Genomic DNA, 144,179 nt, shown 5'->3' on the forward strand with positions numbered 1-144,179 from the left:
CTAAAAAGACATCAGACTGTGTGGGAGGGTGAGGTACAGCAAGAAGGGGAAACATTGCCTAAAGTCATACAAGGAGGACAGCAACAAAGGTAGAAACATTACTAACCTGGGTCCAAATCTGGGGGTTCCTAAATTGCTACCCAGAAAAGTTAATGGCAGCCACTGCAAACTGTAGGAAGTAAAAGCATCACAATACAGCAACAGAACTAATTAGCATCTTCAGCTATACCATACCATCCTTAGGGAGAGGTGGTGGGTTTGTTGTTTGTTTTTACTATTTTTCCTGTGAGAGGAAAAGAGGGAGGGTTATCAAGCAGGGAAAGAAGGTTGTGAGTTGCATCAGAAAACTTTTCTGATGGCCATTTTCTATCATAGGTGATGCAAGGCATCCACAGGTGATCTCAGTCTCCACTGCGTTTTAAAACCTCTTGTTTGAATATGATCTATGGTCACACTGGATGCCAATATGGTATTTCAGCGTTTCCTTTTTTTGTATGGTACCAGTGCAGTCCTGACCAGTACAACTAAGGCATCAACAGTGAATCAAATCCAACCACTTTATAAGTAGAAGTCTGATTATTTTCCTGTACCATTTTCTCTCAAAACCCCCTGAAGTCGGGAGCTTTAGGATTTTGAGGATGCAGAGGATTTCAAGGATGCTATCTACAAACAAATGGAGACTTTTTTACCCATTGCTACTTCATTTCTGGATATGCTCTGAGAACAACTGAGAAAACCCCCTTTTTTGGAGAGGACTTTGCCATTTACCTATGGTTATGTCATTCCTAAATCAGACTACTTTGGCAATATGTAAAGCAGAGCCAGTCAATGTGAAATGGGTTGCCAAGCCTTATTATTAGAAATTACTGAAGTTCTGTTTGTCAAAGGTATCTCAACAGTCAATGGAAAGGAACAGGCAATTTGTCACACTCCACAACAGGTAGGATAGATCACCCTCTGAAGATAATAATCTTTTCCATTTATGAAAGGTAGAGTCTAGACAACCACCTTAGTTTATTTTGAAATAACTTAAATGGAAGGAGATGCATGTACTCTCTAAATAGGTAACTTACCCTGAAGAGAATCACACCTTTGCTCTTAAAAATTCAGTGGCTTCCATTTCAGCATGTTGCCCAACTTGTGTTCTATTCATAGAATCAGCATTATGAATTTTAATTGACTAACATTTGAACACAGCCAAAGCACTGAAACCCACCACTTTATGGTATTTATACAGAAGGGTCGAAGGCATGGAGATAGGAGCGTTCCATTAGCCTTCTCCAAGGGCAGAAGCCAGCATTCCCCAGCAGATTCACCAGTGGATGAAAATCTTTAAGACACACACTGTTGTTAGCATTAGGTCAAGTTTATGCTCTCAAGTACATCTTTTTACTTCCCTGCTTCAGCTGGATGTACTGCTTGTGCAGTACATATCCAGGAATTACCTAAAATTTCAGAGAATATAGTTAAAAGGGAAGCACAGGCTATTTTAAAATTGGCTGTATGGTAGAGAGAGCACACAGTAGCCAAGGAGCAAATGAACATCTGTACATACAAATTTTACGGGACTAAGGCAGGACACATTTAAGTACTTACCCAAGATTCAGAAGAAAAACCCTATCAGACTACTGCAGTTTTCAAGACCCATTTCTAACAGGCAAATTCTATGAAAATGCAAAGATAGCAAGAACAGCAATGTACTGCTACCTCCTTGCTGCCAGTTTACAGTATGGCCACACACAAACTTAATCTTCCTACATTTTGCTTGATGTCTGTGTACAGTGCATCTTGCTGCATTTCTTAAAGAAATAAATTAGTAAATGCCGCAGTAAGCAAGGTGTAAGCTGGCATGAATATTAATGACCCATTTCAAGTGCCCACCAACATTGTCTACATAATCCTAGTGGATCTAGAAAAGGTGTTTTAATTCCATCTTTTGTCAAAGGCATGGATGACTACCTGTGCTCCACATATCTGTGCTGTAGCCTTACTCTTCACTTAAAACCCAGCATCTCCCATCAGCAGTGAGACAGATGCAGTAGAAAAGAGCTCAGCACACGGCAAACACTTGAATTAACCATGTGATACATTAGGAAACCAAGTTGTAAGGTACATGCTTTGTACCAAGTTAAGTTTTCACATACTACATTTTAAAACTAGTACATGAAATGGAAGATTTACCAGACGTATTTAAGTGACTCCCTACTCTTTATCAACCACTGCAAGAGTGAAGCAGACCAGTTAACAAAACTGAATAAAAGTAGCCGCTCTGCACATGAATTCAAGGAAAAGCCTTTGCTCTTTTTTCCTAGATCAAATGGAAAATCTTTCCATTTACTTGCACCTGCCTTGCTATTTTCCCCTCCCACAGCTCTATGTCAGAAATCTCTGTAATTCATTATCCCAGTCCATGATCCTAGTGGTGGTATTAGACCTTTAATGAAGTGATCTTCCTCTTGGAGTTTATATAGAGATACAGCTATGCCTGTCTCCAGCCAACAACATTCAGCCTTCCAGTAGCCTTGGGAAGAGAATAAAATTTGACATGCTGTTGACAAAAATTTAACACATTCACCCATTTTAATAAAAATCTACCCAACAGTAGCACTTGCTCATACCTCTGTCAAGCTTCCTAGACAAATGGAAATTACTTGCAATAAAACAGAGGTAAAATTTGCATTAAAACTGCTCATCTTCAGTCATATATAAAAATATTCAGGGATCCTTTTATGAAATAGTAAGTTCCAGTATCACAAAATTACACTGATGTCATAGTTTCTACCACTGCCATACTCTTAATTTGCATCAACAAGACAGGGAAAGTACTGGGGGAGAAAAAACACCCATTAAGTTCATAAATATTGTTAGCTCTTTCAAAGAATCACTAAGAAACATAGTTTTTTACACTAGAAGATGCAGAGTGGATTACACGACAGCTGAGTATTTCTTTCTGCCACAGAGTCAGACACAGAAGTGCAAGGAATTTTCCAAGGGTACGCATGAAATCACTGGCTGATCAGGAGTGTCAAGGCTTTTCTGGCTCCCAGCTTGGTCTGCTCCCAAGGAAAGGCTGTAGCTCCTCCGGGCTAACCTGTACTCTTGCAAGTGGCGCATGACACACACAGTACAGGAGAAGCTGTGAGTTGTTCATAAACAATTTTTATTTCAAATATGTGCCCTTTTTGATTCTGGAGAATCATGTCCTCCACCAACCAAAGACAGAACTGATTTGGAAATCTTCCACCTGACTTTTTTGTTGTTGATACCTTGACACCATGTCCCTCCTCCTCCTTGGCAGCTGAAAGTATGGCTCAGGGTGAGCATAAACTTGCACCTTATTCCAAAACGGCTAGAAATACAGTGAACAAAGAATTAGTAAATCAACCACTCAGGGAGGCAGAGGGCTATGAATATACAGACAAATATAAAACATCTCATTGGGATTTCATCAATTTTTTTTTTCTGCAAGTATGATTAAAAACTACTTTGACTTTAGGGTCCTGATGTTCCCTCCTCCTCATTCCCCAACAGAAATGAAGAATTCCAAAAATGCTTCATGTTTCTCATGTTTTTTAATAAATATTTAAAAGTCTGTTCCTCTCCTTCCAAAAAAGCAAGTAATGTGGTATGGAGTGAACAAGACTGGACAGAGCATGAGTTTCACATGGATGAACTGCTGATTATCTCTTCTTACTATTTGGTACAGTTGTGTGCTTTGCATTTCCAGTGGCTTAGATTATAAGACATGAAGCAAGTTATTTTGGATGCTGATGCCAATCTGAGCATTATGGAAAAACTAACAGTTGCCTAGGTCCTGTTACAGGTGGTCATGGACTCATGGAAGTTTCTTGGTTTAATATTTACACGGATGTTTTAAAATTATGGTCTGTGAAATATATTTTCCGAAGATGCTCCTCTATTTGACAAAAAAATAGTAAAAGAACCCTTGATCCAAATCCCATCTCTTTTTAACAGTCTTGTTAAAAATTTCGGTTCATCAATTTATCTTAGCACACTTAAGAGCAGAATAGAGAATAATGACATTTTTAAAAAAGAGAAAGATGCTGATCTCTAAGGAGACCGTCGCTCTTTTTTCAGAAGTAAATGACACTGAATGGTGCGGATTCGATTCTTTGCTGGGGCAAACTCCGGCTGAAGCTTTAGTGTTGACTCATACCATTTCATGGCCTTTTCAAACTCCTCCTGTGAAGAAAGAAACCAGAGTGCAAAGTGTCAGATTCTAAAACAGTGAACACATTTTCTATGCTTTCCCCCTCCCAATCAGTTGTGCAGCATGATAAGCACAAAAGTAACGGAACCAATCCTTGTGATTTAGGATTTTTTTCCTTCTCCCACAAATAACTCGTATTTTCTTTTCTTTTTCTCAATTCTGCATAGTCCATGGAAAGGAATCAAGTTATTCCTGAGAATTATCGACCAATATTCTCGCCTTTTCTTTTTAACACACCTCTGTATTCTTGCTGTGAAAGTAAGTACATCTTAAAAACAAATTTCAGTCAGAATTTGAGTAGATCAAAGCTTCAAAATCATGGAGAATACAAAACCATCAACTTTTCTGAAAAGCTAACATTTTTAGAAACAACTTGAAATTATTTTTAAAAGATTACTCAATAAAAAGAGTAAAAACTGAACAAAAAACCCCCCAAAACTTAAAGAGCATATAATAGCTAGACAATTTCAATTGATAAGTGGACTCCAGGCTGGTAGTTAGAAGCATTCATGTGGAAATAGCATCTATTTTTGTATAGCTGAAATCTCATTACCTATGCCACCCTGCTTTTCTATTAACTAGGAAAGCATGCCAACATCCAATAGTGTATTCAAGGAAAAATGAGAGGAGAAAAGACACAAAACATTCTGAGGTTTTCAGTCAGTTTCATCACTTATTTTTTCTCTTAAGTTCCTTTTCTCAGTAACTTTAGTTATGCAGTAGAGATAATATGAATTTCTGGCCACATCATAAAGACTAACTAGATCAAGGTGAGTTGTAAATCTCGTTTTTTTTTACAAGATGTATTTTAATAGTATATATAGACATTATGAAGAAATTTAAGTCCATTGTGCAAATCATGTTGGGCATTGATAATACAGATATTGAAAATGAACTTCCCTTGTGTTTGTTCACCCCAACTCCAAGCTGGATTTTACTTATTATTCCAAGCTTAACTCTTCAAGATAGAGACCAAATTCATCACTAACTTTCCAACGTTATAAAAATATCCTGTATTTAGATGGGTGGACAACACAAATCACCAACTGTCTTTACAAAGCTTTGCACACAGCATTCTTAAGCCAGCTTATAAAAATGTTGGCCATAAAGTACTAAATGAGAAATAGAAGTAAAATCAGTAATAAAAGTTTGGTCTTTTTAAAGATACTTCTTGATGATCATACCCCAATCTCTTGAACATTGCTCCTTCAAAATTATTTGTGAGAATAAGACTTTTATATACATGTAAACAGTGTCCCAAAGACAGCCATACCTGGGCAACAGCACACTCACCATTGCTACATAGACATTTGCCAGTGTGAAATGATTAACCACGAAGTGCGGCGCTATTTCCACTGCCATGGTAGCCACAATGATGGCATCATTCCAGAGTCTGGCATTGTGGAAGATGTTTGCTAGGCTTATTAGTGGTACATCCTGGAGGAGAAGAGCAAGCAACAAACAATTTATTTCCATTGCACTTGTCTCAGGATCAGCAAGACAAACAGAATAATCCACCAAACTGCACTCATCTGGTCCCTCTCTTTTGATACTAAGAGTAATGATCCAGACCTATTTTAATATAAAACTGCATCTGGACTTAAATTACAAACAAAAAAACTCACATGCACATCTACTCATAACAGTGACAAACATGACTCTTGGACAGAAAATCCAACTCAAAAATTAACTCATTTAAGTGTATGTACATTTAGTTTTCAGAAGCTCTTACACTATTTTTCTCCCAAAGATGAGGTGCACTTTTTAGAGGCAAGACAAGCTATTTTGAGTACCCTCCTTCAGCTCTTGCAAAAAAGGAAAGGGAATACGAACAAAGGGGACAGCAGGGAAGTGAAAACATGGTCTAACTATAAGTGCAACAGATGCATCATTTTTTGTCCTGCCTCTGCCACAGGATTGTTATTCTGATGCTGAGTAATAGCTATAAATAAAATTTTCTCAGCTAGACACTCATGGTATGTTCTTTATTTCCTGGATTTCCAGACCGTGACCTTGTCTGACTGACAAAACTGTAGAGCCTGGCAGGCATAACAGACTCTCTGGGAGCTGGGCCTCACCCCTTCAAAGCACAAAATACCGCTTAGTACCAAGGCTGAGGTGCCTTCAACAGGACAATAAAAAAGTTCTGGATGTTGCCATCCCCAGATGTTTGACCTTCTCATGTCAAGGAATATCTGTGCTAGACAAGTTGTTCATGTTTGCAAAGCAGATATTATGGAAGTCAGATTCACAAGAGAAGTTCACAGAAAAATTAATTACCTTCTATTTGCACGAGAAAAGTCAAGAGAAAGTAGCCAAAGTGCATAAAAGCAAAGCGGAGGATAAACCAAAATACACAAAATAGGTTTTAATTCAGTGCTAACTCAAAGTAAAAGTTGCAGTTCTATCTTTACAACCAAATCCAGAGTTTTCTCTGGAAGCAACTTCAATATGGAGGACAAAAACAAGGAACAAATTCAGGGAGTCACACTGTCTTAAGCAACATTATATCATACTTCTAGAAAACAGCACTACTCCACCATAATCTTGCCAAAGTGTAGTTTCCAATCCATAGTCTGACCCTTACAAATCACACAGCTAAGGACTCCTTTCCTGAGTAACCAATTACATAGAAAGACAGGAAAAGAAGTAAAAGCTGGATGCGTTAGGTCTTGGTTCCAACCATGTTTCAAATGGATAATGCAAAGAGATAAACTCATAGGAAACATACAAAGGATGTGCAGAGGGAATGTGCATTCCTTAGTTGATGCATTTCTGCTGTTAATGGCTAAATCCCTCTAATAATATCCTGAAAGTGTGAATTACTTTGTCTCCTAATTTTCAGAGAAATTAGAAGACCAAGATTCTAGTGAAGATTACATACTGCACAATTTGTTGCTCAGGTTCCCAAAAAATCTGCTATGTTGAGTAAGGAGCCTATATTGCATTTATCCGTTTGCAAGGGGGAACTTGGTGTTTAAGAGCAGACATTACAATGCTCAGCACAGCACCTGGCAAGGTGAAGGGTACAGAGCACTTCAGCCAACTGAAACACTGAAGAGAAGACTGTGTCCAGAATGCTACCTTTTTCTTTGAGCAAGGAACTGCTGCACAAAGTGAAGGACTAGTGTACTACTGAGATTCACAGCCCAAATGCTTAAGATTCAAGCATTTAAGTGATTCCTTTAGATAATCACCTCCCACCCTCTCTAAAAGCATAACCAGAAAACATACTTCCACATCTTAGGTTAGAAGACTTGTCCAGACAAAGTCCTAACAGGAGAAAGTTCAAGTCTGGGATGCCCAGAGAGCTGTCACACCCACCGAACTGCAGGAAATTCCAATGAACCTTGTATCAGTTATCTTTTATTTTAGAGACAGTCCATACTAAACAAATGGTGAAAATCTTGGTTTCATCTCAACTAGATAGTATCTAATACATTATAGACACCAGATATACAGTGTTGGCCTTAATAAGAGTCTGTGAAAGCTCTATTGTGACAAGAAAACATTCTTTCATCTGCATAGTGGACACACTATGTGATGTACACACTATGTACTACACTATGTGTACACACCTTCATGTGATGGGGTGCATAGTGCAATGCTTGCCGTAAACAGTCAATTGCCTTCTTTCCTTGGCCTTTCACCCTCCAGTAAAGAGCTGCCATGCTAGAGAGGACCCACGAAGTCTGATTCTGCCAAGAGAAGAACACAAAAAAACTGCCATGTTAGCACCGGTATTGAATACTCTTCTGACTTTTCACTCTTTCAATTTATTTGCTATACTGAGGTGGAGGATGTTACACTTAAAAAGAACATTAAACTACTTCAAAGCAGCAAAAAGTTTCTGACAACATATATGCAATAGCCAGGTAAATGAGACTTCCAAATGAAACGAATTCCAAGTGCAACATCATTTCCTTAGGAAAGGAATAGCAGTTAAATAGCTTTCAACAGCAACAACAGTTACAGCAGCCACAACAGCTTCCAACCAGCTCTCTGACACGGAGCATCTATATGTGCAGACACATTACTCAACATGAAGGAAAAAGTTTAGCTAACTTAGTTGATCGGACTTGTAGGCTCCCTGCAGTCACTGGAAAGAGAAAGGATGCCCTGGGATGCAGCTCAGCCCAGAAGCCGGCCAAAGCCCAGCCTCTAGCTGGCTGACTCCCATGCCCTATGTTACAAAGGAAAACACTGAGAATTCAGTTTCTAATCTCTGCACTAAATATTCAGCTTATTTGGATAAATCTTGGTGTCTGCAGGGGAAGCTAGGATATAAGAGAAAAAGCTAGTATACAAGTGAAATGAAAAGAAACTAAGACTTGTAGCATGAGGATAACTCATGGGGATGGACAAAGCTATATTAGTTTTAATTTCAAAGCACATTAAGTATGCCAGATAGCTTTTGGTCCAACAGGTTAGGGACACCAAACTGTTTTCACTAAGCCCTCTTTTCTATAGTAGTTTAGGGTATTGCCCCTACTAGTTGTAAATACGGAACAGCAAACCCTGGCATCTCTGTCTGTTTTGTGGATCCTGTGAAAATTATGTTCCTAATCCTCTCATTCTAGGGCTCACAGTTGAGGTCCTTAGCAGCTAGCTAGCTAGCTTTAGCTAGGAAGCTTGGATTTCTCTGGGGAAAACAGAAGTGCAGGCTTGCACATGGTACCACACCTCTGCCTGAACACATCTGACATTTCAGGCCAGTATTGTACCAGGTAGATGCAGCAGGCTGAAAAAACAAGAAGCCCTTTTGAGCTGTCTGACTACTGCATGCCAGGAGTGCTGCTGGAGAGGGGAGACATGGCTTAATTCTACTTTCCATAAGCTCCAAGTCAATGTAGCATAAAGAGAAAGAAGAGGGCTGAGAACTGAGAACAGTTTAATAAATCAATAATCAGCAATGCTGCTCACTACAGGGAAACACTGGGACATTTGACAAGATTAAGTTTCAGCAGAGAGATACAAAAGACATTTGATGGTATAAGCACAGGATATACCGCAACAAAATACCTGTGAGGGCATTACAGATGCTAAATAGACACAAATCCCTAGTCCAAGTACTAATACGTTCCTTGAGCAGGATTTCAGACAAATGATTCGAGACCAGATTGACCATTACGCCAGTCATGAGCAGTAAGCCCAGACTTCTCATTTTCTCCTTTACACATACCTTTTCCAAAGCTTTGGCTATTCGAGTACCAACTTGTTCTAATGACTGTGGTGAATAGTGGTCTTTGCCAAGATTCTGTAGGACCTGTGGAAGAGGAAGTAAAGAGGAAGAGGAACCTGGTAAGAGATGTCCCCTTGCTTGTTGGTTGCTTCTTTGCTCAGCGTTTTACAAATGCTGTAACCTGCTTCAACCTAAACATCACTGTCTATCTTGAGTTGATTCTATCTGTATAACACAGTGCTATAACTCCATGGCACTGAATACTAAGAACACTAAAAATTCTGAGTATGCTGAGTTGGACTTTACTTTCACTAATTCATCCATGAAGAGCTATAAATACAGAGACACTAATGGTGTTTTAGGATTTCCCTGAGGCCAGACTGTAGATGGCTGGGAAAACATTCTGGTAAAATTTCATGTTGCACTGTTCATAGTTTTATCCAGGCATTCACCCACTGAAAGTCACCTCTGGAGATAAGGCACTGAGCTAAATGCACCCTGAATCTGCCATGGTATGGCATTTTTTGTGTGACAGCCTTCAGCTCACTCTGGCATACCTCTTTCAGTTGACTTTCTCCAGTGTAATGCAAGCTGGCCCGACTAGAGACACCTTGCAGGTGGTCCAAAGTATGCATACTGGCTGGGAGGTTTGGGTTACAAAGGGGCTCCATGGCTGGTTCCTGCAGCTGTGTGGCAAAATCAATGTGTTCTGTAATGCTACAAATGTCATAAAACAAGTCAAATTAGTTAAAAGAACAGAATAGTCATTAGAAAGCTCTCTAGTGAAAGTAAACTACCAAGAACCTGTCAGAATCTCATTTGAGTAGCTCAAGAGGCGAGAGAAACTGGATCTTTCATCTGCACTTGCACTTCTCAAGTCTAACCGCTGAAATTCCACATGATGTTTTCAAACTTCTTAGAAATCCTGGAAATTCTTTCTTACTAACATAAAATCTTCAGTTTACCCACACTGAAGACTAGGTAACTGTCTTGCTTTGTGTAGAGTAACTCACTTAGGGCTCATATCCAAGATACTCACTCAATGTTTTTAGCAGAAACAGCAAGCCACGTGCTGGCTACAGTTGTAAGTTCTACCCTGCGGAGTTTCAGGCACTCATCAGGACTTGGCCAGCCAAGGCTACGGTAGTCACGCCTTTTTCCTTGAGAAAGTAAAAAAAAAAAATAAAAAATAGAAGAAACTTCCTGGAAGGAGAAAGACATTCTCCTTCAGTACAATGATTCTTAAAATACTTTATGCCAGTGGATACATCCCCTACATTATAAAAGTCACTGTCTTGCAGACACATTTCTGTAAGAACATTCCGGAATCTAAATGGACTGGATGGGACTGGTAGCACGCACAGGCAGAACCAGATTGTGTGCAAGACAGATTAGGAGATGAAGTTTCAAATCTGTTTCATTACACTTTTTCCAAAGCTACAGATGAAGAACAATTGCCAATCTTGTTTACAGGTAATGTCTCTACTTAAATGTCCTCAAACCAAATTTGTGAGTCATCAATAATGTTCTACAGCTACAATTAAAAACTAATAAAAGTTGATTGGTCTATCTGTTGGCAATTCCAGGCAAAAAATGCTGCCAATACGGTTCAACGAGTATTGTCCAAGACAGACAGTGGCTCTTACTGTGTTCTTACACTCAAGATAGAAACCTTCCTGAAACTATTTAACTACACTTTAGCTCTCCCATTTTGCAGAGAAGCAAAGCAAGGCAGGGAAAGGTTAAATAACTTGCTTTATATTAACACAGAGATCACTGAGAGAAACACGAATCTGATCTTCACATCTGAACTAATGCCTACTGAAATCTTTCCCTCAAATTTGATGGATATCATATCAAGTCCTAGGACACCGGCCTGTGTTAAATGTTAGGAAACATTTTCCTCTTGTATCAGAAACATCCAAACTATCTGGAACATAAGAAAATTTCATATTTTCATTCATATAGCAATAGATTTGCACAGTGGGAAGCCAAGTTTAACAACATTCCAGTCTATCAAACCAGCTATGCAGACAATACTTCAGTATTTATTTCTAGTTACATGAAATTTTGCCCATTTGGATGCAATGCCTATTTCTCATCCAAGTTACAGTAAACCATATCATCATATTTTGCAAATAACAAAGAAGTCTGCAATACCATGTATTTTGTAAAGTATTGTGATAAAAGGGAAATTAATTTTGAGACACAAAGGGAAATTTCAAAGGGAAATGATCAGTTCTCATCACCACCACTGTGAACTATCTGATTGCAAGTTCTCATTGGCATGAACAGTAAAGGACATAAAGAGGTATGGAAATCCTACAAAGTTCAGTACTCTGGGAAGGAGCAAAACACAAGACAGATACCATCACTTCTCCATTCTACCAAGAACTCTCCAGGTGATCTTCAATTTGTTACTTAAAATTTTGATGGTTTAGTTCTTGCAAAGAGGATGCCAGCAGACCCTGCCTCACAAGAATGTTGGGAAGATTACTTTACAATTGAGGGATGCTATGTAATAAAGCCACAAAAGTAACTCAAGAGGGAAAGAAGATCAACACTGAAGAAAGGACAGGTGTGTGCTCACAAATGATAGACTGTTTTCATGTATTCCTTCTCCCCCCATTTAAATATTTAATTCAATAACCTACATTTGTCAGTTGCTAAAAAAGGAGGTTGTTAAAGATTTAATGTGAAAGCCTTCAAAATGTGAAATCACTTTCCAGGTCATCAAATTGTCAAGGACTAAGATGCACTGTAGAACTTTGCTTACACATCAGTCCCATAGCATTAAGATTTTAGATCCATTGAAAGGTAAGAAAAGAAGTATGGGGGTCAATTACTAGAGTTTTATTATTTGGCACCCCATTAACAGATTATTCTCCAATTCCTCTTATTCAACTAGCAAAAACTCTATCTGCTTCTCAAAATCTCATCTGTGTTGGTGGAAAACTACTCTCCTGTAGCTGTACAGTGTTCTGGAAGACAGTCTCTAAGTTTTCTCTTATAGTATTATTGAACAATTATAGCAGAATACTTGGTTTTAATTTATTTACTTCATTTTTATTAGACTAAGCTTTCAGCTTTCTGTTTGAGTTGTATGTCATATGTTTAGCCACAAGCCAGTACAAACTCTTATTCTGCATCCTGATAAACTAACTCCTCTGCCCATTCAGTTTATCAAAAGAGATCATCTAAGTCCCCTCTCTCTCTTACAACTTCTACTCACAATATCTACCTCTTTCATTCTCCACTCTCACCACCTTATACCCAGAAGTTTTAGAATTTAACGAGAAAGTTTTAATTCAACAAATCAAGTTAGGCTGCAATTCATCAAGAAGGTGCAGATAGAAGAGAGTTCTTATTTTTCCATGTACTCATCTAGAAGTGACATTTCACTATGTAGTTTTTGTGATGCTTATTTTCAGCAATAAACCAGTGTAACATAAAGGCTCCAAAGGAAATAAACCATAGTAATACAAAAGCTGCAAATGATTGGCTTTCTCTAGAAGCAGCAGGTTACCTATTGGTCCAGGAGAAGGTATCTTTGGTCCACTGATCTCTAGAGCAGTTTGGTAAAAGTTTTCATTTTCTGCATTAGTCCCTTCTTCTACATTTCTCCCAACTGGTTCCTGGAGATCCAAGCTTTCAGCTTTTGGTTTCTTTAAACGTTTGACCTGAAAAGTGATCTACCAAAAGAACAGTATTAGTAACGTTAACAGTAAGAAACATCATGACTGTTATCAGTTCCAATGTGCTACTTGTTTTAGCCCAAAGATGTTATAGATGAGATTTTTGTCTCCCTCCTTTCCTCCCCATCTCAACTCAATCTTAAAGCCTGCTCCCTTCCCTTTCAACTGTATCACACCATGCAAACCAAGTATACAACTTCTGTCCTCAAATATTGGAGAAAATCAGTTTAACTGCTGGAGAACTGAAAGGCATTTTTCATTATCTATTTTACTGGTAACACAACAACAAGAGGGATTTCAGTGTTTTCATGCTAACCAGAACTTCTGGTTAAAATCTTTTTAAATTTTTAACTGTGAGCAAGAAGTTGGTGATGAATCGAAACCACTTGTTCATTTCACACCAGCCATCAATGACTACATCTTTTAGGCTCATAGGGGAAGTTCATAGATCTCCCAGTGTTAAACCCTATCAACCATTCTCATCTCTCTCTTCTCTACAACATTTAGTAAAGACTTAAGTAAACTCATTCAAACTTACCCATTCAGCTTCGTCATCATCATCACCACAGTCCCCAAAACAGGAGCTAGCAAGTCCATCCTGAGATCCCTTCTTCAGGACCCGGATTCCCTGCAAGTCCATCCGATGACCTTTTACCTCCAGAGCCCCTTCAAAAGCTTCCTGAGGCCAAGAATTTTCAAACTCATCCACCAAAGCCAGCATCTCTTCAGACATCTGATTGTCTTCTAAACCCTCCACTCCTTCTGAACCATTGCTTTCTGCAGTGACTGTGTCTAAGAGGGAATAACATAAAAAACTTCAGAAATTATTTTCCCTGTGCTTTCACAAACTGTACAAAAAGAACCTTTTTTCTGTGACCTGACTTTTCCACCTGCACAACCAAAGTATCACTGACTACTCACTGCACACTGTGAAAAGAGAGAACTCGTCAGTGCAGACCGCCTCACTGCAAATAAGTATCACTGTTGTGCTTGGACAAGAACAGTGAAGAGAATTAAACTAGTTTATGGGTTACTGTTTATTTTATATGGACAGAGAGGGGAAAACACAGCTTCTCAGTGGAAAATAGACAGTTTTTCTGAAAAATCTAGAAACCATTTCATTTGCCAGAACTGTTTTCGTAAGGCTGACTTACTTTCCAGTCTCAAGAAGGAGGGATCCCTTGCTGAACTCTGAGTAAGGACTTCTGGATCTTCTGCACCTCCCTCAGAGTGTCCCTCTGTCACTGCTGTAGCTGACTTATAGCGGTCATCAAAGTATTTCTCCTTGCCATAACTGTCATCTGGATTTTTCTCATGACAGTGGCCTGAAAGAGAGAAATTTTCTGAGAGACCATGAGAGAAAGCTCCTGCTGGATACAAGTGCAGAAGCTGCATTGTGGAAGTTACCATCTTCTAGTTTTCTGTGGATTTTCTGTGTTTTTAATCTATGGATTAAAAGGATAAGTCTACGAAGTATGAAACCCCATTCAGTGATTGAAAAACTGATCTGCCCACTGACAAGGGAGATAATGTAAAACAGTTACAGGAAACTATGTTATTAGGTATATGCTGTGAACTACTAATGCAAGAAAAATCAGCTACTTTTCAAGGGAAGGTTGCACAGGAGAAATTACTGTCTGTTGGCAGCCACTCCAATGAACACTCCCAAGACATGTTTTAGTGACAATGTACCATATGAGATTTGCCTGCCACATGAACTTTCACTTAAGACACCCCATGCCTACGTGCAAGAGAAAAAAGGCCAAGGCAGACTGATCTGGGAATGCCAGACTGACCTTCTACGCCAGCAACAGACAGCATGTTGGGACGACTAGCTCATGAAACAGAAAGACAAGTGATAAGAGCATTAATCTGTACCAAAAAATCAGAAGTTTATACTGCTGAAAATTTAACATCTATTATTTTGTGCTCAGGTTGCAAGTTCACATTCCACCAAATGCAAAGATCTAAGAATAACATGGTAGAGTCAGTAATAAGCAGAAACAAAAGAGCGCACACTTGCACCAGCTGCCTTTGAGCATCCTTCAGTGCCACATAAGCATTCAGACAGTTTAAAGGGGGACCACCTCCGTCTTTGGAACAATACTTTTGATAATAAGTACATTTTAACTACAGATCTCAGATTTTCTAATATTAATGACTTTCCATGGGCAGAGGTGCTTAGGGGACACAGCTAATGACACCATTCTCCACACGTGTGAGAGGCTGGGAACTGCCCTGAACCCCAAGGAGAAGTTATGGGGCAGAAACATGGACTGGGGGCACTTGTCTCATCACACAGGAAACTGTCCCCACTGAGAAAAATATATTCCACGTACACAGCTTCTGCTCTCAAACCCTTTATTCATTTCAATCACTTGTGAGTGAAAATAGTATACACAGACAAATGAATTAAGAAGTACACAGTTGAATAAAAGAAAAATTAAATGCATTAGATTTTCAAGTACATTCCCATTCTACCTTCTCTGAGTTCAAACTGTATTTCTCCATGCATATGGGAAGCATTATTTTTTTCAACCAGTAGCATAAAGTTACAAGAATGTTAATAAAGTAGATCAGCGACCCCTTTCTACTTGACACAATGATCCTATGTCACAAAATAATAATTCTAGGTTTTACACCTTTATCAGGCCAGTGGGATGAGAGGATGGTTCTGACTCTCATGTAAGGGTAACCTGTTCCACTGTTTCTCTGTCAAGTGAAATTCCAGCTTTTAGCTCTCTGCTTCTCCATCTGGGAACACTCAGGTGTCATCTTTGGAGGAGAAACAGACCATTATTTTCCATGTGTGTGTGAGTGATCAAAATCAAACAAATTAAACTAGATTTATAAATCCTTTGGGAAAACTATTTCTTGCCCTACCTTTTCTGCTGTATGCAAGAAGACAAACAATGGTATGAGGAAATATATGAAACAGAAGTGAACTTCATAAACTCTTCTAATAGCTACCATATATTTATAGTCAGTTTTTCCTACTCTATCAGTCATCGATTCTTTCTTCAATCTTCTGCCCATCTGCCAATAAAAACTTAACAGGTTTCATATAAAAAAACCCCAACAACCAATATATGGAGAGCCTCATGTTTAGTTATGAGAAATGGTGCACATAGAACATTTAAGCTACCCCCACCTGATATCGACCCAGCCTGATTACTATATAAGTCAGGCACTTCTCAGTAATGTGATGATCTCAATTTCCTTTCTTGAAGATCCACTCATTAGTATAAAGAAGCAAAGGGGTTCAAACCCAGACAACTATTTTTCATAGTTGCCAACTATGAATGCCAACAATAATTTTAAAAGCTGGAAAGTACAAGCAAAAGAAAAAAAATCATGGAACTTAAAATTCTACTTAACATCAACTCTGTTAATATTAATTTACAAACACTGACAGCTAAAAACAGACTAAATGACTGTGCTGGCTTTCTTGGGCTCTGAGAGTTGCTATATATAGAAACCCGAGTGACCTAATTTTTTCAAATTGCTGCTTTCAGTTGTCTGATGTTGCTGTATACAAAAATGCTAATTGAAAAACCAATGGAAGCTGAAGATCTCTAGTGAGTGAACCATGAAGCTAGTGGTACTGAAACACTGCAGAATTTCACAGCTTCTGTCAGGCAAATGCTGAAATCCAGCAGGAAGTTCAGTGGGGAAGAGAGTGAGACCAGCAAGGGAACAACACAGCCCCAAACTCCAGGCACATCCTCTGTCTGCAGAATTTTGGCTGTATCACTGCAATACTTACAGCACCTTTGTTATGTGAAGGACAAAAGTGACCTCTGATCTACAAATGCTCAGCTACTTATTATTAATATTTCATATATATTCTGGCTGTCTAAATCTCCACATCTGAGTTTTAGGTGTAAAGTCCTGACACAGCGATATCACAAAACTTGGAAGTCTACAATTTCTACATTGGACTTGGTAAGTTCAGTTTACTCCACCCTAAACTTTTACTAGAGAAGGATCACTTTCTTGCTCATTTATTTTCTGAGAGCAGCTGTTATCGCTCTTCCCACTGATAGTGTAGAGGTAAGATAGCTCAGAGGGAAGCGGATCAGAGTCTGCCTTACCATATATATTATGAGACCTGGTTACCAAATTCCAGCCAATGAAACAAAAACCACAGTGATGATACAAACAAGTGTCTGGGCCTTTATGTAAGTGATGCAAATAACACAAATAGTCTGTACCAGGTTAATGCAGACGCAGAAAAAACCCACAGAGCAGCTCTTAATTTACAAAGGAAATCCTCTGGAGAAAAAAGCAAATACAAACTCTAAACTGAAGCATTGAAAACTAAGAGATTAAAAGCAGAGCACAGTATCGCATATTAAAGGACTCTATTCCCATATTGTTATAATTGTAACTTTTTTGGCCAATGTGAACACAGTTGGACAACATTAGCACAAACCAATCTTTAAATATAGGAAAGATTTACTAGATTATCCATCCCATTTAATATTATCCACCTTCATGATTTTCAGGACCCCTCTCAAATGCCCACTGAAGCTGTGGTAACTACTGCAGCTGGTAGGGCAAAAAAACACGGGACAAAAAGTCAGGCTCAAGTTCTTTAGGAATGGGGTGATTCTGAACTCTTAAGCAGAAATCCACTTGCCATAAGGAGGGAAGCACCCAGAGTGTTGACATCTGTCACAAGGAAGGAGAAATATTAGGAGGGAGAAGCAATACAGTAACTGAAGTTTACGACTTGCTCCATCTATGAATGGGTAACAAATACTTATTCTGAACCATATTTAATGTTGCCACATTTCTCAGAAAAAATACATCTGGAAACCATTATAAGCTTTCCTCATTACATATGAGCTTTTCTGGTGCTACGTGTTTTGGGTTTTTTTTGTCTAAGAGCAAATTTCTGCTAATTTGGGTGATCCCAAATGCTTAGATTGGAAGCAACTCACCTAAGGCAAGGCAAGAAACATGGGAAGTACAGAAAAGAGGAAAGATGAACAAACAACACCCCCAGAGTATCACATGGAAGTGTTGCACCTCGATAAGGTCTTCAAAGTTATCAAACCTCACCATTAAATTAGGCATTGATTGTTCTAAAAATGTAAAATAACTGCCACTGTAGCTGTTTGTTTCTTGTGGTTCCCTCTGGCAGAGAGAATGAGATCTCATTAGATATTTTCACTGTTTGATTCCTACATACCAACTAAAGATACATAATTTGGTGTAATCAATAACATTTGAAATAAAAAGTAAAGTTATCTCCAAGTGTCTTTGGTCAGCACTAAGTTTTTACTGACATTTAGTTCGTTGTCAGTGCAGAACCTGCAAAATATGACATTTCTAATTATAGGGTCCTAACTCCTAATGTTTTACAGACTAGTTCCTTTAAAATGCTTTCGGTACATATTTAGAAATTACAGTGGCACAATAATGCCTCAGAACTAAAAATCAAGTCATTTTAAATTTAGGTACTGATTTTTTTCCCCCCACCATCTGGAATAAACAGAGTTGCATTATCTCCTGAATTATTACAAGAGTCAAGGACTGTTGCTGCAGCCAGTGACTTGCATTAGGTTAGGCAAAATGCATGTTACCTGGAGATATGTGCTACTTAAATGATTTGCCTCTTTATGGGTAAACACAGCCAAGAGAGAACAGTACTTAATACAGATGTAAGTCATTCTAATACCTGAGTTGTCAGAGTAAAGAACAAACTGAAACCAAGCTGCTAACAGGAGTTATTAGCTCCATACTTATTTTTATGAATGCTTAAAACTAGTATTCCCCACAGTGAAATTCAGTTAAGATAGGTCTTTTTTTTTTTTTTTTTTTTTTTTTTTTTCTTTTTACAGCAGGAATGACATATCACTGAGCTCAATGGAAATAAGTTTCAATCCCTGCATGGAGATGAAGTCTCATCTACAGACATCTTAGCAGCAGAGCATCAATGAAGAGTTTTCTCTTTTGTTAGTCACTGCTTACACAGATGCAGAGACACATAAGTAAAAGGGGGTGGTGTATTACCACTTCACATATGAGAATGAGCAATGATACTGCTCAGAAGTCACATGAAAAATTTGTGTGTGCTCACTACTTGAGTAACATTGTATATTTACAATTAGGCTAAAATATATTCATCAGAGAAATTAAAATGAAACTTAACACATCGTCACCCACCACTTTGGTAGAACCAGTTTTGTTCAGTGCTTCGTGTCACAGGCAATATGATTTCCCAGAGTTTACAATAATAATCTAGAACGAGAGAATTCACCTACCAGAACCTTTTGTGCATCTAGAACTACTGGGATCTCAGTCATCAATACCTGGGGTAAATGAGCACCTTAAGAACTGTCTTACTTTCTGCACCACTGTGACTTTGTTGTAATCTGACATTAATAAGCCAGGCAGTATCACAGGAAGTGCTGTTTGGGAGACCAGCCTCTAGACAACATAAAAACATGAACTTTGACTTTCATGGCAACGTTAACACTGGTGATTAACACACTGCATACTCTAATTACCTTGATCTTTCAAGGTGAACATGGTAATTTCCTAAAGATCTTCTGACACATTAACAGCAACCACGTTATTCCAATCACATATGAACATCCATTTGATTGCAAAGCATTTGCTAAGGGAAAAAAATCCAACCCACTTATTTTGAGGTGAGTTTTAAAAGTGATAGGATAAGCAATAACTACAGAAGAGACCTAGCTTTAGCAGCTATTGCTGTTCTGCTTACCTGAATCATAAATTAACATGGTTCTATTTAGATTTTGCTCTAAAATTAGTCTTTTTCTTACTGTTTTCATGAAATAAATACATATTTATACTTCAAAATGAATCCCATGATTGAGCTCTGAAAGCAGAAACTGCAGAACACTTAGGACTGAACAGGACTGCCATCAAAAATATTATAGAAAGGTCATAGGCCGTATCTGCCAAACTGTACAAGAGTGCTGCAATAAAACTCCAAAAGCAATGCCAAAGGAAATTGTTACTTTCCACACACACAAGCATATAAAAATACAACTGAAGAATTTCTAGTTAATTTTTAGTGAAAAATGATCACCAAAGTGATAGAGCAGGTAAGTAAAAGGAGAAGAAAACGACAAGTTTCAATTAGAATTAGCTGGCTGTGCAGTACCTGTGAATGTTTGCTAGGTCTGTACTTAGCTCAAGAGAAATACACCAGACCTACCACATATCCACCGTGCACTACAGGACACAGGAAGGATACAAAGCAGACGGGCAACTACATCTGCAGAAGCATAAAACACTTCACAGCCTTGCTGCTGACTTGAAAAGCATCCAGTCCAAGCAGTGGCCAGTCTTGCTGCCTCTGAACCTAACAGTATCCCTGCTGATTTCAGCCACACGACTCAGCTCCAGAACACTAACACCAGTAAACTTCCAGTGCCTTTTACAGTTGTTTATTAGATAAACCACTAAAAAGATGTATCTACTACCCACATATAATCATATAATCAATTCTGGATAATAAAAGACAAATTGCGATAAGTTCCCACTCTGATGAATACGAGTAGCTGTATGGCTACCAGAAAAGAATGAGTAGTGTCCAAATTCTGAACTAGGCTTTTAATGTGTTTTCTCCTTACACACAAACACTACTTCTTAATTTTTAGCTTTTTCCTTTAATATAAAGCCTCCTTTGAAAAGCCAGAATTTACAGAACAAAAATAAACATTTTCAAAGGACAGAACAAACTGTTGATTGAAAAAATGAAGTATCGAAAACAAATAATGAAAAGCAAAATGAAGTATTTTAAAAGCTGATTTTCATAAATTCCTCCCTTTAATGCCAGTTGCCCTTCTTCAAAGATGAGAGGTGTGCTCAAAAAGGAATAGTCAAAGAAGACACTACATAAAAAGCCTTCATTTGATGCATAGCAAAAAACAGGATGATAATTTATGCCATCAAAATTTAGACCAGAGCACACAAAATGAAGCATACAGAAGTTCTTCCTGTTTTATTATTTACTGCAACAATGGTTTCCCAGTTAAGAGGTTTATATGGTAAAACTGCTCACTTGTAGGAAGTTTTAAAATCTGATTTGTAGCAAAAAAGCTGCCTCTAAATTCGCTTAGCTATAGATTTAAAGGTTATCTATTTGTCTCATCACAGCAGCTCTGATTAAACCTTTCAAAACATACAAATGCCAACAATATATTTCTTGATCATATTGAGAAAAATTTCACACCACTGCATAACAGACCAGTCCCTGATGAACAGATACAAAAATTCTCCTTATGAAATATAAAGCAGTGATAAATAAAACATGGGAAAAAATTAAAGAGAAAGACAAACCTATTTAAAATAGAACACAATGAAGTTTAATAAGGGACATGCATGTAAAATATCCTGAAGAATTCAGCAGGCTACTCTGTAACAGAAGAAAATGTCAACCTTCCTCCCAGCAACAGGGAGGTGAAAATCAAAGAGATTGACTACCTAAAGCCTTCAGTCTCCTCCTTCCTCTCTACCCACTAAAATAGCTGCTTATTTTTTTTCAGGATGCACATCTAGAAGCAGAAAAACTTACTCTATAATGGCAGGAATAGGGTCTAAAACATAGAAATATCTAAACATCTAAATGTAATCCCCCCCAATCCTGTCAGTGAATAAAAGACGACTCGAAAATATCACTTTCAGAGGACCCTGTTTCTATGTATAGAGCAGGAAGGTAAGTAGCTCTTCACTCTGATTTCAGTCTGTGCCTCAAGGGTAATGATTTTTTCTTCTTGTTTGCTTTAGGGAGAGAAAAAAAAACAAGAGAAATAAGCACATAAAAGTTCTGAAGACAAAGGCTTGTCCTCAGTGACTTTTCCTTGGGCCAGATTTTTTTACAGTAGGTAAGAAAATAGTTACTTATGAATTTCTTAACAATAAACATTCACCTACAGTAGATCCCAATAGAAGGCTTGCTATGAGTACTAAGTGACTAATATTTACATCTCTGTACACAACACAATTCTGAAATCTGTTTATGATTAAGCCAAAGACAATTCTCAATTTCAGTATCACTACCATAAGCAAAGTCTACAGTGGCTTGCATTTTTTTTCTCTAATCTTCCCTATTTTCCACATATCTGTTACTCTAAACATCACATATTTTTTAGATCCTAAGAACTCAAGTTAAAAAAGGACTTTAAGTACAACAGCAACCTCTATTGAGAAATGACACCATATAGGTGAACTCTATGAGAGTTAGTAGCTCCACTATAGATTACTGCTAGCTTCCCACTTCTCTGAATGCTTGGGGTTGAAACTCCAAAGCCAAGGAAAGGCCTTATGCGTGTGTCTTGATTTGCAAGGTTTACACCATATACTGGAATTTAAACAATATACCACAGAGACTGGATGACATGTTTTTCATTCTGAGAAACTACTTTGATAGGCTGTATTTATGTTTATCTGTGCATCTCTTCACTAGGTTATACTGCTCAGCAAGCGCAGATTCACAGATTAATCTATGAGAATTTCTAGATTTGTTTGGAAGAGATATCCATGCAACTGTTCCTCCTAACTGGACATCAAAGCAGAGGTACTGACACAAACAGCAAACCAGTGCTAACTGGCCAGGTAGGCCTGTCCTTTACTAATCTGAGAGAGCTTTTGAGTGCTTGGCAGTTTGCCTGACAAGGCACATTCTACACAAATCCATTAAAAAGCAGAACTGTTGCTATAAACAGAATTTAAAAAAATAAATCCTGGTGTTGATGGTTGTGATGATCAAGATTAGCCTTTTCTTAAGTAAGGAATACCTGCAGAAGGTTATGTTTGACAAGAATACTGCCAACCACTCTAGATTAGAATTCAACAAGAAAACACTCTCCTCACACTGCCAGAAGAGAACAAGAGAATAGTTACTGCAGAAAGACTAAAAAGTTTTGAAAGAATGTCCATTTTCTCCAAAACGGTTGCATTCAAGAAGCTTCAACCTCTCCCTCTAGGGAAATGCTGAACTGTCCTAGTTTCAGTCTCTAGTAGCCAGAGCAGATGATAGATTTAAAGCTCTGAGGACAGTCAGAGCACAACACAAACTCACATGAACCAGGCAACCAACCTTAAAAGGAAAAAACAAATCAATAAAGCATACAGATCAGGGATAGTTAAGTGCCTGGCACTTCATGGCTCAGCATGCAGTTCTCATTTTAATCTGAGCACATGGCATTGCATGCTGCTTCGAGACAACCTCCACATGACTCATTACAGGCTGAGGTCACACATCACCACTTTACAGGTTCTCAGATTTAGGCCAAGTTGAATACATCCTTCTAGGTCTCAGCCACTTGCTAGTGACACTAAACTAGACATTGTCACTTTTCCCAAAGAGGGGACCACATGTTCTTTTCCAAACATGCTTTAAACCAACTCACTCATTCAGTGTGTACAGCTCAACTATGAATACGTTTGTAAAACTACATTTCCCTGCAGATGTAGCTGGGGAATTACTATTCTTCCTAAAAAGGCTGTTGAACTTATGCAGTTGTTGGAACTCTTTTAATACGTGCAGCTCTTGGTGGTTCATCCAATTGAGGCTCAGTAAGAAATTGTAGTAGCTGCATGTAAGTAACTGCCACTGGCAAAGACAGCCTCTCCAACAGAGAGGAAGACACAGTCACAAATTGATAATTTTCTCTACATTCTTGTCACAGAAAAGCACCATACACATTGCAGAGAAATGTTAATACATCTGATAACTGAAAGGATGAACTTTTGAAAATTTAGTTGGAGAGAGAATCTTTTCCCTTTGAGCAGAGCCTGACAAGTCTCCTCCTCCTACATGACATGCAGCTATTGCTCAAGTAAAGGAAAGATCCAGGAACATATGAAGAAGAATCTTTTGCACTGTAAAGACAGATAAAAATGGGAAATGTCACATTATATTTAGTTTAATATTGTACTGCTTTTTCTTCATACTGAATGGTTTTCAGTAAACTCACACTGAATTCTCCTAAGTTCTAAATTCCCTTCCACAGCGCAATTCTCATTTTCTCAGTTACTCCAGCAGCTGAGGCCAGGATTTTCTCCTCTCTCCTCTGCTAGCCAATGGTCTTTTGATCTTGGGAAAGACAGAATGGATAGAGAGCACTAAATATCGCAAGAGCATGATGCAAAGTGAGACTGATGACTGTTGGGAGAAGCTGTCAGGTACACTGCCATGCAGGAAATAAGCAGGCCATGTACGTAGGATAGCAAGACATACTTTGCATGATGAAAGAAGCTGCAAAACAAACTCATCCATTAGCATATTTAACACATGCAAAAGAGAATGACATTTGAGCAACAGAGATATACTTAAGGAATCATGCATTGTTTACAGAAACCTTTAAGATTCTTAATGGCTTTCCAGCAAGCAACAGCTTGAAAGCAATGTGCATAATCAGCGAGTACACAGCCTTTGGATACTGGTGTAGCTAAAAACGCCATGTTTAACATAATGGCATTCATTTTTCAATTTAATAATCTCAATCTATACATCTTCTGTATAGTTTTGACAAGCAAAATTCATGTAAAGGAAAGACAGGTTTCAAAGTGAGCTTGTCGCGGCAGTATTAGGGCAAGGTCATTCACCTTCAACTTCCTTCAGCCGCTCAAGAGATGTGGCATGAAGACTTTTCAAGGAAAAGTATATGATTTATAAATCACGCTCCAAGGAGTGAGAAGTACCAAGAAGCCTGGCATCTGGTGAACATATTCAAGACCACATCACTAATATTCTACGATTACTGCAGCAAAAGTGGACATTGGGAACTGTTTCTTCCCTTAACGGGCTAGTGGTACAGAAACAGCAGCACAAACCCAAAATAACTGGGTAATATTATTCTCACAGAGCACATTCTCACATTGATTTCTCCAAGATCTTCCACTCAGAAGCACATCTGACATTCCCTGATACCCTCACTTCTCCAGGGATGTTGGCTTTCACCAGGACAAAAAACAGACCTCATTCTCTCTATTTCCCCACTGCCTGCATTCTGCAAGATGTTTTCACTCTACACAAGTACAATTTAACCTCCTCTTACTCCTTTAGCACTACAGAGTGCAAATATGGTAACCTAGACTACCTCCTGTGTGTCACCCAGCAGATCCTTCAGATGGACAGTCACTGAACAATCCTCCCTGCCACAGGGAGAAAGAATCCAGCTTGATTTTCAGATTCCAGGAGGAACCTGAAGGGTGAACAGGCACATGGGTGTACTCCTGTGCATGTACAGGGCAGCAATAAGCAATTGAGTATTTAACTTCAAAGGATAACAATGATCTTAGAACTGCCACTGTTTCACACAGAATCCACTTTCTCTATCCTACTGCTAAATGACCAAGGCAAATTATTGCCATGATGGGTTTCTGAGAGCTCTGACAAGCTGTTCATGTGCTTCACAGAATTCTGCTTGTTGTTAAAAAACTGTACTGCTGTTGACTTTTCTGTTCATACAGATGAACTTTACCATGAGGCAAAAGGGAGAGTAAAAGCAACAGAGAAACGAATGGTCACAGATCCCACCAAACTCAAAGATTAAAGAGTATTCATATAGGCAGTATTCTCAGTAAGGCTCAGGAGCACTCATGAATTCTGCCAATAAGCAAATAAAGGTGAGATAAAGCTGAATTTTAAACATGCAGAAGTGCTCAGTTCAGAATCCCATATAACTGATATAGATTCTGGCCTTTTGCTTCAATTAAACACCATTAAATTCTGAGCTAAGTTCAATACCCTTTGTTCCAAGAGTAAACATCTTAGGGGATGTTTATTCCATTAACATTAATGCAACATCATTAGCACTGTAAATGATAAGCATTCCTTGGATGAACAAGATACAGCAGTTTGAGGAGGAGGTAACTACTTTTATGATAAAAATGTCTAAAAGGACATAATGCTATAGAAAATGGAACAAAAATTTAGCAGTCTGTTGCTGGGACTATCAAGTGAGTCACAACTGGTAGGAAATAACTGAGTTAAGTGAAAGGTGCATTTAAAAATTATTTCACATCCCTGCAACTTATCACACTATTGTAAAGAAAATGATATGATGCTTTTGCTTGATGTTTGTGTGTCTCAAATCACTAAAGGGACTGAAGGTGATTGCAGCTGTCAAACTAGTGTCAGAGGCTTAAACTGGGATGTTGATTCAAGGAAGTTATTCAATGTGTCATAAGCTTGCTATTAGAGTTTCAAGCAGAGATTTTCCTTTCAGGTCAATCTCTCCCCCTTAGGTCAATTTGCTTAAAGGTATAAGCTTATTAACTTTAACTTACTTTAACTTGTAAGAACCCAAGTGCTGGGGCCCAAAGTGAAATCCATACACATATAAGCTGAAGCACCTTTCTCATGTTTTATTTTAAGGGGAAATAGAATAAACCAGTTTTGATTTCATGTGGCACAGAGTGTTGGTACCACAAGAGGGCACTAAATCCATGCCTAAAGTGGATCCACATTACAGAACTCACTCTGAGGAAGAAGGATGAACTGCTTTCCACAAACACTCCCTCTACATACAAGGATTCAGGTTTCTTGGTGGCATGCACATAACACTCATAATAAACTCATACTCCCACAGGGCAGCACAAAGCCTTTTGTAAAAGCACTATCCTGCCAAGAATGTGAGACAGTGAGACTTGAAGCTTGAAACAAGTTACATGTTTTGAACAGCACCAGTCTATTAATAAGATTTTGAATTTTGGCCTTGTCTAAAAGAATGTGAAGTGCATCAGCTCATAACCAAACAGAACTGAGAATCAGAGGTAGATGCTCAGTCAGATAAAAATATGAGTACAAATGACTGCTGTTTGCTCAGGCAACAATTCTGTTTACACATAGAGAGAAAAGTCTTATCCAACAGCAACTAACAGATCAGCATGTTTCAATGGTCAGCTGACCACCACTCTAAAAATATTGTTCTGGTATTCTGTAACCTTTTTAATAAGGCTTGGCAACATCCTGAATGTTTACATTAGCCAGTGAAGTGCCACAGAAACAATCCCATACTGGATAGTCCTCTATAGACCTTAATACCTGATAAAAGCTACTTGCAATATTTTAAGCCACGAAGCGTGCAAGATAAATCTCAGCAATGAACCACTCAGCCAGCATCATTTTGATATTTTCTCCACAAGCTTAATAAGCAGCCCAAATATTTCATTTCTGCATCTTTGAGAGCTGACCCTGTTTTCCTCATTAACTTTTTTCCACTTGTTAACACACATCTCTTGGTCCTGTTAACTGTATGTCAGACACAGCTGCTGAAGTTATCTATCAAGCAACACAAGTTTCCTAACCTGCTTCAGGAACTGACTCACCAGTAACCTAACAGCTGATGTAGCAACACCCTTAACACTGCCAAGTCACCTCTAGAAGGATCACCACAGGATAATGCTGGAAGAATGAAATCTTCCAACCATTTTCTCAGGTATTTAGGAATAAGGCACTGTGCGAGCTCTTGCTGTATACTATCTGTATTAGATGCAACTGCCTGAACTCCTGCAGCTGTCTAAAATACATGTTACAGATGACAGGGTTGGAATAACTTTGGACACTTCACACACATCCTCCTTAAGAAAAAAACCTCACCAAAACCTCTGCAGATTTTGAAATCCTTTTACAACAAAAACAAACATTTCTATAAACTTGAATACAGGAGGCAAAAATTAAATAGAAAAGTGTTGGTCTGAGATGTTTTTATTCTTATGTGCATGAAGTGACTTGGGTTTGAAATATAAACTATCTATACTAGAAGTAAGTTACTAAAAAGAAGTAGGTAGCAGTACAGACAGGAAAATATAAGCAAGCATCCAAAAAGTCAGCGTTAGTGTGTCACACTTCTGAAGTCCTGTGCTAACAGCAAACGTCTCAACATGCTTGAGAAAATGCCTATTTCACTTATTTGAAATAAACACCAAGCACATACTGTAATCAAAAATCAGGCCATGAATTCAGATTTTTGATCCCATATTTCATCTCATGCTAGCATATAATTCCCACTGACCATTTGCTGGATTCTGCCGATGGCTCACGGCAGCAGAACAAGGAATTCCGTGGTTCGCTACTTAGTTCAGTTTTCATGAACAGAGGCTTTTGACAGGCGAAGCAAAAACACAGTTATCACATGGGCCTACAACTCAAAGCACAGGAAGCCTACTGCTGTTACTTTCAGAAATACTGAAGGAATGCTCATCAAAACAAGATATTAAACCAGAGAAACATCTGACATTCCAAATTCTTGGTAAACTTCTCAGCATATCGATCTCAAAGGATACAAATACTTTATGACATGCCATCAAGTGAATAATAATCTGTTTTCAACTGTTTTCCTTGGACTAAAGGATCAAGAGAGGACTCCCAAAATTTCAGGATACTTTTAAGTGGAAAATATGACTTCTGAGTATGCATGATTGAAATTCTGAAATTCTGGCTTTGGAGACTTAACCTCATTTTCATGTAGCCTGTCAAGGTTCCTCAAGTCAGTTGAAGTATATAGAAAAAAATATTTTCTGAAACTTTATGCAATTAAGATAGGTAAATCTACCTTTCAATTTTAAAATCTGAGTCTGGACTTAAACCACAAAACATCATCAGGGCTCAATTAGCCAGTATGTTTATTTTACACTCTGCACAAGAATGTACAAGGAATATTTATGCTATTTTTCAGGTTTATGTTTTCAGGTTTCTTGCACTAAAACAAAACATGACCTAAAAGATATTGCAAATAAAAATAAAAAACAAATATTAAGACAAGAAGGATAACATAAATACAGAGTAAAATACTTAAATAATAGAATACTGAAATTTAATGAGCATATTAACATGCTAAGGCATATTCAGCTCCCTCTTGATTTAGCAGCTGTACAAATTCCTTATTGACCAAAACCCAACTCCAATGTTGAATACATTCATGGTCACTTTGCTAATCAGTGGCGAAGCTGGCAAAAAAAAAAAGGCCAAGATAACACTTTTTTCCAAAGCACTTTTGAGATGATTTTCCTTTATATTCAAGAAACACAAACTTCCTATATAGTATATGCTGTAAGAGCTGACCTCAAAATGAACATCTGGGATCAGGAACCAATGTAAGCAGAAGCCAAGAATAAACCAAACTCCATTACAACAAGTTTAAGGAAGAACAGCACATAAAACAAAGGATTGAAAACATAACTTTGGAGTTCAGATACAGCCACTACTTGTTACTGTTTATGTTCTGTGAATGTACTTTTAAATTGCTTTCTGCTTAACTTCAACATAGAGCAGCTATGATTAAGGTTTGACTAGAATAACTTTAACCATGTGAGTTATAGACTTTTAAAAGACCTTAAGTAAACAAATATTGGGTTTTTTTAGAATGGTGTGTCTCTTGTGATGAAATGTGCAAGTTCCATTACTGCTTACAGTATCTCCTAGGATTTTTCTAAGCAGTGCAATCTGAAGTTAAGAGATTCATTGTGAGGTACCAGCATAGGAGTTGACATTATGGATATCAGCAAGAGATCCATCAGTTGGGCCGCTACACCACTCACTACAGCCCACTCAGCCAAACAGCATTCATTTCTCTGCACAGCTGACGGGCTCTCAATCACCACAGCAAAATGCACAGGGCCATAAAAAGTAGTATTATTTTAATGGCATAGTCATGGAATTTCAGCTGTGATGGCATCATCCATATTGTACCAAGAGATAGGCCTCTAGTCTGTGTTCAGACAGCACAATTCTAGATGCTAAATCAGAGGAGGTTTCTCCATGTCTTTTCAGTGCAAAGCAAATTTTAAAAAATCCTCAGAGGAAGTCCTAGCAATGCTAAAAATCAGAAGCATTTCTCTGGTGAGTTTTACACTTGAAAATAAAGAAAATATTAGATAGAAAGATACCTTAATGACAATTTGAGACAGAAGGGACTAGAAAATACATTAATAAATCATCTTCAAGACCGCGCATGAGTATCATATTGGTCATATTCAAGTACAGACAAAGTACTGAAAATATTCAGTGGGATTGAATAAAATGAAAGAATCCATCTTCAAAAGCTATTATTTTTTTTAAATATAAGTAGCCATTAATGACAATAAATAATTCCATTGAAAATATTTAAATTTTTGGGGGGAGACAGTCTAAACCATTCTTACAGATTTTTGGAGTGTTAAGAGCAGTGATTGCAGGTCCCATTCAAATAATATGATGCTGACACAAGACAGTCTATTCCTTGAAGACTGAACTCTAGAAAATGACAACCTGAACAGTCCAGAACACACTGAAAGGATATTAATTAAAACTAAAGTGTTCTTCATCAAATTCTTCAGCTTTAAGGAAACAAATCCAGCTGACTATAAAACATGAAGGGATGTACAAAGGGGCTGTTGAACAACCTAGCAGTAGATGTGCACTTCCATAAATACTGAATCCAGCATTCCTCTCTACCAGTAAGAGAGATTGGTGGTGCTGTTAAGGCATTACTGACAGTCAGGAAGTAATTTGCACCCAGTGAAAGACCTCTAGATATTCAAGAAGTCATCCTCAACCAATTATTTAATGGACTGTAACTTTTCCATTAACAGCAATGTCTCAACCTTGATCCTTTAAAGGTAGAAAGCACTGTAAAGCAAAAGGGTGGGAACCTGGGGGAAAAAAGTCTCCAGCACCCAAGGCAGATAGACATTATTTGACTTGTGGTCCATCTTTCACCAGTTGCTTACCACTGCACACGGAAGAGGTGATGTTGTACAGGAAAGGATAAAACTGCAAACAACGGATCATTTTCAGGCTTCTTTCACACTCCAAGCACTTGGTTGTCAAATCCAGTGCATGCCTGAAGGCCTGCAGTGCTCCACTAATGTTGTTCTGAGCCAGGTACGTGTTTCCTAGGCTCAGAAAAGTCAGGGGCTGTGAAGAGAAAAGCAACACACTGCAGCATAAGTACGTTCATTGTTTAAGATTGAAGCCAACTAGGAAAAACCCTTGTCAAGTCACACCCTCCCAAAATTTGGTGGGAAAGAATTTAGAAAACATCTTAAACAGGCACTGTCTATTCTTACAATGGAGAACTAACAGCTTGATGTATTGGTGGTAACCAAAAGCTGTTTTGCCATAGGGCTGTGTTAGGAGTTCCATCTTTCTACAATAAAAAAACAGCTGTTAAATACACACAAACTGAAATGAAACATTAAGTACTTACTTATAACCATCAGAAATATAATGCTTACTGCAGAGAATACCAAAGGACTAAATGGAAATGTGTAAAGACAATTTAGAATCCTTAGAAGTCCATAAAAAAGTACAAATATCACTAGTGTTCTAGCAGGACAAAGGCATTGCATTTGCCAAGAATGTTCAGATTTACCTCAGCAAAGCTAGGTTACCGGAAACACCAATGCCACACTAGCCTAGGGGTACATATTTATGGCTTTCCATTTTTTGTAAAACAGTATTTTTGTCTACTGCTTTTGCCTACTATCCCTAAAGTATGTATTTTTTTGAAAAGTAAAGTCTATAAACACCTTTTTCACTGGGTTGAACTCAACACTTTAATACAGGCACATAGTAAAGCATTACATTTATTGGTTGACTGAAAAGTCTTTCACTTGGACAAAGTAATTTGCTGCAATTAACAGTATGCTGCTAGAATAATAACTGTAGCAATGTGATTTAGCAGTCGTTTTTCCCACTGAAACAATTTTTCACATTGATTATCTACAAATGTGAAGACTGAGCTGTAGCTGAAGACTTTTCCAACTCAGCTTGTATTACTAAACTGCATTTAGAAAACGGTGCAAGCTGAGCAACAGGATTTTTTTCTTTTTTTTAACTGCGTTTGCTGATAGAGCACATCTTTTACTCCCAGTAGCTGTAATTAATTTTAATTTGTATTTACTTTACATTATATTCCAGGAAATACCATTCAAGTACAATGCCTCCTGCTAGTTTTTCTGGTACAATAGGTATTAAGGACTGAGTACACCTGAAAAAAACAGGAGTACGCATTACTGTAATGAGGCAGGATTTGCAAGTATTTTTTTAAGAGGAGCCCTACTCATACAGCATGGTCCTAAGGATTCCTAGGCTCCTCCCTCCAAGGCTGTGTTTTCAAGTGATATTCTTAAGGCACATCATTCAAGCATACTTTTTTTCTCAAGTTTCTTTTTGTATTCTTACCTGCCACCCAAATGGATGACATTCCTTTCCAACGCTTGAAAACTTGTTTCTGAATGCTACATTAAATAAGCTTATCCTGGTTTTAGCTTTTTAATATGCCAGGTGACTGATGGGCTGGCAGGTTTAAATTCTGTTAATCTAACTACAGAGGCAGAAGCACAGGAAAGAAGTCACTTGAACTTCACTGAAGCATCTCAAACATAAGATCAAAATTATCTGCTAGAGTAAAGGTGTTCCCTGCTATGCCACTCCCTTCCCCTTTCTTTTCACAACTGTTCTAGCCAGTCCAGTAGTTCAAACAGCTTATACAGAAACTGTCTATATGACACAGGTGACAACCTACAGAACGTTTATCATGCTCCTGTTCAGAAATACAAAAACCTAGTTTGAATCTATGGTTGGAAGTAAAGCCACCAAATAACTAGAACATGTTTTCCTCTATGTATAGAGACATAACCTAGGGACAAATAAAAGTGTACAGATAAAAAGTCAAGGGTCACAGAAAGATGTCTGTAAAGTCAAAGATCTTTGTGGCATACACACTAAGGGTTTTAAGAATCAAGATACAATGCTGACAGATGTCTGTTTTAGGTTAAAACGTTTCCAAACACTTGGATTAAATTCCTTGGAGGCACTGTTGATAATACAGGTTTTGGGAGGCTGAAAGTGTGTCGCTGATTTAAAAGAACTTCTCTAGATGTTTATACTCTCAACAATCAGCATCACCTCTGGCGCAGTCAAGAACTTATATGAAAATTAACATCCATTGCAAATCACAAGCTGGAAGATGAACTGCATGCACACATAAACACAAGTAACATGTATTTAGAAAATAATGAGGGAAAACACATTCACTGCTGAGCCACAACACAAACCCCATCATCTTACCTCAGAGGCATTGATGGCCAAAGCCCTGAGCAGGAGCCTGCTGGCATCCGAATGAAGACCATAATGAAACAAGAGGTTAGCAAGATTGACCAGAGGGATGTCCTGATACTCATGTGGAGCCAAATTATATGCTTTTTGCAAACAGGTGATAGCAAAGGTGCTATTTCCAACTGCACGCCAGTACAATCCAGCTTCATTAAGCACAAGCCACAGAGGATCTTCTGGCTATAGGAGAGTCAGGGAAAAGGATAAAAACACCCACAAAGAGGTGTTTCAGGAAGACAAAAATGCCTGCTCTTTAATAAGAAGCAAACAGAATTCACTCTTGCATACTACATTGTTAACTAGATACAAATTAGACTTTTAGACTGTGACTATTAGCAGATTATTCAATCTGCTCCATTCTACTCAAAAGGACACGATTTACAGGCTGAACTGTAATTTAGTAGCAGCTGTTGCTCACACTCTACTCATAGAAACACTATGTATCATGACCACAAAATCCCTTAAAACATACAAGTGATAACGGTTAGTTCACTACAGGAAGCAACACTTGCGGGCCACTTCAGAGTCTTAAAACTAGACAAACACTGATCACAGATCTATGTAAAATGCTAGAATTTGAAAGTCAGGCAGCTATTAAATTACAGTTAAATATGCTTCCAGGTCCTGTGTCTATCATTGCCTTTCCCTGTCAATGTAAGGTTTCAGAGTTGTTTTTTTTCTTAGATTTAGGTAGCTATTTGTCTTATGAAGGTTGACAACTGGCATGGATTAGAAACTGTTTAAAGATCATAAAATAGTAAGCAATAAGTGAGGGCAGGTAAAAGAATGGAGGAAGTGTCAAATACACCCTGAATGTTCCTTCCTCCTCTTTAACCTGTAACAGCAAAAACAAACACACCCTAGAGGACAAATAGCAAGACTGAAAAACACCGACAGGTTGACAGAGGTAGGTAAAACATCCACTTTCAGATGCACTTCAAAATTATTCAGAAACACATTCTAGATTTACTATTTTCATTATTCTGTATTATCCAATTCTACAAAATATTTACAGTATAAAAGCAACACCTGTAATGGATCTTCAGTCCTACCTACATGTCTGAAGCCCAAATGCATGCCTGAGTAAGAAAGAAACATGCAGCTAGGATTAAGGAAGCAAAACAATGATACTCTGAGTTAGTGAGAACATTTTTGTTCTAGGTTTAAAAAAAACCTCCCACAGCAGGGTTCTAACTATGGTTAGGGTTCTAGATGAACTGGAAGATATCACCATTATATAATATTCTTTGTTTAAAGTACCTTACATAATTCTGTGATTTCAAGATTATTAATGACCCCTGTTTTGCAATGCACATACATAAGATTACTTGCATGTTCTTCATTCCAAACTCCTCACTGAATTACTCTTCATTCACAGGTCTCAATGACCTCCCTAACTAAATCCTCAGCAAGTTATTAGCATTTTGTCTTTCCCAATACAAAGATACGAACTGTGGCATTCTGCTCTAAGTAGTTTATCATCAGTAGAACAGGTAAGACACAAGAGTGTTCTTACATCAGCAGACAGAAAAGTTCAGGCTTTTAGCATGACAGCAGATTAATACAGTTAAAACCAAAATACTCATGCACTGCACAGTAAGACATCAGACATGTATAGGACTGCTCTGAACAACATAATAATAGGAATCAACTCCTACTGCTCATTTTTCTCCTCGTTAAGACAGATGCACATAGTAAATGGAACTGATTTGAGACTAAAAAAGTTATCTACACATAATACCTTGACACAACTTCTACAAGAAAGGTAAATTGAGAAATATCAGCTTGACATGTCAAAAAGAGTCAACGTCTCTCTCAATGCTTCCTGTCATTTGACTCTCAAAGGCCCCACGCAAGATGGAGGTGGCATTCCACAGGGTTCTATACACAGGTACATTCTTTGCCCCAGAGTGCTAATTATCCTGACAGAAGATTGACAGAGGGTTGGTTTCCTTGGAGGGAGAGTAGGGGGAAAAGCAGGGTAGTGGGAAGGAGGAGGAAGAGCACAAGGCAGGCATGCAGGAAAGGGTGGCAGATGGAGGAGTAGCTCCAAGCTACTTCTCCCAATTAAGCAAATGGCTGCCAGAATTAGCTGATATATTGCTGCTCCATATCCTTGCAACAAGAACAGGGCTGTTTGGTCCACATTAAGCTAAATTAGATACTTCTGTATATATTTCTGCTTTACTTGTAAACATGGATTTTTAAGTTAGCTTCATCTCAGTTACCAGCAGCAAATAAACTCCTTTCTAGTGCATCACTGACTACTTTAGAAGTATAAAAACAAATCTTAAATAAGAATTAGGAATTCACCTCATGACAGACTGACATACCTTTTTCATGGCATGATCTAGAAACATTCCTATCTTCGTCAGTGTAATAGTTTCATTGTTGATACGAGAATGCAAAACCTGGAACAGAGAGATTTGTTTTTTCCCAAACTACTGAATAAATTTTACAGTCAGGATCTACAACAGCCATTCAACATTTGCTTCTTTAAATCTTCTCTTTAGCAAAGGGAAAATAAAGACATTTTACTAAAAAGAGGATGTGAACATGTAACACTTATAGCAACCAATTCTCCAGAATGCAATATGAAGGTCTTAAGTCACCAACTTGGTAGAATGCAGTAGTTCTTGGAAATGAATCATATCAAATGACTGTTAGATTAAAAAGAAAGATGTGAGAATGAGTAAATTAAAAATGAATAAATGAAATTTTCCATTTTGTGTGCTTTTGGTCAGTATCTGAAAGAAGTCAGAAAGTTAACTCTTTCTCCATTCTCCATTACTACTAGAAAGAATTTGTCCATGTTTTTCAGAAGTACTGATTAACTGGAAATATCAAAATCTTTCATGATCTAAATAACATGCTTAAGGCAATAAAGAGGAGGATTTTAAACCAGAAGAGAACCAACAAGAAAATGTCTCTTACTTGTCTTGCTTGATCGTCTGGCATCCTGAATTTCAAATCTAGTTTAGTGTCTAGTTCCTTGACCAGTATGTTTAAAGATTCGTTATTACGAGCATCAGTAATGGAAGAACAATCTGGTGCCTGTGCTTCTCCATGCTCAACAATATCTCTTGGGATATTCGGTATTGGCTGGATTCTGGCAATAAGGAGAATCAAAAAAAATTAACAGCACGTGCTGCTTATCATCATGTAGAAATACAGGAATCTGCTCAGTTTCATACTGCAGACTGCTATGAGACAGGAGTTGCAAATATGAAGAACTCAAGGACCACCCTTCCCTTGAAAAGTAATTTATAAGGTCTTTACTTTCCATTTTTAAGCATAGAATAACAAGAACAATGAACAGTGCAATAGAAATAACAGAAGGTTTTCATATTATGCTAATAAGGATTCTGTGAAGTTTAGGACTAAACAAATACGTGATAAAAAAAGTTGATTTTTTTAATGCTAAAACTTGATTTTAAAAACATCAAGAGGTAGCCAAATGATGTATAAAGAAGATTATAAGATGAATGCTGCTTTGTTCCAAAGGATGTTTGTAGATGGGAGCCTTTAACACAAGCTCAACACCAGTATTATAATGACTAGGTAGAATAAAAAAGCTTTTTTACTACCACTGTTATAATTAAAGTGACTAGGGTATTATAACATTGCATCGATCTATGTAAGCTCGCTATTGCAGTACAGACACATTTACTTTATCCTATATAATAAAAAATATTACTGACTTTTCCGTGACTAAGCTGATTTTCTAACTCTATCTCAAAGGAATGAGCCCGGAGTTTTCCACTCCTAATCCTTTTTTAGTGTTTTCTGGTCTTTATCATTTTCTGTCATCATAACTAAAGCTAAGAGGATGTATGTAATGTACAAGAGTTAATTGTAGTTATTAAACAGATGCTCACCTCATTCTCTCCCTCAAAAGTTTTTTTTTTGTTGACATAGTCCACAAGACATTCAGACTTGTGCTTAAATCTGCATTCTGTCTGTATTTAATGTGTTCACCCTGGACTAACAGGCAGGGAAGAATCACCATGAAATTGAATCTGGCTGTTTTACTTGCAGCAAAGACAACAATCAAGGAAAATGCCCTCCTTCTGTGGAAAGGCCAGAGAGAGGTTTGAACACCTCTCTGCTGTTGATTACTAATTGCATCCATCCTCTTCAGAAAGAAAATACAGCAATTTCACGATTACAAGCCGCACTGAGTATAAGCTGCACTTCCGGGGCGTCCGCAACGTTGAGGTCTTTGTCCATATATAAGACGCACCGGATTGTAGGTCGCACTTTCGTTCGCAGTGAGGATCCGTGTGCAACTTTCACAAAGTTGCCAAATAGTAACAGAATCACGGGAATGCAGGGTTTACTGGCTCAGCCCTGCTCAGGGTGGCCGCCAGGGAGTGGCCCCAGCCTCGCCTGTCGCTGCCGCTGGGAGGCAGGGGAGCGGCGTGCCCGGCCAGTACTGCCGGGAGGAGGGAGAGGGGTGTCCCTGACTGCTGCCATTGGGAGGAGGGAGAGGGGCTTGCCTGGCCAGTGCCACCGGGAGGAGGGAGAGGGGCATCCCTGGCCAGTGCTGCCAGGCGGAGGGAGAATGGCGTGCCCGGCTGGCGCCGCTGCCACGCCCTCTGGGGCCGGGCAGTGCTGCCGCTGCGCCGCCACTGCCCTGCTGCCCGGGGCCGCTGCTGGCTCCGACTTTCAGGTTGGGAAATTTCCAAAATTTGTTCATATATAAGCCGCTCCTGAATGTACACCGCACTTCCAGTTTGGGAGTAAAATTTTAGTCAAAAGGGTGCGGCTTGTAATCGTGAAATTACTGTACTCTTCACTCATACAGTAAAGATCTACAAATATAGCTTTTAAAAATCAACACTTGCCTGAATCCCCTGTTTTCTGGAGGCAAGAAATAAGTTGGCAGTTCTTCTGGGTCAGGAATTTTGGGGAAAGATTTCATGCATTCTGACCGCTGAGGCCAAAGAATATGCTGTTTGTCCTAAGAGGGAAAGGAATTATTTTTTATTATTTTCTCAACATTTTTAATATTCTAATGAACAAGATAATAAAAGGGATAGCAAAGGATAGTCTGAATTTAAAAAAAAGAGATCTTTAAAACTTTTATTTTTCCATCTTTTTTTAACATCAGCAGTTGAAATTTCTATCTTTACTTAGCAGTACCACTTTACTTGCAGCAGATGTTTACAGAGCAACTCCCTCTGTGCAGCAGTAGTTTCAAAGGATGGGAAACCAGTACAGAGAAATCAGACAGGTGCTTGTATGTTGCAGAAAGTCAAAATACTACATTTTCCAGTGGTGTCATACATCAAAACTGTGGCCCAAACGCTAAGAAGTTTCACAAAAACAAGGAAAGGATTCACTTTAACCCCTCCTCTGTGAAAGGGCAAAGCTCATCCTCTTCACTCACTCTGCTGGGTTCCACACTCCACACTGAAACCACAGAACGAGCCACAGGGGAAGACTGCAAGGACTGGCTGTGAACACTTTGGTTTGCATGAGGATCCAAAGTCATGGATGTCATACTAGAAGTTGAAGAGTCTTCACCAAACTAGAAACAACAGAAAGACAAATTTTAATAAAGGAGATGGTACACTCCTTGTTGAATTTTTCCATGTTACTTCCCCTCCCCACTTATGTAGTTAAGCTTCGCTGATGAGCTGAAATGTGGATAGTAGAATTTAAAAAAAAGGAATTTAAGCCACTGAGACCATACAAGAGTAATATTCATAATGTAAATAAGTCAACAATGAAAACACAAGTGCAAATCAAGGGAAAAAAGGTTAAAAGATACCAAGCAGACACCTGTAATAGAACACAAATAGATTCTGCTTATCTAGATTGCACAGCTCGAGATCAAGTCAGAATTGATAAGACTTTAAGAATTATCTCAACAATCCAAACTTAAAATTATTATATTAGGAAAAACAATTGAAGACAACAGCAAAATTAAAAATAATTATTCCTATTTCTTAAACTAGTTAAGGGGAAACTTTACAATGTATTCCACATTGCAAAATAACTGAAATCATAATCCTTCTCAGTAGTTTTAACACAGCAGAGGTGTTGCTTAGGTGGCTGTCACTCTGGATTTTCAGTATTAGTACACCCCTTCCTTCCAAAACTTCTTAGCACTCTTGTACCAAATTTTCTTAATGTAATAATAGGAAACTAAGGCTTTGGACTAAAATGAAGTTTTTGAATGCAAGTAATTCTCTTTTCTAAGTAAAACATGTCTTTCATATGAAAGCCTCTCTATTTCTATAGTTCACAGTTTCTCAGCTTGTATTAACATCAAAAGGAATCCACATTAAAACACTGTGCACTCTGGAAAAGAAAGAGATTAGGAGATTTCTCACTATAATTACCACACCCAAAATGCAGCCCTTTTATCAACCCCGAAAAAAATGAAACTAATAAAGCAAATGGAGTTTAACTTGAAGCAGTGGTGTCAATTCACAGACAAACCTGAACATATTCCACATTTTCAAAAATGTCTCCACGGTGATAACGAACAGGCTGATCCCACTGACAGTGTAAGCTATGCTGCTGGTTGCCCAATCTGCAAATCTGATGGTTCCCTGCAGAGCACAAAGTAATTTTTAAACTAGAGAAGTGAGGTTTTTGAGAAGACAAAGACAGCACACAGTCAATCTCTCTGTCCCCAGTTTGGTCAATCTTTTTTATTTACTCCATCAGCCCAGAGGAAACTCCAGCTCCAAAAGACTCAAAAAGAATTCCCTGCTCAAGAATATACTATAACCTCTTGCTTTAATAAGCAAAACACAAGAGCCACTCAGGACCATCTTAATATATGTCCTGAGTATGTGCCACATTTCATTGCTTTAATGAGCATGAACACTAAAAGTTGTACCTAATTGAGCTTCTTTTGCCATCTGTGTCTCATGAATGATGTTCCTCAAGATTTGTTCCTCCTGGATGAGCTTGTACTTGTCTAAAACATCTTGTTGCCTAAGGTAATGGTCGTGCTGCTTTTGATATTCCTTTAATTCATTTAATGTTCGTTGAAGTGATCTTGGAAATTAAACAGAGAAGATTTACTTTGAATGCTTTCTAGAACATCGCCTTTTCCTACACTCTTGCACATTTTTAACTCTCAATTTCTCAAAGTATTATTATGCTTAATTCTATTGCATAATCAAAGAAATACAGAAATTTAAAAACAATTCTTCTTGAAATGTAAATAACTGCTACAACAGAACTACAGAAGTTTGATTGTATGCATTGTCACTGGGATACTTTAGTTACCTATGCTGGGCTTCCAATTTTTGCTCAAGTTTTTGCTGACATAGGACAGCATGCTTCCTTTTTACAGCTTGTTCAAATCCTGGTTTGGCTTGTAGAGCATGATCATAACACAGGACTGAGTGGTTGTACTCTCCAAGCATCTGAAGAATGACCGAGAGAGAGAATTAGTCATTGTGCAGTAATATTTGATAAACAATACTCAGTTTTTAAAGAAGCCATTAATTTAATTTTTAATTTATGGCAACAAGCAGCCTGTCATTTCTGAAACCCAAGCCATGATATCTATTAAAGAAAGGCTGCAGAAGAATTTTACTGGAATTTAATTCCAGGTGCAGATAAAAGCCTCTGCTAAAAGACAGACTAAATGACAGAATAAAAGTATCTTGACAGAATCTTAAGCATTAAGCAAGAGATTCACGTGGAGCACAAGACACATTGTAAAAGAGTAAAGCATTTCAAGTCAACCCCAAAAGATTAAGTAATTAATTTTCTTCAAGTCTTGGAAAATAAAGATTGTATTTACTGCGTATATATTTCCTAAAGTGTAATAGCTGGTAAAGAAGTCACTGTAATCCAGAGCTGCATGAACCACAATAGCTGCATCTGCAGAGAAGTGAGCCCGGTGTAAAATATTTGCCAAATTTACCAGTGCAATGTCTTTATTTTGCCTAAAAGAATAAAAGAAAACAAAAAGGAAAACAATTAAAAATTAACATTAAAGGAAGCTAAGACTGTGTCAGAATCATACACAAGGATACATTAACTTGCCAGTCATATATTAAAATACATCACTTGCTAGAAAAATGTCTCAACTATTTATATGCCTAGTATAGCACACAGAGACCAAGAACAAGTAACATGGATTACTCCTTAAGATATTTAGAAACCAAAATCTGCTTACTAAACAGGATAACTAGAAAAGTAATCTGAGAAGAAATCCTTATCAGCAATTCTTACCTTGAAGAAAAATGAAGGGCACGCATGGCACATTCTACTACTTGGTATGGCTCATTCTTTATTCGCCAGTAAAAAGAAGCCATGTTATAGAGTACCCAGGAAGAAGAGTTCTGCAGTAAGGAGAAACACATGAACTAAAAGATTCATCAGGGCTTTAATTACTATAGGATGAAAAGCTGAGCATCAAAGTTGGTGCTCAGCTGCTCTAAGCTATCCTCTTCCACTGGAAAGCTGCCATTTGGCAACAGTTGTCAATGTTTAGAACACTGATAATGTATTAAAGAAACAGAATTCCTGCATTTCAGGCAGGTAGAAATACAAAATAAGGCGAAATGAGAGGTGACAGCAGTTTAAGCATCAGCATCTTAGCTGGAGTTCAATGAGGGTTCCTAGATTTTGCAGGAAGACATTTAACGAAAACACACACACTTCAGTACTGTTGTTCCTTCTTTGCTCTTCAAGTATCTCTATCTTTTCTTTAAAAACTCTTATTACCTTGACAAAGCAATGAATGTGGCTTGCCAGACAACATAACTACTTAAGTCCTTAAAGATGACAGTAAGTATCTATTTACCGGCTTTGCTGATGCCTTCTCGTGCCTCTACTTGCCTATCAGAAAATGGTCTCAGTCTGCCTTTTGAAACTGAACTGTAAACCAAAAATACATGTGCAAAACTGTATCTGACTGCTTGTATGAGGTGTATCTAAACTCGTGAGTTTTTCCAACACTGTTTTTTGTGTATCCAGCAAGATTACAGTTTCATACCTTCATGAGCCCATCATAAATACGGTGACCTATTTCCTCTATGCTTCTTCCCAGCCTCCTTGATAAGTATGTGAAGATTGGATCTTCTTTAGGTAACAGGGGTGCAGAAAGATTAACCCTTTCTTGGACACCCTAAAATAAAAATTGAATACAGGTATTTGCTGACACTTAAGAGGAGAAAAATATAAACAAAAGTATGACTCCCAGGAAAATGTATGGCTTGGTTATTTCACAATCTTCTCTTCCCTTCAATATCTCTAGGAACTGATGGAACAATTTCAACTCTAACAGATAATAATATATATTATTGCAGACAGGAAAACAGTAGAAGCAGCCAAAAGCAGCCTCTGCTTGTGAGTTCTACAGGAGAAATACTCAGTTCTGGTAGCACTGTGCATCTGGCAGCTACTAATTTCACTAATGACCACTGAAGCACTTAAGTCAGGGCTGTCAGGTTACATGCACACAATGAATGTATCCCTATACTTCTTCTCTTTCTTCCTACCCCAAGTACAAAAATACTTCCTTCAAAAATACATCCAGACCCAGGAACAGAGCTAAAAAAAACTCCACTTAGTGTTTATCTGCAAGAAAATCCTTATTTGTTGATGAAAAGATTTGCAAGAAAATAAGTATCAAGATAGAAGCACTAAAGCTGCATCTGCATTAGAAAATCTACTCATGTAATGCTGTTGAAAAAACTAATTTTCCTACCACTCTTCCACTGTAACTTTTCTAAAGCAGCTAAACTTTGTACTAGTACGGAATAATTATCTCATCCTCTGGGTTAGGGCTTGGCATACAAGTTGGTTAGAAACTACCAACAAAACTGCAAACAATTTTTAGATCCTGAATCTTCATGCATTTTAATGCACTCTCCAAATTTCAACTAAGACAATTCACAAGCTAGTAGTAGTCCCAATGAAAGCTACCAATTTGCTAACTAAATATGCTGTGAAAACAAAATACTCCATTTCCTAAAAAAGTCCTCTAAAATAAGGCAAAAAAAATAACAGAAGAGAAACTGTATACCTACCTGATGGAACAGGTATAACGTTCAATACACAGGTATTTTAATCAAGATCCAACTGTAGTTTTAGAAAAGTGTGAAACAGTCTTGGAAGATTACAATACCTCTCAAACTTGAGTGAGAACTGCCAGTAGGAGTTTTCTACTCCTCTTCCTAATAGGGAAAAATAATTGCTTGCATTTGCTCACTTACCCGTAAGTGCTGAAAAGCGTGAATACTGTATGGAAGATCTAGAACTTTTGTACAGTCTGGCTGCTGCAGGTCTGGAGGCACTGGGGACTTTGTGTCTATATAGTCTTCAGGGCTGAGGACATAATAACATAACACAGCAGACTGCAGATTAAAATAGTGCTGAAGTTCCTAAGAGACAGTGTGGTAACTGATATACAGAGTACTCTGATTTAATCATTACAGAAATCCCCAGTTCGGGCACATCAGTCCATTTCTGTTGTATTCCCAGATTTCAGTTGTATCAAGATGTCATGACTATAGGATAAAGTAAATAAATTTGTCTGCTTTACAGAAACTATCAACATTTGGATAGCCTCCAAAACATATCAGTGTCAGCCTAGTGGACACCACTGCTATTATTATTGATGTATCTGCCAGGCAAATGGCAATGCATGCAGACTCTTCAACAGAGACAAACAAACCAATCCCAAATAAGGGTGATGAGAAGTCCAAATGAAGGTGTATGACGATAAAATTGATCTTTTCCCACTTCAAGTACTCATGTGATTATGATTTTTAAAAAAAACCACTAAAATAAAACAGTCATTCCTGAAGATGAATTACCAATGAAGCTGAATGTCAAGTACTCTGTCTGCTCATCCTTCACTTTCTAAACATAGGGGACAAAATACAACCAGAAAGGTCAACAGCTTGGTAATCAATGAAATTTCATTCAAATTTAAGTCAAGACACTTTCCACTAAAATAAATATCTAGCTCAAAACACTGAAACCACACTAAAGCAAATTCGACTCCCTTCTACATGTCATATTTCACTTTAATTCACATGTCTGGTTGTATCAGTACAGAGTAACAGTGGTAGAACTGGGAACAGAAAGGAAGTTTCAGGGCAGGGCTAGCACAGACAGTTTGGGGGAAACAGCATTTATATGTTGTACCTGTTCATAAATAGCGGCAGATGTTGTTTCAATTTTATTCTACAGCAACACAAAACAGAAACTGCCATCTAAAGGAAGTCAGTGCTAGTAATTTTTCACTTGCATTTAGAGGTACTGTTGACTTTTTTTTCATTCAGTAAAAACCTTAGAATATAAAGCACCTTATTAAAGCATCTTATTACCGGATATCTTTGCTCTCTAAGGTGATGTATGTGCCATCGTACAGATCTAGGTCCCCCAGAGGCACCTTTGCTTTAATGCAGTCTGGATCTTCTTTATTATGCCTTTGTTCCAGCCCTGTGTCTCTGTCTTCATTTTCCTCTATATGAATCTTTTGAGCAACTAACTGTTTCTGTAGGAAAAAAAAAGGAAACAGAAGCATATAATACCAATTAAAGCAAAAGCTATAGTTACTATGATTCAACAGTCCAATTTTTTCCTTAAACAAAGTTCATTTGAAAAAAATCTATAAAATTCTCATTAAATTTTGGGAATACTTCCTCATCTTTTATAACATTTGTAGGACTTATCTGGATTTGGATGGTATATAAATACTTTCATTAGAGATAATACAACTTGAATGAGTCCTTATTTCTCCTGTTGTGCCTAAAAAGTGGGCTAGTGACATTCCAAATCCATGGTAAGCCATTTAGCAAAAGAAGAAATGGTTACTACAAATACATCAAATCTTTCACATTTGGCCCCCTTTTCTCCACTGTAAGACCTTGTGGAAATAATACAAAACATTGCAACAAGTCATCATCATCATCTTAACCGTTCAGTGTGGTAAGTACAACTGAACATGAGTACATGTGAACGGTACTGTACATGAATACCTGCAAAATGAGAAAACCTCATTTTTAATTAAAGTCATACACATTTGATTACATGTTACTGTGAAATAATAGAGATATATACCATAGTAGCAATTTGTACATGAAATTACAATAGGTAACTTTGGCTGAAAGTCATTCGTATACCACAAGTTGGACATTAGTAATTTCCACAGCCCATACTCTAAAAAACTTGTAAGTATTATTCTATGGACAGGTAAATTGTCCATCACCACAAAAGAGAGTATACCCCAAGCAGAAAGACTGGTTGAATACAGTCACACCAGTGGCAGTCCTGCTTATTTTCCTTTCTCTTATTTCTCCCATTCACCTCTGGTGCTCATCTAGCTTTCCACTTAGTTATCCCAATCTGATAAAACCAAAGCTGGCACAAGAAAGGGGTGCATGGCCAGAAGGGCTGTAAGCTGTTTGCTTACCTAACCCCTATTATATTTAAACTTCAGTCTATCAGTTCAAAGTTCATTAAAGCCCTTTTCAAAAGGGTGGTCTCAGACCCCTTCTCAGTAATAAATGGGCTTGAAGAAAAACAGAGATGATTTGCTCCATGTTCTTCTGAAATACAGTACAACAGAATCTGACTTTATGCGAAAATGTTAGGATTTATGGCTAACAATAGGGAATGATAAAACTGGAGACCAGTTAGGCAAAAAATTCTTGAGATCTGAAAATTTTTTCTTTCTTTCATTGAAGAACTTTGCCAATAATAAATTATTTTCCCCATCTAAAACTGTCACTATAAAGTCTATGGAAAAAAAAAATTTGAATTTTCAGAAATTACTTAGTACTTAAATATTATGCTTTACCTCCAGTTCTTTGAGGTAGTTAACTGTTGTTTCTTGTCTCATTAGTATTACCAAATCATGTGGGTTTCTCAAGTTCATTGGTGAATCCACCTGCAAGACATTTTAACAGACATTTAACAGAATGTCTTCACATCTAAGACATTCACCTAATTACAGTGATTTTAAAAGAAGGCAGTTATGTTCATTCCATCGCAGTTTGTCTGTTCAGAGGTTTTCTGTCCAGACAACTTTCATAATATGTCTATTATGAAAATCCATACTTCAAACAACATTGTCATTTGAGAATCCAACCCGTGCTTTAACTTTAAACCTATTTTAATCAGGCACACAAGTTCTAAGCATAAAAGGTAAATAAATTTCCACAACAAACATTATTAGGAGTATCTACTGCTAATAATACTAGATACCTTCAACTAAAATCACAGAAACTTATTTTGCTTTGTGACTTTAAAATTCCTCCACCATGTCCCTCAAAAGGCATAAAGTAGTTCAGCTTCAGCTCTTCTCTGCCACTCATTTAACACTCTAGCCCACCACTAGGATCTACTGCTTTCAGGATTAATAAGTAAAGCAACAAAATCAAGAGGGAAGCAAGGTGAAGACTGAAACTCTGTTACAGAAGACCATGCTACAGTTTCCATAGCTATGCACAGGAGTTCAAAGCTCCATGAAGAGGGACACCGGAGGAGTGTCACAAATGGAGCAGCTACACATCAGCCCCCAGCTGGGCTGAGGAAGCTTCAGCCCATGGCTGAAACATCCCAGCCTTGTCCTCATGCCAAACTCTGCTGTCTCACTGGGTGGGGGAAAGCCCCTGCAATTGAAGTGGTGGCGTAGCAGCAGCTGAGCTGATGTAAAGGCTCACTTTCAGGCTTGCAGCCCTGTTTCCTCCCATGTATCAGTGTAAGAGCAGTACACTGGCTGCACATCAGCTGTGGCGACCACCAGTATCTCTTGGAAGCTAACCCAAACTCAGGCTGAACAGAACCTAACTCCCTCCTGGTTGTTTTGTCTTAACTAGTAAATTGAGTTAGTTCATGAAGGATTCAATGAGCATGAGAACAGAAACAAGGAAATAGAAGTATGTGGTGACAGGATGAAAACACAAGGTGACAAGGACAGGCAACATCTCACACTTTTACATGGTCTACATCAACATGTTTTTCCTGGATCTGCTCAGTTTCCATTCAAGCTTTCAGGATACAGAACCAGCTGTTGCATGAAGATGTGAGCACTCATCTGTTTATTAGCACTGATACCTCTAAATGGGTTGTCCATCCCCATGACATCTGTGCAAACTTGACAACATTACAATTTAATGGAAATATTTGCCATATATACAGGTGCAGGTAAACCTCCTGAGCTCCAGTTCTTCCTTTCCTTGTCACCTTTCTGAATAGCTTGGATAAACTCCTGTTAGACCGTCTCACTGCAGAGAACTGCATCTCCAGCATGTTTTCTGGTCATCCTAATGCGTGCTGTCAACAGATTACACTTTATGCTGTATTTATTCTCTTGGTTGTGAGTCAGGTAAGAAGCTCCAATCTACTTTCTAAGTACTATTGACTATGAAGTCTACATTCGTTGCAAGATTCTTGACTGAATAAGGACCTTGTCCTCTGCGATATAAACACCTGTTCCTTTTACTAAACCGTAAGCACGCTTTTGGCTAAATTTGACTGAGCATTCCTTTCCAAAGCAAAAGCTGAAGTGCTTCTTTTAGTAGGGAGCCATTTTGATGGGTTATCTATACAGTCCAAACAGCTATATATAATTCATTTTATTCCTTAGCAAATTAATTCTCTTCTATCACCAGATGAACAAAAAATAATGGGCGCTACTGACACTAGCCCATTTTTACCCCATGAATTTGGAGATTATGGATTCAACTATTGCAAATAAAGGATGATCAAGTATCCACCACAATGCAGAGAAGCACAGAAAATACAATTTTTAAAAAAAGCAATGGTTTTGTTAGTCAAATATTAAAGTGTACAGCATTTTATTCATGGTCATATGTCCTATTTCCTCCTATGGGCCCCACCTCACTTTGAACTGGTTGCACACAAAGCCAGAGGTATGCACTGAATGTAGCACTGGTTTATGCCTCATTTGATAAAGAAACTACTGTGGTATGTGCAAATGAATGAGAGATGAATTTGCAAAGAAAATAAGTTTCACTGTGTTTAAAGCACTTCATCACTCATTCCAAAACAACACTGCTCATTTGACACCTAAAGGCTGCTTGCATGATACTACACAGTCACTGAGGGCAAAGTCAACAATCAGCTCCACTTTCAGTGACAAACAGCATCTGGGCATACATTTTTGGAGAAAGTTATGCAGGCGTCACCAATTAGAAAATCTTATTCTGAAAGATGAAGGGCCTTGGCTTATCACTCATTCAGAAACAGAATGATATTCAGGGTTGGTTTGTTTTTAACTGTTGGTAAGACAATTTCATAAGAGGTCTGAATTTAGTATTGGAGAATTTGGAGTGGTATGCTACCAACCCAGTGTGTGTGTGTTAACAGGAAAGAAATGCACTAAGTACCACACTGCCATCTGCCAACTATTATCTGGCAGCAGAAACCAAAGTTTCTGTAGTCAACAATCGAACAGCAATATCACTGAATTAATTCATAAAGTTACAGCGATCCACCAGGAAATCGTTTTTCTTTAGTCTTCAGATTTTTCCCTTCCACATCTGACTCAGTTTGTCACCAGCAAATAAGTACTTTTTAAAAACAGCAGAATCCTTCAGCCTAGTAGAAAGTTAACCTTACCAGTGTGTAAACACAAAGCTCCTAACACAGAATTTTAGTAGTTGTACTGGGTTTGCATGGCAAGGAGTGCCTTCTGTGAGAGGCTGCCAGAAGCTTCCCCTAAGTCCACCAGAGAAGACTCCAGCTGGCTCCAAGACGGACTCGCTGCTGGCTGAGCCCATCAGAGACTGTGGCAGCGCTGCTGTGATAACACATTTAAGAAGGGAAATTAAGTTATCGTGGTCAGAAAAGAGAGAAGTGAGAATATGCAAGAGAAACAAGAATGCTCTGTAGATACCAAGGTCAGTGGAGAAAGAGTGGAGAAAGTGCTCCAGGTGCCAGAGCACAGATTTCCCTTGCAGCCTGTTGTGAAGAAGACAAATGAGGCAGGCTGTCCCCTGCAGCCCACCAGAGAGAAGAGATCATGTGCAGCCTAGGGAGGACCTCACACCAGAGCGGGTGGATACCAAAGGAGGTTGTGAACCTGTGGGAAGCCCACAATGGAGCAGGATTTTTGGCAGGACCTGTGGCCCTCCAGTGGACCCAGACTGGAGCAGCATGTTCCTGAAGGAAGGCATCTTGTGGGAAGGACCCTGAGCTCGAGTAGTTTGTGACAGCCCATGAGAAGGAAGTTCATGGAAGACTTTCTCCTGTGGAAGGGACATGACAGTGGAGCACAGGAAAGAGTTCTTCCTTGGAGGAAGCTGTGGTAAAACCACTGTGTGATGAACTGACCACAATGCCCACTCCTTGTCCTCCTGTCCTGGGGAGAGGAGCTAGGGAATCAGGAATAAAGATAATTCCAGGAAGAAAAGGATGGGTTGGGGGAAGGTATTTTTAAGATTTGCTTGTATTTCTCATTACCCTACTCTGATCTGATTTATAATACATTATTTCCTCACGTTGAGTCCATTCTACCTGTGGTGGTAGCTGGTAAGTGATCTCTCCCTGCTCTTATCCAAACTCTTGAGCATTCGCTTGTATTTTCTCTCTTTCCTCTGTACAGCTGAGGAGAAGAGTGATAAAGCAGCTTTGGTGGGCACCTGGTAAGCTCTTCATTATCCCCTTCTCTGTAGTGACAGACAGATGGCTTTTGAACTGAAACGTATTCATCTCAGATCCAGTCAGCAACACTGTGAAGACTTACAGTACATTATCCAGCTTTTTACAACACACTTCCCTACATCTAACACATTTTCTTCACAGTGCCAGCCATTTCTACAGCAGGAAAAAGACAAAGCTGATGTACTCAGCTGGGAAGAGCACCAATATTGTGCTTGCCATTGAGAGCAGTAATGATACCTCATGAAGAACACAGTAAGTTGCAAACAAAGGTTTGCATCTGCATAACTTGCACAGCACAGACATGAGCAGCAGCAATGGTAAAGATAAGTGGGAAGCAGGATGTGCTGAAATCAGAAAGACACACTTTAAGCCCTGCAGGGCTTGTCACACATGGATGCTCACACTTCCCTCATGTTGCCCATGCTCAAGTTCCACCTAGCATCTTCCTGCCTTCCTGTGCAGCCACATTTCCAAGCCAGGAAAATTATACTCCAAATAAAAACAAAAAATATCTCAGAACTTTCCTGTGAGTTGCTGCTTATTAAAATTCAAAGAGATGGCAACATGCCCCAAAGATTTGGAAAAGCCCTCAGAGTTTCACTCACCTGTCAAATAATTCTTTAGTCAGAAATACAGTAGTCCAAACAAAAAGTATTTGATGGATACCTAGGGACTGCTCTGGATTATGCCCCTTCTCCCCCACAACAAGACTCTAGGTAGATTTCAGAGGATACTGGTTTCACTCAGTCTCATGTCATGCTTGTGCTCTTACAAACACTTGCCACCTTCACCCCTTCATGCAAAGTCTCATGCCTTGTCACCTGATTGAGGAGTCAGAGGACTGAAAAATACACAGATACTGTAACTTAGATCATATTTTTCAAAATGTAAGCAACTCTCCACAAGGCTCCTCTGGGATGAAAAAGAACAGGCATCAGCCTACAGAGCAAACACAGCCTCATGGTGTGCAGAGTGGAGGCTCCTGCACCAGAACAGATGCTTTGTCCAACTTACTCATTTTTAACTCAGTGTTTGGCCTGATGGCAAGCACCACATTCATTTAATCTTTCTCCAAAGTGCTGAAACTGTGACATGCAAGATGAAGCACTTGAAATGCAAGAATTTGACTTCAATTCCAACACAGTAAACAGAGGGAAAAAAGTTGTGCTGAAAAGCTTTCTTTGAACCTTTGACAGCTACTGTAGTTACACTGCAGAAAGCCTGCCAGTAAAACACTTTTAGAATAAGTGTTCTCTGTTCAACTTTGCCCAAAGGTGAAAGTTTCTTTATAAAGCACAGTTCAAATTTATTCACTGTCACAAAGTACACCAAGAACCTGATTCAGCAAGAAACACACAGAATTTGTGTAATGAAAAAAGACAACAAGTTGAATCATACCCTGAAGTTTTAGAGTTGCCTATGTTACCTCCATATATCAAAGTCTTTCAGCAATTTGACTTGCAAGTTTTGCCAAACCTTCCAGCATATTTTTCCCAACAATCCAGCTACATTGCACCAGGAAGTAAATTTTTAAATGGTGGTCCATGAATGCCTCAGTCAACTATTTCTAAGTAAGGTTTTTTTTTTTTTTAAAAAGTACTGTGGAAACACCACTGTTAACTGAGGCACAGGAACATTAAAATCAGAACACCTGTTACTGCCTCTGCACATCCTAAAAGCATTAGACTACATACAGAAGGTAGATTATTAGAGAAAGAAGCTGGAAAACACACTGTATCACATGATGGTGTACAGAAAAATGAGCTCCCCATATTTGTTTACAGGCAGTGGATGTTTTGTCACTGTACAAAATACAGGCAATTCACCCCTCCAACAGGCTGGAACTTCTTGCTGTCTTGAGTGGGAGCCAAGGATCTGAAAACTGGTGCTTGCCTTTTGGTATATTCTTGCTGTCTTGAGATACTTTACACTCCAACATGATGCTACATGGCATTTCTGAGGAAACTGCAAAAAAACCTGTATGGGTTTCAGTGCAAGACAAACTACAACACTGGAAAATAAATTCTTTGACTCATCTAAATGAGATGAGCAGGCAATGTCAGAAGATACTTACTTGTTCCAAGGGATGTCACTGAAAAATCCACACAGAAAAATTATGTTAAAATGAGTTTTTATAAGTATTGAGCTATTTAAAAGCTTACTGCTGCAGAACCTGTTAGCACTAGACATTTTGATATTATTAATACTAGCTGGCCTACAGGGAAAACACAAATTTTAAACACTTGTAGCACTTCAGAAATAAAACCTAACAAAGCTGCAGTATTACCTCTGCTCAACTGAGATCACACAAGCTATGAATATCCTATGTAAAGGATCTAAATGCATTAAAGGGAAACAAGACTTTACTTGGAACACCATGTGCCCAATGTGTTGTTGATCATACTTAAGGGTAGAAATTTCCAACTTGTATATTCTAGATAAGGTTTAAACTCTTCAGTAGTCATACACTCAGCTAAATCAAAACAAGAAATGGAGAGATCATTCAGATATACATCCATAGTGAGCAAGTACTTTTTTTCATAAAAGCAGACTGGTTCTTGATGTCTGCACACTGCCAAATCCTAAATTCAAGTGTTCTAATATTGAAAACATAGACTGGAAGACTAGTTATTAGACTTAGCTAAAAAAAGATACCTAAAAAAGATTAACCCTAAGCAGTAATTTTTTCAGCAAATGAACAACAGAAAACCCATTTTTTTTCTACTAAACTTTGAGGGAAATTACTTTATTCAGCAGTGTATTTTTAAAGCAGGCAGACACATGAGATAACAGTAGATTTCAGAGTCTTGCTGACTGCTCTTTTGGGCTTTGGTGGGGTCTTCATGCAAACGTGAGCTTGGGCTAATTCCAAGGCTACCTTTTAGCTGTGAAGCTCACAATACAGGGAAGGCATTCCAGGTACAAAGCATAACTTCCACCACAGAATAACCAGTTTTGAACAGTTCATTCACATCATCTTTTCAGATTGTCCAACCCTTATTTCAAAGGTGACAGAAACAGAATGAGAGACCAGGAAATTGAAGTGTGAGGATCCTAAGAGAATGGGACCTGGGAACTATGTCCAGAGGACAAGGGCTTTATGAAAACACCAGGAGCTGAGGAATGAGCAGGACATGCCTACACATGGTCAGAGCCACCGCTACAGCATTCTGGACTTAGAGCCCAAACCACCTTGCCATGCTCAGCTAAATCTTTGCACTAAAGTTTCTCTGCTACCAGTCAATCCTGGCATAAGATGACCTGCTGGGCCGTGGCAGGTGTGAGGGGCATGGCCACCAACAGCTGCAGCTCAGCAGCCCTTGGGATCTACCTCAGCTCCTCCATCTCAGATGCAAATCTCTGACTGCTGAGTTGAGAGCAGTGGAAGCTCCTTCCCCATCCCGCTCCACTGAATGAAACATTTGCATTTCTGATGCCACATACAGGCTACCACAAAGCCTATTTTTATAAATTCAGATCTAGTCATGATGTTCACTATGACAGGCTGTGCTCCCCTGGGAGCAGGCAATGCTGCTGAAGTGCATTTCTAAATCTTGGGACAAGGACATTAAACAACTCAGCCATTCACTACACAAAATGTTCAGGTTCAAAAACTTTTTATAAACTTATGTAAAAGTAGAAAATTGAAAAAGTTTTTTTCCTTTTAAACTACAGTTTTTCATACCACATGAAGCCTGTGGTCCTCTGGCAATCAAGAGAGAAGTTCTAAACCAGAACAAGTTTTACTCTTCTTGAGGAAAACCTTACCTATACCTCAGAATCATCCTGCTTCAGCTCATCACCCTGAAGTTGAATAACATCTAATGAACTACAGAACACACAAACCAACCAGTCCAGGTATCTTTGCACACCCTCATAAGGCAGAACTGACAACTGTTTTGGGGAAGGCATGGTTCCACCTTACATACTTCAGTGAAAATGAATATTTTTTTTTGTGTATGTGTGTGGTTTTTGTTGTTGTTGTTTAACACACAATAGACTTGAAAGGATAAGAAATTAAGTCAAGTAAGAGTTTATACAACCAAGCAAACAAACCTTCAGAGTAAGGGCAAAGCAAACATTCACCTGTCATTTTCAAGACATGACTGAGCAATTACTTAGGGTATTACAGAAGATGCTTTTGTAAGCAGCAAATAGCTTTTTATTTGGCTGCACTGGAATTTCAGCTTTCCCTGGGTTTGGATGGCTGCTTTTCCTGTATTCTTGGGCATATGGACCACTGCTCTCATCTCAACCTGTTAGCACACATGTGCACCCAGATGCCAGACAGAGTAATGCATTAACTAGCTCTAAAGCCATCTACGAATCAACTTGCCTTGCAGCTGCTTGTGGTGCATTTGCACTCAAATCTGCAACCAAATGAACAACTGGTAGGTTGTGTCACCCCTCTCTACTGCACCAAGCCAGAGTGAAGCACACTACAGCACTGCAGGAAATTCACACATCACATTCATTCAGCAGTGGTTGTCTTAGTCTCAAATAAGCTAGCCAGTACTGCTCTTTGACTCTGCTCTCTAGATAATCTCTTATGAACTTCGAAACATATGACAACACATTAAAACTAGCAACTTTTTGCCAACTCAGATTCCTTGCCAGTGGCTCTTTGCTCCTGACAACACTTTGCCAATCCTGCTTTGGATCATCTGCCTGGAAGGTTTCTGTGCTTCTTTTAGTTTAATTACTCTGACCTAACTTTTTCAGAGTTTACAGTAGTCCACAGAAAGACAGTCCTTTGAGACCCCACTAGCTTACTCAGTTTTAATCACCTCCATCCAAGGAATCTCTAGAAAGACCCAATCTCAGTTTTTGTATGTCAGGTCTCTGAGCCATGGGAGCAGTTGGTCCCCACCATTAAAACCATGAATAACTGTATTTTGCATTGCATTTATTTTGACAACTGTCTGTCCTCTCTTTATGCTAAGTTTCTCTCTTTACTTGAAGTACACTAATATTTCTGTAGAGTGCCTAGCTTCCCTACTGGCAGACAAGCACTGTCTAAAATCAGTTATGTATTAGCCTGAACTTTATACTGAGTTGTGAAATGGCTTATAAACATGTGCACTGAGCAGATATAATCTCATTAAAGAAAGACGATTACTCAGTCGCTGGCTTTGCAAGAGTACACACTTGAAGGTACACTCAGACTAAAAGAAGAACATGAACTGATCCAGAGAATGATGTCTTTGATCTGAAAACCAGCTACTAGAGCAACAGACACAGTTTGATGGCTTTTTTCTTGATGGCTGAGACTTTGAAATACTATATGCACTGCTAGTAATTTGTTTTGTCATTTAGAAGTGCTCACTAGAACCTTGAACAACAGTGCCTACTTAGCAAGTACTCCTATTTACTAGAGATCTTGCTGATATATGGAAAATTGTTCTGTGTTAATTTTGCCAATTCTGCCAGATTGTTATACCACTAGGAAATCAAGTCTGAGTCAAGGTATAGCCGTGGTCTTGTGCCACAGAAAAGTCAACCTCACTTGAATGTAGTCTCATATTAAATGCTTGCACCCTTGCTGTGCTCTAAGGAGAAACAGTTAAGAGAGAATTTAGGTCAAATATGTATAATAATCTCACCTTTCTTCCCTCTAACACACTTCAGCAACTATATTTTATATTTAGGTCAGGATCTGTGACTCCTGCTGTCAGCTCCTCATCCACAGTGTGCTTTGGTAACAAGGAGAACAAAGCTCACAGTAGCAAACTCAAAGCTACAAGGAAGTCAGTTGTCACTGGGGCTCATCTGCATTTCCACAGATAGTGGCTCATTTAGCAGTAGGAATGTCTGCGTCTTACTATCAATTAAGTTTTGCCTAAATCCTAATTATATAGGCTTCATTCAGATAAACTGAAGTAGCTCAAGTGAAGACCAAGCCTGTACCTCTCTAAAAAGCTGGTAATCTTTGAAGATATGTTTCAGATTTTAAGAATGCTAATATTTCCAAGCCAATTAACATCACCACTCTTTGCCACCAGCAGCCACTTCCAATCAGAGACAGCTGTGCTGGAAGCATTGCAATGAGCAGTGCAAGGTCCAACAACGGCTGACCACCAGCAACATCCCTCAGGGATCAATACCAATCGTTACTAACACAGCTCTTTACTACTGACAGCAATGGAAAAGAGCCACAGGCTTGGTGCCCTCTGCACATATGGGGTAGTGTGGCCATTGCATAGCTGCAGCAAGACAAGGTGGTGGAGAATGGGCTGACAGGGAATCAACATGTCATGAAGTCAACAATGGCAACCACAAGCCCATGGGATACAATAGTCCCATACAGCAGGAAAGGCTGGGGCTGAATGAAAAACAACATCCCAGAAATGGCATTTGGGCTCTGGTGGGGAGAAAGCTGGTGGTGAGGCAGCCAACTGCACCCTGGCTGCAGCAGCAAGGCTGGAGCCAGCTGGGCAAGGGTTGTGATCCTGCCCCTCCACCAGGCACTCATGTAAAGGCACCTGCTTCAGCTTTCTGTCCTCTCTTTCAGGGCCAGCAAAGCCCATGCGAGGTGGTGAGGGACCTAGAGCACATAACCTGCCAGAGGTTCCCACTGCCAATGAATCCCAGAGTATCTCAAGTTGGAATGCACCCAAGAGTTCTCACGATACATAACAACTTAATGAAGAATATTCTGAAAAATTAGAGCAAAGGAACTGCTCTGCAGTGAAGCTTCAGGCTGTTAGTAAGTTCTTGGTATTAGGAGGAAAGCTTAAATATTTTGGAATATTGATAAATCACTTATGAATCCTCCAAGTGCTGCTGAGATGCTCCTTGAACTCTAACACATTTGGTGCTGTGACCATGTTGCTGAGGAGTCTGTTCCAGTGACAGACCACCCTGTCTGTGAAGAACCTTTTCCCAGTGTTCAGTCTGAACTTGCCCTGGCACAGCTTCATTCCACCTCCTCTGGTGTCTTCTCACCAGTCACCAGAGAGAGGAGATCAGCACCTGCCCCTCCACCGCCTTGCTTGAGGAAGTTTTAAACTTGGACCAAGTTGAATCAGCTGAGTGAGCTCAGCTGCTTCTCATAGGTCTTACCCTTGAGAGCATCCATCCTCCTGGTTGCACTCCTCTGGGAGGGCACAGAGTCTAGGAGTTAGTTCAATATCCTTATCTTGAGGCACCCAAAACTGCACACAGCACTCAAGGTGCGACTGCACCAGTGCAGTGTAGAGTGGGACAACAATTCCTGCCTGTTGCTGGACTGGTGAAGACTTACTTTTGCTATTAACTATTGAACCACTATTACATTTTGGCACTTAAAACAATATTGAAGTTCACTAAAAAATTTGTCTAGTGATGCCCCAAAACACAAGTGGAAAAAAAGTGAAATTCAGAGGTGCCATGCAGAGTTGGCAACGGTAATAACCACAAATTTAAATACCATTTTCATGAGAGCCAGGGACATGACAGTGACAGATGCCAAAATGCATTTAATTATAAAAAACTCACTGGACAATTCACATCAGTACATTCCAGGTACTGAAGAATCTGGCTCCTCATATTCCAAGTAATAACATATTTATAATTAGAATTTCCTTGCTGGAAATAGGTGAATTAATTTTGACCCTGTAAGTAAGAGAAATTACTCCACATATGCTGTTTTCTCACCTCACCTACAGGCTTTGAGAACTTGACAGAGGGAACATGGGAATGCCCATGGGAATGCCCCTGCTCACAAAGCATTTGGAACTGTAATAGAAAAGACTAATGTATAGCAATAGTACAGTGGAAGCTTCTACCTGTACCATCAGTTAGCTGACATCATGAAATACCATTCCTTAAAATCAGTAATGAATTTAGCTAATAAGATTTTCAAGCCATTTTACCTAATTGGATTTTTCCAACTCACAACTGCTTTTCATGCAATAATCAAAATCAACACCTGACCCAAATTTTATAAGATACACTCAGTACACACACACGGATGCTTCCAGACCATTATCATGTACTTGCAGCACTTCCCCACCACATTAAGTGGGGAAAGGAGATAAGATAGCACTGGAAGTGTTGTCATTAATTAATTTATTATTAATGTGGGTGTTAGAGTGCCTGGATCCACCCAGACAGCCGAAGTGCCCAAGAACTATAAAGACAGCAGGAGTTTCCTGCAGAGAAAAGTCTGCTCCACCTATCTGAAGACCTCAATGCATTTTGACAGGAAAACCTGACAAAAAAATCCTCACAAATGGAAAGTGATAACGAACATTCATGTCTCCACTCTTCTGCACAACGGGAAGGCCACACTGCTTGCTACAGAGATCAGCTCTTACACTCCAGAAGGAAACGGACAGATCTGACACAAAAGTAAATTTCCAGTGCTGCTCCCTTTACAACAAAGGGGAAGGCAAGCAACAAGGCTCTTAGGCTAAGAAAAAGCCTAAACATGAGATACAGATCGACTCTTTGAAGCCGCCTAGCGAAGATGAAGCACAGCCCACTATCAAAATAAGACATTTTGACTAAACCCACAGGGAGTGCGTGTGCTCCTGCACCGAGCACACACGCCACTGTTTCAATTTCCTACTCCAGCAGGAAGGAAAAGCGGCCGGGTCGGGTGCGGCTAGATGTGAAAAATCGCAAACTCACTGACATCTCCTCCCCCGGGGGTGCCCGGGCCGGCCCCGCTCGGCTCCCGGCTGCGGGCCGGGCCGCGGTACCGCTGCTTTCGCCACCAAAGCGGGACCCGGCCTCGTGCCGGAGGTTCCCGGGAGCGGCCCCTAAGCAGGAACCGCTGCGCCCAACAGAGTTCCAGCCGAAATCCATCCTCGGCTCGCCCCGACCCACCGAGCCCCCCTCCTCCCCGTTGCCTCGCCCCGGGGCTCCGGCGGATGCAAGCCACGTTTCACAAGCGACGCCAGCTCGCCGCGGGAGACCCCCGTGCCGGGGCCGCGGGAGCGACCGGCACCGCCGCCCGGCTGCTGCAGCGGCTGCGGGAACAGGCGGGGCATTCCGGCGGGCCGAGGTGCCCCGTGCCGCACAGCTCGGGGCAGACCGCGGCTGTGGGTGAGCGGCGGCACGGACAGGGGCTCTCCGCGCCTCCGCAGCCCGGTGGGCAGCGCCCCGCGTCCCTCGGGCCGCTCACCTGCTGCTGGATCTTCCCGTCCTCGGTGACCACCCAGTGGGTGGTGGCAGCGGCGGGCCGCGTCCCCGAAGCCAGCAGCGAGCACAGGCCCAGGGCCCAGCCGGAGAAGACCCATACCCGCCCCAGCCCGCCCCGCCCGGACGCTCCAGCCGCCGCCATCTTCCCCAATCCCGGCCTGCTCGCACCCCCCGGAAGCGGAACGGCCGCCGCCGCCATTTTGGGAGCGGGCGGTGCCGCGCGCTCGGGCCGGTGAGGCCGCGCCGGGGGGTGGGGCGGGGGCGGGCCGGAGCCGGGGCCCCAGGCGGCGCCGGGCGCTGGCGGCCAGAGCAGCCCCGAGGCAGTCCCGGCCCGAGGGTTGGCACAGCAGCGGGGCACGGCCCTGGAGCACCGTTATGGCACCGGGCACCGACCGCCCCGCGCAGGGAGCGGCTCCGGCTAAGGGCGCCTTCCTGCACCCTGGCAGCCGCCGTAACGGCGGAGCCGCTGTCCCGAGCACAAGGCCGGCGTTAAGTGCCAACAAGCGCCGTGGAGCGACAGGCCGAACACTTCAATTTAAAGGACGTAATTTTTGTCCGGGGCACACTGGAATATTTACCACGACGGCTCGAGGGGACGAGTTTGTGCCCAGCGTAAACCAAGGCGTACCTGCAGCCATGCATACTCACTTCAAATTTTTTCTGTTCGATCTTTCTGCAGTCCTGCTTCTTGGGAACATCAAACTTCCCAGCTCCTATTAAAACTGCATGATTTGCTCGCAACTCAAACTCATTAAGTAGAATGAAACGAGAACAAGTTTACAAATGGTATGTCAGTGGTTCAAGCAATTTGGTTTCTACCAGCCTAGAGAAAATACCGCACAAGTACGATAGTCCATTACTGCTGCCAGTTTTCAAATCAGGCGTATTACAGATTGCACAAAACCCCCTAGGCTGCCCTTCCAAATGGCTCTTGCTCTATCGTGTTAGGAAAACCCAGAGGTTTATGTCCAAAAAGGAGACAGAGGAGTCCTGCAACTTTATTCAAATAAAGGGAGAGAGTCCACTGGGGCAGACTCCCGCAGGGTTTTCTCTCTCGGGGTTTTGGAGGGCACAGCCTCCTTTTATCTGAGCTCCCGGCCGCATGTTGCCCTCTTCCTTTCCCCACTGGCTGAGGTACAGGGAAGGCACAGCCTTCCTGAACTCCCTACCACATATTCCCCCCTTGAACCTACCATTTCACCCCAAAGCTCAGAAACCCAGGCTGTGCAGACCCTTGTCTGGCTCTGAGATGAACCTGCTGCCCAAAGTTAGGAGAGACATTAGGACCTATGTCAAAGACTTCAACACCCCCACCCTCACCCATCAAATTGTTTGTATCTCATAAGGTACTAACAAACTGTATCGCACTGTCAACATCGAGGAGTTTGAGTAAGACAATGACTGACTCCGTTTCACCGAATTTCCAAAGAAGATGTGTAACACGCAGCTTTTGCTGAATATTTAAATTCCTCATCAAAATTCTGCATTTGAAAGCTGAATTACTTAAAATTGGAAACAGTTAATGCAGTCTTATTATTCCTTTGTGGTAAACAGCTTTCTGCATCTACAGCAATCTAAGGAGTAACTCAACTACAACAAAAAGGCACCACAGAACCTCTTTTACTGAAGTGACATGCTGCAGAGTAACTGTGAAGCAATGAGCCAAACAAAATTACAAAATGAATTTATTCCAAAGCTGTAAGGGAACATTTACAATTCAACAAGATGGTAAACAGGTGTTTCCACAAGAACTCACTGTGTTAAAATTAGATAGGAAATTGGGAAAAAATAATCTAACTACTTTTGAGGCCACAAGAACTTTGCACATCACCTCTGAAATACAGGAGTCACACAAAAACTCACTCAAAATTCAGTGAGAAAAGAAGCTGCTAGTACCTAGTTACTAGTCTAAATACAAGCTATGTTTAGGCTTTGGGATTACATTATTAAATCCCCTCAAAATACCAATTACAGCAGCAAGTGCAAAATGTCTTTCATTTTTCCTTTTTTTTTCCGTCCCAAAAGAAGCCGATTACATATCTAGTGCCTATTTTCAGAGTCACATTTTGACCTCTCAAATTTCTCCTTCAAAGCTTTTAGCCAAGTTTCATGGTTTTAATGCCAAATCAGAGTTTAGCGGCTGGCATGTAATGAGAAATACAAAGTCAGCTCATATGTTCTGGAATGTCCAAAGTTTCCTACCTACTGTTCCAGAGTTAAGCAAAAACAGAATTAAATTTGAATTTAGCATCATTAACAATATCTCTAACTTTGACATAATTTTATTATTCTGGCCTTCTGATTGTAGTGATAAATATCAAAGAGTGTTAATGAAAACACCTGAGTCAGATTCACAAGCAAATACAAATGGAACTAGGGTGGGGAAACATCACCTTCTGTGGATATTGCTGAACAAAAAAAAAAGGGGGATAAGTATTATTCAGTCTCCTAAAGCCTAAGGTATTTTACATTAACATGCTCTGGAACACTTAATTAAAATTATTTTTCTGTTGTGACTTCTTTTTACTATATACTAATTCCTTTACAATGTTGAATGACCTGAGAAGTTAAAATTTTGAGTGGTGAGAATAAAAAAAAACAAAACATTGTGCTCTTACATTGTATTTTCTGGGTGCACACCAATAAATAAAAATGTCAAGTTGCCATGGAAAAAAATAGCATGGAATTGTTAACTTTTCCACCTGAATTGAACTATGTAGCTGGAATTTTTCAATGTTACCCAAAATACAATTTTATTTATATATTTTTAAATGCAACTATTGGTTAAAAAAAAGAACAAAAACACACACACACAAAAATCACAAAACAAGAAAAACCAACCAACCAACCCACCCTCAAGTGCCATCTAATCCAGAAATCTCCATAAAACAGAAAAGAGCCAGAAACTCCTATGGTCCAGCTCCAGCCTATGAAGCTTAATCACTGCATCAGTCTTTACCCATTCCTGAAATAATTTGTCATTTATTGTTTTGGTTTTTTATGCTATTCATTTACTGAGATTTCACAGCATAACTAATGCACATATTCATATTAAACATTAAAAATAATCTTCAAAACATCACTTTTGTATTACAATGCACGGAGAAGAGTAAGATGTGCAAACCAAAAAATGCCACGTTCTCCACATCTCTAAGTAAAAAGATTGCTTCATGCTACAAGCAGAACAGATTTCCAGCCATGTTGCAAACTTTAAAAAAACAGCATGTATTTCATTCAATTCAACTAAAGAAACTAAATCAAAGCAAATTTAACAATGGTACTCTTCTCCACATATTGCAAAATATGGTTACAGATGAGGAAAGGATTACTTCAGCTGCTAAGCTTATCTAACACATATCTCTGTTGTCATGCCTTTCCTGTCCGTTGCTTAATACATAAACTCAATTATATAGTTTCAGTTATGCAGTAGCTGACTTTTAGGTTAATATACAAATTGTCAAGATGCAGCTTTTGATGAAACATCTATGCTCTTTTCCAATTTTGAATCCTGAAGACACTTCAAAAGTAAGAACCCAGAACTGCTGACTGTAAGCATCCAAAAATACAGCTGTAGTTTCACTATGGACAAGTTGTAGTCCGTTAGAAAAGTAGATCATACATATAAAGGTATAAAGAACATTTAAGTCAGTCTCAATGGAAGGCAGTCCTTGAAGAAAACAATGCTCCAAGCAAACGTGCTGAGTAGCACTTTCACTTTAGCCCTTCAGGGGCATGGAAGATTTAGCAGTCTCCTCAGTAGATTCTTCCTCGGCTGCGATTGCCACGTCCTCCCCAGCCTCTTCCTCGTCCACCCCGGAAACCGCCTCTTTGCTCTGAAATAAGAGTCAAAACTTTTCAGGCACGTTTTATGCTGTATACAGAGCCAAACTGAATAGCAGGATCTGGAAGTACTGAAGGGTAACTTCAGTCTCTCAGGCTATGCCTGCTTATGGACCATGAGATTGCTGAGGTATTTTCTGATGAAAATGGACCCCACTAATTTTAAAAGGAGGTCAGGATAACAAGCCCATCTAAATTAAGCAAAGTCTTTCTGCATACTAATACTGTGATACATAACTGTCCCTGTCATTTAGAACTATACTTGGGCCAATCCATCACCACAGAATTGAAAACTGGCTGCCTAGCTCTTTGTCCTGTCCAATAACACAATCTTGAGGCGTCAGTCTAACTTGCTACTTGTGATTTTATAAAACGATGGAAAACCAGAACTTTGTCTTTCTATCTGTCCTTTCCTATCCTTAACATTAAGTTATCACCAGCATATTATTCTTTTTTCTGGGGCTGGTATCATCATTCAATTATAAATCCCAGCTAGAGATGGATACCACACAAACTATTTGTATACTGCAGAAAGTGTTTCTCTTCAAGAACAAATCCAGCAAAAAAATCCCCAACACCACAAACCTTAATAGTTTATACAGTTTCTTTGGATTTGTTTGAAAATGTACCAAACTCTCATTTGCCTTTCATGACTTCTCTTCATGTACAGTCTTAAAATACAGCTTATATTAATCTACAGATAGAACTGCATGTTGGTTTTAAAGGCTACAGAAATCAGAAGCTGACTGACGAGGCTGAAGCATCTCACTAACAAGAAACAGTAGCAAGCAATAAAACATTCCTGGTTGAAAGCCTCCCAGTCTTTAGACCTGCAGGATTACAATCTTATCTTAAAAGACACAGGTGTGTCACCTGAAGTCTAGAATAAGAAATTTGCAGATGGTGTTATCTCTTCTCTTTGCTTTATATATCTGGCAATGCTTTGTGTAAGTTTTTCAACCCATGGGTGTAGGTGACAATTTTTCATAGCAGACTCTTTACCTGCCAGAGGTAAGTGCCTACAGGCACACAGGAATGGGCTGCTGCCATTGCCAGGCCTACTCATCAGCCTTGTGCTTCACACAAAAATATGACTCACAGAAGGAGAGATTCAATGTGAGGAGGATATGAGGATATAACTGTGTGCATGCACAGTGAACCTGGCAATTCCCAGAACTTCTGGGTCAGGTCTGCAACATTAGCAGTGGCTGTAATAGGAACGCAGCACAGGTCCAGTCGTATGACAGGAGGTGACCCAGCTCTGCCACTTGCTGCAACCGGCCTGTTCAATGGGAAATTGGTGCACTGTGTGTTGTAACAGACAACACAACAATTCAACTACTAACTCTTGGTATTAAACCACTACTAAAACTAACTTGCAAATGACGTAAATCACAGGCTGGTAACATTCAAACACTGCAACATATCAACAGTGAGGAAGAGGCCACCACAAACAAAAATTCATGACAGCACAATTTGATCTTCCACAAATGTGGTATCTATTCGCCCCAGCCCAAGACACAACTGTCACTTGACAAAGTTTTTCCACACTGCCTAACTTACCATAAGAAAAACTACCCAGGTTACTGCTGTATTTTCCACTGGGAGGATTATATATTTGCCTGGCATCCCTTTTTGGTCCTGCTGAAGCTTTCTTTGGGGGTGAACTTGAGGTTGTATCTTCACTTGCTCTTTTTTGACTGACAGAAGAAAACAAAAACATATCATTACACCCCTGTGGTGACAAGTACAGTAATAGTAGTTCAGCCACAAAAATTAATCACTGCAAGCCAGCAGCAGCTAATGAAAATGCTACTATCTCAAAAGACCGTCCAGTTGATTCAGTCTTTAGTATCCCTAAAACAAGATTAAGAGCATCTCTCCACAGCCACAGGATGGTGTTATTTTCGATGTGAAACTTTTAGCTCACATGCTGTCTGTATTGTACAGACACAGCTAGGAAGGTTAATTTTTACTGTTTACAAAACAAACCTTACTGATTGCTTTTATTGTATGAAGAACTCTTACCTTGCATCTGCCTTCTGCACTGGCTTCCAGGACAATGTAACTGTACTTTTGTAAGAAGGAGGAATGTGGAAGAGATCCTGTGGAGGCAGAATTGGACAGTTTATTCTACAGTTAAAATCATGTTGATTGCACTTCAAAATTGTAGCTACTTACTGAGACTCAGAATAACCACTACTTCCCAATAATTTAAAATCCTTTAGTCCTATAGCAGAGAGACAAGGCAGTAACTTATGGCCTTATCTGGCTGCCTTTACTAGGAAATTCAAGTAGGATTTATCTTAGCAGAATAGTGTCTGACACTGACCAAATACAGAATCATAGACTAGTTTGGGCTGGAAGGGATGTTCAAATACTGTCTACTTCAATGACCCTGCAATGAGCAGGGACATCTTCCACTAGATCAGGTTGCTCAGGCCCCAGTCTAATCCAGCCTTGAATGAGGAAGGGGGCATCTACAAGGAATGGGGTATCTACAGAGAAAGTAGAGGCTTTCTCTCCTTGTCTGTGCACATCAAGCATCTTACAATGAACTACAGTGGGTCCTGCTGGAAGACATCTGATATTCCTATGATGGTACAAGATAGGATTCTCAATATGGTGGGCCAAGTTTTTTGTGGTTTGAAAGTGAGAGTGAAGAAAGAGTAAAAGGGGGTTAGAAGAAATCAAAATTGTTTCACGGGCTCCAGATGGAAGTCTCTTTTTTGCAGCCCATCTCTTTTAGGTTCTGTACAGAAGAAACAGGTTCTGTACAGAGCTTGCTTTGCCTCCTCTCTCCTTTACATCTCCTTGCTTCTCTTTGAACTATTTTGTACTCCTCACTGACACTGCAGGAAAGGGAAATGACAAGAAAACCCAAAGACCCCTAAAGAAGCAAGGTGGTCTCTTCCTGAGACTTCCTGGAGACTAGTGCTCTAGGAAAGTGTGTCCACACCCTATCCCAAGAACAGTAGCAGCAAAAGCTAAGCTGCTTGCAGGATCAGCAAGATCCACCTCTCTTCAGAAAAAGTAAAGCCGCACCAACTGAGCTAGCTACCATCAACTAATACAACAACAACACAACACAACTCGGTTTAAATCTACTCCTTTCTTCTGCAGAGGTTACTTCTCTGTGAGAATTTAATCCTTCATAATGTGAGGACTTACCTTGATTAAAACATTAATGTTATTGGTTATTTTCAAGGCAACCACTTTAATCTTGTTCTGTAAAAGAAATAGACACCACTGAGCATCTAGTAGCTTTATGCCAACCTCGTTTCATGAAGTCCTAACATTAAACTGACTGCTCTTCCTAGTGAATTGCTACAGTAACAATGACAGTAAAAGGTGTGTACACTTCCAAGCTTTTATCACAGCTGCTTTTAAGGTTCTTGTGGTTTCATACTAACTAGCTGCTTTTAATGTTCCAGTGTAGTTCCCACTGGAATTTTTTTTGCTCAACACATGAAAACTTCCCCTTCAAAACAAAGCACAGAGCACAATTAAACCAAATACATGTGGCTGCAGAGAGCAGCTAACAGTCGAAACTATATCATCTCCACTTGCAAAATGTAGCATAAGGTAACGGGCACTTGCAATAAAGTTAGCATTATTCCCTTAATCTATTTGCATACTGAAAACTTACTGCAGCCTATTAATATGTGCCAATGATTCTTTCAGTAGGCTCAGTTAGAAAAATCAGAATTCCTGAACAATTCTTACCTCCTCTGTTTTCAAAGCTTCTCCTGTTTTTCCTTGAAGTGCCAGACGAAGCTGTCGAATATACACCTGCAACCCTCGAGCAAAGTACTGTAGCCTAAAACAGTTAAAAGCAAACTCTTAGTAAAATTTACATAGCCCTGTAGAAATAAAAGCATAAGCAAAGGGAAGCTGTCATCTTGTTTCTTCCCCTTCAGGAAAAATGCTCAAAATAAGCCTTCCATCACTCTGATTTGTGCTTCTGTAGTGTCCAGATAATAATTCACTTTTTTGTTGAGTCAGAGAATTACAAAGGTTATATTATTATAATATAATATATATACATATCATTATATATAATATATATACTATGTATTATATGTTAATATATATTCTATTACTATAAAGAAGAAACCTACAGGAATCAGCTAGTCCAACTGTCACACTTAAACCACACCCCTAAGTGCCACATCCAGATGCCTCTGGAACACTTCCTGAGACAGTGTTTCCACTACCTCCCTGGGCAACTTATTCCAGTGCCCAAGAACTCTTTCAGTAAAACTTTTTTCTCTAGTATCTAATCTGACCCTCTCGTGGTGCAACATAAGGCCATTTCCTTGTCCTTTCAGTTGAAACATGGCAGAAGAGACTGACCCCCACCTCACTACAAACTCTGGCAGGCAATTGTAGAGGGCAATGAAGTCCTGCCAACTTCCTTTTCTCCAGACTAAACAGCCCCTACTCCCTCAGCCACTCCTCATCAGACTTGTGCTCCAGACCCTTCCTCAGCTCCACTGGACACACTCCAGCCCCTCAGTGTCCTTTTTGAAGGGATGGTCCCAAAACTGGACATAATATTCGAGGTGAGGCCTCACCAATGCCGAATACAGGGGGACCACACTGTCCTGGTCCTGCAGGCCATGTTATTCTTGAGACAGGTCTGGATACCATTGGCCTTTCTTGGCCACCTGGGTACACTGCCGGCTCATACCTAGCTGGCTGTCAACCAGCACCCCAATCCCTTTCTGCTGACCAGCTCTCAAGCCACTCTGGCCCAAGGCTGCAGTGCTACATGGAGGTGTTGTGACCCAATTGCAGGACCCAGCACTTCACTTCATTAAATCTCATGCAGTTGTCCTCAGCTCATTGATTCACCCTGTCTAAAACCCTCTACAGAGCCTTCCTACCTTTCAAGCTGATCAACACTCCCACACAACTTGGTGTTGCCCACAAACTTACTGAGAATGCAGCCAATCTCCTCATGCAAATCATTGATAAAGATGGTGAACAGGACAGGCCCCAGTACTGAGCCCTGGGGAACTCCACTAACACCTTTTAACAAAGACCTTGTAACAGAACATTAACACATTAACACTTGCCTCTAAATCATTACCTGATCTTGAAGTCTTTCAATTTCTCTGCATTCAGCTTGGCTGTGAGGAAGTCTGGAAGTTTTCGACCCAGCTGATGGAAGCTATACAATAAACACTCCACATAACTGAATTGCAACTTGGGCTCTTCATTGCCAGCATTTTCCCCATTTTCTGCTTCCTCTGGAGGAAGGGGCATATACTCCTGGAGAACAGAAAGGAAAACAAATGTATGAGAAACATTTATGCTGACTGCTCTTTCAGTGTTTGAATCAGATGGTTTATGGTTTGCCTACACTTCTGTGACGACTCAGAGGAAATACTATGGCGGCACTACTAGCACAGGAAGTAACAATGTACTGCACCAATGTTGCTGAAATAGTGCTGAATTTGCTTAGAACTGTACAGCATTTAATGAGATCAACATGAGACTCTGATGACTATGAAATTTAAAAAGAAGAAACACACTTGAGTTACTGGATTAAAAACATTATTCAGGTAACAGCTCTCTATCTGCAAAGGCTTTAAATTGCAAAATTATGTTCAACTTTCTATCTAGTGGACAAGACTGTCTCTGAAATAGCCACTTCAGAAAAAGGATAAAGACATTAATACATAAAAATAATTTGTTTTGATGAAAACTTAATTTCTTAGTGTTTTACATGAATAAAAATTGAATTAGTCTTACCAGTAATTTATCAAACAACTTCTTCAAATTTGATTCAAGCTTTTCCATATCACCACAAAATGAACTCATTTCAGCAAGAAGCTTCAAAACCTACACATAAGGATAGCCAGGTTTTTGTGTGTTAACTGAAAATACACAAGCTTAATATTCAACCTAAAATCAATTATCACATCATTACAGCTGGCACAGTAGAGGCCAGCTATTACAGCTACACGCCTCCTAAAGAGCAGGAAGGAATACAAGGAAGAACATGCCTAATTTGTTTTTCCTGTCTGTAAAGAGAAACACATGTTTGTATGTCTAATCCCAACAAGTATTAGTCAACAAGTAAACAAAACTTCATCTCCCACATCTGCAGCGCAGCTCACCTTCAAGTGAGAGCCACAGAGATCTAACTGAAGCTGTAGCACTGATTAAGGTAAACAAAATGACAGCCACTCCCTTAGGAGGCTAAATTAGTACCAACTATGCAACCATAATTGCAGTAAATGCTATGTGCTTAAAAAATTGAGAGTAATATAAAAATGATTATACTGATCAACTTATTCTATCTTGCTTCAAAAGCTTGGGACAGATGACATATGCTTTAAAAGGCAATGCTCAGTCATGCCTCAATAGAGCAAATGTTTTTTCTAGTGCAGCTACCTTTCCTATAAGCCAAGAAATGAAAACTACTTGAGCAAAGAGCTTGTGATTTTTAAAATAGCTGTCTTTATCTAGGATGGTTATCTTTCACTATTTGGAAGATGTTTTAGTTTTTGCTTACCTCTAACTGGATATCAAGACCCTCCACTAGAGTAGTCAAAGAACTGAGGTTTGGTAGAACATGCTCACAGAAATAAGTAACAAATTTTGTGGAATGAACATTTTTCTGAAAAAAACAAAAAAAACCACCAACAAACCATCACACATTATTCATGTTACTCTTGAGTCTGAAGGAGCTAAATGTTTTTCTCCCATCATAAATGCCTGCCTCACAGCTGTACCTGAAAGCTTTATTAAACTTCCCTCTTAGTCCTACGACATAAACCTCCTTGCAGGCAGCCTAAATTTAGAAGATGTCCACAACAGCAGCTGAAAAGAATGCTCGCAACCCAAGAATAGGCCTTTAAGTGCTGCAATTGCCTGGCACTAAACTTGAAATAATCAAATTAATACAAAACAATGTGAGAATCTTTTAATAATTCACTGTAACATCTCAAATTTGAGAAGACAAAAACACAAGGTATCTTTGCATTTGGAGGCTTTATGGATGTTTTCCAACACTTGGATACATTAGAGGTTAAAGGTGGAGAAATACTGATTTGTGGTGTTTCAAACATAATCATTGAGAACACCAAAGCCAAGCTCCAGCCATTAACTTTCCTCAATACTCCTCATACAAAGCAAACAAATACTTACAGAGAACAATGGCACTGCCTGCCGAGTGCACTGCAGAAGTCTGTCCACACAGTCCGTATCTGATGGATTGAACGTTTGCTCCAGGTCAGCCTGTTCGGCTACCAGCTCCACCAGTTGTTGCCTCCCACTGACTGTCTGCAAGCTTTTTAATCCAGACAATATTTTCATGAACAGAACAAATTCCTCGCCTGTCACATCTTCCAGAACCTTAACAGAAAAAGAGAAAAACATATTTCTGTGGTGGTAATTTGCAAACCTCCACATCAAACCGACTGGATTTGAAAAGGTAAACTATTCAAATGTTTAGCATCTAGTTATTAAAAGACACAAGTTTGAAGGAACACATGAAAACATTCAGTATAATTGAATGCACCTACGAATTAATGCAACAGTCATCAAGATGTGCACATGAAACAGGTTTTTGCAACTCTAAACTTAAGAACAAACTTTTATCTAACAAAAATTAAATGTTTCAGGCAGAATAAATGGTAAACAAGTATCTACTCATTACTGGTTGTTTTAAAACTTTTTGCATCTTTCTCAGCTAAGGGAATGCACGGAAATCTTGTAAGATTCCACAAAGACAAATGCCAAGTCCTGCACCTGGGATGAACCAACTTCCCTGCATCAGTACATGCTGGGGACTGACTGACTGCTGGGGAACTGCTCTGCTGAGAACATTGAGGGTTCTGGGGGGCAGCAGGCTAAACACAAGTGACAGCACCATTCCTTGGGTGACAAGCAATGCTCTGAGCTAAGGACAAGAGCACAGACTAAGGGAAACAAAGGGACAGAGGATTGACAGGTCCTTGGCCGGGCCCTCATCTGACCAAATCTGGAATACTGCACCTGTTGTTGGGCTCTCCAGCATGAGGAAGTGCTTGATAAGCTTTAGGAAGGCAAATCAACAAGGTGATCTGTGTCTAGAGCACATGAACTGTGAGAAGAACCTAAAGCAATCAGGTTTTTCCAGCCTAAAGGAAGAGAGCTGTATGTGGGTGTGGCAAACTAACTAATCTTCCAACACTTCAGAGCAAGACACCACCCACAGCAGCCAGATTCTTTGATGAGGTGGACATGGTCAGAATGAAACAAGGATACAAAACTAAAACGGGAGGTTTCAACTGGATAGAGTGAAAAGAAAATTCTGTTGAGGTCAATTGAACATTGAAGCTGGTTGCCCAGACAGTACAGGAACTCTCCTTCATTAGAGGTTTTCTAAACCCAACTGGAAAAAACACCAAGAAGTCTGATCAGAATTCAGCTGAGCATGATTCACTGAGCAGATCAATCTCTCAAAGATCCTTTCCAATATGAATGATTGGGTCCAATTCTAACCAAAGTCACTCTTATAAAATGAGGAGAGCCATGACTTTAATGTTACCACAAAAAAATGTTGCAAACTTTGGAGTATATCACAACAGGTAAGTACAAGATCATGTTTGTACAATGCTCAAACAGACCTCCAAAGCAACACCAATGATAAGGGATGGTTGAACAATACCTGAGTTTGAACTGAAATCAAACACTCACCTTCTTTGATTCAGTCAATATGAACTCTTCCACCTCCTTTGTCATAACTTCCTCTGGTAAGGTTTTCAGTTTTGTAGAAAGGAACTTAATGGCTCTCTCTCTCACAATATCCTCTCCCTGAAGAATTTGACTGAATAAACCTCCCAAAGTTCCTGAACGGAGAATAAATCAGGTTACACAAATTATTTTAGAAGTTATGGTAGTCTGGATCATAAAAACCTGCCTGGACTTTTTATGCAGAAAGAAGTTCCCTCTTAAGATTCCATTACACATTTTAATATAAGTGCTTTAAACTGCTTAAAAATGACAATCTTCACGTATCTTGACATAAAAATCCTCACTCTTTTATTAGTCAGCATAATTCAGATTCACAACTGTTAAGTTCAGTACTGTTTGCAAAACTTAACAATTAGTGTGTGTCTCACTTTTGCACTATACTAAGAAGACACAAAATTGAGTCCTGTTCTCATCCTACTACAAACTGGGAAGTATTAATAAAAGCCATGTATAGAAAAACATGTCATTTACCTTTAGCATCCATCTTAAATATACTGAGCAAGGCATTGTTCACCAAATTGAATTCTGCAGAATCATCTGGAAAGTAAAAAAAATTAATACACATACACTTGAAATGGAAAGGTAAGAGCAGAAAAACAAGATTGCTAATACTGCACAAGAAGAATTCTATCCTCAGCATTTAGCTATAAACAACATAATGTGTATTTTTAAAAACGATTAGACTGAGGAAGTTCAAAGCCATGATTATGGAAATTGGAAGCAAAAAAAAAAAGCTATTTCTCACTTTAGTCCCCCTGCCAAAACTAAACCTTAAAACTTGATAGGACTGAAAACTTGAAGGGAAGTTATTAATCTATATATTTATTTATTTTAATAAACAAGCTAACTTTCACTTAATTGATGTAAAATACATAGTTAGTTATTTTTAAACTCTTAATTCTATGTGGCAGGAACTATTTCTCTCCTAAACTAAATGGAGACACGTGCAAATCTCAAAAAACCCAAACCTATCTACTGAGAAGCCTAGAGTCTTAATCATGTAGTTTTAATGGAAGCCTGAACAAGTAATATTTAGCACTTTATAACTTACTGAGGTTAAATGCATATTAAATTTGGACTTTACCCCAAAGTATTTATTTTGCACCAAAAACGCAACTGTATGGAGCAAAATGCCCTTAGGCTTTTTCAGGTTCTAGAAACTGGATCAAAAAATCAGTAACTCTTTTTCCAGAAAGCAATTTGCTGCAGTTCATGCTTTCAGAGAACTCAAATTAAAAAAAAAAAAACTGTTTTACTTAAAAGAAATATTTTCAGTTTAGATTAGAATAACTAGTGACCTTTCAGCAGAACCAGCAGTCTAACTATACAGCATATAAATATAAAGCAGGAGAAAATTATGAATCAATGGAAAATGTTTTACAGAACCAAAACTATATACATATTTAGGTGTGCCATGAGGAGATCAGGCAGCATGTGTCTCCCACCTGACTGCAGAAGCTGGGTCAGTATGTCTGCTACCCGAGGAAGATTATCTCCAGTGGCAAACTGAGGCAGTTCCTTGATTGCTTGTCGCCGGATCTGTTAAAATTGCCAATAACATAGAAATTAAAAACTTTTTAAAATTCCAGGAATTACATAACACCCCAAATCCCCCTATTTTGACATATGTATGAAGAAAATAATGCATTTTTTTTTTTAGATCTAGGCAGGACTGGAGAAAAATCAAATTCAAACAGCACTTCTGTTCACAAAATCATTCATATGATCAACAAAATAAAGGCTGAAATATGTGCTATTAAGGAGTTTTATTTGCTAGCAGGATGGACAGTTCTACAGTTGTGCACGTGGCAGGGATAAACTCTAGGTTTTGTTCCCAACACTGAAAAAAATCCTTGAATGATCTGTCCAAATCCCTTAAGACCCGATAGACAGAGATACTTCAAAGGTACAGCTTCTACCAGCACCACAGAAGCAGCATGAAGCATCTCAAGAAGCATAACAGTCAGAATCACACCCCTGTGGTTCTCAGGTGCAAACCAGATTCTGTCTCCCAGCAGTATTTATCAGAACCAATTACCACGAAGTGCCTTTTGATAGGAAAATATGTAAATGCTATTCAAATAAACTGTAAGTTTCTTTCTACAGAGCTATTCCTTTGATCAGTGGGAGCTAAAAAAGAGAAATGAAAACTGATGCATCTTCCCAAGCAAAATGAATTAAATGCAAGAATACAATTAAATTTTTGTTTTCCAAAGACCAACCCTCCCTTCCCAAAAGACACAGCCCATTACACAAAATGAGGCAACAATAGCAAAATATAAATTCAAAGTATCAACTTGCTACAAGGTTCTTATTCTTACAGAAACATCTTCATCCTCACAGAGGTCCAACTGGGCATTGATAGCTGAGTCAGCTAGCTCAGGAAAATGCTTGAAGAATTTAGGAATAAACTGGGCTGCAAGTCTCTTCTCCTTGGCACCTCCTTTCACACCATCCAAGATCACCTGGTAGGCATCTTTATGCTGAAAGAACAAAACCAGAATACATAAATGGAAAAATCCTGGGTTATTCTCAAGACAAGGAAGGACTTTTTTCTCCCGTTCTCCTAAACTATTTAAGTCAACTATATTATACAACCTTGTTAGAAAGGAATATATTTTTCTCTTAGACTGATATAACCATGGCAATTTGGTAATATTTGTCTCTGGTGTCTGGTTTTTACTGTTATTCTTGATCCTGTCTGTTCAAGTGTGTACCACTCCAGCTACTGGCCCTAAGGGTAACACCTCTTGTGCACTGTGGTTAGATTAGTGCCAGGAATTCTATGATCACTACCACTGAACTTGGCCAATTTTTCAAGGAGCTTCTGCCTTTTGTATACTCATGTATTGTCTTTGAAGTAAAGATTACCTTTCCCAGCAACTGTGCCACTGCAGTGGATCATGAATTCTTGTTAACATATATGGTGCTAAAGTATCTCTGGCATCTATTCAGGTAGTTAACTTCTCCTGGAATCTCTGGTATTTATTCAGGTAGTTGGGATGAAATATAGTGCTTGAAAGAGTGGTTAAGGGAAACTAGATTAAAAACAAAATCCCAGAAACTTCCAGTTTAAAATATGGAAACATATATTCCAAATACAGGAATAAACACTCCAGCAACAGTAAAATATTATATAGCTGCTCCAACTAGAATCACACAGGTGCTTCTGATTCTGTGCCTGCAGGACTGAAACTTAATTAATTGAAGTCTTTGTTGTGGTTAACTGTGTGTTTGTGAAATAGAAGTCAGCATTATTGGGATACTAGTGGAAATCAGGACCTTCTAAGACTAATTTTCCTCTTGGTTGTGAAAAACAATGCTTAAAGCAGCTTATCCTGCTTTGAACAGCAGCCCTGACAGCACAGGACACTTTCTTTGCTTTATTTACATTAAATTTCCCAGAGCCACATATATCATCACCACTACTCCACATAAAAGTTGTCCCATAGCAAGTACAGATACTAATTTACAAAGCAGTACATTGCATTAACGCCCTCTAAAGCAAGCTGCATTTTAAAATTTAGTGCCCATGCTCCTGAAGCACTGCCTACTGCCTGTTGATAGCTCTGTGTTGCCAGAATCTGAACTGGAGCAGGATACAGATCTGGATGAAAAATAAGCAGTAAAAGAATCATTTGTCTTTCAGCTGAACCACATCACCACCCAGTTCACTCTGTAGCTGGGCCAATGCAGTGCACTCAGCAGCAAAGGCAGGAATGAGCCAGCACAAACTAGCAAAGAAAACACACATCATTACAGACATGCGTTCTCAGGCTGCACGTTAAGAACAAGTTCTGTTGTACAACACGCAACATAAAACTTAATACATATGAAAAAGCATTCACACAGCAATGGAACAGAGTAGCCTGTGTTCCCTGCATTTGTGTTCCTGCATGCTAATTATTCCTACCACGTAGGCATTATACAGTTCAGACAGGAGTTTGTTTTACCTGCACCTGGCAGCATGGAATGCTCTAGAAAAATCACAGGCAACTACAGAAGCCGTGTGATCCTTCTGTTTTGTGCAGTCCCTTCCCAGTTGTAACAAAGGAGTGTCCTAACCTGGAGACAGACCTTTGTTTTTAGTAACTGTTAATGACCAATCATCCATTAGCTTCTCTAGGTTAGTTCTTGAGCCAATTCATACCCTACAGTGCCCTGTGACAAGTTTCACAATGCATTATGAAGAAATGTTTATCTTCCTCTTTATTGTCAGCCAGCTTCCTCATAGTTTTTTTCAACTTCTCACCTTCATTCCACTTGTGGACACCTCACACCCGAGCCCCTTTCTCAACTGAAACACTCTTTCACAAGCTCAGTACTTCCAAGACTTTTAAACTGCTTCTCTTGATGTCATAACTTCAGGTAGTCCCCATGCCCATGCTCAATGTTTCTTTATTTGAGACAGGGTGACCATGACTTTTTGCAGTAAGAGATCATATTCATAATGTTGTTAAGAGATAATAAAGCACTAAGTGGGATAAAATGGATGAACAAGAAACAATTACTCATAACTTCTAAGAATGCAGAAATTGAAGTCACCAACTAAGATTATAAAATGACAAATTCAAAGAGGTAACTCCTTCACAAAGATTAACAAAACAATGAAACTTTCTAGCACAGAACCTTTATATGCCAGAAGCACATTCAGTTCAACAAAGCATCAGAAAAGCTCACTGAAGAATAACCTCATGAGCTATGCTCGATGCAGAGACACTTCCTCGGGCTCTGGGAACCCAAAAGCTGGAGCGGGGCAAAGCTGGGGAGTGTTTCAGGAATCACTGTTCTATACTTACCCTCAGAGGTTCTTACACACCTACCCTGTCACAGGTTGCATTTCTTAACTATGCTAAAGTTTGCTCTACCTAAGATGGTCATTTCTTCCTCACAAAAGCTACTCACAAGAATCAAAGGGATATGAAGTGTGCATTTCTGAAGTGGCAAGGTAACAGCATGTTTTACTCTGCACCTCTCCCTGTAGTCCCCTACATTTTGTCTGCACTTTGTTTTTGGTTCTGAGGTGATGTTTTTGTTGGACTGTCTGCAAGGATGCTTTATTTCACTAGGGCATAACCACACAAGCAAACTGAACAGACCTGAACTAAAAAACCCTTCAACATCCCCCTTCTCCCAATCACCACCAAATTATTTGTTCTCTTAAAGAACTTTCTAAGCGCCCCTGTATAGCTGCATCTCGTTTACTTTAAAATTCGTGCTTAGATACAGATATGGCAAAACTACTTTCCTCCTCATTGACATTATGATCAAAAGAAAAATAAAAAAGTACCTTTTGCTTTTTCAGGGGGCCATTTGGGAAAATGAGGGACTAATGCAATTCCAAAACGACTTGTACCTAACCGTAACTTTTTCTATTGGTAATATTCTAAGCAATATCCTAATAGCCAGTAATTCTACTGAATAATCCAGTATTAGTATAAAAGAAATGGCAGATCTTGCCAAGACTTTACAGAAAAAAAATCTTCAGTCGTGAGGGCTGACATTAGGTTCTTGCCTCAAGGAAGGAAACATCAAAGGGCTACAGGCAGCTTTCAAACCGTAACAGACTTCACCTTCCCTGAGCAAGCCCTTTAGCAGGACAGCCTGCCAGACGTCCTCCAGATCTGCAAGTGCGCAGGATCTGCAAGTGTGGTGTCAAAGACTCCAAGGCCTGAATTCGCCAGGCGAAACTCCCCACCCCCTCGCAAAAAATAGCCTGACTCCAGCTAAGAACCGGTTAACATCTGCGACGCCGCATGCGAAAGAGAGCTGCCGACACAACGCGGATGCTGCAAAAGCGACGGGAGCTGCAGCGCTCCTTGCAGATTCGCGGGCGCGCTCTCATTTCCACCCGCGGGCTCAGAAACCCACACCGAGCACAGGCCCGGCTGTGCGCTTGCCGAGCAGCCTCTCTGACGGCACCCCGGCCGGCCGGCCCGCCCCGCCGCGGCGCTACGCAAGCCCGAGGCCTAGCGAGGCCTTGTAGGCCGCAGCCACACCGCACCTGGCCCGCCGTCTCCGTGGCATCCGCCAGGATGCCGTAGTTGCGGTAGAGCTCCTCCACGGTGGGCATGGCGCGGCGGAGAAGGGGCAGAGCCGCCGAAACACGGAATCCGCCACTGACGACGCCGCCGCTCCGGCCGCCGCTCCCGCTCAGGCCGCGTCGTCAGCACCAGCGAGGCGCCAGTCCCAGAGCGGCCGCGCGCCGCCGCCCGCGCGCCCCGCCTGGCGGTGGGCGGTGGCACGGCAGGGCCGGAGCCGGGGCGCCGGGGGCGGGGGCGGCACCGCGCCCAACGCGCCGCGCTCGGCAGCGCCCGGCCCCAGCGCCCGGCCCTGCGCCATCCGCTCCGCCCGCCACAGGCGCGGCCCGGCGATGCGTTCTTGTGCTCGGAGATGCGCCATGGCCTTCACCTCTTGCAGGGCTTTTTTCCCCCCCTCCCCTCCGGGCTCTTCTTCACTTTCCTCCTTCCTTTGATTGATGCTTTCCCCCAGCGCCTTGTTTCTGTATCCCTAACTACAATGGAAGATTCTCGGGAAGTGCCTGTTGCACGCTGAGCTCCTAGTAGGAGACGAGACTGATTTCCTGTCATTTGGTGGCTTGCATCTTTTCCTACAGAGGAAGATGCTCCCTAATTCCAGAAACCCAAGTATCTTCAACTCATGCCAATGAAGGCAGCATGTGTTTATTAGATTCTAATCACCAAATACAAATTGTGGCAAAAGTTTTAAGGCTGTAGCAATGTTTTTTTCATATCTCAATATGCCTTAGCATCCTGCAAATTTCACAGGCACTTAAAATGAGAAGAGTCCCCTTACGTGAATCTGAGGCTGAGCTAAACAAAGTGCGGGACTTTTCCTAAACATCCTTCCCAGCAGCATGAAGGATGCTGTTGGAGGCATTTGAAGCTCCAGCCTGTCTCCAGGGTCCATGCCAGTAGACCGCATGCAGCAGGGATGTACAGCAGCATCAATCATTTACCTTCTTCCATTCTTCCTCAATTCAGTGTTTCAGCCAGTGGCAGCAGTGGCAGCATCAGTCACCTTTCTCCCCTTCCTTGAGTTGAGGCCCAGTGCCTTTACCTACCCCCTGGTGGAGTCATGTCGTTCCTGCACACTGTGATGGGGTCTGAGGGTGTGGAACCTTTGGCTGCTGTCAGATCCAAGAGCTCTAACTACATCGTGCCCCTCAGTGTGCTTGTGGCCCTCACATTTACCCAAAGTAATCTTAAAAGAAAATGCTGGGTAATCTTAGTAAGTGGGAACAAAATGTAACATGAGAGAAGAAATATTTTTAATGTAACAAAACAGCTGCATGCTTAGGAGAACCTCTCATTTTCTAGGAAGGGAGAGCTTCCTCAGGCATCCTGGCGGATATTAAAAGATGTCAATCTCTTGTCCTCCAGCAGTTTCCAGGCAGCATTGCATCTGAATGCAGATTTAAAAATTTATTATAATCATCTTTATCAGCACTACCATGGCAAGCTTTTACAACTTGGCCAGAAAGGAGGAAAGATGAACATCTCATTTAACTGCCTTTTACTCTCCCCTGCTGAAGTGTTTATGTAGATGGAGCTGCCTTGTTATCTCCTTTTCTTGCTTTTTTTTCCTCAACAACACTCCATCGAACTGTGATTACGTTCCACAGCAAGCATGAATAAATATGTAGCATTTATGCATTGTTGTATATATGAGAGGTGTGGAGAAAAAAAGAAGTAAGCATGAATGAAAATGGTTGTGAGAGGAGGGGTTGTGTACCTTCTGGGAAAGACTGGTTCTGCATTCCATAGCAGAGCAGAAAGGGTGTTTCAGGCACTGGGGAGTGATGGGAGATGAACTCCAATGTTGGACTTTGGCTGCATGGCAGGGAGATTAACTGGTAGAGTGGGATGGTGAGCAACTTCAAAATACTATGATAACATATAATTTGTTACAACGAACTGTTTTAATCACATTTTTATAATATCTATTATAGGCCTTGGAATTATACTTTTCTACTTTCTGTAGCAGTGATACATTCTGCTGCTCTCATCGTTTTTCTAACAGAGAACACACAAAATGAAAAGGGGTATTAACAATCGTTAATATTGTTAAACAATTGTTTTCTCTGAGGTTTGTTTGGTTTCCATTCTTTGATCTTGGAATTTTATTTCCTCAACTATTTCCTTGTTTCTTTACATAATTAATTTCATTTTTCTCTCCTTACAACAATTTCCATTTTCTAGTCTTTAGTTTTCACCTATTTATGAAATAAATATAATATTTTTTATAATGAACCCATTTAGAATTAATCACCGTTAGTCTTTAGCTTTTATATGGAAAGCAAATAAATTAAGAGCTGATAGTGTTACGAATTTTGAAGAAATTATTTGAAATTACTCTTCAAAGTTAGTCATGGATCTCTTTGTTAAAGTTGTGATATTTTTGAAAACGCATCTTTAGGAACTTGGAAGCTTGAAATGCACATTTGAGAAAGACACACAGCTTTTTCAGACTCTGCAGTGCAAGTCTCATAGTTTCCCAAAACAGGGTTAATTTGGCTATCAGTTGGGATTTTTCTCTCTTTTTGCTTCTCAGTCTCTGCAAACCCAAGCATGTGGCGATAACCTTGTGGTAAATTTGATAAGGAAGTGGTATAATTATACGTTTGATTCCCATTCCTGTGCACTGCCCATAAATTAAGTACTCTGGAATCACTGCAGCTTGTCCAGAGGAAAAATAATTGACTTGTGAAATTAATAAAGTTTTCTGGTTTTCTCAGAGGAAAAAAAATTACTATTCCTATCCCACAAATGGCGCCATCTTTGGTGGAGGACTGGCTTCAGACAAAGTCCATAGATGGGGTAAGAAAAAATTTCTATTATGACAGAAGGAGAAGACATGCTTAATGAAAACTTCACACTGAACAGTGGTCTAATCCCATGAGCCAAACCTGGAAGGTTTCTATGAATAATAAAGTGACAGAAATTTGTTGTCATTTGTTGTCCAAAAGTGTCCATTTGTTGGCTTACCTCGCATGAGTAATTGATTCTGAATTCCTCTAATCTCACTTTTTAGAATTGGGCTTGAGTCACTAACAGAGGTTTCGCACGTGAAGGGATACAGCAATTACCCCATCCATCTTAAAAATCTGTGGAGAGTTTTTCAGAAAATGGTGTCCAGATATCACAGGGGAATACGAGTGCATAACTATGTTCACAGATGTAAAGCCTTTTATTGGCTCGCAGTAAAGGTATCCTGCATGGCTATAAGCACCTAGCTGCTTTCTTCAGACAAGCGCAGATTTTTCACTGATTCCTTCTGGTGTGATCGGGTTTTCTTGTAAAACTTCTCCCTGGCAAGGCGAGCAGTTTTCCCCGCAGGAGCGGCAATCCCTGCGCTGCTGCTCGGGCGCGCTCCCAGGCCGTGCCAGCAGGCGGCGCTCGGCCCCCGCGGAGGAGCCGCTCCCGGCACAGGACGGAGCCCGGCCTTGGTGGCGCTATTTCCCTCCGCAAAAAACCTTACGCCTAGTCTGTTCCAAGTCACATCTCCGAGTTCTGCCGAAAAAAGGGATTAGAGAAATAGAACCGGCTTTTTCTTTCCCCCTGTTTTTTTTTTTTCCAGATTGCTGCCTTTGTACACAGTCTGCTTGTACCTCTCTTAGTGCTTACTCTCCTGCAGTGTGTAGGAAATGTAGAACATCCTTTAAAATGGTTTGTGAACGTGTTAGTAATGCTCCTCTCTTCCCCCAGCCCCGACAAAGCATGTGCCATGCACATTAACTGTGGTCAATTGGTGGTCTCAAATACTGCCTGTGTTTCCACACGGGCACGGGTGGGTAAAGATTGAAAACCCAGTCTTCTTCAGAGTCTTTCTCTTGTTTGTGTGGAAAATTCATACAGCAACATTCATATTAGAGACAAAACATCTCGAAGAGTAAGAAAATGAGACTGTGATATTTGGCAAGAAGACTTAAAAACAGACATAGCATCCACTAATTGTTTAGCTCAAAGAGCATCTATAGAAGAGGGACAGATGACTGGTTTATAATGAGTTTATTATACTTTCATTGAAAAGTCCCACATATATACAATGCTGGCTAGGACAAATTAATAGAACAGGTAATGGGTAGTCCATAAAATGGTTGAGATGCTACTTTTCTATGGGCTGAAGTTTGCATGCTTTGTGCCTCTCTGCTATCATGGTCATCACTGTCTTGCTGTGCCATGATTCCTACCTCCTGAGACTTGCAACGTGAGTCTGCTACTTCTCTAGGCTCACTCAGGACAGGTTTCATGAAACCGAGTGGTGCAGTTAACACACACGAAGGGCAGGATGCCGTCCAAAGGGTGCTGGACAAACTTGAGATGTGGGCTCATGGAAATATCACGAGGTTTAATAAGACCAAGTGCAAGATGCTGCACCTATATAGGGGCAATCCACAGTCACAGCACAGTTTGGGGAATGAAGAGAGATTAACCCTGTTGCGAAGGGGGTGCTGGGGTATAGGAAGATGGATGTGACCCATCCATGTGCACCTGCAGCCCAGAAAGCCAAACTTGTCCCGAGCTGCATCCAAAGCAGCGTGGCCAGCAGGGCAAGGGAGGGGATTCTGCCTCTCTGCTCCGCTCTGGTGAGACCTCACCTGGAGCTCTGGGGTCCTCAACACAGGAAGTACATTGACCTATTGGAGTGAGTCCAGAGGAGGGTTACCAAGCTGGTCAGAAGTTGAAGCATGTCTCTTGTGAGGGGAGACTGAGAGAGCTGTGATTGTTCAGTATGCAAAAGAGAAGGCTTTGGGGTGAGATAATTGCAGCCTTAGAGTACTTGAAGGGAACTTACAGGAAAGATGAAGCAAGCATTTGCAAGAGTGTGTAGTGATGAGACAAAGGTGAATGGAGTTCATATTGAAAGAGTATAGGTTTAGATTAGATATTAGAAAAAAAATTCTTAGTCGTGAGGTTATGAGGTAGTGGAACAGGTTGCTCAGGGATGTTGATCCCCCGTCCCTGGAGGTGTTCAAGGCCAAGTTGGATGGGGCTCTGAGCAACCTGCTCTGCTTAAAGGTGTCCCTGACTATGGCAGAGGGGTTGCAAACTGGATGATTTTCAAGGTGCCCTTCCAACCCATTCAATGACTCTATGAAATTCCCCACCACCCGCCTCTTGCTTGATCAATTCAGCCATGGATGCTGACCCAGCTCCCACACTGAGCAGCTTGACATCCTGTACCTTCTACTGCTCCTGAGACTACTGCTGGTGAGGCAGCTGTTGCCACTGCTTCTGAGAACACGTGAGAGCTGCTCTGCAGCACAGTGACAGATTGGAAGTGCTAAAGCCACATGGCAGCAAGCTGTGAAAACTTTTCCACAGCTTCTGTGTATTTGCAGTGGCATTTGCAATGGCATGGAGCACTGTTTTCATCTGTGCTGGCTGATAAGAGTATGAAAATGACAGTGGCTATGCAGAAGGAGCTAGACGGTGACAAAAGCGACACAAGAATTTTGAAGACTGAGGTTTGTTTTTAGTTGGTTCTGGCAATGCTATCCAGACATACTTCAGAAAAATCACGGCAGTGTGGATGAAATACCTGGAATACTTGGAATATATGCTCAAGTAGCACTTAATAATGTTCTGTGCCACCTGGATGACGCACTGTGGGCTGTAGCAAGCTGTGTAAACATGGCCATGGAAGCCACAGTGTGCAGCACTTGCTGTGCTCCAAGTCATAGTTGAAATAGCATCTCTAAATAGGTGATTCTTTTGGACTTGAAACTTGACTAGTTAGAATGAAATAGTATTCCTCCATCACTTTGAGCCACTCTAATGTGAAAAATCATCCTAAGTAGATGCAGGCCTTTGTTATAATGGAAAAAATTTGATGGCAAGTTGAATCTCCAATTACTCTGAAAAAGAAACAAAATATTCTTTTTCCTTCTCCCATTTCTTGAACTCGAGAAATTAGATTGCCAAAGAGTTTTTTTTCTGGCATAGCTCTAAGACTTCTGTTGTCATGGGGATGTCAATTAATGGGGTTGTTTTTTATGTTCTTAACCTAGCTGTGCCAACTAAGCTTTTGCATGCAGACCAGGTCTTATACCAATCTGAAAAGTCATAAAGGAACTGGGCTTTCTATTTAACAAATCCTCTCCTGAAGACTTTACTGTATGCCTTAATGTTTTTTTTTTATCCTCAATACTAAATATATTAAGTAAATGAATTTATGGGCATGTAATGGATATGTACAAATTGGAAGATGTCATAAACCCAGGTTTTGTTAATGCACACAGATATAAGTAATCTGAACTTTATTGGCATGTCTGGCTGTGTGCAGGTCCTGCAGGTGTGTGTTGTAAGGTGCAGGCTGTTCCTGTGCTTTGTGTGGTCTGCAAAGGTACTCATATAGCATAATGCACAAATATGTCCATATGCTCAATGTCTGGAATCATGCATGTGTCAAATGTACAGGCATGTGTGTAATGCATGCCTGAGTGCATGATCGCATCTTTTGTTGGGTGAATACAAAATGTTATACTTTGTATAATCATTTGTCATAAATGTGTGGGAAATATAGAATTAAATGTAGAGATTTTAGAGTGTGCAGTGTGACACATACATGAGACTTAAAGTCTGGAAAGCATATTTTTGAGCATGTCTATATTGCATAGGCAATTCTACCTTTCCCGTGAAAAATATGTAAAAGTTATTAATATTTTCAATTGAACTCTCTGTCTACCATGATTGCTGAAAATGCTGAACAGGAATAGATATTACAACAGTTTCCTAGATGTTTTGCATTGGAGCTCTTCAGTGTCTCCTCTACCTCAAGAATCCGTGTTCCTTGGAGCACATAAATATCCTGTGCCGAGTAGAAGCCCTTGCTGTCTGCCAGCAAAATGTTGGTAATGCCCTTTGTTGGTTTCCCTGGGGAGTTCATGCAAATCACTTTGAAATACCACAAACAATAAGATCCCTAAATGCTTTTAAACAAGACCAAATTAGAAAAGGCCTTCACATTGAAAACATAATTTTAAATTAGTATCTATTCAGTGGGAATGGGAATGAGGTGGGGGAGAGCTGGCATGTGAGATAAACTGAATTTGTTAACATGCCTCGAAAACACTTGCTGACTAGCATGGTTTTTTTCCCCTTGTGAATACCTTGCTGCAATTTGCTGACATTTCCATAGTCTCTGCTCTTGTACCACAGATAGAAATGAACTCTGTCCAGCAGGAGGTAGACTTGAGACAACCACCAGCCTACTGTGTTTGCTCATCATATAGAGAGCTGAGTGTTGCTGCACAGGCTCGAAGTTGGGGAAGGACCAAGTATTTTCTCTCCTCAGTCCCTTCCTATTGCTATCCACCAGTTCATGTAGGAGAGTGCTGAATACAGAAGTAGATGACTGAATGACCAGAGACCAAAGTGACACTTCATTCCCTTGGGAGCAGCCCAATGATTCTTTAGTAGCACTGATGTGGGAGGTGTTTTTACATGGATAGAGAATGCCAGTCTGCAGGAAAGGTACCTGTGTGCATTTTGTCAGTATTTCTCTCTCCTAATAGAGGAAGAGCTGAAAGTTATTTCTGCTGCTGCAGTTGCTAACTGCTAGAAGAGAGGCATGAAATACACCAGAATTAGCTGCTGTTTCTTCTGCCCTTTATTAATTTATTAATTTAATATCCCTATCCTCCAACATGTGGCAGCATCGACTGTTTGTCCTTGATTTTTGCATAAGGGTGAGTGTACCTGGTCCTTTTCTTCCTGCTTTGGTTTGTTCTCATTACTTTGGTTTGGACCTTCTTCAGATGACCTTATCTCATTTTCTGTTTCCATTCTCACTTTCTTCTATTTCTTGTTTTTGCTCCTTACCTTTGCTTCTTGCCTTTGATCTCAGGAAATCTCAGCCCTGCCATGTCTTGGCATGGCTATGCCATGTTATTTTGCCCAATGTATGGAGTGACCCATGCCTGTGTTCATTTGTATGTGCTATGTAGGTTACCTGCCCTCTCTCTTGCATTTCGAGGCCCTATGCTAGAGATGCTCTTTCACATCTATCTATGTATCCCTGGGACCACAGGAACTCCTCAGACCAGTGCCTCTTACCTCATCACCTGAGCAGATGCTCAGTCCCTTCTCAGCTCAGAACAGACACTGGGATGAGCAGTGCTGCTTCAGGTCCATAGCACTTATTTCCTCACCTTCATTTTCAATTTTGGCAGCTGGGACTGATGGTATTTTAATGGTCAGAAGAATCAGCACAACACCTACTGGAAAGAGGAATCTAAAAATTCATTTATCAAAGAGAAGGTGAGTAGCATTTGGAATTTTGAGGGGTTTTCTGTCAGGACTTGGAAGTTCTAGGACAGTCATTTCACTAGTTGCACCTGCTGTGGTGAAAGTGTGAAGATTTTGTCACACTTTAGGAACACTGTACCTAGGTGAGTTACCCTGCTTTTTCGAAGAGAAAGAATTAATTAAAATATGCACCTAAGCAAGTGACAGAGAATATGCATAACATGTTTGTCAGGGAGTGAAAGTACTTTTTTGGTAGTATGTGATGAATACACTTCAGTGAAGACAAGGGGATGTCTTAATTTCTAATAGTGGAAGTGAGAACAAAAGAACCTTATAATAAAAAACTTATAAGAAAGTACTTAAAACATTTTAGAATTAAAGCTAGCATGTGGTTGTGTTTTGGGTTTGTGTTGGGAAGGGTGTTGGTAATGGGGAGTTATCAACAGTGCTCTGCTGAGCAGTGCTCAAGGCCTTTATTTGCTCCTCATTCCGCTCCACCAGTGGGGAAGCTGGATGTGCACAAGGAGTTGGGCAGGGATACAGTCAGCATATCTGACCCTAAGCGACCAAAGGGACATTCCATACCTTATGGCAACATGCTCAGATTTTAAACCTGGGGGAAAAAGATGAAGGAAGAAGAGGGATGTTCAGAGAGATGTTTTTTTTTTACCCAAGTAACCAGGGTGTGATGGCTCCCTGGTCTCCAGGAGATGGCTGAACACCGGCCTGCCCATGGGAAGCAGTGAATGAATTCCTTGCTTTTCTTTGCTTACATGCCTTTACCTTTTAAACTGTCTTTATCTCAACCCGTGGGTTTTCTCACTTTTACCCTTCCAATTCTCTCCCCCATCCCATGGTGGGAAGTGAGCGAGCAGGTGTGTGGGGCCTTGGTTGCTGGCTGTGGTTAAAGCAGAGAATTCTCACATTCCTTCTTTGTTTCTTTCTTTTCCCAGGCTCTGAAGACAGAGGTGTTTATTATGTACATCCTTTTGTAATTCTCTGACAAATTGTCCCTCAACTCTTTAAACTGACCATTTCCTCTCTCCCAACATCTCATCTGTAATATATTCCAAGTGAGCCTTGATTCATCAAAGCCATCTCTGCATCGTTTAGAATCCCAAGAAAAGAGTTATCTAATATAATGATATCCGTTCATGATGGAAATCTGTAGTTGCAATACAATCTTACACATACTATGGAAAGCCGAATATAATATATAGTAAAAGTGAAAAACAAATTCACTCTAGAATGATGTTGCAAACATCATGTAATCTCACAACAGTTTGGAAGAGGCAAAGACTTGGCCTCAATTTGTATTTTTTAAAATGGTGTGAAGCAGTGACTAATGAAGATATGTGAGGGTCAGAAAAGTTTCTGGCAGTTTGTGGGCCGGCTAAACTTTCTCCTTTACTAGCTCACTCCTCTTTCCATTCTGAATTTGTGACAACAGGAGACCACTGAAACACTTTCTCGGCTTTGACCTAGTATTGCCCAAACCATCTATTTTTCAGTCCATACTGAACAAATTTGCTAAGAAGATCCTCTGGAGCTATGTATTCCTTCCTGCTTTGTTTGATGCAGCACTGAGAACTGTCTCCTGTAGGGGACAAGCAAGGAACAGCCTGTTTCCCTTCAGCTTAAGAGGCAGTCTGGACTTTTTCTTCTGGTATGGGTATAAATTTCTTGATTATTTACTGCTTATAGTTTGTGTAATAATACAGTCTGCAGCATGAAGAGCTCTGCAAAAGACACCTATGATTCCCCTATTAAGATACAGACAGAAATATCAGCGACTGTCAAGGAAATGGCAAAAGGTTCAACTTCTGGACGTGCACTCTTTAGAAGTTTACAATATGAACTATTTCCTCATTATTCTTATTGGTCCCAGTGAAGCTTTCCAGCTACTCCTTTTATTTTGCCATTGAATTTCTCCCTTTGGGCAGTCAACTCAACTAGCAATTGATTATTTATATGAAACTTAGCAAGGAACAAGACAAAATTAAATGTCTGAATCACAAATGGAACAGAGACGAGTTTCTTGGAAACACCGGTTGTTTTCTCGGAACTCTTCATGTCATAGATGAGTGACTCTGATATCCCATGCAAAAGAGGAATTAAGTTGGGCTGTTCTCTCTTCTGGATTTATTTAGCTGTTCCTGCAGTCAACAGGCAACCTACTCAAATGTCATCCTTAATATACACCAAGTACTGGATAAAGGGGAGTTTTGATCCAGTCTTGATTATTCAAGATCCATGGGAACTTTTTGATTATGCTGATGCTCAAATCAAAACTCTGAACTCAAGTACCTCTTTATATGTGAAAGAGGTATGTGAATCTCTTGCATGAGATATTCACATGAAACCCTTTCCCACCTGCACACCAGAATATGTTAGAGTAGAGCTGAACTAACCCAAACTTTTTGATTCATCCCTATTAAAAGTCTGTATAACTTCAATTTCACTTTTAATTGTAAACAGACTGTGGGTTTTCCTGTGCTCTTCTGAACAGCTGCAGTGTTCTCCCATGTGTTTCCTGTGTTTTATTGGCAAGTCACAGGATTTATGAAAGGGATTAGAAGATATTGTTGCCTGTGGTAGCAGAGGACCAGACTCAATGACCCAGGCAGTCTCTGCCAATCCTATGTCCCTATTTTCCTGTAGACGACGTAAATGTTATTAGGACTGCTGGCATGAAAGCCACAATGCTAATCTTTTTTATTATTGCTTTATCCATTTTGAGCTAGCATATCCAAATCACAGTGCTTGATTTTCTGTTGTCTTGCCGCTTATGCTGCCATTTGAACTAACCTATAAAAGATGTCAGAACTCATCTGAATCAGAGTGGAAAGGCTTGAAGTTCATTTTATACAGATGTAAAATGATTACCTAGGCAGGGGGAGATCACCGCCCACATATATTTTGATATACCAAAACTCCAAAGCTGTATTTGTACTGTTGGTCTGTGAACTCTTTTCAGTGATTTTCCACTTCAAAGTATAGACACGCCTGTGCAAACAGAGGATTAGGACCTTCCAGGCAGAGGATTATGAATGCAAGAGAACTTCCATGCAATGACAGGCTTCTTTACAAGAGAATTACCATGTAGTTCTGAGACCAGATGAACTAATGAAGTCTGATTTCCTGTGGTTTTGTATATTGTGGTTGGATTTCCCAGTATCCTGTAATGTACACACTGCAGGTGAGGCATTTCAGGCATGTTTCTTTATCAGAACTTTATTGCTGAGGGAATCATATCTCATATCTCAGAAATCTTTATTTTCTCAGACAGAAAAAATACCTGGCAAGAGCAAGACACTTCCCAGCATTGTCACTAGGGCATACTAACCATCAGAAAGAAGCTGCAACCTTTCCTCCCATCTGTCCGTTTATATGACCTGGTACAGTGCACTACTGGTAGATTCAGGAAGAAATGTGCTGCTCTGCAGCCCATCTGCCCTCATGGGCCACATCCAGTTCTGCAGCTGTTTATCTGTGAGAAACTAATAATTCAGAGGCAGGACTGCACATACTTTCTGTGGTATGTTGGCTGCTCCTACAAGAGCTTCTGCCTGTTTTCTGTCACCCTGGAACTCATTACAGAATAAACATTTTTTTTTTTGCAATGACAAACATATAATAAAGCACCCATGACCCACTCAAACACATGAATCTTCAGCTTGGCTCTAAATAACTCTGCAGCTCTTTTATTTTATTAAGGCCCCAAAGTGGGCATTTTTTTGGCCTCTGTGAGGTAGGGAAAATTAGATTGCTTTGCACTGCATAGCTCTTTTATTATAATAAATGCATTGAGGATTGAACTCTTTAATTAATATCTGGAAAAGAAAGGGAAGGATCTACTACTGAAGCCCTTGGGCCATCTCAAGGAGAGGGTGAGCGTTAGAATTAGCTGGAGAAAAAGAAATAAAGCAACTTTCTGAAAAGAATCCTGCTTGATACTCACTTTATGTCCAAATACCATGGGAGACAGGATTTTTTTTTTAGTGGAGGAGACATTCCAGAACCAACACAGAGAGCAAATCATGGTGTCAGCATCACATTTTATCTTTCTTGAGTCATATCTTAAGGTTCCCAGAGCAATTGAGCAATGACAGTTTGGCCTTCTGCCCTCTGGAAATCTATGTGTAAAGGTTGTGGTTTCCTTTTTCTACCTGGCAAAGTGCAGCACTGGAAAACGACAGAGAAAGGTACACAACAAGGAGATCAAGAGCCTCTGAAAGCGGCGTTCCTCTACCCTCTCCCCTTCTGTCTTTGGTTTGTGTGCAGTTTTGCCAGTTAGTTGTATTTTCAAATTTAGAAAAAGACCCTGCCTTTTTCTTGCTGGACAACCAGAAGGTTGGACTGGCAGCTTTCATGGTTTCAAGCGAAGACACTGGGAGGTGGTATGCTTCTGACACACAAAACCATTCTCCCAGGCTGAGTGGCCAGGACTGGAATGTGTTACAGATGTAACACACACAGCTCAAACACACAAAAAATTGGGAAGATTAAATACCTCCTAATAGAAACGTTGACAGGCAATACCTCTCTCATAAATACTGAATTTGCATGTAAAATAAAAGTGTAACAAAAGAAACAACAAAGCTAGTCTGTGGCAAAATACAACAAATCATGTTGCATTTTTGAAAGAATGTCAAGGGCATGTGACTGGTAAGTACAAAATGAACTCTACAGTCTCTTTGGCAGCTGTTGCTCATTCTGCCTCCTAACTTGCCAGCTTAAATATTTAACATTTAAGAGACTAGTTTTTCCACTGACTTGAAGAATCCACTTAGAATCATAGAATGTTAAGGATTGGAAGAGACCTTAAAGATCATCTATTTCCACCCCTGCCACTATGGGCAGGAACATCTCCCGCTAGACCAGATTGCTCAAGGCCTTATCCATCATGGCTTTGAACACTGCCAGAGTTGGGGCATCCACAGCCTCCCTAGGTAACCAGTTCCAGTGTCTCACCACTCTCACAGTAAGAATTTCTTCCTAACATCTAGCCTAATTTCCTCTGTTTCAATTTGTACCCATTACTCCTTGTACTATTATTACAGTTCTTGATAGAGAGTCCCTCCTCAGCTTCCCTGCTGGCCCTCTTCAGATACTGGAAAGTTTTTATGAGGTCTGTACACAAACTTTTCTTTTCCAGGCTGAATAGCTCCAACTTTCTCAGCCTGTCTTCATAGAGGAGGTGCTCCAGTGCTCTTATGAAATTCATGGTATCCTCTGGAATTGCTCCAACATTTCCATTTCTTGCTTATGCTGGGGACGTAAGAACTGGATGCAACACTCCAAGTGGAGTCTCACAAGAGCAGAGCAGGGGGAGAATCCCTTCCTTCAACCTGCTAGTCATGCTCCTTTGGATGCAGCCCAGGATTGGTTTGGCTTTCTGGGCTGTGAGTGCCAGCTCATGGTGGGTTTTTCATCAACCATTACCCCTCAGTGCTCTGCAGGGCTGCTTTTGAGCACTTGTCCACCCAGCCTGTAGGTGTAGTTCCTTGCACTTTGCTTTGTTGAACTTCATGACATTTCCCTTAGCCCGCCTCTCAAGTGTATTAAGGTCCCTTCTTCATCATTCCAGAAGTGTCTCCCCCTCGGTTCCAGAGGTATTTTGCTTACCATCATTCACAGTGGTTCAACTCCAGTAACTGTTGGATGGTACTGCAAAAAGTGGCTTTTAATTTTTGTATATGTTTCATTTTTTAACTTATGCCACTATGACAGAACAGATATACTGCTTCTGGATTTGGTACCAGCCAAGTTGGCATTAGTGGGAGTCAATGCACAAACAACATTGGGCAATACAGACACCAGGCTGGGTGAAGTTTAAAAGGGCTCTGGTCTGGCCCCACAAGTTTGATTCAGATGAGCTACTACAAGGAATCACTCACCCTTGGGAAAGTAGGCTTGTGGCTACACCGTGGAAAGTTGACTAGAATGGCACAACAGCTCCTACTCGTCTCTTTTTCCAAACCTGTTCTAGAAAGGCATAAGGAGAGGCTGGATACACAGGACTGACTTGAAGTAGCACCCTTTGGTAATTAAAATCTGACTGGCTGAACGACTTTGACGAATTTCTGAAGCACTGAACTGAAAAAACAGGAACAGATTCTCTTTTGGCATGCTAATACAAGCCTCTGCTATGAGCAGCTCCAAGGAACCATGTAAATACAAATGAAGTCAGAAGATGAGTTTATGAAACAAATATCAAGTTTGTCTTTCATTCTCTTTACTTTGATCTCTGCTACCAATTAAAAGATAAAAAAAATTTTACAGCACATATAAGTCCAATTAGATCTTGTAATGAAATCCTCAAGTACTACTGAGGTGGAACATGCAATAATTAGTTTTGATACATAAATAAATTTTCCAAATGCAATTTTTTCTTTTAAGATCATGTTCCACTTTGAGTTCATAGTGTTTTATTATTTCACTGATGTGTGAGAAGTAGCTTCCAATGTTTCTGTTCCCTTGGTTCTTACAGCCTCTATGCTAATGCATTAAAAACAACTAGAATTAATGACAAATCTAATAAGTAATTATTCTAGTGGCAATGCTGTGAACTGAAATTCTAACTTTAGGAAGAGGTGAAAAATATTCATAGTCCCTTAGTTTCATATCCTCATCCATCCAGAGTAGGACAAAAAAACTGGATTATCAAGGCACTGACGGCTTTACATAGATTTTACAAGTGAACAGTCAAAGTCATGGCTAAGATGCTGTGCTTGAAGTTATGATGAGTTTTGTAAGCACCTAATAATTTCACAGGCTGCAGTGATGATTGTCTCCTTAGTGAGGTTATTTGAATGAAACCCCTAATATCTTTCCCACATCTCCTTTCTTGGTAAAGATTTAATACATTTACACAGGCACAGCTCAAGTCACACATAGGTAGAACTTTTCACTTGCTGCTTTACTACTCTCCTCTCCGTCTTGCTTTCATTTAAACAAAGTAAGATACAGTCTCATAGTTTATGCTAGGACAATACACAGAAAGGATTGTTTTCTGGCTAAAAACTGTTACAAAAAGTGAAGATCATGAAAGTCCCCTTCTCCCCACTACCCATTTCTGAGTTGATATAGACCTTCATGTATAGTGAATTTTGGGGGCATTAACCTATACCTTCAGAGTGTCAGAGCCTGTCCCCTTTTTGCTGGCAGTTTATGTTGTTTGGGTACTTAAATCCCTGCTTTGAAGGAGCAATAAGGGTGTTGTAAAAATAAATATATGAATATTTATAAGAAACATATGGAAATGCAGATAAAAGTTGATTTAGTCATTCCAAAGCAGCAATGCTTTCAGGTGTTTGTACCATGGCACTGGGAACCGAGTTACTGCACACAAAAGATAGGCAGATGCTAATTACCATCGGTCATGTCCGGCTTATCTTCAACAGCCACAGACATTCAAATGACAGGGGCTTTCCGAGTCTTGCAGGATTCAAGGCACAGTGTTGCAGCTTCTACGAGGTCTGCCTCTTCTAAAATGCTCTAAGCCCAGTCTACTGACTTTTCACCTCAAAAGACTCTTTTCTGGACTCCAGTCTTGGCTGCTTTATCAGTGTACTTCTCATGCTGTCGTTTTGGTTTCTTCTGACTGACTCTCTGGGCAAGTAATCCTAGCTCTGTCAAAATAATTTAATGTTACGTCCTTGCTGCATGTCTTAGGGTTTATCTTTGCTGCCATAGAGGGAAACTCAGGTAAAGCTTGGGTGTATACGTTTTAGACATAAGTCAGTGAAGACAGTAGAAGGGGAAAGGGCCAGGTTTGTTGTCCCACAACACAGTCTGTGTCAAAAGAAACCTTTCTGAAGAATATGTCAAGTTGCAAGGAGGTGGGAGTTGGTGGACAAGGTAGAATAATGTGTTTTATATTCCCTGATAGCTTCTGTTGATTAAAACACCTTCCTGCTCCAAGTACCACCCATGCAAAGGACTTCTCACCTGATTTGCTCTTTATAGATATTTACAGTTAACATAGGAAGGCCATGCCACCTCTACCTGGCTACAATGCTTATTCTGATGGGAATATTTGCAGCATCACAAATTATGGATCCAGCCAGATGTATGCTGCCTGCTTTAGCATTCTTGCTAAAAATCTCACAGTCTTTATATATCTGACATCAGGATTACATTAATTTCTATGGCTTTCAGTGGGGGATGCACAGACTGGCTTCATTCCATCTAGTCTGGGATGTTTAAGTCAAGCACTTCACTGGAGATCAAGGTATAAAGATATCTGTAATCAAGGGAAAGAGATGCACCTCCAGAGGATTACTCAGATTTAGATAGTGAGAGGTTGTTTTGTAGTAACATCCCTCAGATTAACAGAACATGACAACTAACTGAAGTACTATCTGTAGTCTGTAAGCCTTATAGTTGCATTAACATGGTTTTGTATCCCAAATTTACAACAAAAGCACATCTCTGAAATGTGGTGGGTTTGAATGATATATACTGTTCATGCACTCCTTCCAAAGTACAGCTGGAACCAAGCCAATTTACAATGTTGTTTCAGTACCTTACAAATAGCTGTCAGTGAACTCACAGTTCAAAATACAGCTAATGGAAACACGGCTACAAAAGTCTGCTTTTCTCTCTGCTAGCAGACAGCAGGCATTTTTCATCCAATGACTGTTTAGGCATTGAAGGTATCAGCCACTTGATGGGGTGGTCCTTCATGTAATTTGAAATAAGTTAGTAAAACAAAAGAAAAATCTTACTTGTTATGACTCTCAGCAATCGTGACTACAATAACATACAATTTTATATGATGAGTCAGTCAAAATGTTATTTCTTAGATGGCAAAATAAATGTCTGAGTATCAAGAATACTAAATCCCACAAAAAAACATGTGCTAAGGACATGTTGCAAACTACCACTTACGAGGATAAGAAAGTTTAATTATCTCAAGAATCATGGGGAATCTGAATATTCATTGCATGTCATCCCCAATGAATCATTTTAATTCAGCAAAAAGAGGTGAGATGTCTTTTTCAAAACATGTGTCAGGAGCCAGGCAGCAGAGCAATCCAAGGTGTCTGGTCTCAGTGTTTCTTATCAAGGCTGTAAAATAAGCCAGTATGTGGGAGCACAGAGGAGCCCATCAGCATCTATTCAGACCATGCACAGCCCTGGCGGTCAGCAGGGGCACAGGTGGGGGGATATGCCAAACTAAAGCAGGGCACTCCTCAGCTTGAAAGAAGAGGTACATCAGTGGTGGCATTACCAGCATTCTCAAAGAGGAAAAGGGAACTGGATGATAATATTCCAGAGCAGAAATATTTTTTTACACTTTTAAAAAATGGTCAGACTTGTAGTGACACACAGCTTCCCTGAGTTTATTCCTCCCTAGGCATGCCCTTAGAGAATGATGAGATGGGTGACAGAAGGGATCAAGAACAGCAGTGTGTTCAGTCCTTGTGACAGTGGCACCCAGACTCAATGAACAAAGAATGCAAAATTTCCAGTTCAGATTCTATTTCCCCACGGCCTTGGCAGGGTGCTGTGAGCACTGTTCTGGAGAGGAAATGGGTGTCACACCTCCACCCAACATCAGTGTACTGTGGTGTCTTGTCCCCTTGGTCAAATAGTGAGTGAATTTAAACAGGAATGGAGATGCTAATAGGCAGAGAAATTAAGGCTTTCCTCTTCACACAGAGCTCTCCCTTCTCCTTGATCCTAAGGATTTCCTCAAACCTGCAAACATGCTTTTAATTGAAAAGTTTAAATCATCAATCATATAAAAGAGTTTGCCACATTCTGCACTGCCTACCACCTGCTTATGAGGAAAAAAATAGAAAGTACCAAAGGAGCATATGAATTGAATTGTACAGAAAATTTACTCAGTCAATCTTTCGGGACCAATTCTTGTCTCTCAAACTGATTTCACTGCACTATTTGTCTTGGTAATATAACCAGACGTGTTTTCTTCCTTCTGGGAATTGAAATGCCTCTTGCTCGAACCTGCCAGGCATCTGAAAACCTTTGGGTTCTTTTACCTACCGAACAAAGTCCAAGCTGTTAAAACCTTTCTATTCTCCATTGTGGCCGCCTTTCAGGTACCCTCAGTTCTGAACAGAAAACACAGCTGTTGGGCCCAATAAAGCATTCCTTCAGAGATGCCCAGTCAGGTGCATGCCAGAGCTAGCCTGCCCTACTGTCCAGCAGTGAAAAGAGAAGATTGTGATAGACCATGAAATAGCAACCTTTACACAGGGTTTGAACACACCACAGCACTTATATATTCCTGGTGTTTTACTCTGTTTCTGAAGAAAAACTGATTTTCTTGTAGCTAAAGCCTTTAATAAGAAAGTAATTCTGAAGCTGCAGATTTTTGGTGTAGACACTGAGAATGAGGCATTAGAAACATAGAACCACAGAAAGGTTTGAATTGGAAGGGATCTTGAAGATCACCTAGTTCAAACCTCTTGGACACTGTAAGGGACACCTTCCACTAGACTAGGGTGCTCAGGGCCCTATCCAGCCTGCCCTTGAACGCTTTGAGGGATGGAGCATTTGCAGCTGCTGCGGGCAACTTGTTCCAATATCTCATCAACCTCACTGTAAAGTATTTTTTTCTTAGAACCAATCTAAACCTGCTTTTTTTTAGTTTAAAGCCATCCCCCTTGCCCTATCACTACATGAGCTTGTAGTGACAGTCAAAAAGTGCCTCTTTAGTTTTTCTGTAGGCTTCTTCTTGGTACTGGAAAGCAAGTTAAAGCCTGATGTGCAGGCAGGTGACACTGCAGTTAGCTCTCAGCTACCAGTATTTTTGCAAAGACATACCTCTAACATGTTTGTATTGATCTTTGAAGTACAAGAAAATCCTTTTGACAAGAACCATGCTTTTTTCTTCTCTTAAATATTTCTCACAAAGGATCTGTTCCCAAACATCCTTGGTATAATTTCTTGCCTTTGCTTGATCCTTCTTTCAAGTCTTATTCTAGAAGATTGATTTGTCTGTAGTGTGCATGGGAAATCCTCACATGTCCACTCTACACAAGCCTCTAGTCCAAGCAATTTCTCACCTGCTACTACTGTGATCTATGGGAACAATATATATTGACTAGTCACTGGACATGAAACTGTGCAAGGCTGAAGGACGCTTCTTTTATTGAGAACCAATTCCCTGCTTGCTCCATTTTCCTGTTATGAGCTCCAGAAGCAGAGATTAACGACAGCCATTCCACTTGTTTAAACAGCTGATGTCTCAGGCATAGATCCCACCTGGGGCTCCCGTCTGGACAATAACAACATGCCATTTCTGAGCTAAGCAAAAAAATACTGTAAAAAATGGCAAAGTTTTAGCTTCCAAGTTGGCAAAGAAAATAATTTCTTCAGGAGCAGAAAACTGGTTGAAGGACAGAAAATGAGAACAACTATGGGCAGCCACAGAATTTTTATTATAGTCCATTACTACTGAATTTTCATAAACACAGATTGCAAAATGCAGACATTGCTGGGGTGAGATGCAGCTGTTGGATATGAAGAGACACAATTGCCATAACTGTATGATGTATGTGTTCACTGTGAATGAAATGTAGAAGATGACAGGGTCAATGATAATAAATGTGTAGACACAGAGGGAGAAGCTGGAAAAATATAACAACAAAGAAGAATAGGAAAAAGCATATGGAGCTATTTTGGGCCACTACAGCAAGTGTTTTTGAAACAGAGAATAAAGAGGATAAAGATAACAGACCAACAAAGCTGGACCATGGATTAAAATCAGAACTTTAAAGAGTGGTAACCCAGGAACTAGGCACTTCTAGTTCCACACCGAAAGACCTGGATGAAGAAATATATGGCCAGAAAAAGAAGTAGTTTGCTTTTCTTCTTCGTTGGCTACAAGAGAAAGCAGCTGGCAATAATAATGAAACATAGAGAGATTATGTTGCTGCTTCATGTGCTACAGTTATTCTTTGTTAAGAGGACTTTGGATTACCAAGGTTCTTCTGGTACAAAAAAAAAAAAAAAAAAAAAATTGGAAAAAGTGACCAAGAATAATAGCTAGATAAAAGGACTACTTGAAATTCTCCTGCAGGAGAGTTCTAAGGGTTCATTGCTTTCTATTTCTTCAAAAGCTCTACAGTCAGGAAAGCTGTTTTTTTACTATAATATATATACATATTTTTAAGTGCAAAATTTCACAATTAACTCTCAGGTGCAATCAGAGAAATAAAGAAATAGACATCATGCAGCCATCAAGCTTTCAAATTATGTTTTCTTTTCTCAGTCCACAAGAAAACAGCTGAGCCTGGAGTTACATTGCATACCATTGTTACATCTTGTAACTACCCTTAACTTGCAGAGATGGGGGAGTTTGGAGAGTGTTATTTGGCTGCCATTTATTTGACTAAGAAACAAATAGGGAAAGGGAACACTCAACCCTCCACCCCTGTCATCATCACTTTGTCTATCTCCATCTGTCACCCACACAGGCTCTTAGTGATTAAATTTATAAGCATTTTCAGACACATTGTGTGAGTACTGCTGAATCAGGACAATCCCAGTCTGGTCTCAATGATGAGTTAATATTTTAAGCCTCATGTAAGTTAAAGGACTTTTACAGCTCCTTGCTAAAAATCCAGTTGTTATTTTCAGAGAACTTGAGCCAGAGGAGAGCTCTTTTATCCCAGTTTCTGCACTCTGAAAGTTTGGGGAGGGAGGATGAAGAAAATGTTATTTATCTGTGATGACTCGGTTTGTATCCTTTTCCTTGTTTTGGGCAAAGAAAAGCTACTAAACCTCACCAACGTGGTGAGGAGGCTGGGCTGGCCTGGCATAGCCACTCTGAGGTGTTTAAAAGGACAAACAAAAAAAGTCTGGAGAGGGTTTACTCTGCAAGCTGCTTTGGCCTCATTGAGCTGCAGAGCAGCCTGGCTGAGCTGCTGCTGCTATGATGGAACCAGATGCTCTTGTCTGCTGACCTGATTGTGCTACTCTGCAGTGATAGTCCAAAAAGACAGAGTACTATCCTTGGTATTGACAACTTGATGAAGGTTGCCATTGCCTGGGCTGCTTGGGAGATAAATAAAGATGGGAACTTCTCCCTGGAAATTTTGTAGTTTTTATTGATATGTCAAAGAAAACCCTGGCTTTTGAGCTTACTTCTTACTATTGCTTTGGGCTTTTGTGTAACTATCAGGCTTCCCTATGCATCCTGATGAATCAAAGAGATTGCTATGTAAAAGTCAAATAATGCATCCTAAAAGGCTGGAATTCTGAGATGTCAGATAAATGATTTTAAGGAGAGAAGATGGTGGCAAGCTACATAAACCTCACATTTCTGTTGAGAAACAGCTTGACAGCAATTTCAGGCAAAGGAATCCTGGCTCTCAAGTTAGGACTATATGAAATAAAGCTCCATTGATCCCTCCTGAACTGTCTCACTAAATCTAGTTTGACTCTTCAAATAGCATTCTTCAAATAGCTCCTGATAAAATGAAGACTCAACCTCCAGTGTAAGTCTTTAGCCACTCCTTTCCTTTTGCAAACAACACATAAATGTCAGAGTGGTTTTACTGACCTCGATAAATGCTTGCAGGCAAGCAGGGATGATCCCAGACACTGCCAATAGGAGGTCGTTAAGATTGATGTTATGTTTCCACAGACTCTGTCAGCTGAGAGAACCTTTGCAGTTTTACAGTCTGGTGGTAAGCTTGAGTCTGGTGTTGTTCAGGCAAGAGACCAGGGCTGGCTCAAGCATGGGGGGAAAAGCCAGGAGATTGTCTCCCTCTATTCCATGTCTGGTAAGAGCTAAGCAGCACATGACAGGCAGCTCCCATAGAGTAAGGTAGGATGGTAATTGGAAAAAAGTGAAAGGGAGAAGCTGCAGAGATATTGTTCTGCTTCCTACTCAGTACCAGCCAATAGAGTTTGCACAATGCGTGGATGAGAATACATTCTGCCTCAGGATGGATTTTAGGAACAGGAGTGATTCTTTGCATGCCAGAATGCTCTGTCTACTTTCTTTAGAGTCCTGAGGAACAAATTTATCTCTAACATGAGTCAATGGATTTTCACAAGAGCTGAATAAACTCCATTCTCTTTTGTAAGAAGAATAAGAATGTTTTCAGCAGTTAGAAAAAAAAAAGCAAACTGATATGGTACTGTGCAATCACATTGGTATATTGTGGTATATTGTTTCTGAGTGGCAGATACCAGTGTCTTTTCCCTACTCTCGCCAACAGTTCCCTCCGAGCATGCTGGAGGTGTGCAGCTCCCAAATATTACAGGAATGCTCCTCTGGTAGGCAATGGGGTGGCAGAACAGCACGTGCACACTGACCAGGTAAGGGCTGTGCCACGGGACATTTGGCTGCTGTGCAGCTGCAAATTCTCACAGGCATTTAAGAGACAATTAGGCTCTGGAGTGAGGAATCCAGTGTATTGTGCCCGTGTTTCTTCCAGCGTTAGAGACAGAACGCTGTAATATTTATTACTTGCTCAGTTTCCTGGTTCTCACTTTCAAAGCCTCCACAGGAGAACTTTGCTTTGTTAATATGTTTCTAGCATTGCCCTCTCGTTTTGGATTTTCTACTGTGCTTTACACAGATTAACAGAGGGAAGATTGAGCAGAAGGTGAGAAAACAGGATGCTGGCTCACATTTATTCGTGAAAAGAAGTCTGACCTCAGCTGAAGAACGACTCCTGTAGTGGGATAGCATATGAATGCTGATGCTTCAGAAGCCTCAGATTATTTTTAGTTTTCCATCTCAAGGACAGGAATCCCATAGCACAGGTAGTCTCTCTGAAGTTGCTAGACCATACAAAATAGGCACACACATTTATAATAAAGGAATTTTGGCCAGAGGTAAATAAAGTTGGATACTGCTCTCAGTTACAGCAGCAAAAACTGAATAGGAGTTCTGATGCCAGTGACATAATTTTGGATTTGCTCCTGAACACTGAGCAAATCTCCAGCCCTCAGTCTTTCCTCCTTTATGTTCACATGAACTTTATGCATTAGCTTGTATCTCTCTTTTCATCTTTCTTTCAGCATGTAAAATCCCAGGCTCAAAGTAGAATTTGGAAGTAGTAGTCAAGAAACAGATGGATCCCAAGAAGATTTAGCACTCAAAGGATGATTTTGTCTATAGAGATCTCAGCATACAATTGTTAGTGAACTTGGTGAGTATCTTTTCCAAGGTTATTTCAAAGGCTTCCAGTACTCTGAGGAAAGCTGGTTTTCGTCATCTCTTCCTTCTTACATGGTATTCCGTTGTCAACCTTTGAAATACTTCACTGTTTCATAGGAGCTTTTCTCAGTCTGAGACATTGTCTTTGTATCTTTGAACAGAGCATGGACGAAGTAGAAACAATTGCCGCTTCTTTTTTTTGGTACCAGAGTGAAACTTGCTTTCCAAGGCACTGCATTTGCTACCCAGGCTGTGGGTTTGACAGTCCTGAGGAGTGAAGTTTCCTGTGGAACAGAGTTCTGTGTTGAAAAGCAGTAAGTCTTCAGAAATCTGAAAAGAAAGCTTTTCCCAGTGCTTTTACCCTTGCTGCATCTCATCTTTCAGGGAACTCCAGCTACTCAATGTTTTATCCTTTCTCAACTGTTTTTTTTTTTTTTTTTTTTTTTTTTTTTATCATTTCAATGAACAGCTACTTTGGAGGAAGCACTTAATTCATTCTGTTTTAATCTAGTTCAAGTCAATTCCCTGATCACAACATACCAATGATATCATATTTAGTGTGTGCTCATTGCAGGTTATTTTCAAAGACTTCCAATATTTTGTGAATCTTCTGTTTCAGAAGATTCTTTCCTATTCTTTTTCTTCATACCTTATTTCCATTGGTTCTCTATCATACCAAAATGCCGTATTTAAATCTCTTTTGCATTGTCCCTTTCTCTAACAGTGCCCTGAGAACTGCTGTTGTCAAATCCCACATTCATTTTCGGTTTATTTTTAAACTCTCTGGAGATCCTGAACTTCAACATTTCTGGCCCTAATTAAATGACTTTAATAAAGCCATCCACATATGAAAATGTGCTAAATAATTTATCTCAGGAGCATTATGCAGCTGCAGCACTTCCTCTTTTTCTCCAGATACAGTCCTAAACCAACAATCCCAGGAGGGCTGCAATCCTCTGACAGCTAAAATATAAATCCACATTTTGGGGAATGTGAATGGATGGAATTTTGTGAGCACAATACTTTTAGGGAATGTTTTTGAGATTTTGGGATATATGTGTATTTTAATTAATATCGTTGTCCTACATTCTCTTCTGGGAGAAGGGCAAAAAAGCACAATTTTAATGAGCTCCTGTAGGTTCTTTTCCAGGTAAGTGATAATGCCCAGAGACAGAATTCACCAGATTAAGTCAAGAGAATCATAAGAAAATGTCCGATTAATGGATCTGATTTTGTGTAACAGGGAGGCAGAGCTGTTATATGTGGAGAAACTGTGAAAGACACTTAAAGATAGAACACTGCTTTCAACAGGATTGAAAGCCACACTGACAGTAGTAGGGAAACAGAAAAGTGGTATCAAGCTGAGTTTAGGACATGCATGTGAATGAAAAGGTAAGAGAATTTCTAATTATGAGATCAAGAAGTGAAGTACTAGAAGGAGAAGGGTGTTGTGTTTGAAGAAAATTTCACTAAGATCTGAAGATGAGGAAAATAGGAGTGAAGTTGAGGAGAGGGAGAATTAAGGTTGATGAAAAGCACCATCTGTTTTTTTGTATGTTGGTTTATTTGAAACACATATTTTCACTTAGATATTGTTTTATGTTTTCCTCAGATTTTCCAAGGTAAAATATTTCTCAACAGAAATTGGAACAGAATTATATTATTTAAAAAATATTCTCCTTTTTAGCTGAAAAAAAAGTAAGTTTCTGTAAATATTGTTACTGAAAACAGTATGGATATATTTTCCCAACAGAAAAAAAATGGCTTGAAATCCAGAAAAAATTAAACCTTTTCAAGGAGTGAAGAAAAGTGCCTTAGCTATACAAGGGAAGAAAGTAATTGGGGCACTAGGGCTAGAACTTTGGTCTGGATGCTGGCCATAGGTCTTTTTGCTGACTGTGACCTAGCATTCAAAAGTCATTGTTCTCCTGCAGAAAGAGGACAGAGGTGACTTTGCTACATCGCTAATAACTGCAGACTTATCTGCAGTTCACTTGGGAGAGGCTTTTGGTTTTGAACCAAATGCCTGTCTGAGCATTCTTCAATTACAAAGGGGTTAATGTGCCTGACCAGCAGGATTGACACACCTAAGGACAGACCACAGCACTTGTGGTTTGCAATGTCAAGTTCAATACTGGCATGCATAAAGTATTATTACCAGGTAGCTGCTTGCTGATGTGACTAATTGTCTGACTAACAAATTGTTTGCTAACAGCAAAGCCCAGAAATCAGAAGCAAGAGATAGAAGGATCCCAGTGGCAAAGTAATAATTTATCCAAATCAGTCAGCTGGGTCTAGGTGAAGAATCAAGATCATAACTCATATTTTAATTTGTGGTGTCTCCTTCAAGAACTCCTCTATTTTAATGTATAAATTTCTGTATAAAATATATTATATATTTTGAAGTCACCTTTGCTTTGCTGTTCATTGCTGTTTATTATATCTGAACAATATATTTCTGATTCTAGTTCAATGAAAATCTCAGGTGTGTCAGTCTAAACAAAGAAATTTAGCTTAAACACAGGAGTAAAACTTAACAAAATTGTGGCTGGAAAACAGGGTGTTAACATTGTCCACCTGCTGATAAGCTCTTGCCATAGGTGAAAAATAGATTTTCCCTCAGTCCCCTCAGATCTGACTAAAGACAAACTTTAGTTCGTCTCAAGCGCCTCTATTCACTTTAAAAACAGAGACGCAATATCTGCAAAATCCGAGGTGTTCAGAGCCTGGGGATCGAAGCTAAGGTCTGTTGTTCCAGAGAGCAACTGAGGAACATGGAGGTCTCTATCAGCATCTTCTTCCCTTACCCTTCACCTGTCTTCCTAATGTTTAACCACAGTTCCAGGATTTTAAAAAAGCAATTAATAATCGAGCACAATGTTTCTGAAACAAACTGCCTGGAAGATTCATAATGCCAGCAATTCAGGCCCAAAACATATATGTAATTTGGATTCTTATGAATCTTTTTTAAAAAAAATTGTAGAAAGCATCTGATGGGTCAAATCTTCAGAACTTAAATATTCTTGCCTGTTCCTTGCTTTTCTTCTGAATAGAATGATTTTTTAATTCCCCCTTGCTGTCCTTCATTATTCTATCTATTTCAATAATTTCTAAAGGAGTTGTGATTTGTTTTGTGAAATGTCTTTGTCTGGGCTGCTTCTATCTTGAGTGCATTTTGTTTTGGCTTGCTGTGTTGCCTAAACCATTCCTTGTTCTTTGATGATATTAACAAATTGAGCTGCCTCACTGGATTGACTTTTGTCCTCACTTATTTCAGAGAGCTTTTTGGATTGAAATCTCTAAGCCCATCACAACTGCCATTGTAAATCAAGCTGACAGTCAATTACAAGATGGACTATGTATTCGAGCAAGGCCAGCTTTGAAAACCCAGCTATTTCTAATACACTTACAGACCTGTAAATGCTCTTCCTTTGCAGAATGCAGGGATGCAGGACACAAGGGTGCCCACTACATGTGAATGGCTGGAGAAGGGGTGTGGTGTAAAAAATCAACAGCACTTCAAGAGAACTCAGAGGAGTTTAGTCAAAACAATAAGAAAAGTGTTACCTGCCTCCCAAGGAATAAATCTTGGTGGGATACTATTTTTTATGAAGCTTTATTGTATCTGATGCTTTAACACTTGCACGTCTGACAGTGAGCAGACAGGCTGCATTGTATCAAGTTGTTTCAGAAACAACCGGGCACATTGGAGTACATTGGAAACTTGTGATTCACGAAGAGATGCACAATAATGCATCTTGCACCACTTTTAGTAGAAAAGTATTGCAGCAAGACAGTTTGTGATATGGGTGTATGTGTCTGTGAGTAAATTCCTGTTAGCACTTGGCATAGTATAATTCCTCTCCATTTGGCAATTCATCTGGTGTTCTCCCTTCTGTTGCATTTCTCAGAATAAAGTTGAAGGGGCTGTCTTCAAGTGTGCAAAAAGAGGGAGCTTAGGCTGCACGACGGCCATGTTCCTAATGCATAAGAAATGAATGTAGTTCTGTTAGGTTTACCATTCTGTTATGAATGATCACGAAAAATCTGTAGAAGTGTGAAAACAGCACTGGCTGGATAATTCTGCAGAAAGCATACCATGGTACTCACTGTGGGCTTTCCTCATGAGAGCTGCTCCACTGGGGTGATATGTATAAATCTCTATAATCTTATACTGAAAAAGGTCTGACAAAAGCAAAGCAAAACAGCTCTTACTTCTGGGAGGATGCAGTCAGTCTGGCCCAGGTGTGGTGGGACATACAAATTGAGTACTCTGTGTGAGTCTCTCTGTCAGTCTTACAGTTTATGGTGCCAATAAATCTGCTGGCTTGATTTGAACAGTAGTAAGAATAATATACAATAATCTAAAGAGAGAATGGTTTTGTGAGCTGATGGAGGAAAGCCAAGATTTATTTTTTAAAAATGTGACTGTTGAAGCAGTTGGAGGAATATCTTCTTGCCTTGGGAATCAACATGTATTCTATGACCTGGACTAGAAATAAAGATAGAAGTCACAACTCTTATGCTATGCTTATGTTACAAGCGATCCTTTCTCCCTTGCCTGCAGGAACTTTGACAGCACAAGGCAAAGCACAGGAAATGATGTTGTGAAGAGTGTACCAGGATTAGCGGGGAACAGTCCTGTCCCCATCTGCTTCTATGGCCCCTGCAGCTCTCCAGGAACATCCTGTCTCTCTGTTGGCTTAGTCTGGGGCAGAACAAAAAGGAAAAAACAACACTGTGTTCAAACTTGATAAACTGCAGTAGGTGCAGATAGTGAAATGGCCAAGTGCTGCTCTTCAGGTGCTCTACCACTGACCTGTCTACCCTTTCCAGGTAGGAGAGGGTTTAATTGAAATTCCTGTCTCACATCAACTCCTTAAAAGCCCTCTTCACCACCTTGGCAAGCCTATGACTGAAGATGCTCTTCCCTTTCTATGACAGGTAGACCCCATCTGTCCCCTTAGTGGACCAGGTTTTCCAGAGCAATTCCCATGCTCTTAGTAGGCAAACATTTCAGTAGGCTGTTCCATCAGTCTTGTAACCCTTTATTAAATTTTGAGACCTTACTGATCCTCTCAAACTCCTTTCCTTTGACTGGCAGGATTGATAAAAAAACTACCTGTGCTCCAAAATCCTTTGCCACCACTCTCAGAGTTCTGTAATTCGTGACACACCTCAGACTGCTCCTGACTGTATTACTGGCACCCACAATAAGCAAGAGGAGTGGGTAATAGTGTGGGCTGTACAAGGCTCAGTAGTTTCTCAGTGATAACCCTGACAGAAGCCTCTGCATCACATCTCTCTAGACAGTGTGTCAGGTCAGCAAATGGATGCCTATGTAGCTCTCAGAGGACAACTGCCTATTTCTTCCACCCATTTTCTTTTCTTAGTTGTGCTGGTTGTTTCATGGGCAGAAGATCGCGCTGCCTTACTCAGCTCCAGTCTCTTCTGATGTGATGGGTCTTTCCTCGTCTGTCTGCAGAGCCTTCAAATGATTCTGCAAGGGCACCTCGGGCTTCAGGAGAAGTCTTTTCCTCTTGCAGATCTTTGCTGTTGAAAGCTTCCATTCTTGGCCATTATTGGCTACCCTCTCTTCTGTGTATGTCTCTGAAGGGGTTTTTGGTGGTGGACTGAGTGCACTGCAAGACTGTGCTTGGAACCAGCTAACCAGTTCCTTCTCAGTCTACCTGAGGCTATGCAGCTCTCTCACTACCTCCTGCAGCTCAACCACTTGCCACACAAAGTGGGGGACAGGGTGTTTCTCCTGCCTCCACGTTCTTGGCAGCTGGCAGCTTGGTCTGTTGATGAGATTGTCACCAAAACTGTGGAAAAACAAAAACTCCCCAACAACATTTTTTAGTGTTAGAGAATTAAGACATTACTTTATTCTGGTTAGAATGTTGTTCTGTCCAGGCAGTGCATCAGAAATAATTTAATCTACACATTGCCTGGGTTGTGCAGAAAAAGTAATTGCATCACAAATGCTCTTTACTAGATTTTTCACATATTTATTCAGTCAAAACCCAGAGAAATTCATTGGTTCGATGTTCGTTGGTCCTAAGCTACACAGGTCTTAGTACTTGGTTTCTTATTGATTCTTGACCCCTTCACCTTTGATGCTAATTAGGTTCTCATTCTTAGGTCTCTTTTCTATCTTTTCCAGGTGTCCCCATGATGTTTGATGTTCATTAATGGTTGTTATCTTTTGTGTATCTTCTGTGCTACTCCCAGTCTGCTGAAAGGTTAAGCTCATCAGGCCTGGAGTGGTGAAATGCTCCTTTGAAAAGAAACTTCAATTCCTTTGCCCCTGACTAAAGTTGTACAAAAATTTTAAACTCTGTGTCATTCCCAACAAGATGAACTTGAAGTAAGAAAGACCAGTTCATTGCTACTAGTCACAAGAGGCATGATAACAAACTGTCCCTGTCAGCTACTCAGCATCACCCACCTATTGTGTGTAGTTCTTTGTCTTTCACTCAGCTGTAACTTGAATTTGGGCCATATGTTCTCTCATGTGGATGTAAGAAAGACTCACTCTTGGACCAACAGTTGTTATTTCAAACGTGCCTCAGGTAGAAGTTGTACATTGCACATTTTATTCTGGCAAGGTTACTGCAGGCAGTCTGGTTATCAGACTCAATTCTCAGGACAGATGTCTACTCCATGCTATATGATTGTGTCAACATCTCACCTAAAAGCTCACAATGAGTTGTGGCAGGGCTGGGGGTTGCCTCCATAAATCCTCCCAGAACAGGAGACAAAGTCTCCTACTGCTACTGCTGTTCCAGCAGTGCTGCAAAGGGCTGTAGAGGCCCTAGATCTGTCTCAGGTGTTGAAATATTCCTAGTGAAGGAATGCCCATCACACCAGAGGCCATATAATATGCTTTAAGCAACTTTGGGGACCTATTCAGTCTTCTTTCACACCGTTTTAGAAAAGAAACATCAGACCTGTGTCATGGGTGATAGTGGGGGCTTCAGACAAGTTTACTAGAGAAGCCCTGTTGCCTCAGGAGGTGCAGAGAGGACCCCCTGAATTGTAAACTCCTTCTCAGAAAGAAGTCTGGGGACGGCTGAACCCAGTCTTAGCCCTAGAGTGTCAATGGATTACATAACCTTGTCCTGCAGGATTAAAGATAGCAAATCAGATATATTTCTATGAAATCAATTATTTATTATGACAAATAATTAGACCAAAATATTATTCTAAATTAATTACAAGAGAGTGTAAAAGCTAAAATTACTTTTAGTGTATAGTATAGCATTATGCAGTATGTCAAAGCAATAATATTGAAGCTATCAAAAAGAGACAATTATTAAGCAGAGATTGATGTACCTCACTATACCAATACTTGTGTGCAGATCTCTTTCACTCAGCCTCAAGGAGTATCCTTGAAGGACTCTCCCCACTTTAAAGGGAGAAAACTTCATACACACTCTCCAGGAAGGAATATGTCAGAAGAACCTATCATATGAAAGAGGACTGGACTTTTATGGTATAAAGTGATATGACTGCCAGTCATATTGGTTTTGTTTATCCTGCAGCTTTGATGACAATTTGTCTCCTACTCAGCCTGGCAGTTTATCTGCCAAATCTTTGTTTCACTATCAGGATGTTAATTGGGAGTTGATGCATCAGATAGATTTTAGTAGAATTCAACACCAAACCCAGCATGACACCCCCTGTCAGTCCACCACTGATAGGCTTGCAAATAGGGTATTGTCTGAGTTCTTTGAACCCATTCCAGGGCAGAGCGTCCTGCTACAACCAGCAAACAAAATCTGTTCTAAATGCTGCAAACTGCTTATGTACTTGTTATAAGACTCACACAACAAACACCAACTATGCAAGTGGATCAGAAAGTCCAGTTGTTGAAGAGGGTGTGCACAGAAGGATCTCTGGAAATACTGCTTTCACAATTTGACATCCCAGAAAGAAAGGATGCTAGTAAACTGTAATGAGATCAGATAATAAAGGGATTAAGAAAATTACTTATTATGAAAAAGGGAGGAAATATATACAGACTCTTTCTGGAATCTTTCTGCAGTGGCAGCTTATCGTAGTTAAAAACAAGGAATGTGAGAAATACACATGCTTCTATGTAGAGTTCCAGGTATTTGTACCCATTGCCTTATATTTTTCTTGTCTCCATATATGTTCTTGATAAAATTCGAGAGTTTCACTTTTTCCTTATCTGAGTAATTCATGGCTCCAGCACTGTTTTCCACCTTCACCTTATGTTTAAGTCTTTTCTTCCTGTCTTTGGTCATTTGTGTAAAACCACAGATACAGCATTCTGGGACAATTAATGGTCACCAATCCTTTGGCACTTGCTCTGACATTCTTTTTCTGGTGCTTTTAGATACCCACATTTCCATTCACACATCATTTATACCAACATGAATATTTCCAATGTTAATTCCGTAACAGGTTTCTTGAATGAATGGCAAAAGAAGTCACTTTGAAAGTATACAGTACCAAAGAGTGAAATTTATTTTTTTCAGAGAGCCACCACAAGCTTTAGGTACCACTCAAGTCCCAATGTCATGGCAGAGGAACTCACTGAGAGTTAAGCAGAGAGAAAAGTGATATTCATTCAATAGCCCTACTTTGCATGTCAGATCTCAGCCTGGAGGAGGCAGAGCTACAGTAATTCCTAAGTATGACTCAGAAGTGAGAAAGACAACAGCTTTCACATTTAGTTGACAGCACTCCTGGTGCTGTGGCATGGCTGTGACAAGACTGCTGCAAAGTGCATTGTCAGGTGGGATATGAGGATGGTCCCTTCATGCTTGCTGCCAGCTTCCGAGCTATTTGAAACCTGCTTTTGAAAGACCTCTACATTATTACCTTTACTTCAGCTGCATCTCCAGTTTTAATAAATATCACCTAATACCATGCTGGGGGGGAGAAGTCCATGAAAACAGCATATTTGCAAATTTGATCTAAAGATTCAGTCAGTTCATAACATGGGCCATCTGGCAGCCATGCTATGGGATTACTCTATGTGCTTGTGATTTACAGACCTCTTAGGTGTCTAAATATTGTGTTAGTTAAACTTCCTTAAACAAAGACATATTTATGGGTACCTAGAGCTTAAAATGGGCCAGTGTAAAACAGCACCTTATACTGACATTTAATTTTTCAGAAGTTTAAATTATCTATAGAATTAAGAGTTTTTAAAGACCTGTTTTTTAAGGAATACTGAAGATACATGCCCAGATTTCTTTTCCTCTTCTTGGTTATTTCCTCTACATCCCACTTTCTTTTCTGCGATAACAATAAAGGTAAATCCAGCATCCTTTTGTATCATTACATTTTTGATCAATCTTCATGGATCAGCAACCCCAAATTCATACTGACTTCTTTTTCCTCCCTTGTACTTGTGTAAGGCATGTTGTTTCATGTTGGTAGAAGTGGGTGTGCTGGGAAAGCAGTGGTGCTGTCTATGATGCTGGAGTAGGCAAGTATCCCATGGAAAGAAGGTAGAATCCAAAATCTATCACCTTCACTGCAGGAGAATGCATCTTTGGACAAAAGATGAAATGTAAGTATTTTTCTATGGTCTTTTGATCTTTACATGTTCTTGAATAGTGCTGTCACTATTTTGCTACAGGCATTTTTTTTCCACGCTCAGTAAGCAGAATTGGATTGTGAACTTTGATAGTCTATCTCCTATGCCCCTACTCTCTGACAAACATCTCAAACTCGGGACCTAGTAAGAATTATTTTCAAATTTACAATTTGGTGTTAAATTGATCCCCCAGTCTTTAGCAATCTCATCTGACTTTGCCATAAATTGAATGGATCACTTGGTTTTAGAAAAGGCCCACTACTTGAACAACTGTACACTTGGTCAGCTCAAGGTCTCTTTTAATACTCTTTTAATTCAGCACCACCTTTCTGATCTGCTTTGTAGGACTTCAGCAATAAAGAGACATGGAGTTCAATTTCCAAACAAAAAGAAATCCACTCTAAATAATTACACAGAAATTGTGAACTATGTATCCTTCAATCTATTCCACTGCTTTTCACCTAGAGATAAATGGAAATGGGTATCTATTTACTCCTGAGGATTCTCTGACAAGTTCTCTTTCATGACTGTTAATTTTATCTGAAACACCAGAATATATAGAGAAGGACGTGGAAAAAAGCAAAATCAAAAATCCCATTCTACCTTAAAACTGACAGACCATTTCTAGATGAATTTTTTTCTCTTTCTGTGTAATTATACCATTTCAGAAGTGTGGGAATATAAAAAATTTCATTTGTACTGCTCAGTTTTCATGATTAGTAAAAGACCTGGGTGGGGTTTTTTTGTGGGTTGATTTTTGTTTGTTTTTTTTTTTTTAATTTTAAAAATATTGTACGGAGCCATTTTAGCTGAAGAAGGTATGGTGTGCTTTAATATTAGATATCCCTTGAAGCAATTGGCTGCTCTAAACATCAGAAAACTAATGATATTTTTTCACACAGCAAGATGACTTTTTAATGTATATTTTAGATAATTCAGCAGTGTGTGATAATATTGTAAATTATTGTATTTCCTTTTTGAGGCTTTATATTAAATGGATAAACATTTCTGGGCAACCAAACTCTTCTCCAGTTTCAAAGCTTTTTCTCCTTGTTTATTTATGGCAATGTATTTCAATTAGAAGAGCTCTTATGACTCCCGTTTTTCTCCTGGCTTTTGTCGTGAATGATTTTCACTGTGGAGGTAGGCAGCACAAATTCTCTCTGCCCCATACTGGAAAAGGACATAAGACATAGACCTTGAGCTCCATGTATGGAGGCAGGGGAGCTTAAACTCACTCTCCTGTCTCAACTTTATCAACTGAGTCAACTGAACATTGCAGTTGCTTGTGTAACTTACCTTTGCATCAGTGTATGTTCATTGCTTAATAAGTGGTTTTTTAGATATGGAAAACAGATATGGAAGATACGTAGATACAGAAAGTCATGTCTCAAAAGGATGGACACACTATTCGTGTTTTGAAACCAGTTCATCTTTTCTGCTTTTAAGATTCAGACACTTACAGAGACAAACAGTGAAGGCACTGGTTGTTCTGTGTATGAACTAGTAAAGAATGTGAAGTGTTGTGTGGGCATCATCTGGAGAGGCAAAAAGAGAGCTGCACTAAAGCCAGTCTGTGTTTACAGAGTTCACTTTGCACAAAAGCTGTGACTCACATGCCATACAAATGCTTTTCATTGAGATCCTAAGCAACAGAAATCTCACCTACATGGCACTGGAGCATGGGACTGAGGTGTCTGCACACATCCACTAAGTAGGTTGTTACACGTAGGTAGGGCGGTAACTCTGCCTGGAGATATGTTTTTGTCCCTAAAGCAGTGTGATCAGCTTAGCAAGAAACTCTGTGCAAGTTGTAGGTAATTGTCTCTGAACCTGAGCTGGACTGAAGTGCCTGGGGAGCTCTCTGCGTGTGTGTCTGATGTATGGTGCAATACAGTCATGATGGAAAGTTGTTGTAGCAATGAACAAAATCTTTCATCCTGTGCTCAGAGAAAATTTGACCTATTAGAGACACAGTCTGCTTATGAAGTTCTTGATAATTCCTTCTGAATTCCTAAGCTCTTACATTGCAGTTCTTACTTATGGATAAGTTAGGTGATATCTGGTGTATAGAGACCAAAGATCCTGATGAGCAGGAGACTGCGGAGATCAGGATCTGTGTTGTCATCTTTTGTCCTGAACCTGCACACAGCCTAGCAGATCTTCGGCCCTAGGAAAGGTAGGAAGCTAAGGAGACAAAAAAGGGTACTTTTGCTGTGGTACATATCTGGCATACATAAAATTCCACATAAATTATCATATCCTTTGAAAGGATAGATGCTGACAGCCTCTACTAAAGAAAATGATTTACCTATCAGAATAGATAACAGTAAATGTCTTGCAGAGAGCTGTACAGCTCCAGGTCTAAAGATACTGCAGCTGTAATAGAGGGATGAAAATGCATGAAGTATGTTAATTGAGCAATAAATGGAATGTATGATTAAATGAAGAGGTAACCTTTCTAAGGCAGTCCCTCTTAATGTATGCTACTTTGCATTATGCCTTTTCTACACTGGAAAAATAAGCGGAAGTAAGGTCACGTTGGGTTCAGTTAACTCTGACCTAGAGATGACTGCTTGGCTAGTATAGTTGTGCTACAATGTTTTATGTCTCAAATAGACAGGTCAAGGGGTAGCCTTGACTCCCTGCAGACTCAGAGTGATCACAGAAAACAGTGTTTTCAACCACCTGTGCTTCTGCCTTACCCACTGCCTGCACATACCTCTGCAATCTGTCATATTGTGATGGGCAGCAGGCGCTTGGCTGAAGCACATGACTGTGAGCAAGAACAACAGCAGGTGGTTAATTCACACTCCTGAGATTCCTCCCAGAAGAATTGGGGCATGGCTAGGAAATATGTAGGGAAATCCCCAGTCTGTTTCACCCTGCTGATGGTCAGAAAAAGTTTGTGAAACTTGGCAGCTGTGAAGCTATTAATATGTCCAGAATCCACAGTACTGAAGAATAGGGGATTGGCTGAGAACATTGTTTCCCTTCTTGACGATGGTCTGATATTACAGCTAGCATGAACATATAGTTTTTTTGGCAGACAGTTGACCTATGATTTTCTGAGTCCTCATTTGGTTGCCTTCTGCCTCTGCTTCTGCCATTTGCTGTTCAGATTTAATTAGGGTAATGCAATGCCCTTAAATGGACCACTCACAGCATGTCTTTCACTAGTTCGGAAGAAATTTTCCTTCCTTCTGCTGAGGTCCTCTGTAATTCTATGGTCCATGTGTGCTTCCCCATGCCTGAATGGGTAACTGCTGAGATCCCCTGAATATTGCTCATTATAAGCTGCCCTACTCTTCTCTGATCAGCTATCTATAGGGACTGTTGTAGCTTCCTACAGAGTCCACCATTTGCCATTTGCCTTAGTGCAGGGGTAACTCAGTGAAATCCAACTATTTCCACATACATGTTTGGACCCTGCAGCTCATCTTATGTTGGGCATTTCTTGTTCTTCCCAAGTGTGTGTGCTCACATGCTCCCCAGGCACTCTGTGATAAGAGCGAGGAGGATTAAAGTAACTCAATCTGCAAATCCAGTTGTGATGCCAAGGAGGAGCCAAGCCAGATAAGCATAGCATTCTCCATGGCTCTGTGATATGAGGGAGGCACCCTTTGTAGTAGGTTTAAAAAGACATTGGCAGTGAGGTGGTGGGGCCACTGCTGCATGCAGATAAATACTCATATCTTGCAACTGTACGAAGACTTGTACATGATCTCTTTCCTTCACAAATCACAACTGCATTCACTCTGCCGTGCCTCTGCCATGTTCCTCATCCCAGTATCCCTTTTAGCTTTGCCAGGAGTGGACCCATTCGGAGGCAACTGGAAAGCCTGAGGGAGTTCAGAGTACCAGGAATGTGGTGAATGCTGGTGTGGCCGGTCATGCAGAGTTCACTGACTTCTTCTGACTGCTGTGCTGCTGTGTCTCAGATTTAAGCTGCACCGAGGTTAGTCAGGGGAGCTCAGATGGAAGAAAAAGGCGATCAGACTGAAGGCAGTAAAAATTATTTGGAAGCTTTCCTTTGAGTATATATGAGGATTTTAATTTACAGCCAGTAAGTGGAGCTAAAGCTCCATGAGATGTTATTTCTTTAAAAAACATATGGTTAAAAATTGCTGATGGAACTTTTTTCTCCCCATTTCCTTGTATTTATTTAGTCCTTTTGTTGCACATAAACAGTCACACTGCTGGGAGCTCACCGTGTGAGCTCTTAACTTTTCTATTTCATTCCTTGAGTCATAGACAGAACACAGGATCTTTGCTGCATTGACTGTGCAGTTAGCTCTTTCCCATGTTATTTGTTTGCTTTGCAGTAGTTCTCCTTGCTAATTTCACACACAAATTTCCGCTGTCAGTTAAACACAAAATAATTGCATTTGTGTATATGTGAGTAGTCATGTTTGCAAGGGGACTTTCATACTCTTATTAATCTAATTAATTTAATTTCCTCAGTGGCAATATTGTGTCCAAGCTTTTGGGGAAAGCTGTCCTTTGTTACTCAGTATTGCAGTTCATGTACAATATCTAATGTTTGTATCTAGAGTTTTGAGTTACATTCCTTTAGTGCCTCTGAACTTCCTCCCATCATTAGAAACATTTTGCAATTGCACTTATTGGTCTCCATTTTTGCCTGGTCTGAATCACTTTACGCTTTTATTTATCTTGTATCATGTTTAAAAATATTAGCTCCTCATTTGAAAGATTTAGGCAGGAAAGTACTTAGACTTAGATGTACCTTTAAGTATTGGATATGTACAATAGATTCCAATGGGACTAGTTATAAAACCAAAGTTAGGAATGTGATTGAGTGCTTCCTTGGATCAAGGTCATTAATACTTCACCTTGACTTATATGACTAAGAGCCTGGTTCAACAGTGGACAACCAGAGACTCAGGCAGTTCTGTGATGTTTATTTTTTCCAAATCCACTATTAATAATACAACTACAAGTCCTTTGCTGAATAAATGCAGGCCTTTTTTTTCCCCCTAACCCAGGCTATTGCTTGAAGCCATAAAATGTATTTTATTGAGCTCAGCTCAATCTCTACTGATTTTGACAAACTCTTATTTCACTACTGCCATGGTTAGCCATTTAACTTGAGTTCTTGGCCTGTGTTCTGGGAAAACAATGATCATAGAAAAACCCAGATCTGTATGTGCATTTGCAGCAATTCATGTCTGACATTAGCAGACAATAGTCCATTCGATCTGGCTTTTAATTTATTAAATCTGTAAAATGAGTACCTACTGTCCTGCAAAGTTCCAGTGTGACCTTTTAAGTGTATTTTGATGACACAGGATGGGAAGGAGAAGTCTGTGGAGTGTTAAATAAGAGAATTTCTGGCACTTAGTTTTTCCCTTAAAGTTAAGTAGTTCACTCAACTTTAAGAGTAAGTTTCCTTAAAGTTGAATTGCTGCAGACATTCTGGATCTTTCCTTCTGGGTCCCTTTCCAGTGACAGTGGAGAAGATATTTCAAAATCATTACGCAAACACATGCACACTTGCTGGAATCCCTAAAAGCTCTCTGATATGAACAAACATTTTTGGCATTAGAGTAACACTAGAACAAGCACCACTGCTGTTTGAGATGTGAGGAGGTGGAAAAGAGGACTGGCATTGCAGGGTGAGGTTCTGCCAAAGCATTTTTACATGAGAATATTTTTCTGCCCATAAAATTGTTGTATTAAATCAAGTGAGAACCTGCCTATCCATACTGTGTGCTTCATCCACAGCTGTGCCTATAGCAACATAGACAAAGGACATGTGGGAGCATCTATTCCTTTGCCATTCACTGGACAGTGCCCCAGAGTGACATCTGGACAAGCTCAGTGGACATGGCAGCAGTTCCAGGAATACCTTGCCAGAGTCAACAGAAGAATAGAAATAGTTTTGGAATGCCCTTGTTTGATGAGGCTATCTGAAGAAATAGTCTTTCAGGATAATCAAGTCAAATTATGAGGTGTTTTAGAAACGCTAAAGAGATAGTATAAAAGCATTTGTGTCTGAAATCTTTGTAGGTTGATTAGAAAGCATAATTTTATTCTAAGGATTTAAATTCTTTCTTTCTCATCCATTTCTGGAGACTGAGGTAACCAAAATTTTAGGGGTTAGTTTTCATGAAAGGATAGAATTATGTAAGGTATGGCACTATTTAGAAGTTTGCTTTATTTTCTCAATGGAGGTTTAAAGTCATGCCTATGCTTTTAATGCTTTCTGCCTTCCCAATATGCTTCATTTTCCCCAGGAAATTTCTAATACAAGCACCGGCTATGAACAATTGCTTTAAAGTATGTTTTGACTTGTTCAGTACACCACTCAAGCCCTCAAACTAAACAATTTTCCCTTAGACCAGTTTTATCTTCTTGAAAATGACTGTGCATTTAAGCTTTTTCCAATGGGAAAAGATGATTGGGGCATCGTCTGATTGTCACTTGCATCACAGTTTTGTGCACTCAAAGCACTAGAAATACTCTGCCAGCTTTGGATTGACACTTCTATTGTCTTTAATGGTTGTTTGGGCAAGCGTCAAAACCACTTCTTAAACTGCTGCTCCCACACCGTGAACCTTTATCCCTTCTCAGACCATTTCACCTAAATCCCAGAAAAGGGCTGATTGCTACAAAGTGTGAGACAATTGCAACATATACTCCTAACAAGTGAGCATCTGTAGATAGTGGCAGGTAAAATGTCGCCAGCCTCCAATGACTGGCATTCCTTCTGCCAAGATATGCCACTGACAGCCAAAGTTACTTGCTATCTGACGAGCCCAGGTTGTGCTTTTGCCAGTGTTGAGCCTACAGCAGATCATTTGTTCTCAGCCTGACCTTGGACCCTAGAAGCCTAGGACTGCGGAACTACAGCACCCTTGCACTCTCCCAGTGACAGAATAATATGTAGTAGCAGAGTAAAGAATCTGCTAGGATCTGGCAGAGCCTGGTCAGAAGAGCTGGCCATGATATGATGATTCTGAGCATGAGGCCAAGGGTATCTCTTACCTGCAGCAGGCTGAAAGGCAGCTCAACATCCAGGCCCACACTACTGGATGGAAAGAAGATATTAATAATAAATTCCAGTTTTGAACAGACAGCCTCTTATTATTTTTAATGTGCTGTCAGTACAACGCAATACTCTTTACATGACCGGGCAATGTACTACCTTTTCTTCCTCTATGGATAAATCCCCGAGTTTCAGTTGCCCCAGTACATGCAGAAGCATAATTATTACCTGCTATTTCTGTGGTAAGAATTTGTAGACTCCTAGGATGCCAGGCCATTTTCTACTTGCTATTCTATGAATATACCAAAGAGATGGTACAAAGGAAAACCTAGAGAATGGAGAGCAGGAGGAACAGAAAGCTCTGATCCTACCCAGCAGTATTCAAGCTAAATTTCAAGCATTTCAGTCAAACAAGGTTTTATCAACATTATCCTGTGCTTGAAAAGGCACCTCTTCAAGCAGGACAAGAGAGTAATGATTTTGTGGATTGGGTTTAGGTCCTAAGGAGCAAATTGACATGCTTGAGGGACCATCATTCTCACAGGAGATCTGACCTTGTCTCCACAGAAATCAGTGAGAACTTTCTTTTCAGCTCATACTCTTGGGTAGCATCTTTTGAGAAAAGCTTCACACAAAACAGGAATAACATTAGGATTGTGAATTCCCCTAATAAAAAAACAGTAAACATTGTATTAAGAAATGTTATATTTTTATACTACCTCAGGGGTCTAGGTGGCACTCAAGCCCAAACTAGTGGATTTACACGCTGTGTTGTGTTTGCTCACCGCTTCACTCTAGGCCATTGCACCACCTGGGCAATATAAGGAGGACAGCTTGGATAACGGGGTCTTAACCTGAGCAAGAAATGTAAATACAACCAAACTTGCCCTTGAAATCTTAGTTGTCCTTTTATGCCTCACAGTGTGTGCTTTGATGATGCAGTGGTGGCACCTTTCCATATGGAGCCTCATTCACAGCACAGCATGGGTCCTGCTTGTGGACTGAGCCAGCCTTACACAGTTCATGAAATCATTTAGTGTGAGATGCCTTTGTTGTGTGTTGGAGGTGTTAAACAATGTGCAGCCAATAAGATAAGGAGTGTCAGGAAGAGGAGGAAATTCTTGTGGGCTGGCAGCTGCCTAACGTATTGCAGACATAGATGTTATGCTTGCTTCTCCATTTCTTTATCTATTGTGAAAAAAAAATCTTTGTAGGAGATTTCTATTAGGAAGTTGGCAAGTCATTTAGAGCTTTTTTTTAAACACAGCGTGTGTGTGTTTCTCATTTTCTGGGTGCCTAGCTTCTAACTTATTTTGGCCTCAAGCCATTGAACATGTTGAGGATAGAGACCAAGACTAAGAACTTAATTTCACATCCTCTGGGAAGCTCATGTACAGAGCTGGGGACTGGTAGGTGCATTTGCCATAACCCCTGTAGCTGAACTAATGTGCTGTAGCTTTCTTCACGAGCTGGATTTTCCTATGAAGCATTGTGAGAGCTTGCCATTGAAAACTGAGGGACCCAATTTATGCACAGCATTGACCAAATGGGCTTTTATATCAGTAGCTGTGGGTGCTTGCACCAGAACTGCCAACTCCATGGGCTGTGCACTCTGCCAGTTGGCCTAACTTGCATGAATTCAACTTCAAGCACCTGTTTTTCATCCATGAGCTTGGGCTGAATGCAGAGAAAAGAAATTGAGCTGCTCCTCTGATTATCGCTGACAATGTCTGAATGTGTAGTCTAAACTCACCTTGAAGCACTTGAGCAAATGAAGAAACATGATGGATACTTCAAAAAGGTGCTGCACTGCTCTCTGGAGCTATATCCAGTTTTCTTTATCTTTGGAGAGAAGAAGCAGAAACCTGACAGCCCATTTCACTGTGAGTGAATGGGGGAGGAACTAATTTCAATCATATATAGTATTTTTCTATTTCTCCATTTAGGTGAAATTAAATGTGAATTATACATAGATGCTTATGAATCAAATGGAATATTTGCCACAGGCATGATTAAACTGCTCTGGCCATCTTTTCAGCTACCTAGTCAAATACACTTCTTTAGCAAGAGGGCGAATACCATCCACTTCCCTGAACAGTTAATATTCCTGCGGTTAATTTCTCTTCATCCCCAGGACTGAGCACCTCTATGTAGAGTAGTGAATGTGCTTTCTATAATCTTTGATACTACCAGTGATAAATTGAGTTTTATTAGCATGGTCTTTCACTTGAGATTTTGATCACAACCAGCAGCTGGGTGCTTTTCTGTGTTATCATATTGTCGCTCTAGGCTGTTCAGAGGCCAATATTTCAAGGCCATAACTGCTGATCCCACTCTAGTGAGATCCAGCCCTTACAAGCAGCTGAAACATCTCTTTTGCTATTTTTTGAAACATAATCTGAAGTATTGGTTTTGATCATTAATAGCAGAAGCAGCTGGTACAGAGAGAGTTCCCATGCAATCTAGCTGGGAAGCTGAAGTTAATATCAAGTTTACCTAAATTTGAAAGAGAAGCGAACACAAATGCACAATTGCTTTTGATGTTTTGAGGTTTTTTTCCCTCTGAATTACTGTGGAACACAAAGGAAAAAAGCAATGAGGGAAAGGGTTTTTCTTCTGTAAGGGGCAGGGCAGGGGACAGTCCTGACTCTACTATGGTAAGAGTTCCCAGTTGAGATGAATTGTGGTACTGTTGTAGCTCCAAGCTTTATCTTGGCTTCTTCTTGGCTGTAATGTGAAAATGAGTCTGGATCTGTCTCTGAAATTTTGTGTTCTGCATTTGGTCACAACTGGTTGGCACTTAGTCCTGTGCTGCATCATGCAGGTGCTCATAGCTCTGACTTATTTGTACATCTCTGGTTCAAAGATGAGCATTGAAGGTAGTAGTCAACCTGTTCAACTTTCTGCAGTTATGTCAAAAATATGGGAGTTTTAAGGTGCATCATATTGGGGAAGCAGAAGAGCACTAAATATTTAATACCAAAAAGTTAAATATTATCATAAAAGTAATTTAATATAAATGGCTTTCAGCAAACCCTTATCCATATTTCATGATTGAAATGGGTGTCTGGCTTCTAATGTTTGCATGCAATTAATTTTAATGGGTGCAGCACATTACTTCCAATCCTTTGTCCCTCAGAGACCCTGGCCTTATCAAGAAAAGAAAATAGCAGGACATCAAACATCAGTGACACTGAGGGTGATGCAGTGCCCCACGTATAAATTTGAAAATGACAAGTTAATAGGCTATTGATAGTTCCTGAAATGTATCAAGACTAATTATTCTGTGTATCTGGGGGTAAATGAGGAAAGGCAGGAACTCCATAAGGTAAAGATATCTAAAAATATGAATATGCATTAGCAACACATAAATCTTCATTTTCTCATGTTTTTGTAAAATGTGAGCTGAAGTCTCTTTAAATAGGTGGTAGTCTTTCCACTGATTTTACAGGGTTTAGAAGAGGTATTCAGTGAACTTTGTATGTGTAGCAGGGACATCATAACCAATTTTACTTGGGTGAGGTCAAAGAAAAATTTTCTCATCCTCCAAACGCTTTCATGCCCACTAAGATCTCAGGTGAAGGGCAAGGCTGCAAGATAAAGCAGACTCTATGTTTTGCGAATGATTTAAAGTGCAGGAATTGCTGGATGTTCACAAATGTCCCTCCAGATTGCATGAAGATGTGTAAGATGTCTGATGACCTCTGAAATAACAGCAGAGGTTTTTAAAGCTAAACAAATATGTCTCAGACCATTAAACTGGACAGAAGAGAGGCACATTTGATACCAGAAAGAATTTCTGAAATAGTAAAAGTGAAAAAAACAATAGGTTGTGCAAAACACATTCTAACACTAAAACTGATTTCATTGTGGGCTTCTGGGGATGAAACTCTCCAGCTTTAATTAGCATCAAACTTAACTGTCTTCTATTTCAAATCTGAATATTAATTAGTGATGCCCTTGGGGTAATCAACCCTTGTGGATCTCTGAGAAAAAGGAACTGATTAGTAGATTGACCTTGAGAGTTCCAATGGAAGATGATGAAAATACAGATTGTTCAACTGTGCTGCACTGTAAGCTTAACTTAATGTAAACTAGTGAATTGGGAAGCCCAAAGGAAGAAGGAGGAAAGCTTAATGAGGAGGTTAGTCACAAAGGATGCCATTCATTTTTCTTACTTAAAAATGCAAACTCTTGTTGTTTTACATTCAAGTCATAAATAGAAGTTCATCTTGAAATATTGTCAGAAGAATATTACTTTAATTGTGTGAACCCTCAAAAAAGTTCTCTGAAAAGCATCTCAGTAATTTCAAGTTTAATTTTTGCTTCTTTCCAGCAAACAGTCGATGTTTTCAGGAAACAGAAGTTTTGGAAAAAATGGAGAGAGATCTAGTGATGTACACCACCATATTTGGAGTCAGAAAAATCTGACTCTAGCTCCCTCATCATGTTATGGATTCTTTGCTAGGGTCTTCTTCTGCCTTTGTCAATGGACATGCAATCCTGGAGAAATTAAATGTGTCTGCTTGCCTTTTCTGAGTAGGAATGAATAACAAAAATCTCCATTGTCCATGATACTGTGATCCATTGATTTGAGATGCTTAGAACGCAAAGAAAAACTTCAAAAAATTTCTATCCCTTCTTAGCCTTTTGTACTTAATTTTGTTACATCTCCTTCCTAAAACCTCTTTCTTATATAACAGTTTATCCTCGAATAATTGTGTTATGCCATTTCCAACTTTCTTGTCCTTCAAGTACATCTTACAAAATGGAACAAATCTTCTGTCTTTGTTGTGCCTTTCAACATCCTGAAGCCTCCGCTAAGAATTTTACTGCATGGGCACATGACCCAAAGTTGCCATTCAAATGTGCTTTTCAGTTTTGATTTCCCAAAAGTGATCAGAAGATGTGAAAGTGTCATTATTGCAAAGCTGTAGGTTTGTATTTCAAAGCACATTTGAAGCTAGATAAGCTGTAAAAAGTACTTTAGGCAATGAAAGTATCTCAGGCTTACAAGGTAAAATAGAAAAGATAAGTAGTGATGTGCTCTTGGCACATAGTTAGGTGGTCTGGATTTTTGTTTTATTGTTATTGTGGGTAAAATCAGATAATATGATGATGTGCATTCTCTAATAGAAATTTCTAATATAGGACATATAGTGATACTGAAGGGTAGATAAGAGAATTCTAACCTCTGTAAAACTCACTGATGTCATCTTACCCCTAGGAACAAGTCAAACAAAAAGCATCTATTTATAGCACTTTGAGAAAATTTGATGCCAGTTGAAGGTGCTAGCTCTTCTTGATATCCTTGAAGAGTCAGATTCTCAGTTTGTCAGTTCAGGCATAGCGGAGCTTGAAGCAGTCAGAGGAAGTAGTCTGCCAGGGTGCCTGAAAAACCTCTGCTGGAGGATACAGGCAATTCACGCTGTTTAGTCTTTCAGAAGAAGAAATGTCCAATGTAAGTGCACCAAAGGAATTGTCTAATGTCAGCTTGTTGTCATGATTCAGTGAAAATATCATATAGGTTCAGACTGAGGCTTGTTGACAGTAAGAACAGGAATGTCTGCTGAACGAACCAGATGTCAAACCTCAGAGAAGACTATATGATGGTCAGATTGTGCTGTAGTTATGAAGAACCTGGAATGCTTTAAGACAGATGCAGGAGGTAGATCAGGAATCAGAAGAAAAGGTATTCAGGAGGGCCATGGCATAGGCCATATCCCATTATTGCCTGACTTTGCAAAGGCAGAGAGCCCCACACATTGGGAGCTGGGCTGTAGGTGGTAGCTGCTGTAGAGAATAAGAGTGAATGATTCATGATTCCCCACCAGTGGTCTGTGAGTCCAGCAGTTTAGATGCAAAATCTTGCCTGTCAGGACTCTTCCATTAGTATTTTGTTCTAGCTCTCCTCGGACTGATTTTTTGGGACGACATTTTTTTCTGTAAGTGCTGTATCAGAAAGAGTGATCCCAATGCAGCAAAGATTGCCTGGATAAAGTGTAAATTAACCAAAACTGACACCTCTGTTGCCACAGCTAAGCAATTCTCGGTACCTAAGGTAGTTTTTTTTCAGCCAGCTAAGGTTTTGTATGCTACACTGAATTCTGCAGACTGCAAATATCCCTGCCATATAATTAGAACTAGACTTGGAATATCAGAATGCATTAAACATTCTGGGATGGTGATTTTAGTCCTTTGTGCTACTGAATGTCTGCCAAATTTAAACTTAATGTTAGACCATTCCATAACATGGTGTTAACAAGTCAGAAATAATCAAAATACGCTGGGTGGGAGACTGCAATTAACATTATGTAGACTGAATTTAAAATTTTCTTTCCTTCTCAATGTTATACATCTTCCTCCTTTGCTTGTAAGTGTTTTCAGAGGGAAGTTGCATTTCTTTTTTTGTGTGACATGAATACAGGGACTTGAAACCCACTGGAATACCTCACAGAAGTGCTGCGATTCTATTGCCTTATAAAGAAACAACACACTTGGCCTCAGACATCCTGACTGCTAAAGCTGGCAGCACTCTGAGAGAGATATGGTGCCTGGAGCATGGGAAGCAGCTGTGAAGAGATGAGTAGAACAGTGGGGGGTGGCTGTAGACTAAAAAGCCAAGTTGTGGAGGAACACAGTTCTGCTAATTGATTGACTAGTGTGTGTCTGAGTAAAATTTAAGGAAGAAATGCTTAGGAAATGAAGACAAATGTGAAACTATTTAATTCTTGCTAACATCTAACAGCTAACATTGCTGTGTATCCTTATTTCAACCAGCATTTTATGAGTTATTAATTCAGAAATATATCTGAGTTTTGCTAAAAATCTGGAGCAACTAAGGTAGAAGCCCAAATGACTTTTTCATAAAACACTTGTTCCTTTAATTCCTTCATGGCAAAGGTCCAGATTACTGCATATTATGACAGTAGCTACTGTGAAATTTGCTTGTGGTTAGCTGTAGTTAAAATAAACCCATCTGTTTCAAGAATGCTGACAAGCATTTACACTTACAATGCATTTATAAAATTTGGGCCTTGGTCTAAGAAGCATCAAAGATCAGAGAGCCCAGGAAATTCTGCAGCAGGTCCCCAGCAGCAGGCTGGGCTTGATGGGGCAGCAGCAGGGGCTCAGTGCCACTGTGCAATTAGTGGCAGGGTCAGAGACAGCAGGTTTTTCCATGGTGACCTGTGGATTAACACTTCCCTCTGTGCACCTAGGGCAGGACTGTAATTTCATACCAGCTGCTTTCAGGGTGTGGAACTATCCTCCATTCTGTTGCTCTAAAAAAACAGAGTTGCTCTTAGGATATTGGACCTCTGCCTGTTCTGGTCTTTCTAGAATTTTCTCTTAATCTAAAACGTTGACCCTTAGGATCTTAATATCCTTCAGGTTGTTGTGTTTTACTTGTTTATTTATTTATTTATTTTTGGCTAGGGTTTTTTGATGTTTTTAAATTTAGGTTTTTAAAATTTTTTTCCCCTGGGGGAAGGTAGGAGATAGGGAGAAAAAAAATCGACCATTGATCAGAAGTGCTGTCAATGCTGGCAAACTGCTAATTTTTGATTACTCTGTTGGATATTGTTCAAGGCAGTGCTTGTATACCACTTAAGATAGATACATTAGGAAAAATGCCTCTAGCCATCACATTCCAATCACAAATAAAAGTCCTAATACGCTGCAAGACTCCTGGCTTTAAAACAGCATTCAGGACAACACAGGCAGGGAGACTGGCTGCTTTTACACTGTCTCCTGTCAGGTTAACAATTAGTTAATTGTTCTGCTAATTACAATGTTCATTAAGCAATCCCAGGTGGCAGGTTTACCCTTCCTATCCATATCACCGAAACATTCTGAATAGGATTTCATGCACAAGTAGAGGTAATGGCACTTTCTGTTCTTGCACACAGACAGCAGGGTAGTGTGAGTGATATTGAACCTCCCATGTCATGTACTTCAGCTTCATCTGGGATTACTACCTGGCCTCATTTCAAAGAGAAGAATGGCATTGTTCTGTTACAGAAATGCTGCTCTGTTTTGGTTGTTAATTTCTACACACTTTGCCCAGTAGAATAAAGATGTTTGGTTTCATGAGAATGATACCATTAATAATGCATGTGACTTACAAAGAAACAGGGATTTACATGGCCAGAGTATTGTACAAACAGTAATTCATAATAATTTGTATCTCCAGAATCTCAGAAATAAGAGCCAGGAAGGATACATTAGGCTCCAGTAACCAGTCCTTTCCATACTGCTTTCTAGGTGGTTGCAACTATTGTTCAAAGGAAATCACCCGAGTTCCATCTTGTTGCTGCGGTACCCCACTGACTTCTGCTCCTCTAGACACCAATTAACATTTCTGGAGTTCTGGGATTCTGGTGCACTTTTGTCTCATCTTTTCCCCAAGAAAGCAAAATGCATCAGGCTTTTTCTCCAAGATTCTGCTTTGTACTTCTACCTAATCAATAACTTTGTTCATATTTCAGGCAAAAATCCCCTGCTTTCTCTATGCTTTTATCTCTTCAGGTCTTTTTTTCTCATCTCTTCTGCTTTAACTTCAAGGCAATGCAGTACATTGGTTCGAAGCCTGGCTGTAACAGGTAATGTAGGTTGTATTTCTGCCTGAGTTATTTCGAGATGAAAGAAAGAAATAAGGTGTCCCCACCTCAGAGTCCCAGATCATTGAAAGTTGCAATTGTCAGCTAGAAGACAGTGTGTACACACAGAGTACCATTATGCACTCATACAGCTCCCCTATATGGCTTTCTCTATATCTGATTTTCTTCTGTTAGCATGATTTCTTTAATTCTCTAGATGTTCTTCGGTCTGTAAAGCTTTTTGTGATGCATTAACCTGAGTGATGCTATATGAACTCTATGATGATGATTCCAATAAAATTGTGATAATGCACTACATGATCCAGCCTGTGGGACACAGACACTACTTCATTTCCTTTCTGATGCAGAGGAAAAGACCGTATGTGTTTTCCAAGCACTCTGTGCACTTTTCTGAAGCCCATGTTTCTTATCTCAGTGAAATATCCATGCCATAATGGTGAACACTGTGCAGACAAATTTCCTTTTAAATACATTGCAGAAAGAACTTTTAATGAAGCCTCTCAGATGATGTCCAAAATAAACTGTACAAAAAGCTATTCCATTTGAAGGTGTTATACAAATTCTCTAGCAAGTGTATCATACGAATGCTTATATAGATAATTTTGGATAGGTAACTAAATTGCAATCCTACCTAAAATTAGGGGGATAATCAAAGCCTGAAGTGTCTTATCTCTTTCATTCTTTACACAATGGTTTTGCTCTTTTTCTGGCTTTTAAGGAAACTGCAGGAAAGCCCTTGAGAAAATTTCATCAGGACAAGATGCTAACTCCTGCCAATTTTAATATTTTCTTCATACGGCATTTACTAGAACAGTTAATTTAGGATTTGAGTGTATTCCCTGGACCATTACAGAGAGCTCTACAGAGGCAGCTGAAAATAATTGCTGCATGGAATAAGTTTTTGGCCTTGGTGTGTGTGGTTCAGCTCTAAAGAACCAAACACTTTGGGTTGAGCTGGTGAATAGTCCAGGCCCTGCTCTGTGCTTGGCTTTGAATCACATTAGGCACTAGAAGTTCACAGTGCGTTGACACACTTTTTTTGCCAGTGTTTCAAAGTCCTTTCCTCACCCCAGCAGTTTTCCTTTTAACTGTTTTTTATTTTTATTTTTTTTTCCCTGTAGTCTTTCAGATACACTTTAATTTCTCTTTCAGCAGATTTTTAATTATCCTGGTGCCATACTGAGATGTGGCTGAGATGAAGACTCTAGCTGGCTTTGAGTCACATCTGTAGATCTTGTAGGTATAATCTCTATGGTAACTGACCCATGTTGGGTAGAAGAAAAATTACAGAGAGTTAAAGGCTAATTGCTGTTTTGTTTATACATGTTTTGTGCAACTCCAGTGTTGCAAATGAGGTATCCAATTAGAATATGAATATTAACAGACTGAGCTTCTCTTTTGTTTCTTGGATATCTGCAGAACTACTTGAAATACTTTAGAAATAATGATTTCTTTTTATACTATCTTGTGCAGAGAGGGATTGTATCTGGTCAACTCTTTTTTAAAAGGGGGAAGGAATGAAGGGAAAAGAGGGAAACCTTTTTCTTCATGTAATAGAAAAGACCTACCTGTCATTCTTCCCCCCTGTCCAGAATAAGAATAGCTCTGTGTAGTCATTGTTCTAGCAGGACACCTAGAGAGAAAGCAAAATCAACAGATTAAATTTCTCTCATGTCATCCATGACAAGCCACTGTTCTGTACAAGGTTTTGGAAATCCCTTTGCTGTTCAATGTGTACACACTGGTCTCCAAATGAAATAGCTCAGGTCTTTAAAAATGTGCCGTCAAAGTGTCTGGTTTCTCTTTCAGGGATTTCCTAGATTCATTTAAGAAAGTAAAGCATTAATTCAATTTAAGAAATGAAAGGCTTGCTGACTAGTTTTCTCTCCTTACCATATTTTCTGTCTCTGTGAAAATGCTTAAAAAATACACTGGGGGTTAACTGTGTCACCGGAAAGAATACTGTTTTTGAAAAAAATTCTTGTTACTTTTTATGGCCAAATGCTATAGACTTCATTCCTAGAGGCAGGTGTATCTGTGATGAAATATTTATCCTGATTTTCTGAAATACTGAGACTGTATTTAGTCAGTTTAAAGATGGAACTGCCTAATATGGGTTATCATTTTAATTTCTCAAGTGTGTGCTTTCGGGTTGTGCTGCTCATGAAAATGTTCTTTTTCAGTATGTCCATCTTTTTCATTAGGTTGTTTGAGAATGCTATTTTTGGCTTTCCACGCATCCACTAAAACCTGCTTATAAAAACTTGTATCTTTTTTGCACTTATACACACCAAAGCAACTCTCATGGGGCACACAATTATTATCCTTCTACAAGAGAATGGAAATTTCTAGCAACTTCTCATTATTTTATTTATTCTGTAGGAAGAAATGTTTCTGCATAACCTTTCTGCAATTAAAATTCTTCCAACAGTTCTTAATGAACTCTGGGGAGGTCTCTCTTCTCATAGATCTTAGCAGAGTGAATTAATCTGCGTTCAAACAAAATTAGAGATGTAATTACTATAACCTTTAAGAGAATAATTATGTTCCTAACACAATCACACATGTTTTGAGGACTGCATTGCAAAGTCTTCTGGCCCCTATTGCCAACTTACTCCTTTTCCTCACACTCCCTAACAGACTAGAAAAATTAGACTTTTGAGTCCCTTGAGTGCAAACCAGTGACCTGTGGGTTCACAGAGTAACATTTGGTATTTCTGACTGTTTTTCTTACTGTTTTGGGAATTGCAACTCAGGACCTGTGAATGAGATTTTGACTGTAGGAAGTCTGCTTAAATTGAATGAAGAAAAAGTTGCTAGGGATGCTCAGGTCTAACACATTTCTAAACAGTAAAATATTTGCCATTTGTTTATATCAGTAAAATGAGAAATATTATGACACATCAGATGCTTGGAAAATATTATCTTTCACCATACATTTCTGAAAAAATGTGGTATAATGTACTGGAGATCTAGATTTATTGCTTTTCTGTATTTCTAAATTAAATCTGCTGATCTGACAAATACAAAAAATGTTCTGGTTTAAAACTTAGTCCTAAATCTGCAAGGCTGCTGCTTGCCTGCATGCTACTAACCAGAAAAACTCAACTTTTTGAGTAAAGTGGTATTATTGATGATCTATGTGCTAACTTCCTCACAAACCTGTAAGTCCTGCATGATTATAAAAAATAAAGAGAAATGAATGGTTTCAGTCTGCACAATCAGCAAAACGCTACATATTGATGTTAGAGAGGTAAAACCTGATGGAAATGATGTCCAACTTGATTTGTGTACAATAAATATACATCATAGCATTTAAATCATGATGGAAAATCCTCTCATTATAAAAATTCAAGTCTGAAAAATGCAACGTGGAATCAGTTTTAGTAGCACCCCTGAATCCTTTCTATCTGTTTTTGATATCTCATTGTGCTGGTATCCAGTGTTTACTCCAACAAATATGTACAGGAAGATAGCTGTGATTCTCAGAAACAACACAATCTTATCTATATGGTTTTATCATACGCATAAAATACATATGTACCTGCAATCAGAAGACATTACATGGGTAAAATGCTTGAGTTCTTCATTATGAGGACAAGATGCTACATCCCAAGCAGTAATATAAATTTGAACACATAGGTATCAACCAGACAAATAATGAGACACACAGTTAATGTAGCAGCTATCGACTGGATGCTGTGGTGTCTGATCCACCTAGCTGGAGAGTCATTGGGCTCCCTGAACTGAAATCCACACAGACTCTCCTACAGGGGGAGCCCGTATGGTTTAAAAAACACTGAACATGATTCATTTTTGTCCCATCAGCTGCTTAACTGGGTTAAAGAAATATGCTTTAGTAAGAACTCACATCTACTTTTGTTGTTCTTCTAGGATCTATACCAAACCTGTTAAAGTCAGAAGGAGTTTGATAGGTTACTCTGCTAGCCAGGCAACAGGTAAAAACTCCTTCTTAACACACCAGAAAGAGAACATCTAAACTTTTGAAGGAAAATATAGCTGCTTGATCAAATTCTGGTAGTAATTATTACAGGATACTAATCCCTGCCTTGAGCAGTCATGTAATTTGTGCAGGTCATTGAATAGTTGCAGGACCTTGTACCAAGATGAAGGAATTTATGCAGCCGGATGTGTCTTTGAAGATCTTTTGGGATGAAGAGACATCATAAAAACTAAAGTTGAAAATGAAAATGTCCAGCAGGACACTGAAACCAGTGAAATTAAATGTCTTTTCATAGGTAGATTTTCTTCAGTAAAGTAGATGATTTCACCTCTGTACTTTGTCCTGAGTTGCTAACTAAACACCTGCTACTGCCCAGTTCTTATATAAGATGCGTATCAGGCTGACTACTTGCCTAATGGTCTGAACACAGATGAAAGAGAAAGACAGGTTTTTCTTTACATGCTCACAGTTTTTCTCTTTTGAAGGAAATGTCTAGCATGTTTTGAGTGTGACAGCTGCCTCCCATAAATAAATATCCACTGAGAAATGCTAAACAAATTAGGGGAAAGCCATATGAGCCTTTTCTACTTTATTAAGAGCTGCAGGGAAGAGCCTTAAAGTTATTGTAAAGATGAAATAGGAGGGTATTACGTATCCTGATCACAAAGTCTCTGAGGTGGCGATTTATATTATTGAAGCATTCTGTACAGAAACATAAAATCTCATAATTTAATAAAGAAATTATTTATTGCTAGTGCATATCCTATAGGGTGGAGTCAAGTACACACTTCCTAACTTATGTGACTTAAAGACTTTTAAAATAAAGACAGGCCAGGATCCTAAGGTAGAAGATATGTCTCTTTCACTCTGTGCTTTCTTTCAGATTTTTCTTAATGTTATGGCTTTGTTTTTATTTTATGATGAAACTGTCTTTGCCTCAAATGTATCAGTAGTAATGCATTTCCATGGTCCTTTAAGGCTATGAACAAAATAAGCATTTATTTTTATTATGGCTTAAGACATGAAGAAGTAAAGTGTCAGGATGATGATGTATTAGTGGCAAGTGAGACTCAGGGACATCACAGGGCCATGAAGTGATGGTTCCTGAAGATTTCCTTAAGCTTATTAGAAAATCTTGCATGACTAAGGTGGGGGCAGCGCTGCCCATACCAGCAACTTCGGTTGCCCAACTAAAGAGGGGGATAAGAAATACCCAGTCACCCCAGAGAGCCTTAGAACATTACTTGCCTGAATCATAGTACAAGAAGAATGATACCACTGTTACTGGACTTTCAAAAAATCTACAGTAGTTACCATGTTGAATTATGGCCAGGATGGAGGTTGACAGGTGACTAAAGCAAATCATCTTGGGATCCTATAAACTGTAGTCCTAAGTTAGGCCTGCTGAGTTCTCCCAGACCACAGCAGGCTGTGCCAACATCTCTCTCTGAGTGACATGCCTCTTGGAGCTGGCAAACTCTCAGTTTTACAATACTCAGAACTACCCAAAAGCTGATGATGGGGTCTGGGCTGGTACCCCACTCCTTGAGGCTCAACTCTTGACTATAAAGAAATTCAAAAACATTCAACATGAGTATTACTCTGAACTTGAGGTATGCCTTTGTATATTTACATACGTACATCTTTGTATTTTCATGTGTTTGTGTGTGAATCAGTTTAGGCACCCTGTAGAACATACGCTGTGCATATCCAACTGTGTATGTTGCTATCTTGAACTATTGTTAAGTGCCTGTTGTAACTGTAGTAAATCCTATTGGATAATTTTGTAAATGCTAAAGTAAAGGATAAAGTGCTGTTAAATCCCTTAAATATATGCCATTCTTCAAGTCTGAGTGGATTTGATCTAGCCACACCTAATCTTGAACAGGAGTTTGGAAAACAAGGGGACCGACTCTGAACCTTGGGGTTCAATGGGAGGGTCTCCCTTACCCTTTAGCATCTACAGTCTCTGTGTAAAACATTCAAAATAGACTGTAATATTTTTTCCTTTGTATGTTTCATCCATTTTGTTGCAATAGAGTGAACCCTGCATCAGAATTTGTCCCACTTAAATTTGTATTAATTCTCCCTTTGTTAATATCTTTGATGATGATTCTATAAATGACCTAAACTACTCATTCATGACAGCCATAATTTCCCCAATTCCTTTTTATTTTCCTACTCTTGATAACAAGAACATGCTGTGTGTTTTCTGCTGCACTTATTATATTTACTGTCCCATGTTGTGACAGGATTCAGGATGAAAAGAATAATGTTCTACCTCTGTTGATTGATACTCTCAATTTCTTCGACTATAGATCTTTGCTACAGACTGTCAATATGCAGCCTCACAGTAGCAGCAGAATTGCATACCAATACATAATAGAAAAATTCTTGAGGTTTTCAAGACCTGACTGAGCACAACTTTGCTCTAGCAGTAGGTTGGACTGGAGAGCTCCAGAGATCCCTTCCAACCTGAACTACACTATCAGTCTGTATTTTTAAGACACAGATTCACGATTACAGGAGTTAGTAAGCATTTCTTCACCCACATGTATGCCTAAGACTGCAGTAAATGTGAGGTACTTTGAAGGTGTTTACCTTTTAGTGTATTACTAACCATAGGTCTTCATCACATCCTGTCATGTGCCAACTGCTTCATTTGCTCGTGTCCTTTAGTGTAAAATTGGGCAGAATGGCTAAGGCAAATTCAGGAAACAGGGACAACAAAGCTCACATTTTAAGAACGTGGCATTTGCAACATGAAATGTCATTGCAATCACAAAAAAAATTGAAGGCGGTTTCACTGATAACTTTGTAAATTCAGCAGTGTCTGTTTGACAGGCAATCACTTGCAGTGAAAATATAATCTTCCAGGAGGTATGTGAGTGACAGCCCTTGTTTCACAGTGAAATCTCAGACCACATGGAAAGACTTATGCTTGGGTCTAGACTACAGCTGATGGTTTAAGATGAAGGACCTGTTGAAAAAGGCTTCATCATCACAATTTTACTCATATGAGTCACTCTGCTTAACTTTTCTGGGTAACCCCAAATACTTCTTAGTTTGGCAGGGGCTGACACAGCACCTGATGCCCTGATAGGATTTCTTTTCAGGGAAGATGGAGAGGGGACTGGTACAGCCATGGGTGATTTACTTCTCACAAGGTGCTGTGGTCTCTTGCATAAATACAACCACATAAGCATTTGTCTGGCAATAAAACATTTTCTGCTGTAAGTGCACAGGTTGGTAGTGGCAGCTCTGGGTAGTTCAGCCATTTTGTAATTTATTGAGAGTTGTCAGAGCAGACATTTTAAAATACTGGTCTGTTCATCACTGAGAAGTATTTACAGTGAGATTTTCATGTGAAGATCATTCTTGATCCACTCACTAATATTTACTGTCCCTTTGACTTTTAGGTCAAATACAAAATTATTGTTTCTTCAGGGAAACAAGTGTGAAAATTAGACATCCCCCTACATTCTTCTCCTGCAGAGCTGGGCACGGGTGTAAATAGGGCCATAAACTAAGGAGGTTATCCCTGTACACTTTGTTTGACTGGCTAAAGCTGGTACAGTGTAGTCCTAATCCATGCCTGTAGCTCTTAAAAACTATGGAGATAGAAAAAAATAGCAGTTTTTTTAATAGCAATGCTATTGCTGTTAATAGTGACAATAATTATAGTGATGGTGATTACAACAGCAACACCACCAGCAATGGTAGCAATAATAATAATAATAATATTACTTATAGTATTGCTTGTTTATTTGCATTTTTTAAATAAATGTCTTCTACTTAGCTGCAGCTCAAATCATCAAGTCAAGGCTCACGGAGTGAAGTAAATTAATTTGATATGTTTTGAACAGGTTTTGGCTGGCAGAATGTTCCAGTCAGGGAAGATCAGCCTGCCTAGGAAGGAAATGCAGATGTGAAATGCTAGGTTTTTTGGCGTTTTTTAAATTGCAGATAGCCAGCTATTTTTTTTTTTTTTGTCACTGATTAGCTTTTGGGACTTTTTTTTCAGCTATTTTTTTTTGAGGAGTTGTCTTGATGGACATAACTCAGTTGATGAGCTGCTTAGGTTGCTCATAACAACCATTCCTTAGAGTAATCACCACAGAGAGCTCACAATCACCTTTGCCTGACTGGTCAGCTGAGTTATTTGATGTGGTTTCTATTTTCTATGAATTGTCATGGACAATAAAATTTTATGCATTCGCAGCTTTTCACAAATTTTCATTCATAAAAAATTTCCTATATTTGGAAAAATATAATCTTCTAACAAAACAAAAAAAAACCAACAAAAAAATACAGCTGTTCAATTCTTCATAGAAGTGAAGCTGAAAAGATGATCAGAGCAACTCACTTGTCCTCACAGCCCACTTATATCTTGCATTTGCAGGACTGAACATGTAATGAGAGTACTATGACAGAAAAGGGAGACAAAAATCATGGAGAGATGCTCTGTAAGGGTCCCGCAGAAGGCGCATGCACCAGGAGGGAATGAGGCATACAGGGAACTGAATATGTGCTTTGATGGTATAGGAAGATGTTACCTACACTGTGATGCTTTCTGTGGCATGGCCTGATCTGGTCCCTGGTGTGCACTGCACCTCTCTGCCAGGAGGGGCCATGGATCCCCTCGACCTCACTCATGGACCCCTATTTCCTTGCAGGGAAAGGCTGGGAAACTTCTTCAATGTACTGAAAGAAAATCCATTGTCTGGACACAGAGACCATATAGCAACCTATTCCAAAATGCCAATGCAAACATTGGCATGAAAAAAATAATAGAATAGAGAGGATACTGAAACATCTGCAGTCTAGGGACATGATTAACTATCTGTCCAAATACACCAAAGTGGCCAGCTATAAAGTGCTACAACACAGTAACGAAAAGAGCAAGCCGAGGTACCAATAGCATGCTGAATGTATCCATGACTGCTAAAGAGAGGGTTAGTGCTGGAAGGGGAAATGTCCCAATTGCAAGCATGTGGGAGACAGCATGAGAAATGTCACAAGAGTTTTGGCAGTGGCAGTCTAATAGCCAGTGTGGGCAGTGGAAGCATTGGTGTGCCTTCCATTATTTTTGCACTAAATGTGCAGGGCTTGGCACTTTCTGGCCATAAAGTTAATTCTGTATGTAAAAAAACAGATGGATAGATATGATTCCAGCTGCAGAGCATTCATTTAAGGGAAAATATGGAAGGAATGTAAATTCATATGCAGATCAAATAAGACTACAGAAGATTTCTAATCATAGAACTCTTTGGATTGCAATGTAGATCTCATGGATCTATTCCCATATACAAGAATTCTTGATCTGAAGCTTTATTATTATCCATGTATATAGATATTTTCCTGAAGAATTTTCATTTTGGTTTTCACAATAGGGGCAAATATTGGTGCTAACTATGTATTCAAGACATTTTGCATTACAAGACAAGTAGGACAGACTTCACTTTCACTTGGGCTTTTGTCCCTCATGTTTTTTTTCCTACACACAGCATTCTGATTTAAGCAGGGGAACTACAGAGCTGAGGCAACATCATAGAGCAGGTGAGCACCTGCTGTGCTGCTCTTCATAGAAAGAAGAGTTGCCTTTCTTTAATCTATAGTCTCAGGTAAATGTGTGCCTGGAAAAATCCAACATGGATGCTTCAAAAGAAAGGGATGTTTATTCCCTCACTGAGCCATGAACAATGTATCTCTAGACTTCTATTTTGACCCCTAGCCCCACCTTTGTGGTAGTGGCAGAGCCTTAAGTTTGTATGTGATACAGTGCAATAGTATTGACGCTTGTGATGTTTATTTGGAACAGAGTGCCATCAAAATACAAAGATGCAACCCCGATTTGTTACTCTGTCATGAGTGTATCTAAATGGAGTGCCATTAGTCCACCTTGAGGGTGGAAAAACCAGATGAGCAATGAGGTCTTCATTGCTTGCTTTATTCTCTGCTGCAAGCTCCTTTACAGCTTTCCCTATAAAACACCTTTGTTCATGAGAGTACATAAGGTAACATCTGCGCTGCTCTCCCACTGTTTGAAAGCAGCTCTTTTATGCAATACCATTCTTTCCATTGCTCTGAAATTTCACAGAGAAACCCTCTACTGTTTCTCTTAGTGAGTGCCTTGTTTCATTATGAGGCTAACAGAAAATCTGTTAATAGGACAAATTCAAAACTAAACAAACAGATCAATGAGAAAGAGTTTTAACGTTTTCACAGTGAAGTGCAAGTCAGTTCAGTCAGAGAGAGAAGTACAACTGGTATATATTGACTTGCTGGATTGGTGCATCTTTAGCAACATCAACACCTAGCAAAAATCCCTTATTTTTTTAGCTTTTATTTTTTTCCCCCTTGAACCATAATAAATACAAATCCTTATATTTGGGACATAGGGTGACATTCAGACAGCTGCATTTGTATGATTGCATCTGCTAAAGAATTTAGCTCATTTTTAAATATAAGGGTTGTTTTAGAACATACCAGCTCAATGTGTTGTAAATCTAGTACAGTGATATAAATATTATACATATATATCTGTACAGACATATGCAGCCTCTGGGGCTAGGTCCTCCTCCTCTGCCTCCACATTTCCAATTCAATTTATATGAACTAGAAAACAGTTCTATTAGAGTTAACTTTGCTGGTTTCCCATTCAATTTGGAGCTCTATTCAGACTGATTCTAAAGCTTTATCTCACTGAGATAACACATTTTGCAAAAAAAGTTTGTTTATGTGTTAAAATGATGGCTTCTTCACTGTAGCAGTTCTGGGCAGCATGTGAGATTTGAGAGGAACAGAGGATCCCTCCTGCCTGGCTCTCATTTCAGACTGCCTCTGGAAAGAACTGATTAACTAAGAGTGTGATGCCCGAGACGGCAGCATCAGTAAAGTGCTTGCACACAATGTGTTAACAGGTTTTGCATGTAGGGTCTACATATGCCCAGTACTTTTCATCCTGTTCATATTAAAGTGTTTATAAAAATGTGAAGCAACTCACTAGATTTAAATCACTCTGCATGGTCAAGGCTTTAAATACCTCAGTTGCTTTTACACAGAAAGCCCTGCACAATGATTTATTATATATAGGGGAATAAAGATCTCCTTCTTATGCTTCCATTTTCACAGGGAATAAAGTTGCATAATTGAGTCTGGGTGGCTTAAACACAGTGCTGTAAAACAGCGTTCCTCCTCATTATTGCTTTTAGCTTTACCCAACACTAATAGCATTTAAGTGTGTTATTACATTATGACTGTTTGGTATCATCTGAAATTATTTTTACGGGCACTCACATCCCTTAATGTAAAGCAAAATTTACCATACTTATCTGGTTCAGCTTTTGAGTCAAGAACTGAATGTACACAGAGACTGAATTTCTTTCTGGTGTCTCAAGTAAGACCTGCTGTGCACTGGATGTGACAGTGTGTGAAGGAGTCCTGTTTTGCTGCTGATATACTTAGAGGCTTTCTGCTTGAATGCTGGAAAATGTACATTTTAGTTTTATTTAATACATAAATCCAATTTCAGAAGACTTTTTTTTGTTTGTACAGTCCCTGAATTCCCTTGATGATGACAATAAATGGCTCATGAATTAAAGGGACTTTTACATACCTGTAGGGATGAAGTTAGGGGAGATTTTGGGCTCTCTTTCTAGCTGAACAGGTAATTTCATCTTAGTGCAACCTATGATGATAACCCATTGACACGTTTGCTCATGAGATTTTCTCTGTCATTGTTTTCTCACACATTGTGTCTCATTTATATATAAATGGATTGACTTTTTTGAAAATCAGATGAACATCACATAGAATATGAATCTATGTTTCCCTATCTGGACATTCATGAGTTGAATACTTCTTAAATTGTGCTGAGCTGAGTGTAGCCAGATGATGAGTAGAACCATATGAACAATGCTTCCATCAGCCGCTTGAAGCAGATAAACCCATGAATAATTCAGGAGAGTGCCTGACTCTTCTCTGGTAGCTTCACAATAGGTCACAAGTGACTAAGCTCAGAAGAGGATGTGTCCTCAGTATAATTAGTCTTTCTTTAACACTACTGAATTAGCACTTCTGTTTTATTGTACCCTGAAGGTAAAATGGTTATTAGGTTACAGAACAAGCAAATTATTGCTAAATGCCTTGGGCAGATTACTCAAGAGCTTCTGACTATCACTTTATTAACTACAACGCATGTCATCAGAAAACATTAAGCTTGCAAAATCAGTAAAAATTACAAATATTACTGTAAAAATCAAAAAACAGGCTACAGGGGTGAGAAATGAAATTAGAATTAAACAGTTACCCAAGTCTGAAATGTGCATTATACACATAACACATCAATCATTGTTCCCTATGTCACAGTTGTTCAAATTGTTTATGTAAGATTTCTGTTTTATTATGAGATGATTAAAAAAATACAACTTGAACATCTAACTTGAATACAATTTTAAAAAATTATAACCCCCTCCTTCTTACCCACATTCTGAGGCTCAGTGTTGCTGCAAAGAGGTTCTCTCAATGGCACTAAGCTTGTTCTTTGCAGAAACCCGAGGTGAGGCAACCAGGGGACTATTTTCCTGGACCAATTTCATAGCTAAATTACCCTCTCTAACCTGGCTTAGAAATTTGAGAAGGAGCTCTTGCTGCTTGATTAGTTCTTCCTGATAGTACCTTCCAGGTACAAGGCCCTGAACAGCAGTGCCTTGGCTGCAATCATTACATGCAGGCTTTTGGGAGCCTTCCAGGAGTTCCATCCTAAGGAGCCTTATCATGCTGTCCCAGAGGATTATTTTACAGCTGGTTTTACTGACCTGATATAGAACAGGTACCTCAGCAGTTGTGTCAGGGTAACTTAGTGGCTCGATGGGATGCCTGGCTAAGGAGGAGAATGAGCAGCAGTTCTTGGAAGTGCAATTGCAGACAAAGTTATCACCTTGGGAAATTAGAGTCCATGTCATATTGGTACATAGATTTTCGTCCTGAACACTCACAGGTATTTCTCCTGGGCATTTAAGCCTGTCTGCAAGTTCCTCTGAGCCACTGTTACAACATACTCTCTGTCTTCCTCTTCCACCAGTTGGAAGGGGGTGACCAGAGTCGTGACATGGGAGATGGAAGTGTTCACTTCTGGTGTTGTACTACACCTTTGTGAAGGTGTATGGATGTATTTAACAGATGTGCATTTTAATATAAATTGTGTCCCCAAATACAAATCACAGAAAAAAGGCATGGAGGCGTATATTAGGTCATGAGTCAAGGATTCAGCAGAAAGCAATTTCCTACAGTCGTTTTATGTTGGAAATAAATAATGTTTAAACTTTTAAAGGTTTAAGTAAATTCTCAAAACTTGAGGATTCAGGAATAGAATATGGGAGTAAAATATGTTAGGAAGAATCTCAGGATCAAAATTGCTAATGGCTGTATTGAACATTTTGGCATGCAACAATCAATTACCACCACAACAAAAAGAAGTTATTTTGTGACATTTTAGAGCTCTTGACAGAGAAATTTCTGTAAAGTATCAAGAGTATCAGAATAAATGCACAGATTTTAAATGCACATTGGGGTCTTCTTTCATTTTATATGGGGTTTTATTAACAAGTATCAGCTTTCAATCAAATAACCTGAGAAGAGCCTTGCTACTGCTGAAATCAATAAATTGGCAAGGAATGAGTTGCATAAAGCTGAACCAACAGCAACCCAGCAGGGGAGCAATCAGGAAAAGCTTTATAACAATGTAAAAGGCAAATTGTCCACATTGTAGATCACTCAGATCGTGCATATATGTCAGACATATAACTTACGGTATATTTAAACAATGTTCTTGTTCCCTTGAAGCACATCCCATAGAACCAGGCTTTTATCTGGGCTTGATTGGTATCACATAATTTTTGTTAGTGTGTCTAAAAAAACTGGTTTTCGTTTCTCTAATCAGATCAGCCATCGTTCCAGGTAACCCTCCCCAGCTTATATACTAGAGCATTCCTCTGGTCAGTTTGGGTCCCCTGTCCCTCACAGTTTCTGTTACAGACCTCCTCCCCAGCAGAGCATGAGACAAGGAATGAAAGTCTATGACTTAGGAAAAACATGACTTAGCAAAACCTGAATCATAAGTGTGTTATCAACCTCATTCTGCTTCCAAATCTAAAACACAGCACTGAAACAACTACTGAGAAGAAATTAACTCCACCCTAACTGAAACCAGGATAGAAGCTAAAGTGCTGATATTTCTCTGCAATTAAACTTTTTTTTTCCTACTATGGAGAAGCTTCTGCTTATAGGAAAAGATAAAATAAACCCCTTTTGAATATTTGACCGCTCAGAGTAAGAGGTACTCTGCTAATAATTTCCAAGGCAGAGGTGATGGTAGTATTGGGTTTTCTCTCCCTTCAATAGCTGAGAGTTAATGACCTGAAAAGATTTATAAACAGAATTGTGTTAATGTGATCCAGTTAAATCAAACTCTGGAGGAAGGTAAGGTTGGGGAAGGCTTGTGTTGTATTTTGGGGTCTCCTTTTGTGCACTATTCCACCATATTCCATAGTAACAAAGTGTAAGGCGGATGCTCCCTATGGTGCTTTTTCTTAACATGATGGCATTTTCTTTTGTGAGGTCAGAAACCCAGGCACCAGGCAAAATTAATGGGAAATCCCAATATAAAAACAAATTAAAGATTATTAATTTGAATGGGGCTGTTATGAAGCAAAATCTATCAAACAGTGAAATGTCAATATTCATTAGTTTTCATCAGAGCAACAGAACTGCTTTGGTAAAGTTCAAAGGGTTACAGCTGTTTCCATGCCAGTGGCTTCCATGCTGAGATCGTCCAACAGATCCCTGCCTTCCTACCAAGGGTGAAAGGGGAAAGACACTGGCCCCACTCTTTTAGGTTAACCTGGGATTAAACAAAAGGTGTTATGAAAAAATAATTGGATGCAGCTTGGGTGACATTAGGAGCGTAACTTCCAGTATTAATTGAGTTTCCATATTGTGCCCAATAAAGTTTTAAGCAGACTGAAGCATGGCAAATTTGTGGATGCAGCAGGTTTTCTATTTGTATAGCACTACTATGTGCGTATTATTTCATAGAAATGAGGTGTAGAGAACTGCATTTATATTCCATCTGATCCCTCCAGGGCTGTAAAAGCTTACAGCTGTGGACAGTAACTAAAGGTGATAATGAAACCAAGAATAGATTTGGATGCAGCAAATGATAAAAAATTAGACAGAGTCCACATTCAATAAATTATTTCCTTCTTGAAATATGTTGAAAGATGTGCAGATAAAATGTCAGGGTTAAATTAAGACCTTAGTAACAGATATGGCTCAAAACCAAAAAAATAATTTTGGGTGAGTGTCCAGAAAACCAGAATCTGACCAACTTAAAAACAAGTCTGAAAATGATTTCCTGTTGAGACTAATCTGGAGATATTTCCATTTTATCCCTTAAACTCCCTGAACTGAACAAGAACTTTGCAAACAGTGTAATATGTTAACAAAGGTAAGTTTTGCAGTACTAGTTGTAGGTTTCTATGGCAATATTTACTGAATCTCTGTGATTTACCAACACTGAAGCTGACAATAATGAGACAAATAGAAACCTGTCTTTCTTATTGCTCCTCTAAGAAAAAAAAAAAAAGAGAATTCCATGCTAAGCATATGCAGTGCAAGTTTTTCTTTGCAGATCACAATACATTTTCTGCTAAGGTTGTATATTTCTAGATACCATCAGGACAGCATGTTTTCAAATTTTCTTAGAATCCTTGGGAAGTGCTCACATTATTGTGAATGGCTAAACTCTGTAATCCATACCAGATTTTAAAGCATGTGATCACTGTTTACTGACTGGTAACATGAGGTTTCCTAGGGCAAAAATTCCAGTTCTCATTTATGATCAGAGGTTTGTAAGGAACATAAATGTCTAAAAATTCAGTATTTCTTTATTGATTAGGATTATGGTTGAATTGATTCTTTTACACAGTGGTTAATGAAGATATAAAAGAAGACAGAAGAAAGAGAGGAAGAAGGTTAAATTTGGCTCTAAGGTCTGGATGAAGTCCATTGAAATTTTGGTGCTTTTTGGAAATATTTGAAAGCCATGAAATTGCAACTGATGTAGATCAGCAAAACAAGAGTTTTCTCACAGAGTTCTAAGTTGTAAGAAGATGTGCAATTTGTCCTCCATAATTTTTACTATTTTGGCCTTGAAGTGAAATTAAACGTCCTTGCGAGATGTCTTTAAAATCCTGGATTTGGCAAAATCAAAAAGCCATTCTTTCTTGCTGTGATTTCGCGTTGCTTTTTCTTCTTTTCATCAGAAAACCAACTGAGCAAAACAGACTGAATCTAAGAAAATATAAAGTAATAGAAATTTGTGATGCTTAACCAGACTTCCTTAGTAATCACATTCTGAGTGAAAATTCTGCTTGGTCAACTGGGTTTTAAGTTACAGATGTTTTATGTTTTTTTGATGTCTCCCTACTCCACAGCAGTGGCATTATTTATTTATATTATTTATGGATTAAATATTGCAACCTGAATTCAGTTGTGTTGCCTTTAACCAAAAAGTCAGTTTCAGCTGGTGCATTGCATGGCTATTAGCTTAAGTAGACAAACAACAGTATTCAAAAGATTTTTTTTCTGTAAAGTACTTTAATTTCTACATATTAAAACTATATGAAGGGCTATAAATTATCCAGATTTCTACAGATTTAAACTCAATAAAAGGGGATATTGTTATTGTTTTTTGTAATTACTATTGTAATTATAATTTTTTTTCCTAGGAAGTGATTTTACTGCTCTGGACCAGTCTTAAAAGCAGCATAATCCACCTAGCACTTAACAGTTCATTAACTCACCAGTGATGCTGAGTTCTCTTATTACAGGTTTTGTATGTGGGCTATTCCGGTCTGATGGGCAAAGGCTTAATGGGCAAAGGATCAGACTCATTCCTGAATTCATTAAAAGAGCTCCCAATCCAAAGCAAGAAGCAATGGATAGCTGGCTGTGAGTGTTGCCAGGATGATATTTCATTCTGAAGTAGAAACTGTCAGCCTGCTATTCATGTGGATGCCTTGTCTGTAGTGCTTGTTTGTATAGAAATATCAGGTTTTAGCCACTTAGTGATTTCAATGCAGTAATGGGACATGTAATCTATTTAGTCTTGCATGGCATTTTGAGCTTCCTGTTTCAGAGGGGAGCGTAATACTGGGGCTGATACATAATCTGTAACAACTGGGTATGAAGTTATTGCAAGATTAACAAGTGGCTGACTTAAGCTGCAACTAATCATAGAGCATCCTGAGTTAGAAAGATCCACAAGGATCATCAAAATCTAACTCCTGTCCTTGCACAGATCAGTCCCAAGAGTCACACCATGTGCCTGAGAGAGTTGTCCAAACTCTCATTGAAATCTGTCAGGTTTGGGTGCTATGACCACTTTCCTGGGGAGCCTGTTTCAGTGCTCAGCTACCATCTGGGTGACTAACTTTGTCCTGATATCCAACCTCAACCTCCCCTGACTCAGTTTCATGTCCTGTCCTCGAGTCCTGCCACCGGTCAAGAGAGTGAAGAGATTGGTTTCCGCCACTCTGCTTCCCCTTGTCAGGGAGTTGTAGACAGCAATATTTCCTCTCAGCCTCCTTTTTTTCCTGGCTGAACAAGCCAAGCTACCTTTGTCACTCCTCAACATCTTATTCCCCAGTCTGTTCCTACACCCAGGATTGTCCCAACACAGGCACAGAGTCTGTCACTTGGCTTGGTTAAACTTTCTATGAGGAAGTTGAGGAAAACTGGCACTACAAAGGAGCCCTGAAGAATCCCACTGGTGACTGCTTACCAGGTTGATATAAAGCCATTTATTATAACTCTTTGCACTCAAACCATGAGACAATTGTGCACCCATAGCATGATGTGTCTACCTAATAGCTTCCAATGTTTACCTAATATTTAGAATAGCACTGTATATTTTCATTTCCCTTATATATTCATATTCTTCTGCATCCTGTGCAAGTTTACTAAGGACAACTAGAGAACACTG

General features: G+C 39.6%; 2 protein-coding genes across 2 annotated transcripts; both read right to left on the reverse strand.

The window, feature by feature from the left end:
* Positions 1 to 3,139: 3,139 nt before the first annotated feature.
* On the reverse strand, positions 3,140 to 59,145 carry TTC17 (tetratricopeptide repeat domain 17). The gene is made up of 25 exons (XM_033062609.1): positions 58,930 to 59,145; positions 45,991 to 46,080; positions 44,516 to 44,685; positions 43,397 to 43,508; positions 42,175 to 42,306; positions 41,409 to 41,518; positions 40,975 to 41,119; positions 40,452 to 40,591; positions 40,057 to 40,217; positions 39,651 to 39,763; positions 38,593 to 38,733; positions 38,048 to 38,163; positions 36,135 to 36,309; positions 35,534 to 35,611; positions 33,156 to 33,380; positions 30,812 to 30,998; positions 14,263 to 14,433; positions 13,647 to 13,900; positions 12,940 to 13,105; positions 10,453 to 10,573; positions 9,971 to 10,130; positions 9,414 to 9,497; positions 7,810 to 7,929; positions 5,525 to 5,668; positions 3,140 to 4,203 (listed from the first exon to the last, which is right to left on the reverse strand). The coding sequence occupies exons 1-25, from the start codon at positions 59,143 to 59,145 to the stop codon at positions 4,072 to 4,074; spliced, it is 3,663 nt and encodes a 1,220-aa protein (XP_032918500.1). The 3' UTR covers positions 3,140 to 4,071.
* A 1,469-nt stretch (positions 59,146 to 60,614) lies between these two features.
* Positions 60,615 to 77,734, reverse strand: API5 (apoptosis inhibitor 5). The gene is made up of 14 exons (XM_033063193.1): positions 77,542 to 77,734; positions 73,859 to 74,020; positions 72,983 to 73,076; positions 72,009 to 72,074; positions 71,481 to 71,632; positions 69,948 to 70,154; positions 69,313 to 69,417; positions 68,547 to 68,636; positions 67,882 to 68,063; positions 66,513 to 66,606; positions 65,958 to 66,014; positions 64,815 to 64,891; positions 64,350 to 64,486; positions 60,615 to 62,779 (listed from the first exon to the last, which is right to left on the reverse strand). The coding sequence occupies exons 1-14, from the start codon at positions 77,608 to 77,610 to the stop codon at positions 62,700 to 62,702; spliced, it is 1,572 nt and encodes a 523-aa protein (XP_032919084.1). The 5' UTR covers positions 77,611 to 77,734; the 3' UTR covers positions 60,615 to 62,699.
* Between the last annotated feature and the right edge of the window lie 66,445 nt (positions 77,735 to 144,179).

This window comes from Catharus ustulatus, chromosome 6, assembly GCF_009819885.2.
Source record: "Catharus ustulatus isolate bCatUst1 chromosome 6, bCatUst1.pri.v2, whole genome shotgun sequence".
NCBI lineage: Eukaryota > Metazoa > Chordata > Aves > Passeriformes > Turdidae > Catharus > Catharus ustulatus.

Excerpts from the sequence above, each read along its gene's own strand:
- TTC17 (XM_033062609.1), bottom strand. The coding sequence starts at position 59,145 with ATGGCGGCGGCGGCCGTTCCGCTTCCGGGGGGTGCGAGCAGGCCGGGA. Across the intron at positions 9,498-9,970 it reads GAGAAAGTCAACTGAAAGAG|GTCCTACAGAATCTTGGCAA; the intron begins GTATGCCAGAGT and ends CCTCTTCCACAG. Across the intron at positions 5,669-7,809 it reads ATGCACCCCATCACATGAAG|GATGTACCACTAATAAGCCT; the intron begins GTGTGTACACAT and ends CTTCTCCTCCAG.
- API5 (XM_033063193.1), bottom strand. The coding sequence starts at position 77,610 with ATGCCCACCGTGGAGGAGCTCTACCGCAACTACGGCATCCTGGCGGAT. Across the intron at positions 72,075-72,982 it reads GACCCAGCTTCTGCAGTCAG|ATGATTCTGCAGAATTCAAT; the intron begins GTGGGAGACACA and ends TTTACTTTCCAG. Across the intron at positions 66,607-67,881 it reads TTGAAAGACTTCAAGATCAG|GCTACAGTACTTTGCTCGAG; the intron begins GTAATGATTTAG and ends TAACTGTTTTAG.